Source organism: Hermetia illucens, chromosome 2, assembly GCF_905115235.1.
Source record: "Hermetia illucens chromosome 2, iHerIll2.2.curated.20191125, whole genome shotgun sequence".
Classification (NCBI taxonomy): domain Eukaryota; kingdom Metazoa; phylum Arthropoda; class Insecta; order Diptera; family Stratiomyidae; genus Hermetia; species Hermetia illucens.
This window is the reverse complement of record NC_051850.1, coordinates 109,200,471-109,344,649: the sequence shown is the minus strand read 5'-3', so window position 1 is coordinate 109,344,649 and position 144,179 is coordinate 109,200,471. Positions and strand designations below refer to the sequence as shown.

Genomic DNA, 144,179 nt, shown 5'->3' with positions numbered 1-144,179 from the left:
AAAGGAATTTCCTTTCCTTTTGGAGGAACAATCCGTATCTACTTGCTACAATCTCTTGTCGTTGGGTGAACTCCTCGTATTTATCGATTTGCATTCACGTCTCCGCAGTCGACCAGGTCTTCTAAAACCCTTTTGGAACATGGTTGACAACTCCATTCGCACCAGGGACAAAGGCATTTTCGATAACGCTCTGTTCCCCACTAAACAGCCGCAGAACCAAGAGACAAGTGGGAGAATGGCTGATGGCGGTCTTTTTCGAGACCGATATCAGCAACTCTTTTGTAACACACATGAAGAAGACAATTTGTAAATCTCGATATAGTAGACCTGATTAGATGTCCGTAGCCAATCAGTAGAAGCACAACTGGAAAAGGAGTTCACCCCCCCCCCCCCCGAAAGTCTCATCAACCCACTCTGTTAAATTCCAGCGTGTCCAGCTTATATCGTTGGAATTACAGCTCAAGAAAGGAAAGCGAGTATTTTTGGGGGCTGTTGATACCAGTATCGAGAAACGTGTGCGTATTTCAAATACCAATCATTACAGTATTCGATAACCAAGAGTTATAGTTGCGAGATCAGGTCATATTAGCGGCATTGTTGACTTTTCGATAGGAAAGTGGTTTCGAAATTCGCTGATTGCTACCCCACAAATTTCTATCTCACTTAATTTTTACAGTCTAGCTGTTGGAATCATCCCCAGTCTGAAGTACCACGTTCCACAAAGCCTCATTGGAGGTTCGTCCCATAGGAACCAGCATGTGCTCCGAGAGAATTCCTCGGGGATGTGTCTCGGCCCGGTTATTGGCGCTTGGCTTCTGTTTGGGAGTTTCATGATAGTTTCAGTTGCACCCATATTGTGTGCAGGGCTCCTTGTGACTCAAGCGCGAGGTTGCAGTATAAAACTCGGATGTCGTACCCCTTAGTTGTGGCAGCGGTATAAGATAAGCCTCGAATTCACTGGTATGAATGCTGAGCCTACATTCAGTATAAAACAGTTCCGCGGTGCTAAAGGTGGTCTTCGAATCAATCCGTATCCAAAAGAACCGTGGGATTATGCCAATACAGCAGGTACTCAAGTTAAATGGTGAAAGACATTCATTCCTTTTATTCGCTATTTAGAACAGGCGGAGAATACCTTCAGTGTATTTTTAAACTCCAACCTGGCAAAACCAAAGCAATTAGGCGGAGAGCCCATCAAAATCATATTATGATAATAATTTCAAATAATTCGCCCCTTCAAGTTCGGAGATCTCAACTTCCAAAGTGGCTCGAAAGTCAAGGAATGTTCGGTGAATTTATGAGAACATGTTCATATGCATTGGGATGTGTGCTTGCCTGTGTATTTTTATGCGCAAGTTGAGTGGGTGGGAAGAAAACGCTTACCCAGGGTCACAAATGGCTATGGAAAGGTCGTTTAGAACAACAAAATGGACAAAGGGGGAAAATGTAAAATGCAACAGGAGTGGACAAGCAGTGCGCCGCTGTCTAGAACACCCATAACGGGAGAACAATCATAAACCGTAACAACACTAACTGCACGGGGTCACGGGAGGTTCCTCAGTATCCAAAGTTGGATCCATTCAAAAGACATTGGTAAAACGAGAATCACTCTGACGCAGAAAAATGGGTGTTGAACACAAGCCTAATCTAGACTCTGACCTTATTTTGCTTAGAGCGAAAATTGCAGAGCTGTCGGAATACGCGTCGTGTACCAAAAATAAAGTGAGACCCATCAAGGTACGGGACGAAAACCTGAAACTACTCACTGGATGGTAACGGAATCAACACAAATGCTTCTCAACTGTATACCTGCAGATATATGAAGAAACAAAAGAGTTAGGGTAGAGTAGTAGAACACATTCAATAGGTACCAAAAACCATGAAGGCTAAAACCTCAGTAGATCGGAAAATAGTGTCCAAAACGCCAGGGCCAACAAGAGAAATAATGTCCAATTGAAAAGATCGCAAAAGTTGGACCACGTTTGAGGTTAGAAAAGGCTGAAAAAAAACAGATCTGCCGCAAGGCGATTAACATTTCTAGCACGGTCAATATGTTCTACACAAATATACAAAAAAAAAGGTGAAAGCTGACCTCCATTTTAAAGAGTTGGGGGAAATGCAAGAAGGATCAAGAGGAACTAACAATCAAGGTGAGAGCAAAGAAATCAAGCCACTTTCGTAGCCAAATCAAGAAATTTTTTAACGAGAGTGTTCAAAAGCACAAAGTCTTATTCAATGCAAGGATCGACGTGACCCATCTAAGGCAGAATCAGCACTGCTTTAGCAGACCAGCTTAAGCTGCACAATTTACAGAAGGCATCTATTGTCTGCCTCAAAAAGGCATGTAGCCGCCCACAGACGGTGACTGCCAGTAGAGGCAGCGAATAAACTCCCGAACCTAGAGGGGAGAAGATGCGTATCAGATAGGTGATCTGTCGCTTTAGAGAACAGATCTCTTCGAAAAAAATTCTTGCACGTATACATATTTGGCGAGGACATATGCAAGTTCTTTTGGTGGATCTGACCGATACAGACGGCGCAAGAAAGCGGATCACATTGTCTAGTAATGCAAGTGATATTCCACTGGACTCTATGCTGGAACCACTGTGGTGGATCATCAGGTATAATAACGTCCTCAATGGACACAAGCCACGATATTGGGTTACGCTGGTGATATAGCAGTGATTGTAGTTGCAAAACATCTCACATGATACCTGCAATAATCGAAAGATGAGCACGATTTACCGAAAAGCAATCTAAAGAGTATACTGGAGTCTCAGATCATGCGACACACGCAATAGCCGGAATGATCCCATTTGACATTTTCGCCGATAATATGACCCACATCTATGAAGGCTCCGGTTTTCTCTCTGATCGAAAAAAAACGCCAAAAAGGAGGAATCGTTAAGCAGACGTCGAAAACAACGGGGACAGGCGGATAAAGGTCGATGGATCCATAGAAATGGTTAGGAATGACTTCATTGTGAGCTGAGATAAGCAGAAGAGGCGGTCAAAGGGAAATAAAGGTACAGCTGCTTCTACTCCGAAACGTTATACTCTGCGGCGGTTCCGTGAGGAGAAAGATTGTTTTCATAATGTGGCAAGAAGATTGCATTGATACAATAATCCTAAGAAGGCCCGAAATATACCATAAAACGGTAAATGGATATAATAGATTCGTCAATTTTAGTAAATACAATATTGGCTTAATTGTAGATATATTTTTCATCTCATCATATAGTATAGCAAAAACTATCATGGAACTGACTTCTTCGGTGTAAAATCTAATAAATCGCTCGTCATTTTATATATATTTTATATTATATATAAACCACCAACATAATAAAATTGATTGGACTTAATTGAAAACTCTACATGGTGGTTGGTGCTTTTTGTTAAATAACTGCCCATATCGAGACTAATTGGAAGGAAGAGAAACTCTGATTTAAGTTTGTGAATGCAACCAAGAATGCATCAATGTCCCAACTTGCAAGTAGAACGTAGAGGCAATACCATATCCTACACATCCTCTTCAATAACAAAAGCTAAGATTAATAGGTAAATTATACCTTATGCAAGTGAATACAGGAAAGTTAACGAAAGGACTCTTCTCGAAGAGACAAAATCAAAGAAGGGGCAATAAAAAAAACTTTCGAAAATCTCCGGATAAGCAGATACAGACAACTCGACAGATAGACTAGAAAATATTAAGTAAGGAATTTCTAGGAGGGAGGCACCGGTATGAACTATCTTACCAGTCACCACCGGGCAGAAAGCGAAGTTCAAACTAAACTGATGACTAATAGTCTAATGGTCTAACCTCGAAGTAAATTCAGCATATAAAAGGCGTATCTGCAAACATGAAAGAAGGTAAATACAATCATTCACCGGAAGGAGCTGAAATAAATAGACTATCCTATTATTAACGACTGCTAGTGTTGAGTCGCTTGAATATCGAAAGCACTATGTCGATTGTTGTAAGAGTCCATTAACTAAATACACGATAGTTTTTCGGCGAAAAGTACTGAAGGGAAGGTTTACCGGCGATAATATACTATCGAGGCAGCACTCTCGTTACAGCACTCTCGCCGTGTAAACCGCGCTTAAGACTAAATAAGTGGGCACCTTTTTACCTCTTGATCTCTCGCGTAACGCAACAGTAAATTCTCTTCCACACATTCACGCCGATCCAAGAACGTTGTTCTGATGTCTATCTCCTTCATGTAGCGAAAGTAATTACCGAAGAAATTGATGCACAAGAAGAAAATTGCTTCCGTAATTGTTTTTAACACGATATCATTATCAAGTCTGTATGTTACCATCACAAACTCGATAAGATAACATGCCGTTACCGCCATTCCCAGCAAAAATGCATGTAGATTTTCGGTGATTGGAATGAAAATATAGACGGCATATAAAATATAGCTGCCATAAGCAGGCCTTAATGCTGGTCGAGGATAATTTACAGTGGCCTGATATAAGGGAACAAGGAGATCTGGAATGGAAATAAAAGCGAAGTAGAATCTACGTGCAGAAGTGAAGGTGAAGGATCTTCACTCACCTGCTAACACTAGAGTAATGATTGCAACGAATGATGCAATGTATGCAACCCATTGCCTGCGTTTGATGAAGTCCTCGCGAAATGTAATGAACAATGACGCCCATACTATGAGAATCGATGTCAGGTATCCTAAAACTTCCGGAAATATCTTCAACGTGTCCTACAATAAAATACATTTAAATGAACATTTCTAGCAGTTGCCATGCATACAAACCTTTGCAGCTGCTAACAATAATACTGAATGCGTTATCCCCACTACAGCTTGTACGACTATAAATATTGATAAATAGCTTCTTTGCAGTCTTTGTGTGTATGTTACGTAAAACTGTTCCAGTTCCAGGTTCCTGCATTGTTTCTGAAGAAATTACGAAGCAGTTAATCAGCCATCTTTCCTGAATACTTACAAGAGAACTTACCCTGAGGAATCCCCATTCCCATTTCCGATCATAGAAAACGTTACTGCTTGTGTTTTCGAATTTGGCCTGAAATTGTTCAGACCTCCTTCGAATAACCAAATCCATTTTATAGTGACACAACGTTTACGCCATTATCTAGAAAATGCAATATTAAATTTTTGATGAATAACTCTAATAATTTCAGATTTAATGGATAAAAGCAAAATGTTGCAATATCGATATTTTGTATCAGAAGCCTTCCATTCACTCTACTCGTAAACAGCTAAAAATTCAAAATATTCTTTGATATGTCTCCAAAACTCGAACTTCACTTCACTTTATATAATATGATGATGACGTCATACACATCTTAGAGTGTGATAAATGCATGTGATATGCAAAACTTTGACCTTCTATAACTTTTTTAATAATAGTTGGATTGCCTTCAAGCTTTTCAGGATTATGAATGTCTAATATTATTACATATACTGATGCCAAATTGTGTACTTCTAGAATGATCTTAAATATACGTAGTAATATGCTCTTATTAATTTTATTCGAGCAGATATCGTAATGGGATGTTGAGGCATGGATTTTATACAGATATATCACTGTGATTTTTTTTTTAGATTTTACCGTTCGATAAGTTCTGAGAACGAAACTTGTTCCACTTTTCGGTGCACATATTTTGAGCCCTCACTCCCCTGTGTTTCACTCAATATCAGAAGCAAGATCATTTTCGGAAAGCATTGCGGATCACTTTCTCCAGGGCCAGGTTAAAGAGGACGCATGATAGGGCTTCCACTTGTCGTAGACCGTTGTTGGCGTCGAATGGCAGCGTTCGATCGTCTACAGCTTTTTGTTGAGAAAAAGCTCCTAGCGGTCACCACGTGAAGGTGGATATAGGGTTTGGTAGTAGCTGTTGGTGTTGGTTCAGCAGGCGTTTCCCAGGTTTTATGCTCCATCGTGGGTACCAATCTACGTTTAGCCCTGGGTCCTATACTACCCTTTGACCATTCCTGAGAATGGGTCCGAGAATGAAGTGATCACTTTATAGCCCTGAACTCCCCGTCTTTCCACCAAATGTCAAAACTAGGATCGGCCGTAGAAAGTACTAATTGAGATCTTTCATTTGATACCGCACAAGCCTATATTTTTATATTCTCCCTTAATTTCAACCTGGCCGCCTTTAAATTCAACTTAGAAGAATACATACCTGGCCGTTCACAGTTCCAAACTTCCCACTCTGTGTCAATCAGATGAAAGATGATACAATATTCTCGTTTTTTATGTATAGCAAGTGAATGTCTTCACCCACTAAGTCTTGGATTAAACATAAGGAAGTGAGGGCTCAAAATGTGAACTCCAAAAAGTGAAACAGGTTTCGTTCTCTGTACCTATTCAGCCGAAAAATCGAAAACAAATCACAGTGTTGTATCTCTCTTCCAATATTCTAGGTAGAGGAGGTGAATGTGTTTACGCACTAAACGTTGGACTTCCTTAACGGCAAGCTGTCGGTCTACTAATTGAATTGATCCGTTTGGCACATTACTTAAGACTAGCCTCGCCTGAGGGAGCCTCAGGGGATTCGCTTCACCAAAGGAAGAGTTGGTTCAGGCAATTGTTAGTTCAAAGAACCACCTGCCCTTCGGTCCTAAAGCGGTCAAGCTCCATCTATTTCACACTAAGAGCCTGAACATAAAGCGCGAAACGGGTCTATCTGTCACCATTTCTGAGCATTTCTCACAACTGTTCGTAGAGAGCTACCCTGTATCTGTGTAAAGTTGGCGATGAATCGTATCTCAAGTTCCACAAGAAGAAATATCTGATCGGAGCCGCCCACCATTGCAGAACACACAGTCAGCGAATCGTAGTTTTCCCAATCTTGTGCGGGCAACACTGAAAACCTCAACGCCTACTTAGAAACTGGATAAAGAAATAATTAAGCTCACCATGCTTTTGGATTAATTTACCTAAGTTGCACTTGTAAATCGTTTTATATTCCTTTGCAAGGAGGGTAACAGAAGTAATTCCACCATCCCTATTCTGAGACAGCGCAGTAGGCATACAACAGCCCCAAAGCTGCGTTGTATTCATGAAAAGATGTCTCCTACTAAAAGTGGGACCCCCAACGTTTGTCGTGAACAAATTTAAAACCGATGCTCCAACTGCGGCTTTGTCCAATGCTACTTTGATGTACTCAAAAGCTCTCAAGGTACTTAACTGTTGGTTTTGACTGTTTCTAATCTTGCTGATAGTTACAGTAAGGGTCAAAATATTCCTTTTAGTCAAAATAACTACTTCGATATTTTCCATCCGCTTACCCATCGTATCAATTTGCCAACTCTCTTTTGTTCCTTTTCAACAATATGTCCGACTTTTCTGGCATGTCGAGTCTTAGCAGACTATCGTAAAAAGTGTCTAAGAGGCCCGGCCCCGGGTTGGGTCCCTGTGCTACCTCCGACCTGATTTTCACCCTCTTTTGGCTCCCAGCGTCTCATATCCTAAAGAAGCAAGAAGCATGCTCTCAGACAAAACCTTAATATGTGCAAAATGTAGCCTGGCATGTTGAATGAATTTTCTAGATTGCCTAGCATATCCACAATCTTACAGAATTGACGGCATTTTTAACCTTAAGAATTACGAAGAATCGACATCAAAGGCTATGCGCCTGCAATGAATAGCATCCATAAATCCCATGGCAACATTTTGTACGGATGTTTCTACTTTAATACCGAATTGTCTTCGGAATAATTCGTCGGCAGCACATATTGGTATGTAGACAGCAACTAAGAGGCCCCTTTGCCTTCGATGATCTGTGACAGCCTTGTCACTTTCCATTGACAAGGAAAATTGCCTCCAGGTAAACGCTGGATACGCCTGTGAGTAGGTAGCGCTGATGGTGGGACACCAGCTTGGACATCATTGCCAAGATACCCGCGGGTCCTGACGCCTTCTTGTTTCTAATGGACTGCCTCTTCCAAGTCTTTGATTCTGATGCGAAGTGCTTTCTTTGCAACCAAGCCCCTAGACCGACTTTAAAATTAGAAGCCCCGTTCTCAATTACATGACATAACGCTGAAAAGTGTTATCTTTAAACATCAAAACCAGACAAAGCCATCCCTTCGGCTTTGGGCCCGAACCCGAAGTAGGGTGTCGTCAACATCCGTCAAAAGAGGTTCGTAATAAGTCGGGACGCCATGTGGTTGAGTCTTTATTCCGGTACTATTCGCTAATTCGCACTGAATCCACTTTAACTTCCGCAGCGACGTGCACATTGAAGAAAGTTACAATTCGCAAAGCTCTTCTGTTTTTAAAGTCCGCTTGGGACTCAGTTTCTCAAGATGTACCACTGTGTGGTTAGTGTTGTATTGAATATGATCGTGACTTTTCAGCGGAAGAAAATATTTCATTTGTTATTCTAATGTTTAGAGAAGAAGTATAGAACCGTTCCAACTTCTGAATCAGATCATTTGTTTTTAGTTTCCTGATTCTTGTAGAAAGTTACGGAAGCACGAGTGGGAAGATAGAATGATGATATTGTCGTCCAAAAGTTATATTCATCGACTAGCTGTGCTTCGGAGTACAAGCAATTGAGCACATACGTCTCTCGTGTAGAGGAAATAAATTTTTCTAACGGTTTGCTTAACTCGACTAAATAGAAATATTTACCAGCGTCCAAAATTATTGCAATACAAAATCTTAGCAAGGAAGCCGTTAGCTTATCTGCAATATAAAATAAATCATTTCTTAATCTCATTCGCGGATGTGCCTAACAAGAGCTCACGATCTGATGGTCACTTACGTTCGGTTGCATCCACTACTTCTCGCATGGTTAGAGAGCTACGAACCCCTAAGTTCAACATCGATAGCTTGTATGACCCAGCTGTCGCGCGACAGTGGGAGAGATACCTTGCTGATCGAACGCCAGATCTACTGAGTCGTAGAAGCGGATCAATGAACACAAGGGATTGAAGGCTCTATTGACCGCTGCGAATGATGGGGAGCCTGCCGCGCTAGCACTCCGAAATCGAGCGAAATCGCGGTAAGTTCAGCGTAACGTACGTCGTGACAAGAGAAAATTTGCTATTGCTGAAGACGCCGCAGATAACAATGATTTTAGGACTATATACAGCATCACGAAAGAACTTGCATGGGATCGCAAATCTTGCAAAGGTCCTATGAAGGACGTCAACGGCCAACATCTCATCTACGATGATGAACAACTGATGAAGTGGAAAGAACATTTCACCATTGTTCTAAACCGTAATACAGTGAAGTGCATCCTCTATGGTTAAAATGATGAGTCATAACATGCGGATATGGAAAACATTTCGGCCATCAATGCACTCAAACTGAGTAAAGCTGCTGGGCTTGATAGTTTCCCCACAGTTATTTATCGCTGCACCTATAATTACTGCAGATCCGCTGCTTCAACTGGTAGGGAATTCTTGGGAATTCGAAACCTTTCCCAGGGAGTGGAAGAAGAAGATTATCGTTAAGATTCCAAAGAAGGCCCGACTTTTCAAGTGTGACAATTAGAGGGATATCTGCATGCTCCATACCAGCTAAAATAATGCTGTTACGCATCAAAAAACATCTAAAAAGCATCACCAACAGAGAGCAGGCTGTTTTCGCTCAAGGTCCTCCTGCGTTCACCACATCAACAGCTTGCGGATTATTTTAGAACAGTGCGCAGACCTTAGATCTTTGCTGCACCTGCTCTTCGTCTATTTCGAGAAAGCTTTCGATAGATTCTGAATTCCGGAGAAACTAATAGCTATTATCAGAGCGACATACGTTGGCGCAAAATATCACGTGCTGTACCTAGGTAAAATCTCGAAGTATTCTGAGGTCGAAAGCGGAGTCCACCAGGGTTACATCTTGTCACCCATATTATTTCTTCTTCTTATCGGTGATGTTTTCCATGCAGCCTTGTCCGGAGGACATGGAGGAATTCAATGGACGATGACATCTTTTCTCAAACAGCTCGATTGCAATGTTAACATCTCTTTGTTCTCTCACTGGGTCATTAGCCTTGGCCAAATGGTTCTGGATTTGGAAAGAAAGGCAAGTAAAGTTGAACTGAAGATAAACACCAAGAAAACCAAAGTTCTCAGTTTGACGGATAATCGCACTCTTCCAATGAATGAATGAGCAAAGCGGCATGAGTGAGCAAAGCATCGAAAGCGTCGATCAATTTGCAAATCTGGGAAGCGTGGTTTCTTCCGATGGTGGCCCCAAACTGGATATTTCCCGATGCACTAACAACATCAGATCCGCGTTCACTGTCCTGTCTAAAATTTGGAAGTGCAATTATCTTACCACTAAGATCAAGTTGAAACTTTTCTGTGCTAGTGATTTTCTGTGTTGCTATGTGGAGTAAAAGTAAAATTCACTGTAACTCAAAAGCTCCAAGTTTTCGTAAATACCTATCTATGTCGTATCATCGAAGTACGCTGGCCTGACACTCTCTCAAACGAACAACTTGGTGGCGCACAGGCTTGGCAATCGTATGCGATGTGATCGAAAGACGGAAGTGGCGGGTGAATAGGTCACACATTAAGGAGGGGTAACAATTGCATTGCGACGAGTAGGCTACACCAAGGGTACTTGGTGCAAAATAGTAAAAGACGACGAGTGGGGCGTCTCGGGAGGTCGTGGAGTTGCTGAAGCGCATTGCAGGTAATGAATAAATAGTCTTATATGAAATGCTTTTAAAATGTAGTCGCGCCCTTTTATTTGTTTACATCACTAAAAACGCTTGGAAAATAGAAATTACAAGAAATTAGAATTAGCCAAAACTTTTTTCTAATTTTCGAGCGCCTACTGTATTATAAATATACGCAATTTTGAAAATGGCCACTCACTTTAGTAGGATGGAAACAACTAGTAAGAAGTAGTTGTGCCACCACAGTCGAACGTAAGCAATTACAATTCCTATTCAGTTGATCTATTATACAATAATTGGTTGAAACAAAAGTTACATATATGTATAATACATACTGGGGATATTGAAATAATATTGCATGAAAGAGAATACTTAATAATCTTCTCTAACTCCTTGATCTACAGCTGAAAATCCATACCGATTTGTTTGAAGCATTTCATTAAAAAAACCACATCTAATGCTATTTTAGTTACAAATTGAATGATAATGAACTAATTCCTCACAAACCTTCAGTGGCTCATATGCGACAGTTTTAACAAGTTTAATCAACAAATGCGAAACATAATGCACGTGCTGTATTCATTGATAATATCGGCAAAATACCAATCATTAAATGTCAATTATTCAATGAAAACACAGTCGTTATCTGACAGTGTTAAGCTCTAGTACATACTTGAGTAATTCGATAGCTCTGCTAGTATTAGCTGAACTTCACGGTGATAACAGCCTAAATAATGGATTTCACATGAGCATATGTAAGATTATATGCAAATACCCAGCTATGATATACATAAGAAGTCCTGAAAATTCATCACGCTTATTTGCATCTTTTGTAGGCATCACGAAATACATAATACACCTTGCTTACTTTGAAAGGAAGTGACTATGTTTCTAATATTAGAATTTTTTATATACTGATATATCAATATCAACGGCAGTTAAGATATATTCGCTGCTTAACACATTTAAAAGTGTTGGAAAAGTATATTCGCGTATATAATAATAAACCAAAAGATTAGGAGAAGTCAAAACAGGGGTGGAGCCTTACTAACTACGAAGACAAACTCTAACAATAAAGCAGAAAAAATGGGAGATAGCTGGCAAAGTCATAAAATAGCGTCAGGTTCTTTGGTGCTTCGTCCGATCTCACGTCATTTACAAGAATCACCTGTCTTAGTCCTGGAGCATTCGGAACTTACACCAGCCTGTGAATCATCACCAAAAAATATACCATAATTTGATAATGGACCAATCCTATCCTAAGTTGGAAACCAACAAAAAAGACAAATTCTAATGTAGAGAGCGACGAAGCGACAAGATCCTTTCCTTGGCATTTGCTAAAATAAAGAGTAGCCAGGTATAATATACCTGGCGACTCTTTATTAGGGTATTATTGTTAATATGTTAGGACCAGAATGTTTCGGTGAAATTCCTCTGATTGCAATTGAATAGGCCCTGATGATTACTTACTATTATACTATGGGAAAAAACAATTTGAAAAAGTATGTGTGATTTCATATAAAATTCAAAGTAATAATAAATAATAGGAATACAAAAGATGTACAACGGAAAAGCGATATTTGATTGAAATGAATTGCATATCGGTGGGAAGTTCCGCAACTAATTATTAAAGTAGTTTCCTAATAAAGTATTGGAGCACCTTTCAGGAATATTCACTGAGTTGTAAAAGGGGCTAATGTCACCCTTGTAGTCTAGTTATTTCTGATGATATCAAATATAAACGAACTCTAAAGCGAGGTGATTGTTTTGAAATAATCTCCGCGACGAAATCCATCCCGTTAACAGGTCAATCTCGCGAAAGAGTTCTAACTCCTCACAGCAATCATCTTCACAAACATCTCCCCAACATAGAGCTGAACCATGAAACATAACACGAAGATGTTCTTTCCATCTAAATCTAAAATGCCATCCACAGATCTGAAAAAATTGGCCCCCAATATTTTCACCACACTTTCCTCGCTACCTTCTGAATACCCACTTCCGCACTGATAGGAACAGTGCTCACATTATTTCCTCCCCCAAAAAGAACCTTAACACGCTTAATCATGACAACTACAGGCCTATCTACATTCCACCCTATATAGATGCTATTCACCCATTGTCGGCGTCAACCATCCCTATGCGCCATCCTACCTAGTTCACTCAAATGCGCTTCAACTATCCCCAGGACTTCCCGAGACGTCCGTACTCCTTCTCCACTGTTCTACACCAAGTGCCCTTGGAATAGTAGCTTCCACTGCATAGCGTAGCCAGCAATGCAATTGTCGCCCTCCGATCAATTCGCGTACGGGTAACTGGTCTATGCGCCGATCAAGTTCGTTTGTTCGAAATAATGACAGGCCAGCGTACTCCGATGATACGCCATAGACAAGTGTTGACAAAACCTGGGTGCTTTTAAATAACAGTGGGGATCATTTTCCATGTGCTACTCCCATATACCCACATATAAAGAACACTACGACAGAACAGTACAGAATAACTTTGCTAGAAAATCGTCGAAGCCAGTGGCTGTACTCCGGTTGACTGCATGAATGGCCAAGATGATTTTCCTTCGGTCTAAAGAAACAATCAATATCCGCATTTTACGATGACTAGCCATTTCATTCACAAGAGGCGAAACTTCACCGGATAACATACGGTTAAGGACCTTGATGAACTGTTTCTTCCATCTTTTCAGCAGCTCGTCATCGTAGATGAGGAGTCGACATTTAACGTCCTATCTTCCTCCTGAAAAATTTTCGAGCCACCCATCAGATCTCTCATTGTCGAGAACTGAGACTCTAATAATATTCGTCTCGAGTTCTAATCCACCAATCGAGCTAAACACTCGTTTGAGCAGGCACTTATTGCCGCTTAAATCGTCTTGGTATTAATCGGAGGATACCCACCATGATCTATCTCCTAGACCTGAGAAAAACTTCCGTCTCTGTATGGCAATACGGACTCGCTTTTGACCTTCTCGAGATTTTAGAGGATTTTAAATTATGGAATATTTGGAGCAAAATCCTGAGGAAAATTAAAACTTATTGTGACACACAGTAATTGAATGGGTGAAACGTTTCCACAAGTACTCCTGCAGGTAGTGATTCCGTTTTCGGACGAACTATGCGATATTATCTTCAATACCACAGTCTGGAGCGATAATTGGCTGGTTGCATTGTGATTCTCCAAAGTTATTAATTCTGAGGGACGGTACTAATCTATAGGTGCCAATATAAGGGCACCTTATTAGAATTACTATTAACTGGTGCAGGATCAGCCAAGGTCATCAAAGGTATCATCCAAAAGCAAACGAAAGCTTGATCTCCTGATCACTACACTGCAAAAATGAGAGCAATGATTATACGCTCGGCTCGCAGAATAAGGTATCGATACTCTAGGTTCCTGGTCATATTGGGTTAGAAGGTAAAGAGGCAGTGGATAAGTTGACCAGGAAGAGAGCACGAATGACGCAGATGCACTGTCAAGATGACCATGTGATGTGGGGTGAAAGCTCTGTATCAAAGTGGAGTGAAAACGGGGAACCATCGATGCTCGCCTACGGAAGAATTTATGCCATGAAGAATGAACCAAAGACCAGATAATAGAAGACCAGAAAGATGGTGGCGCGCAAGCCACGAAAATCGAGCTTTCAAGTTAAAGTCTAACTATTAAAGGTTATAATGTTTTAATTGATTGGAGATATTTGAAGACATTTGAAACCCTGTGGTTATTGGAACAACTCATATAACTCACTTGTTTCTTTGAAGGATTTAAGATATAGAATAGTGTTGTTAGGTGCAATAGTCACCACACCCTCATGTCATGTAAAGGAAATCAGTGAAATTTATACCAATTAAGAAACACCCTGCTCCACCATAAGATAATTCATCACGAGGCGAAGTACCCTTTTTAAGGTTTTGTGTGAAACAAAACCTTATTAGAATCGAGACGGTGTCTGTCTGTCCGTCTGTCCGTCTGTCTGTCTGTCTGTCTGTCTGTCTGTCTGTCACACCCGATTTATTCGGAAACGGCTAGACCGATTATCACGAAAATTGGTGAGAGTATGTAATCTGGTGTTCCCTTTACATGCAGTTAGTGGCGCCATCTTGTGTTAAGTCTAAGGGGGGGGGCTCCCCATACATGTGAATGGAGGGTGCAAATTTTTTTTTCACAGAATGTAGCCATGTGGCATATCAAATGAAAGGTCTCAATTAGTACTTTTCGAAACTGGTTCAATATTTGATATTGGGTGAAACATAGGGGAGTGAGGGGTCAAAATATGACCCCCAAAAAGTGTAACAGGTCTCGTTCTCAGAACCTATCCAACCGAAAAATCTGAAAAAAATCACAATGGTGCATCTCTACGAAATCTAGGCCTCAAAATATATCCGGTTCCGATATCTGCACAAATAAAGTTAATGATAGTATATTTCCACATTTTAGAAATTTGCCTGGAACCCCCCTTATGTACATCCCAGAAGTACAAAATTTGGCATACATAATGAAGAACATAGTGCACAGTTTGGTCAAGTTTGAAGAAAATCCAATTATTATTAACAAAGTTATAGGGGGTAACACTTTACCATTTTTCGTGAATTTCGTGCATTCTACAACCTGCATGACGTCATCATCACATATCAATTCGTCAATACCACAACGAAATGAGTTTTTATGAATTGGTTCGCAGAGAATTATTTTGTTTTAGTTTTTTAGTTATTTGTCAACCAGACATGTGTGTATGTAGGTATATTGTATATGCGTGCTAATGAACTTTGCGGGTAGTACCTAATTCAGATAGATATAAGAAGTAAATCGGAAATATGGGTACGATCAATTTATATACGTGCATATATGTGTACAGTATTCGGAAATAGGCAGTTTGTTTGTTTAGGGTGAGCGTAATATGTACGTATGTCTCGTAGTTTGGAAATTATAAAGGGTTATGTTGGATTTGTAGCTATATACGGATAGAGAAATGTGCATTGACATTTCTTACATAAAATGAACACAAAACCTTTATACCCGAAGCGAAAGCTTCCGGTATTCCGACTTGTTTCTACTATACGCTTACTCATAACCGCTCTTTCCTTCTTTGCTCCACTTTTCGCAGTTTAAGCGTTATAGGTCCAATTATGCAACTCTTTGCACTCCAATCTTCCTGATATGCCAGCATTCTCCGTACCACATTTTCCATTTTCGCCTAGAATTTTCTATAAGTTTCCCCTCTCGTTAGTGAATCTCGGACAGCAGGCTCATAGAAATAGCTTGCAGCAGAAACATGGCAACATCATGGACCAGTTTCCCTTAACACATGATCCACAAAATAATATGGGTCTCACCAGATGGGACAACATTCAACTAGATTGATCCTCTTCGAGAATCGATCGGCATCTAGCACCTTTGACATTCTGTTATATCGTGAAGCACATTGTGTTAGCGACCACTTTTCTATCAGAGCAAGGTACCACAGCTGAATACCAAATAATGGGAGTCGCAGTTTCCCCAATCAGGTGTGATATTGAAAATTTCCGGAAGGAAGAAATGGCGTCGAAATGTGTCGGAGCATTAGAAGAACAAATCCTCCATATGCTGAACTCATACTAATCAAAACTCAAGACGCGGCCTGGCCTGAGGCGCAAAAGGAACGAACAGTGATGACGGGTGCCAGCAGGGAACTGATGAGAAAAACGCCGAATAAAAACAATATCAGGATCGACCCATGAGAGAGTCAAACGAGGCAAATACGTAGAACTAAGCCATTTAAATGCAGCTGAGAATGGTTGTTAACTTGCAAATCCTTCGACGCCGTCAGCATATCCTGAAGACTGGTCTCCCATGCCAAACGTTAGTTCATTTAAAAATTCATGGAATATTTCATTCTGGAAGATAAGCAGCATAAGATTCGGAAATAACAAAAAAAATTTAAATCTCATCATCTCTTAAGGAAAACAAGGTAGACAAATTAGTTATGATAGTCCTTGACATAATTAATTATAAAAAAATTATTCAATTATAACTTAGCAAATAGGATTAAGCAAGCACATATAAGTTTATGACTGGATTTTAGGAATTTGGTAAAAATAAGTATGCTTGAAATATGATAGTGTTAACTCCCTTCTAACTTTAAATTAAGGAAGTGGATTATATATTTACAGAAGTAGTTTTTAAAAGATATTTGACGCCAATTCAAAGATCGATATCGGTGATAAAGCTGATAGACCTTACTTTGTAAAAACGATGATAGAGGTAGTCTTGCCTTGCGTATTTGTATACTTAGTCGGCTTAAGAAAGAAAAATATACAACCTTAAGAAAAGCAAATACTGAATTCTTTCATTTAATTCATGACGCATGCTATGAAAGATATGTGGACTTTTTCGGCGATAAGATTTTAACCCGATCCCGTTCGTATACATAAATTGCTTAATCTCTTTGATTGACAGGTATATTAAAATCGCATTAATTATCAACATAGACTATAATATTTCAGTAAGGTGTTCCTCATTTAACGAGAAAGGTGCGCCACAGCTAAAGACCACAGTTTAATTTATTTGTGCTAGGCAATTTGATGATAATTACCAGAAATAGAAATAATAATTATCTTTCTCTACCTATATGAAGTACATGATAAGAGAGCGTACATATTGCACGTTTCGCCTTGAATTGTGCTTCGAAATATATGTCCATTATTGGTAATGACAGTATCTGAGAATTTTCAATTAGTGGACATCGAGAAACTGAGACAAAGTGGGATATCTGTTGAGCGCCTCAAATCATGACTCCATTAAACCAATTTGTAATGCATATCATTATATTATACCAACAACCACTGGAAAACTGTAACTATAAACTCTTGAGCGTTGTTGGGAGCGGTAGTACCTGGATGGGAATCAAATGGGGATATTTTATTTTTTTTAATATTTTATTGCATACAAATTCTGTTTCGAAATTTGTACTACATAGAAAACAAAAAAAAATCAAATAAAATAGATCAAAAATACAGTTTACATCCCGACCCGCTGCTTGGGTATATAAATAGAGATAGCAGCCAATCATTTTACTTTTATTACAGTATTTTCAGGAAAACCAAAAAAAAATTCCTTTTTAGCGATAGTGCCGACTTTTATGTAAAAATCTAGTAGAATATTCCTGTTCCAGCTCTTTAACTTCGTCTTTTATCGGAAAAATCTTCAAGGCACAAGGAATATTGCAGTTTCTAATATGTACACCACAGTGCGGAAGTAATTAATCTCAGTGTCTTGAACCATATGCAATCTTTATGAATTCCGATGTTGGATGTACGAGGAGGGCCACAAAGTTGTACACTAGATTGGCTTTATGGTTGTTTTATATACAAGAACAATACGAGAACATCGAGCAAGTTAAATTGTCGTGAAGCGAAACTATTCTGTTAATAAAATATCTCCTGCCGGTGAAAAATTCGACCGAGCAGTATTTTCTAGCTCCCGAAACACAAACTTGTTCGACAGTTGGTGAAATCCAGTTATTTTCGTTTTCATGCAAGTGTTGATATAGCTAGTATTAGCTTTTCGAATAAATTTGCTAGCGAGGAAAGCAGTCTTATCGATCTATAAGGTGCAACAAGCGCTGGATCTTTAAATTTCTTTGGGGATCATCGTCATCTACAACATTTGCCACCATTTGGGAAAGTAGTCAAGGCGTAAGGCATTACTCAATATGAGTATTTGTTGAATGGTCGAAGACCATGCCAGTTCTTGAATCATTTTGCCGTAATAAGGCCAAAACTGGAGTCTATATATATACATGGTTGCAATTTACCACTTGGTGGGGTAGAGCGCGTCAACCAAACCTACGCACCATCGCTTTAACTCCTTGCAGGACTTCGCGAGACGTCGTACTCTTCCCCCACTGTTCTGCGCCAAGTACTTTTGGGTCACTCACTCGTCGGCCATCTTGGAAGAGTGGGCTCCACTGCATGGTGTACCCACTAACCCAATTATCGCCCCTCCTTAATGTGTGGTCACTGCCACAACCGCCTTCGATTAGACTGTATACAGGTGCCAGCCCTCTACGCCGACCAAGTTCTTCGATTATAATAGTGTCCGGTCAGCGTATTCCTATAATACGTCGCAGACAAGTGTTGACGAATGTTGACCATGAGCAGAAATCACGCTTTCTAGATATGCAAATTGATCAACGCTTTTGATATTCTGCTAATTATTGCAAATGGCGAATTTCGAAAAAATACAGTTCTGAGATAATCGCATTTAAAGTTTTAAATTTTGTTCTTTCATGGTAAAACTTAACTTATTTGAACAATTTCAGTCTCAGAAAGAATAGTATCTTCTTAGTAAATTGATCCTTCTATTACGGCTGCAAGTAGCAGCAGAATATTTGGCGATGCAGGTTCTAAAGTCTGGACAGAGAACGCGTTATAAATAGTTATGACTTCGGACCTAATCTTTCGATTGTTATAAAATTTGGTAAGAATGTTCTTGAAATAATTTTCTTAAAGAATATGCAATAAAAATTATTTATATTGTCCCGGTCATCACAACTGTATATAGTTAGTTTTAATTTCAAACTATTCTGAAATTAATGCGCCCACGATGGACGCTTAATTATGAATAATTTAATAAAATTTTAATAAATTTCCTTGAAAATACTTTTTGAAAATTGGGGGGTCTTAAGTCCGCATCAGCTTGATGTCGGACCGGACCAAATCGGGAGAAACTTACTCCCTCTTTTTTTGGTCTACGGACCCCTCGTTTAGGGCTTAGCACCCAAACTTTGAAAATGTCAGCCAATTATATAAAGGAACACTTAACGTCTGCGAGCCCCTTCGGTCACGCTGCTCCCAGGGCAGAGGTGACGATTTGTCTTTGCCCTGGTAAGAAACCGTAAAGCCGTGATCGCCTGACATTTTTTTAATTTCTTTGATTTGAAAAGCGAGGATTTAAAATAACCAACTTATAATAAACATTTTCTTTGTAATCATACCCCAGAGAAAGCAAAATTAAGACACAAAAAGAAAAATTAAGATTGTTACTAATTATTTCTCTTCATATTATTCGCCTATGGGAACCGCAGGCGGCATGCACATAAGAATGGAAGCCATTACACATACACAAGCTATTATAATGCAGTGAGTTTTCATCAACTTATTTTTTACTAACAATGTAATACTTCACTGATTTGGTAGTAGGGACTACTACATATTGCTATTGATATCACACAACCCCGACGTGAAGAGGAAATTATAAATTCCTAAGCGATTTTGTCAGAACCCTTCAATGCAAAGGGAAAAGAAGTGCGAAAAACCCACAATATGAACTTTCAGGTGTGATTCACTAAATTGTTTGATAATGTATCTTTGACATTGCCATCTTTTTTTCATTAACTTCTTTATTTGTTTTAAATTGAACTAACTTTTCTACACAAAGAGATATTAAAGTTGACAAAAAGTTAATTATTTCATTGTTAAATCTTTTTATTGGATCTTGATTGTCTAATCATTGACTGGCAAATCAACACGGAAAAGGTAACCCGCAGTCTAGTCGAGTCGTTGAAACATCGAAATATCAGAAAAATTATTTACGCTGATTTGTTTCCTTTGTTTTCGTTTGTCGTCTTATAATTTACTGCATGATTTTCAATTAAGTGCACATTCTCGTCAAACATTAGTGAAAAACGATGTTATCTTTATGACGTTTCATAAACTTAATTTCGACATAAGGCAAAAACACATCCGATAAAAGCCTCTACATTACAGGCGTAAGTGAAAGATCTCGGCTAGTCGATAAAATGTGTTAACGCCACTTGATGTAGTCCCACATGAGGAACACATACGTTCTCTGCGTACACTCGAATATTTGTTAAGTGTATATTTGGACATTATAGCACAAATATATTGTTTGTAAATCAATCAGAGCAGCGATATTGGTTTAGTCTAGCACACTATGCAGCATATTCTGTGCGTGAATTGATTTATCAATAAATTTTTTGCTTCGTGATTAGACCAGACTTTAGGGTATTCCTGGTATTTGGCTTCCTGCATTTATGAGACTCCGATGTAATCTTGGGTAAATTATTTCCCTCTAATTGCATACATATATTCAGATGTACTGATAAAATACTGAAGGCAATTAATATTATTCAATAATAATATGAGCACCATGAACACATTATGCTTATCTTAATGAAGAGCGCTTTTCACTCGGCTCCATAACAGGAAGTTTGCTTTACGTCAATGGAACTAATGGAAACCATTAACGTGAAGTAAATTTGAGAAAAATAGGATATAACAATTCATTTTTCCTGAAGAGTTCAAAACTCACGTACGCTAGTACAAATTTAGAACAATTATTCAGGTATATGCGTCCTTTTCTAAAAAAGCCTCCGAGGGAGTTGATTCATCTTCAAAAAATTGCTCTTCTAGTCATTTTATTTAGTTCAGACTTTAAAATTCTCACAAATATTCTCATTAATCGAGCAACAGAAAGAAGCTTTTGAAGTCACACATCCGAATGGTTCATCAACTGATGCTCAAGGGGTGGGACAGCGAATCAATGCCTGACGACTGGCAACGAGGCATACATAAAAAGGGAGATATCACACAGTGCACTTTGCTGAGTTCCCTTCTATAAGATATTCTCTGCTATCTTGCTAGGCCGTATAGCCCCATATGCCAGAACATCATCAAAAGCTATTAGACGTTCGAAGCGCGACTCCTTTAGAAAATATTGTGAGGAACTGCGAGTCAAAAAAGAGACTTCAAGGCTGCGCAGAGCCGTTAAAAGCCAAGCTGGCCTTTATTAGAAAATCAGGTGGACCTTTCATGAACTCGAGAATTGAGTTTTTACAGACTCTCTCGGAAGTAGACCATCTGGAAGAACACATAACCGAATTGGGAGTGTCAGAGTTGGCAGTTCCTGAACAAAACTTTCAATACGACAGAATTGCAAGGGGAACTGGTACGAGAGTAAAGGTTACCAATGAAAAGCAACCACTGCTCTACCTTTTGAGCACTTCAAAGCACCATGAATGGCATGGCAGCATGAATGGTACCTATTCAGCGATGTCAAAGAAGAGTATAGAGCACCTGGAACGACTTCTAGGAAATATTTTTCTAGCTCTGAGCTACATCCCTACCGAAAATTGTATGCCTGGGTCTTACCAGACCCATGAGCACTAGGTCGGGCCTAGGTCTATATGCACTCAAAACACTGTAATAGAACCAGCTCATAGACTATTTTTTTTAGGTCTATGTGGAACCAACGGAGGGGTATGGAGAATTGGAAGATATATTGGGACCCAGTTTTTGCAATTATTTCTGATTCTTGGATAGCCATTAGGCAGAAGATATAAAGTTATCTCCAAACTGAGGGAAAACTAGGACAAACCAGAGGAATGCATGGCAAGATATACTGGGATCTTCTATATGGATGACTCAAAAATAGTACAAGATTCTAGAGCAGGAATTTACCTTTCGATAAAAACGATAAGTGAACTTTTCTTCTGAAACAATATGCCATAGTCCTTCAGGCTAAAGTACGCGTGTGTATCGGAAGTAAGAGAAACTGATTTTTTTAAGATTCCGAAGTGGTGTTATACCTGGAAAAAATTATTGTGTAGGTATCCAGTACCTTTAGTGAAAAAGGGGTGATCAACCGTAATTCTCTCAAACCGCTTAGTATTGAAAGAAACCACGAGCGAGTAAGAAGTGTACACTTTTAGAGTGCTTTGAAGAGGTTTGTCCCATTTTTCTGGGGCCGAAGTGGTAAAACGGTTCCATGGTGGAACCGAGAACTGCAGAGACTCAGGAAACCTGGTATGGATGGCATCTACCCAGCGATGCTAAAGGAGGATATAGAGCACTTAGAGAAACTTCTAAAAAATATTTTTCGAGGATGTCTTGCTCTGGGCCACGTGCCTTCCTCTTGGGAGAAGGTGAAGGTAGTCTTCATACTAAAGCCTGGGAAAAATGACTATTCTATTCCAAAGAACTTCAGGCAAATCAGCCTAACATCATTTTCGCTGAAATGTCTGGAGAGACTGGTTGAGCGTTACATTCGCGAGAAGGTGCTAAAGTCGCACCCCCTAAATGAAAACCAACATGCTTAGCAACGTAGAAAGTCCTGTGAGTCTGCTCATCATTCTTTGGTTTCAGAGATATAGGATGCAACTCTGAAGAGTGAGTACGCGATGGGGGTGTTCGTGGACGAAACTCTAATAAAGTGGATCTACGCTATGCTAACGCAGAGAATGTTGTGTGCTGAACTGGGTATTGATCGCTACTTAACAACGGAAGCGACGAAAGGTTGCCCTCAAGGAGGTGTGCTGTCGCCACTTCTGTGGAGTATACTGATCAACTCACTACAATGTGACCTGCAAAATCTGCCAATACACGTTCAAGCTTATGCGGATGACGTGGCTGTAGTGGCTGTTGGTCGAGATCTCAGACTGGTGTGTGGAAATACACAACGCGCCGTTGATTTGATTGAAAGTTGGTGTCTCAGGCATGAATTTTCAGTAAATCCAAATAAAACCACAATGGTATTATTTCCAAAATGGAGGAAGCGGAATGGTCTTTGCCTTCCAGAAATGAGGGTTACAACCCTTCAACTCTCTGAAGAAGTGAAATATCTGGGAGTTATTCTAGACAAGAAGCTTTTGTGGAAGAAAAATTTAGAGGTTAAGATGAATTTGATTAGATCTATGGGAAAACAATGGACGTGGGAGGAACAAAGCATTGCAAGCGTCATTGGAAGAACTGAACAAAGTTTTTGCGATGGCTTCCGATTCTCCGATCCCCATACATCTGTTTGGTAGAAGAAATCATGTTATCTTGAAACGGAGAGAAAACTAGGAGAAACCAAAGAATGGATATACTGACGTCTTCTACACCGATGGCTCAACAACAGAAAATGGTTCTGGAGCAGGAGTATATCTCTCGAATAAAAACGAGAAGTAGGCTTTTCCTTTGGGACAATACACAACGGTCTTCCAGGCTGAAGTGTATGCGATCCTAAAGGCTGCAAACTGGATGATTGGCGAGCGGTTGAAAGGCAGGCCCATCGCAATCTGTAGCGATAGTCAAGCTGCATTGAGGGCACTGAGTAGTACTTTGATCACTTCGAAAATCGTTCAGGAATGTAGAAGCCGATTGAATTCTGTTTCCAGATTCAATATGGTGGATTTACTCTGGGTACCTGGCCATGGTGGTGTAGAGGGAAATGAAACCTCGGATGCATTAGCAAAAGAGGCTTCAACTTTCCCCATGCCCGGAATCAGCAATTCGGGTGTCGGAAGCATTGGCTAATCCTGCTATCAAAAACTGGGAACAAGCTTCCCATAATGACAGATGGCGAAGCCTTAATGCTGCTAGACAGATCAAACTCTTCCTGTCAGAACCAAACGAAAAACCTACAAAATTTATCCTGTCGGAAAGCAGAAAGACTTGCAGAGGTATTGTGGACATTCTGGCTGGCCATAATTTGTTAGCTGGGCATATGTTCAGAATAGGAATTATCCAAGATGATACGTGTCCATCCTGTAATGAGGAAGCGGAATCCACGGAACATTTTGTATGTGAGTGCCCCGCTTACGAACGCATCAGACATCAGATTTTTTGTGCTGATGTGCTCTGCAGCAGATAGCATCACATCCACTAACGGAAATCCTGCGATACATAAACGAATCCGGGATACTCCGCTAGAAGGGGGCATCGAGTACAATCGGTCTGATTGCTCAGAGGCGTTGCCTCTCCCCAACTCAAACACACACACACATACAAGAAGTGCACGTGTCAATAGAGCACAGAATTATTATTATTGGCAAGGAGGGAGTCAATTCGAACGAAATATTTGAGTGATTGCGTGCACAGATGGGAGAAAATATCCTTTCAAGGACGCCAGTATTTGCATGGCATAAGAAATTCTCTTGGGGACGTGAGCAAGTCGAGAATCTGAGCCAAGATCACCGACCAAGGACGAGTGTTATAGCGGAAAACATGAAAGAGATTCGTGGGCTCATAGAGCAAAATCGAAGAATATCTCTACTCAAAGTTCTTGAGAAAGTCAACAACAAGTGCCAAAAAAATAATGGAGGATGACTTGAAATTTCGAAGAGTCAAGAGAATACGTAGAAAAGTAAAACTTTTTGCAAATGGAATATATTAAACGGAATTTTTTTTTTAAATCGGTCCCGTTTATATTTGATAAGCCCTCCTGTGTCCTGTGTGACAGATCAAGCAATGGGAGTGGCTTCCTACTGACTAATGCTGCTATCAAATCTGGGAACAAACTTCCCTGTTAGGAGGAAAACTTGTAGAAGTATTGTTAGCATTCCAATTGGCCATAATTCACTAACTGGACATGCATGCTGATTATATAAATAAGCGAGAAAGCTTAGGAGATCTTAGGAGGAATTTAATTAACTGATTAGATATTCGGTTAGCTCGAATATTGGCAACTTGACTTTTTCAGTTTGACATACTTATGCCTAATATTTCCCACCGTTTGGCGGCTTTCTTTTCGCAGTCGCTTAGATAATTATTATCCTCACTGTAACTGCACGTCAGGAACTAAAACAGTATCCGGATGGTTTAGTAATTGAGGCACTGGGTGTCGTACAGGAAGGATACCAAACGACTCAGCTAGGAATGAGTGCCTGAGTCAAACCAGGGCAATATTGCCTCCGATGCACCGTTACAGTCTTGAACTTGAATGAAATGTCCTAACACGCTTCAAGATTGATGAGCCAACTATTATTATTATCCTGAGAAACTACTCAACCGAAAAATTTTAAAATATCTGGTGGTGCGTTCAAATAAATATCTGATCAAACACTATATTATTACATTTTGAGAATTTACTGCGAACCCCTTAAGTTCTAGATAAAATTTTTCATTAATATAGATTTTAATACGAAACATTATACTGGAAACGTTGATGGAAATCCTACTACTAATAACAAAGTCATAGTTGGTCAAAGTTACCCCTTTCGAATCAAATTATTTCTCCCTAAGGGATAAAATGTTAGCATCAGCATGCAGCTATTTATAAATGGAACCTATCTAAAAATATAAAAAACCTTTCATACCTGAAGTGCCGAACTTCCGGATTCCGACTTGATTTTTATCTTATCGTTCTTGCCTTTAATTTTGTTAATTTTACTTTTTATCAATAGTAATATTTCTTTTTATCAATAGTAATATTTCTATCATTTTGCTTTTATTTCATGTATTTGAATTTTATTCTTTTTCAATTCTGTCCTTATCGTTTCTAATATTTTAACCACACTACTTTTATTATTCTGTTTCTATTCTTAGTACTAGTCTTTTTATTATTTCTTTCTTTTATCTTAATCTTTTATCTCCTTATTATTAATATTACATTCGAATTTTGTGATTTTCTTATCATCAGCACTATTAGTATTTGGCTTTTAAATCTCGGCTCGACGCTTCGGGTATAAAAGGTTTTGTTAATATAATACAAATAAGTTCTGTCGGTTTTTTTAATTTGAAGCTTTATTGTGAAAAATTGGTTATACATTCATTGTTCAAAGTATTGCCCATCGCTAGCCACAGCTTTCTTCCATTTTTCAGGCAATTCATAGATACCATCGCGCCAAAAATTGGCCTGCTTGGCCGCTATCCACTCATCGAGCCATTTTTTGAGTTCGTCGTAATTGGAGAAGTGCTGGTCAGCCAGGCCATGCTGCATCGACCGGAGCAAATAGTAATCAGAAGGAGCAATGTCTGGAGAGTACGGCGGGTGGGGTAGGACTTCCCATTTTAACGTTTCCAGATATGTTTTAACGGGTTGTGCAACATGTGGACGAGCATTGTCATGTTGCAGAATAACTTTATCATGCCTTTGCTGGTATTGCGGCCGTTTTTTCTTGAGTTCGCGGCTCAAACACATCATTTGACGTCGGTAGAGTTTGCCCGTGACCGTTTCGTTCGGTTTTAGCAGCTCATAGTATACCACACCTAGGTGGTCCCACCATATACACAGCATGATCTTCCCACCATGAATATTCGCTTTGGCCGTCGATGATGAGGCATGGCCGGGGTATCCCCACGTTGCCCGACGCTTGGGATTATCGTAATGGATCCACTTTTCATCGCCAGTAACTATTCGATGCAGAAAACCCTTCCTTTCTTGTCGTTGGAGCAGTTGTTCGCACGTGAAAAAACGGCGTTCGACGTCCCTTGGCTTCAGTTCATACGGAACCCAATTTCCGACCTTTCGTATCATTCCCATTGCTTTTAAACAGTGGGAAATAGCTTGCTGAGTGACTCCAAGTGTTTTTCCAAGTTCTTCTTACGTTTGCGATGGATCTTGGTAGAGCAATGCCTCTAATTCTTCATCTTCAAAAATTTCATCCGGCGCGCTCTTCGTCTTCCAAGTCAAATTTGCCACTTTTAAACCGTCCAAACCACCGCTGACACGTTCGCTCAGATAGAGCATGGTCACCATAAACTTCCACCAAAATGCGATGACTTTCGGTTGCTTTTTTCTTCATATTGAAATAATGAAGTAGAACTCCCGCAAAAACACATTATTTGGTAAAAAATTGGCCATTTTCGTTGATGAAAAAAGTATTGTTGTTTACACTTAAATTAAATAATTTATACTGACGTTTGTGCCTATTAACAGTAGCTTTCCGATGAATGTTTGGAAATGTGGATCAATGAAATAAAAAACAAGCTACGCCATCTATTGTCAAAACCGACAGAATTTATTTGCAGGCCTTATACTTTGTGTAAGAATATCTCGGTACGCGATGGTTCTAATTATACATAGCTCGTAGTGCAAGCACGTTGAATATAGTCTCTGTGGTACTGACATTTTATTTCGTGGGCAGTAGTAATTTGATGTGAGGGAAGCAATTTCAGTCTACTATAACTTTGTTAATAATAGTAGGATTTCCACCAAACTTTCCAGTATGATGCTCCCTACTAAAGTCTTCCTCACTGTGTGGAGGACTAGGATGAAATTGAGGGAGTTTACAATAAATTTCCCAAATATAATAATATACTATTATTAACTTTATTTGAACATGGACTACCACAATTTCAAATTTTTCCGTTGTGTAGTTTCTGAGAATGGGTGCTTTATATAACTGACACCAAATTGCCATATTTGAAGAAAAAAATTTTGTTCCTTCCTTTTAGGTATATGGAGCCCCTCCGTAAATTCAAAGTGCAGCGATGTCATTCACTACAAGTAAGACAGAAAGACAGAAAGATAGTGAATTATGTGAGGAGTTGCCAAATCTCCTATTAGGCGTGACTACAGCCGGTGAATAGGTGCGTGTTCATGAACTTTTCTTTTTTGACTGTGCTTGGGCTAGTGTTTGCTCATCTTTGGATATTCAGAAAATAAAGTTGGAACCCCAGTACCGGCGGCTTTTGGGAGTGAACAAGCGAGCCCCCATCTGCCGATATCGCTTGACGGCAGTGCTTCGGTGGTGAACAACTTCGCTACAGTTGCGTATAATGCTACAAGTGTTTTAAATTTAGATATGGAGGTCTTCATACGAAGCTTTAGGTAAGGTAGGCGCCAGAAAGGAAAACGGTGCCTTGACTAGCCCAATAAACGGAACTAAAAGCTCAGAAGGGAGAAAACATGTGCCCGAAATAGGAATTCCAACTAGCGAAGCAAAGTCCAAGAAAACTAAAAACGGAAGATGAACTAAGGTCTTAAACACAAAAACAGAGCACGAAACCAAAGGTCCGAATCCGTCCAAAAGCAATTTTAATCTCCACCAAAGGAAATCTATCGTAAAAAAAGGTAAAAGCTGACCCCGGCCTAAGAGACCCAGGCGGAAATGTCAGCAAAATCCGTAGGACCAAGAAATCGGATCTCATGTTTCAGCTGAAAAAATCCAGCATGGGAAATATTGACGGCTTTCGTAACCAAGTTATAAACTCATTTGGAAAGAATGTCACGGTACGTTCCCAAAAACATAAGATCTATATACAGTGAAAGGTTCTCGATGAAGTAACATCCAGAGAAAAGATCGGCACTGCGTTGAAACAACAATTCAACTTGGAGGAATTTGGAGAAGAATCCATCGGGAGCTTAAGAAAAGCTTATGACGGTTGTCAAACGGCCACAAGGGCCCCACTGTTGGCCATGGCCGCGGTTCGGATCGGATGGGACGGAAGGCAAACAGTCTATCTCTTTTCAGCTTTGATTACTTTGTTGATTCAAGATAAGTTGAAAAATTTTGTTAGTGAATGGAGGCTAGTTCAATGTTAGAAGTGTATCGAAAAAGTAGGACCATTGTTGATGAGAGGGTAAGAAGTTGAATAATCTTTTGGTGGATCGTTTTCTAAATATTTCCTAGTTTATACCACTGAAAATAATATACATATTTGGAATGGATAGATAGTTACCATTCACCCCTTGGTAGGGTATAGCGGGTCCATCGCACCTACGCCCCATCGTTCACGGTTACCTGGAACGCCCTCCAGCTCCCTCAGGGCTTCCCGAGTGGCAAGCCTGTGCGTCGACCAAGTTCCCCCTTTGAGATAGTGTTAGGCCAACGCACTCCGATGATATGACGCAGACAGGTATTATCGGAAGCTTGGAGCTTTTGGGTATCAGTGGAGTTCACTTTCCATATGCTACTTCCATATAGCAACTTAGAACACTAGCATAAAACAATCACAACTTGATCTCGGTGTTGAAATAACTGCATTTCCACACTTTAGGTAGGACAGCGAACACAGATCTAGTGCTGATAATGAATCAGGCAACACACAATTCAATGCCGCCGTCGGCAGAAACCACATTTCCTAGATATACACATTGATCGACGCGTTCGATGCTCTCCTCACACAGGAAATCCTGGTTTGGCTGCCATTTATCTTCAGTGCAACTCTACTCGCCCCCCTTTCCAAATCCAGAGCCATAAAGTCAAGACCCATGAGCGACTGAAAGAGCAAATAGATGTCATCAGCGTGGTCGAGGTGTTTGAGGAAAAATCATCTTCCATTGAGTTCCTCCACGTCCTCGCGACAGGGCACCATAAAGAACGGGACCGATAACGAAAAGAAATAATATCGGTGACAGAATTCAACCCCGGCGGACTCCGCCTTGGACCTCAAAATCCACCGAGAATGACGCTTTCCGCATCATATGTCGCTCTGATAATAGCTTTTAGTTTCTCCGGAATGTCCTTCTGCGTGGAACACTCCACATAAGCTCCTTATTCACGCTATTGAAAGCTTTCTCGGCATCGATGAAGAGCAGGTACAGCGAAGAATCAAATTCCGCGCACTGCTCCAAAATTATCTGTAGAGTGTTGATGTGGTGAATGCAGGAGGATCGGAGTGGAAAGCAGCCTTTTCTCTGTCGATGAAGCTTTAGAAATATTCTTTGCTGCGTTCCAGGATTATTTTAACTATTATCTTTGCGACGGCAGGGAGCACGCAGATACGTCTCTAATTGTCGCACTCAAATCGGGTCCCTTTCTTTGGGATCTTAACAACTATTCGTTTCTTCTACTCTCTAGGAAAGATCTCCGATTCACAAGAATTCCGTCGGATATTCAAGAGCTGCAGGCGCAGTAAGAAATAACTCTGCGGGGAGACCGTCAATCCCAACAGCTTTACTCGATTTGAGTGCGTTTATGGCCGAAATTGTTTTTCTTCTACTTGAAGAAACAGTTCGAATTTGCATTTTACGGTGGCTAGCTATTTTATCCTCAAAAAGATACGGTGATACGTTCAGGTCAGTTGTTGATCATCCACTAAACTGAAAATCTCCGCTTGTGCGCAGCATTGTACAATTGTGATGCTCCCTAACCTGGAGCAGGATCTTGTAGTCAGAAGTCTGCCAAAAACCGGCTCCCAGATGAAAAGAGCGTACCTTGTGGCAGCCCTCAGACGCAACCGGACACCGAATTTGCTTCTGCTGCCACTTGGCTTTTCAGAGTGCAAAAAGCATATTTTCATTAGAAAGGCAAGAGTTCCACCATCTTACTTCGCTTAGGCCCGGAATGTCCAGTTTATATGGCTCGAATTCCCTGTCAAGTTGACGAAAGCAAACAAATTTCTATCTTCCTTTTAGTCGCCTCTTACGATAAGTAGGGGAGACTTTAAGTGTATTCTCAAGCCCCAACTCACAAGGCATATTTGGTATGATGCGCCCACAAATCAAAATGTTTCATTTATCGCTTGTAAATTTTCTGTAATTAACTTGGTACCAGAAAAATAAACTGCCTGCTATTTTCACCCTGCATTCAGCAATTTTGATTGCATTATTTTCAATATGTTTAGTACTGACTGCAAATATAATTATGTGTTTTATGCCGGTGCACACTATCACACATTTTGTCTGTTCTATCATTTATCAACTAAATTTTATCACAAGAATCATAAATTTTGTCTTCGCTTTCCAATTAAGTTACTGCGATGACAAAAATATATATTTTATTGCCATGGAGATAATCAAACGTTCTAGTTAGTATTAAACTGCATTTCCGCAATGTTCAACAGAATTATAGGTGCACATTCATTTTGCTTATTTGTTTATTGTTTTATTGTTGTGCTTTTACGCTCTAAATTGAGACAAATTAACAATTGTGAGTAAAAAATCAACGAGAAAGAATTGCGTATACCTAAGATTGCATGTACATCTGAAGAGCGGACAAACCAATTCAAAAGAGGCTAGTCACTAAATTCGCTTTTATTGTGCAATTTTAATTGCTTCCTCTAATTTTTATTAGAAAATCCCTTAGACCGCATCAGTTGCACCACCCGGTTGACTTGTTGGGTCAATTGGGACATTTTCTGATAGCATGATAGGTAGCTCGAAAGAACAAAGGACACAAGGACCCCGCTTCAATCAGGAACTTAGGTCAGCCAAATGCAAGTCTGACTGCACAAGGTCAGACGAATATGGTGGCTGAGGCAGCACATCCGACTGAAGCTCTGAGGGGTCACTAATAATATGTGTGCTGTTGCATTGTCGTGATGGAACCCGACTCCTTTAGGATTATCAAGTTCCGGGCGCCTTCATACTGTCTAATTGCCGACATTATCATCAACGGTCCAGCAGTCGTTATCCGGTCTCGCCCTGGAACAGACATACCAGTTTTGCGACGAGGCGCAACAATTCAATATGCTTAAAAATGTCTGATATCCTGACCTATAAGATGGCTCCATTTGAGGCATGTTTTCTTTCCAGACTGAACCATCCCCATTCACACGAATTAAGTGGCCACCTCACCAGAATCTTCTGTGCCGAATTTTATAAATTTCGTCGTTATATACTTCTTGTTATGTACACTGTCGTCCGGGCATTCAACGTCCAGCGCCTTATACACTACTTTATTTAGAAATGTCTTCCTAGCAAAGCCGATCTTGAGCAACTTGTTCAAAAATGGAATGATTGCCTCATGCAATATGGTCTCAGATTGAATCAGAATAGAACTGAATTGTTGATGACAGATCCCCATGAAAAGGACACTATCGCTGTCCGTGGCAGCGACCCGCCCAGAACTGAGCAATTTAAATGTCTCAAATCAGTGCCATCCGGCAATAGTGAACTACGTTATGAGATTGTTTCACGCATTAGCGCAGCCGGGATGAAATGGCATTCCACAAACGGCGTTCTTTGTAATCGGCGTATCAGTGAACGCCACAAGTCACAAATTTACCGGAGTGTCGTTCGCCCAGTCGCCCTCTATGGTTCTGAGTGTTAGGTTTCGTGGTAATAGAGACGAAAATGTTGCATTGGAGCAGTGGCGTAATACGCCTTGATCACATACGAATTGAAGATATTCGCGATCGGTACAACTCCATATCGATCGCGGAAAAATTACGAAAGAGGAGTCTTCGATGGTATGGTCACGTAATTCACGCAAATGAGAATTCACTTGCCAAGATGTTCAGTGCGATCAAAGTCAATGTAAAACAACTAAAAGCCCGGCCGAAATAATGGTGGCTTAATACGCTGAATAGTGATTTAAAAGTTTCGCAACTGCTTCCTGATTCGACAGAAGTGGAGTTCTTTTGATTTATATGGTTTGGTTCACCGGTTTTAAGTTACTTTATTGTCTTTAATTAGTTAAAAGTTGTCTTTGTTTTTTCTTTACATGGTGTTTCCAGGGTATTCCTCGATGATCACCTTTGGGGTTCTAGGTACCTTCTTTGTATAGACCTTTTTAGCTAGAGTGAGAATGTTCATACATCCAGAATGATATGATCGATTCACTTGACAAACAAGCCAAAAACCAAAAGCTCGGTACTTCTGGTATGCAAATTTTTGTAGATTTTGGATGTAAGGATAGTTACAACCATAGTTCTATTTGTATGTAACCATGTTGAAAGGTTTGCAGCAAACGTACAAAACATGATTATGTACTTTTCGATAGGATATCAAATGAGGGAATTTTGAAGCCTAGACATCGTATTTGGGCACCACCATGATTTTATTCAGATTCTTCTTGCATCCAAATACTGCCACCACTTTAGGAGTTATTTTTTATAAGAAATAATATGCTGGACTTCTGACCCGAAATATGAGTGGAAATGTTGATACTTTTAGGTTTACCCTGGGTTTTTTTCTTTTTAAGGGTTTATTTTAAAATCGGGTCAATGTCTGTCTGCCTGTCCATCTGTCTATCTGTCACATGCATTTTTCTCAGAAATGACTATACGGATTAACACGAAATTTGGTGAAAAAGTGGCAAATTTGAACACTCACACATACAGTAACAGTTATATGTTTCCATGTTGAGTTTAAGGAGGGAGGGCTCCTCATACATGCGAAAGGGGGGTATACATTTTTTTCACCGAATACAGTCATTTGCAAATAAATACAGTGAGGTTGTCCGAATCAAGAAACAACCTTTTCGTTTCATTGAAACACAGGACAAACAAAACTCTTAAACGATACAAATCACATATCAAAATGGAACACGAAAGCGAGGATTACAACCTTTACATAAAATTTAAAAAAAATCTATAGCCTCTATTATCGAGAAGATCAGATTCGTAAGAACATATGTTAAATCCATCGTCAGCCCTAAAAGCCATGCAATTAAGTTGCCTAAGAGTAAACTAGAACAAGTCGGGAAACCGGAAGCTGGGCGCTTCAGGTATGAAAGGTTTTGATTGCTTCTTCTATGAGTATTATTAACTTAATTTGAACGGATATCGATACGAAGAGTATTTTGAGGCCTGGGCACCATAGGCAGCTTCATGATTTTTTCAGATTTTTCGGTTGGGTAGTTTAGTCCGTTAAAGAAATCATCACTTTCGACCCCTTCCACTTGCTGTCTTTCTAATAAATTTTAAAACTAAGACTGGCTTCGGAAAGTACTGATCGAGACCTTTCATTTGATACCCCACATGACTATATTCGGTGAAACAAATTTTTACACCCCCATTTTACATGTAAAATCTCAACGTAGAAGGATATCACTCACTGCATGTCTGGGCATCTACAGTTCCCACCTTCTCACCAAATTTCGTACTAATCGGTATAGCCGTTTCTGAGAAATTTGCATGTGACAGAGAGATAGACTTTGAACCGATTTTAATAAGGTTTTGTTTTGCGAACAAAAGGCACCGTTGAGGAGATTACAGCCAAGGCAAATAGGACTTTTCAATGCACGAAGAAAACAAAATGAACCATACTTATAAAGAAACTAAAAGCCCAACAACCCTCCAACATGCACAACACTGAAACGGGAAATAATAATGTCCAGTTCATAAACAACTTTATTATAAACAGGTTCAAAGAAAACTTCTCAGAAGAAGAACTAGCTCTCCTCAACAAAGGGTGAAACCTAGGCCTCAATGAAGGCAGGTGCTCAATACAGGACATAATATTGGACATCGAAGCTGCCATCAACAGACGAAAAAGAAACTATAAGAAGAGACCTAGCCAAAATCATGCTGGATGATACCAAGGATAAGAGGACCGAAAAGAGGAACAAAGAAGCCACCGTTGTCAGGGGTCTCCAGGAATAATCAGTTTTTTACAAGACCGCAGACAAGAGAAATGCGATCGTAATCACAACAAGAAGGAGCACCATGAAGCAGTCATGAAAAAGTAGAACAATGGTAACTCCCATGAACTGAGGAAAGACCCCCTACCACAACCGATTGAACGGGTGCAAAAACGGTTAAGGAATGTCAAGGTGTAATTGGAAACCTATGGAAGATGCGTGTGACCAATCCAACTCTTTCAAGAATCAGGTGCCTACCTAAAATCCACAAACTTGGAAATGAAATGAAGGCTGGTTTGCGATCCGAGAAAACCTGAAGGAAATAGAAAATGCTAGTTCCTTCGATGTAAAACCTATGCTTCCAAGTATTGCCGTAAAGCACGCACTCTGCTACCTGGAAAAAGCCCTTTTGAAGAAAGAAGTTTCGCCTGAGTGGAGGAAGAAGGTTCGCCAATACATAAAACTAGCTTTTCTATATATGAGAGAAAATTATTTCACCTTCAGAGGTAGATTCTACAAGACAACCACAGGATTTACAGGGGGTAACCCTCTCTCACTATTACTCAGCGAAAACCCAATAGCCTCTAACCATTCATGGAGTCAAAAAATGCCCCCTTTCAACTCCACTATCCATTGGATAAACACAGTCCCGCTAAGAAAGGAACACTCCGGGAAGGAGAAAGAATACACACTCAGTAAAGCTAAGATGAACAGACAAGGAAAAGATAGCGAAGCATCTAATGAGACGAAAGGAGTGGCAACTGAAGAGCAGGGAATTAACGCACCAAACCGTACAACAACAAGAAATTTTAGAGGGCAGAAATAGATTCCCCTGCAACTAATTAAGGAGCGGATACCTACAAGCAGGAAATAACAGCTAAGACAAAAACTCAAGTTCCTAAAAGACTGCCTAGAAAAGAATGAGAAAAGTGGAATCTACCAAATCGTTGTCCGGAACGCGACCAAGTCTACGTTGGACAAATTAAAAGACTGCCGGCCACCAGGATCGGAGAATACATTAATTAATTAACAACTCAGGATGTTTAAATTGACAGACTAATTACCTCCCAATTTTTAATTTTTTCAATTTTTTAAGTAAAAATGGTAGCAAAGACTAATTTAATTTAGATTGTAAGCACTCAGGGCAACTGGCTCCCGACATATCGATATGTGCAAATAACTACAATAAGGGTTGTTTAGGATAAGTGAGGGATCCTAAGTCCACAACCACTTGTTGTTGGACCGGACCAAATGGAGAGCAACTTACTCCCACGTTTATTTGGTCCGCGGATCCCTCGTTTGGGGCATGGCACCCAAGCATTAAAAATCGTAAGACAAACGGTTTCGTCCCTTGGCGTGTTTTCCTTAACATATAAATGGAGCGTTTTCCATCCGATGCCACTCACGGTCACGCTGCTCCCAGGGCAGAGGTTGAGGCAGCGTCTGAAGAGTTGCCTCTGCCCTGGACGAAACCGTTTGTCTTACGATTTACAATAAGGGTGTCCCTAATCAAAGAAAAATCTTTTTGTTTCATTGGAATATAGTCTATTAGTATGTTGGATATCAAACGAAAGGTCTCGATTGGTACTACAACCACTCTTAGTTTTGACGTTTGCTGGAAATGCGAGGAGTTGAAAGTGATTATTTATTTAACGGACTCATTCTCGGAAACTAACCAACCGGAACATGAAAAAAAAATCATACAGCTGCTGTATACGGCGCCCAAGCCTCAAAACACTCTTCTTTTCGATATCTACTCAAATTAAGTGAATGATAGTACATTACTATGTTTCTAGTAAATTGACTGGAAACCGGCCCTAAATTTATCATAAAAATTTGACGAAGTTACTGTAGTTCAAAGTTGTCTTTTCCCCGCAAATTTAATGCAACCCAAAATACTAAATATCTTTGTTGTTCTGAGTGTTGATCGACTATAAAAGACAATGAACGGCGTCTTTCGAAAATGGAGACGAAGATGTTGCGTGGGACTTGTGGTGTGACACGTTTTGATCACATCCGAAATGAGAATATTCGCGATTGACATGAAGTTGCACCAATCGAAATTTCAAAACGAAGTTGCGTAGCTGTTTTATTTTATTTTTTTACCTTAAACTTTTCAAAAAAGTTGTTCACTTAAATATGGTAATTTTAAAGGCAAACAATAGAAAGCTAATGCGCCAAAATACTAGAATTACCCTATTTAAGTGAATTTGCTCCTTATCAAGACCACGTTTTCTCACATTTAATGCATAATATTCCTAAACTGTACATAATTACACCCATCATTTTTACATGTCATTTAGAAGCTAACATAAGAAGGCAAGTTTCGTCAACTTTGCAGGTATATAAGTTTAAAGATCCGTTACAATAAAGCATATTGAAATTTAGATAAAAGATGGATTTTGAAATTTCTTTAAAATTTAAACAGTTATATCTTCAAAGCAATGATGACCTTTGCAATTGAAAAAATATCCATTTATAGGAAATTTTATGTAGTTTCCGAAAATGGTATCAAATATGGGATTAAAAGATTGAAAGAGTGGGAAATTATGATTTTTTTTTTCACGAAAAACTTCTTTAATAGTAAAATTTCCGGGACCAATTTTCCTCAAACAAATGGTACTATCCACCATTAAAATTTGTACCATCATAAACGGGACACTCTGTATACTTGCAATAGTAATTGTTTTTTACTCCGTGGGAACCCCAGGAAAGGAAATATAAGTTGGAAGAAGCAGTCAATATTGTTGTCCAGTCTCATCATCTTCCATAATGAATGAACGAATAAAAACCTTCGCTTATCACAGCTTACAGAAGATTTTCTGATAAACCATTCCAAGTAAATCTATCCGGTCTTAAAATGTTATCAATGGAACAATTTAATTGAATCACGCAATTATGTCTGTTTGGACTAGTGCAGGTAATTCCCACGAAGAAAATGCATGATGCTATTGTTTTCCGATTATAAATCTTATCAGAGGAAAAGAAGTAAAACCCACAAATTTCACGATTCGACATTTTTTCCAATGGATTGTGTTGCTCATAATGGTAACAACTGTTTGCAGGTTTCCATTCGTACATACGTAGTTAGATGCTATCATGGTTTCAATTTGCATGGATGATTAAATTTTTTTGACTACTATTGTGATATAGCAAAATTGACGTACTAACTCTAGTTGAATCGAAAAAATGAATCACTTTCTGACACAATATGGAAACCAGAAGTTGAAGAGAAATTTTCTTAAAATAACAGAGCAAAGAGGGGAGGCAGCAGCAAAGACACTCTCTATTTCTATATCGTTCTGAAACAAAACGACGGCACAATAGTTAATTCAATGAAGCTCCTTTTTTTTAATGACTTCCTTAGGCGTCCTCAGGTCCTCAGGTCTTAACTTTTTGTCTAGAGCAAAAAAACCAAAAAGTTGCCTAAAGTAGACATAAAATCCTAGTAAAATACGAAGGAGTTTTGAAGATGTTGATTTTTAATAAAATGGTGTCAATTGAAGTAAAAATTTATTTTTTTTACAAAAAACTTGTTAATCGGTCATCAAATAGGTAAAGTTTAGTCAATTGAGAAATCCTAAGTGCTTCACTAGAAAATGTTGAATTCAAAACTAGATTTGATCGGCTGAAAATTGGAGACACTAGATTTTCGCTCATTTCGATAAACGTGGATTCGAAAAAGGCTCGATTTGTAAAAATTTAAGGAAATTCATATTCTGCCTCTAATCTACGATGCTTGTGCCATACAGTGGGTATTCGAAGTTTTGGGGTTGGATCCAAAACAAGAGAAAGCTGCAAAAGCTGCTGTTCAGGATTGCAAATATATCACAGACGCCGATGAATGTGAGGTGGGCCGTAAGCCCCTCATTTGTTTAGACAAGTCCTGGACCAAATCTAACCCTTTCGTGTGAATGAATAAAGACCACTTATGTATACTGCAAAACAAAAAAAGGCAGGTTTATACGGAAGTTTGCAATTGCGACGTTTGTGTCCAGGTAGAGCGAGGCAGCACAGCCAGGACTTGAACGAGAACCGACATCGTCACAGGGTCAGTTTCGGGCTGTTTTTGTGTCCCGCTCGTTGCGAAGACGGTGTATGGTGGCTGAACCATGCCCCAGAAGGAGCCGGGCGCAGCGCTAATTTCGGGAACGTAATCGCCCCGTAGTTGAATTCTGCCGAGAACGCCCCGTATCAGCGCCGACTGCAAGGTTCGTGCCGTTTATTTCGCTGGGAGAGACGTGAAAAATTGCGTTGGCTCTTGTGTGCCCCCGATGTCTAGTGCTGAAATCATTGATCAGACTGTTGAGCCGCGAGCCTCTAAGAAGCGGAAGCTAACTTCGACGACGTCGCCGCAGGGAATCGGAGCCGCTGTCAAGAATCAATCGCAAGCGCAGGAGCACCAACCTTTAAAAAAACGCTGTCAGCGCAAGCCGCCGCAGAGAAGACTCAAATAAGGCCACAACGAGGTATCATCCAACAACACCACCAGCAGCAATATAATCAACAAGCGCCTAATCAAAAACAACTTATATTATTACATAGGTTTCATCTGGGGGCGGAGTGATGTGGCGCAGCACTGACAGCGACTGACAGATGCCACCACCGGTGTTCTCCGTGGCGGAGTAGGCCTTGATATCTGATTAGAAAGAATTGTAAAAAAATAATTGAAGTTGACAGTCAGTTTACAACCCTTCACGAGTTGCTAGCGTTTTTCACCAAAACTTGCCAAATTCATTTTATGTGTAATTTTACAATTGAATTATAACCAACCTTATCATTTTGAGAAAACAGAAATATAATTGAAAATACAAGGAAAAAATTTCATTTGTCATTCATTAGAGGCAAATTTGTGCTTATCTGAAAACCCTTAAATCCAAACTAATTTCATACATCAGTAGCGAGTATTTGTCAGAAATAATTCAAAGTACTCAATACATTTAAAACACCAAGAATTCCCTCCCTCTGATGATATATGATATTGGGGCTTCTCGTTCTTAGAAATTTTATGATAAAGCGTGGTTCAATTAGATTCTTTCATATTTTCAATTGATTTACTGTTTCTATGTCTAGTTTCACTTATTTTTAATATATATTACACTATAGAAGGTTAATGAAATCAATTTAATTGCGAGAAATACGAGTTACTCACGACAAAACCTATAATATTTTTCGTTTTCTACCGGACTTTTTAGCATTAGTTCTTATTCTAGGATGAATATTTGTATACGAGAGATATACATTGAGCGATTTTGAGAGATGAATAAACACCGATAATCCAGAACACATTATTAGCACCCAAAAAACTTTAGATTTAAATGTCGAAATTTGCTCCCAAATTAACGTCAGAATGAAATCAAAACTTTACATACAATTTTTCGGCCAATTAATCGTTTTTTTTTTCAAAAAAATACTTTTGAAGATAAGCATTTTACCAAATTGAAAAAAGTGGTAAAAAAAATGTCAAGGTGGTATTAACCCTTAAGTCAAATCAATTAAAAATCTAATAATGCGGAAAGCTGTGCTTTACCATTAAATTTCATTGGTGATGCATCGCTCTTCTGTCACTCTACTCCGTTTTCGTCATAGATGCTGCCATCCAAAACGCCGAAGGCTCTCCACACCGGAATATCTTCACATAGGATACTAATTGGTCCGAAGAATATGTGTCTTACGCCGGAAATTGTTAAAACTAGTGTTCAAACTCAAAGTAAAAGCAGTTTAAAAAGTAGTAAGGTAATGCATCCTTACTTAAAGTGAGATACATCGAAGTATCCGCCATGCTACATGCTATGTAAGTATCATGCTGGTCCCAAGCCAAGGTAAAGGAGAAGGGTTTGAAGCAACTTATTTAGTACAATCCTCTTTAAAAGAACCAGTGATTGGAGAAAATGAGAAAAAAGTAATGGTAGACGTCCAACCTAGTTGCGATAACTTCGCTATACTGCATAGTACCTAACGAGAACCATTCGTCAAGGGCATCTAATTGAATTTACCTGGTCCTCCAGGTTGAGGGTTCGGAACAATAAGTCTACAACACATTATCCACCAAAACACCGAACATTCTCTGAAACAGGAAGATGAGCCTCGGACAGGATTGATACCACGGACACGGCCGCGGAAACGAATGAATGAATATGTTCTTAGCTCCTGAAATGTTAGATAACTTGATAAATTTGATGTCGTCAAAGACCTAGTTCAACAGGCCAGTAATACAAGATCGGGGTCTAGCAGTCCACGAACTGGAATGTTTACGAGATAAACTGACATGAGGTCGCACACAATTTTGCAATGTCGCGAGTTGTCAGGAAAACGTGAGTTTGGAGTCGTCTTCCTCGTGCTTAGGAACTTTAAAGCAAATGTTATTAACTTCAAACCCATACATGAAAGATTGTGTGCGCTTGGTATCAAAGCAAAATGAAGAAAAAGATGACAACGCCAAAAAGTAATTTTACGATAGCCTGGAGAGACTATACTACTCGGTTCGTCCAAACGGTGTCAAGATATTGCTCGAGGATTCAAGAAAAGTTAGGGAACTAGGAGATACATCGAGAAATGACCAGAGTTCACAGCTTCCATAATATATCAAATGACAACACCTCATGCCTCCCACGCAAGCGCATTCACAAAATACTATACATGGGCGCCCCCAGATGGCATTACCTTCATATCGAGGAACAAAATGTTACTCCGACTACTACATAATAAAAAGTGTATGCAGGTGCCAAATTTCAAAGACCCGCGAAATGAAAACTAACCCACCCTCCACCACGGGACACTCGGTGACCTAAAACGCACTATCAAAACAACAGCAGAAGAAGTAGTTGGATATGAACACCGGCCCCGGAGAAGTGATTGACTTGACAATGAAAGTCAGAAAGTACTTGATAAGGAAAAACAAGGCGATTAGCATAAGTATAAAGAAAATTATTACAAAAGCATGGGCAGTAACAATTCCCTTATAGATTTGGTCATCTCTAATTAAGGCTCCTGGATGACCAAATTTAACACGAATAAGAATTCTTAAAGAAGTTCCTACTATATCAGTTCGAACACCAAAGCTAAAATATAAAGTTCCAATATCTTTATGATTTGTAGAAAAAAGTCTTATAATGGAGTCAAAAGAAGAGAAAACATTTAGATGACGAAATGAAGCAAATTGACAAAAACATCGCGAGCAACAACACAAGATAAGTCTACAAAGTAATGAAGAATCTAAGGCGTGAATATGAATCCAAAACCACCCTTTGTAACGGAGCAATCAGCGGTGACGAAAGTGAATCATTTAAGAGATAAGCTTCTTATTTCAAAGAACTACATAACTTAATCACTAGAACTCACAAGAATTATGATCGAGCATAACGGGAACACTGAACAGTCAACATTGGAAGCTGGCCGCTTCAGGTATGAAAGATTTTGTGTATTGCTTATATAAGCATATTTGTATGCGCGTTTGTCCCATTTGTACCTAGTTCGTAATGTTTATGGATTTGGTATGTCAGACCATTCACTTAGTCTTAGAATACAATAAATTTGCACAAAAGTGGCAACAACATTACAACTCTGTTAGTCTCCTCTTTCTTCAGCCTTTGTCCCGTTCACAAGTGGGGGCGGCTCGTCGTGATCGGTTTCGCCATTTGGCGCTATCAAACATTTGATCTGGATAAACTTGCGAGGCTTTTAAAACCCCACCCACCATATCAAACCACCGTTGTTTTAGCCGGCCTTTTGGTCATTTACCTCTTTGATGTTCGGACCAATTTTGGCCATACCATCGAAAACGCCTCTCGCAGTTTTTTCACGATCGGTGCAACCTCATATCGATCGCGGATATCCTCATTTCGGATGTGATCAAAACGTGTGACGCCACTAGTCCTATTAATAATAGTGCAATTTCCATTATCATGTTCTATATTATAGACTTTATTACAGTTAAACTTGATTCTAGGGTCAACTTAAGGGGGTACCCAACCAATTACTATAAAATATACTTATAATAAATATGGTTACATACTTTTATTAATTTTCTTTGGACAGGTATAGGGATGGATTGTACCTTGAAATACCATCCCCATGGCTCCCCTGATTTTTTCCAGCTATTTAGGTTGGATAGGTTCTGAAAAAAGCACTCCTCCCCTTTGGATCCGATATTAGTTTCGGAAAGTACTAATCGAACTTTCATTTGACACCCCACCCGACAATACTCAGTGAAAAAAAAATTACGCCCCCCTTTTGCATATATGCATCCTCCTTAAACTTAACTTGGAATTGTGTTCCCATTACATGCACATCAATAGAAGTAACTGTTTTAAGATAATAAGTGTGATAAACAGACAGACAGATAGACAGAGAGAACGACAGTAAGCCACAAAACCTCAAAAAGTGTGATATACCCTCTCCCCAAAAGAGGTAGTAAGTTGATATATGGCAGTTACAGACGTATCTCACTACTTGGTACGTCCTATAAAATCTTCAACAAAAAATCTAGAGAGACGAATTGGACTATAAGCCGATAAGATCAGTGAATACCAAGGAAGTTTTCGGACTGCTAGATCGACTATTGATCAGTTATTTACGGTCAAACAAGTACTAGAAAAATGTTCATAATTAAACATCGATGTTCATCTAATATTCATCGACTTCAAGCAGGTAGTATTAATGGAAATAAACTATAGTAAGTAATGCTTAACCTGGTAACTCCAGCGAAATTGGTGAGCTTTACCAGAATGACAATGTCAGCCAGTTTGAGAAATATTTCATTCATTGCAATTCCTGTAAGTCGAAATCGAACAATCGAACTAGTGTTCCCTGCAGAACTTTCACCGCGGGTGCATGATTTTGCACATAATGTCTATTTAGAGTGGTTTTACGCAGAATACCTCCATTTTAATCTTTCGACATTTAGAAACTTTGGCTCTTCCTATAAAAAAAAATTCCCCATTGAGATGGATGCTGAAAACCCTATCATTAAATTGACAATACCGCTTAGTACGTCATATCCAATTTGGGCAAATTTTAGTGGAAGTTTTAAAAGTAATAGAGTATGCAAATACGGAACAGTTGATAAAGCTGATTGGTTCAGTCAGGCAGAAATCTCCTTACACGCGAACAAATATTCGCAGAAAACTTGAAATGTCTTGCAATTAGAGTGGACACAGGATCTACGACGCTGACCAATGTGCGAGGCCAGATAAAAGCAGCAGGATCACCCTCAAGACCATTTGACATCAACAACGGACTATAACAAGGGGATGCCCTATTATGCGCCCTCTTTAACCTGGCCCTCGAGAAAAAAGTGATCCGTGATGCTGAGGTAAATGCAAGAGGTACGATACTCTTCAAATCCATCCAACTAGTGGCTTATGCTGACGATATCGACATCATGGGGAGATCGACCCGAGACGTACAAACTGCCTTCATCCTGACCGAGCAGGCGGCGCGAGAAATCACAACCAATAACAGATACGATGATGAAATCCGCGCACGGTTGTTGGCAACCAACAGAGCCTATTTCAGCTTACGCTTCCGCTCGAAACGTCCGAACGAAGAATCCTCCGAAGAATTTTTGGCCCTCTATATGAAAATTGCCGATTCCGTAGCCTACATAACGATGAAATCTATGAGCGATACCATGTCCGTCTGGTTGTGGATAAAATCCGGCTCAATAGGTTACGGAGGGCAGGTCACTTAATCCGTATGGATGAGGATGATCCAGCCCGGAAAATCTATAAGAGCAATATCTATGGTAGAAAAAAAAGATGAGGCAGACCTTGCCTGAGATGGAGCGATGGCGTAGGACAGGACGCCAGACAGCTTTTAGGGATATCGAATTGGTGGACCTCGGCGCAAAGCCAGGATGTCTGGAGTTCCCTATTAAGGCAAGGCAAGGGATACCGGTTATTGCGCCGTTGATAATGATGATGATAATAAGACCTGCGCTATGCTACGGATGTGAAACACCTACTGTAGCATAAACTTTCGAAAAATTGGTCAATACCTTCAATAACCAGCGAGAAAACGAATTAGATACAACCATGAGTTGTACCAAAAATTTGACGACCCTAAAGTCAGTTTTAGGAAGTTGCAATAAGCTGGCCACGTTCAGGCATGGACGACATTCGGACAAGAGTATTCGAAAGGAGGGCAGAGGGACGAAAAACCGGTAGAAAAACACTGAAAGCACTAGGCAGATATCATTGCATTGCTTAAATGCCCTAAAAATTTTAGGGCACGAACGATTAACCCAGGCGGTTGGAGATAGGACATCTCGAAGGCCAAGGCCCGAAATGGTCTATAGTCGCTCGAAGACGATTTCGAGACGGATTGGGCGCGAACAAATAAGTTACGATCTAACCCTGTTTTTAAGCTGACGCGTATGGCTCAAAATGGCAAATCGTCGCAGAGGAAGGAGAATATGTTAACGCCCGAGATTCGCATTGGAAGCTACAACTGGTGCATACTCCACACCCGTAAATATTATGAAGCATATGTTGAAGATGAAGGGGGTATACACTGACGTCGATAAGGCAATGACAGCCATCCATAAAAAGATTAGGCAGGACGAAATTAGTCAGGTGAAAAAACGAGAAAAGTATAAAAACTTATGAACGAACAGCAGATAGATTCTGATTCAACCAAGCGACATTATACCATGTGACTGCGGGGATGGGAGCTGGTAGTTTTAGTAGGTAAGAACTCCACGTAACCGTTTGGCAAGATTAAACGATAACCTTTGGAGTTTCCCACCTTCTATTAAGAAAAAGATAGACAGACAGGCAGACAGTAAACAGATTTTAATTACATTTTATATTACAAAAATCTTTCAAAAAAGGCGAAATTGATAATAAATATAATTTATTACAATTTGGAAAAAATTGAACAATTGAAAAATAATTATATGCAGGAAACCTCGGCCAGGTATCCTATAGCAAACAAGGCCAAGCACGAGTTTCCTTATAATATACATAGAATAATGAAGGCTAATCCTAAATACACACTTCAGACTTAAAAATACCCCATCAAATGAGCCACACCTGGGATATGTACAAAGAAAAACACTCACCATTCAATTCTATCTACGCAAGTTGATTGAATTGCTGGAATTGATTTTAATTTATGTTTTCTTTTGCAAATTATTTCTAATCGCTTTGAAATCACTTAATCCACTAGCACACCCCAATTCGCGATGATAAGCCACGGAAGTAGCTCAATTTTTGTTTGCACGAGTTTCTTGGAAAATACAATATCACGAGTAATGGAAACAATGGAGCACTTCACAATGGAACAACACTTCTCACTACCAGGGGTAACTTGTATGCTAATTTGTGGATTATTACGAATTCGAAATGTTCATTTTTGAGCAATTGCACTCGTGAATTGAAATTAGTTGAACACCAAATCCAGGTAAAAGCACAATCGACCTGTACGACACGAAGGGGACTGACTGAAATCAAAACTGCAACGTTTTTCGTTGGAGAGCGATGATTCTTGCTGCTTATCAATTAATTTTCATTACATTTATCAATAGATAGCACGTCGCGCATGTTTTTATGGAAGATACCACGTAAATTTACACGATTGTGGAATTAATGTCTAAGTGAGTGCTACTTAGGCCCTACCTTGGGCGCTTTGCTGTTCTTACTGTTCCTTATTTACACTTTCTTATTGAAACCGCGTTTGAGCCAAATTTTTAGGTGCGAAAATAAATTCCAAAAAACTGCGCTATCACTCACCTGAAATGGCAGCAATCAAATTAAAGATAAAACAGGCTTGAATGTATTATTTGAAAAGAAAGATAAATGGGCTAACTTTTGATTGTATAAGATTCAATAAACTTTAAGACAAATAAGAAGGGGTAAAATATTGGCACGCGTTCTCTTTTATTCTCATCCCTCCAATAGGTGCAATACAGTAGAAGCCTTATACGAGTAGTTGGATTTCACTAAATACTCGAACTATTAAAAGTTGGAGGGTGGTAACTCAAACACAATTTCATCATCATTTTTATTGAAAGTTCCCGAAAAAGTCAAATCTGATGAAAATTGAGGACGACACCCCGAAATTTCCACCTTCTAAGCATAATCAACTCTAAATTGAGCATGAAAAATAATGAAGGGGAAAATTGAGTTCCACCGACTTTGTAGTCCTCCATTTCCACGACATCACAAATGAGTCATTAAAATTTCCCATTATGTCTATGCGCTCTCCATTTCCACTATCGAATTTCATCAATTTGTTCACTCTAAAAGAAAGAATTGACGCGAGTTTGATTAATTCCCACCCTACTTGGTCCATTAGAAACACACTAAGAAGAATTTTCCCGTAGGATCTTGGCCGGCCCAATTATGCAATATACTAGGTCTCTTCTTTATCTGCTGCTTCAAAAAGAACCAAACTTTATTTTAAACTTGTATTATGATGTGTACTATTCCCTCGGACACCAGCTTGGTTGAGCCGTCTATACTAGTTTACTACACCATTAATAGTGTTCAAAACTCCCTAAGGCTAAGGTGTCATAGACTTCAAATCCACCCGCTAAGGGGGCCAATCAAGTGGCGGCCGTGGCACGAATTTCAGAGGATTCATGTTCCCCCACGGAGAAATCTATGGAAGACCTTCTTGGCACTTCAATGGAAAGTTTACACTTAATGCCCACAGTGGTGCAACCAGCCTAAAAGGAGATACAGCAACTCCTATAAAGGGGCAAACTGGAAACCCGGTCGCGGCCGATTCATCGGCGGCATTATTGCCTAAATCTTCTAAACAACTCAGGAAACCAGAAGGTGAACGCTTCAGGTTTGAAAAGTTTTTATGTATAAGGATATTTGTCCCATTTCTTCCTAGCTCGTAGTATTTAAGCAACTTTGTAACATAGTTTGTCAGACTACTCACTTTAGTGTGATTCAATGTTACGTGCTATAGTATAGCCTATACCACTGCAACATACGTACTATGTTAAGAAGGGTGAAAGGTGACCCTGGTCCGAAGGAACCAAACGGGGGATCTCATGCTAAAACTGGAAAGGTGCGAAGAGAGCAAAGTAGTTCAACCTGCACAAGTGTATCTTTTGTGGACATCTGGCGAGGACATCCACAAGTGTGGTTGGTCAGTTAGAACGATGCAGATAATATGGCGAAATGTGTGGAATGTGATATCATATTGGCTTACGATAATACTTAATACTCCGGTACAGTTGCGGATCCGACTTTGTCCCGTAACATCAGCGAACACTACACTTACAGTCATCATCAGGAATCGTCTTTAATCTGAAGAAAAAACCAAGCGCTTGGAGACCTACTTGTCGGAGAATAGAACAAGTAAGCCTGAGAGACTCCCCCTCGGACACCGTCGTATCGTGGTGGGGAAGCCTGGAGTAGTATTACATAAAGAATGTCCAAAAACATGACTACAATTGCTAAGAATGTTAACTCTACAAGTGGTAAGAAGTCACGGACTTGCGCGTCCATGAGCAATCCGGTCGAGGCCGAGGCGCGGATTTCGGAAGCCTCACCAAATTTATGTTTCCCTACGGAGAAGCCTGTATAAAGCACACTTTCCTGCTCAATGGAAAGCCTGCATTTAGTGCCTATGGCAAAACCATCCAGAAAAGAAAGTTTGCCAACTCTCAGCTTGGGAGAAACTGGAAATCCGACTACAACGGCCCGTCTACAGTAGGCTGCAGCCAAATCTACCCGTAAGCAGAAGAGGAAGGCTTAGCAGAAAGAACTTTCAGTCACAGTCACACACAATGAGAACATGATACATCCATAGGCGAGGCACTCACAGAGAATATATTCCACAGATTCCACTTCCTCATTACAGGATGGACACATATCATTTTGGAGAATTCCTATTCAGAACATATGCCCCGCTAGTTAATTATTCACCATCTTCATCAATGTCGCAACAACCGGTATCCTGTCTAGGTCTACCTTAATAAAGAACTCCAGACATCCCGATTTTGCGCCGAGGTCCACAAATTCGATATCCCTAAAATTTGTCTGGCGTCCTGACCTATCGCTCCATCTTGGGCGAGGTCTGCCTCGTCTTCTTTTTCTACCATATATATTGCCCTGACTTGACTGACTTTCCGGGCTGAATCATCCTCATCCATATGGATTAAGTGACCCGCCCACCCTAACCTATTCAGCCGGATTTTATCTTCAAGCTGACGATCATGGTATCGCTCATAAATTTCGTCGTTATACACCAGCAATACATAAGAACTGGCAAAATTGTTGTCTTGTGCAGTTAGAGCTTTGACCCTATGGTGAGATGTTTCGAGCGGAACAGTTTTTGCAAGCTGAAATAGGCTCTGTTGGCTGACAAAAACCGTGCGCGGATTTCATCGTCGTAGCTGTTATCGGTTGTGATTTTCGACCCTAGATAGGAGAAATTATCAACGGTCTCAAAGTTGTATTCTCCTATCTTTATGCATCCCGTTTGACCAGTGCGGTTTGAAGTTGTTGGTTGGTTGATTTTCGGTGCTGACGTTGCTACCACCAAGATCTCGCCCCAATTGCCGCCTGCTCGATCTGGATGAAGGTAGTTTGTACGTCTCGGGTGGTTCTTCCCATGATGTTGATATCGTCTGCATAGGCCAGTAATTGGGTCGACTAAAAGAGGATCGTACCTCTTGCATTTACCTCAGCATCACGGAGCACTTTCTCGAGGTCCAGGTTAAAGAGGACGCATGAAAGGGCATCCCCTTCTCGTAGACCGTTGTTGATGTCTAATGGTCTTGAGGGTGATCCTGCTACTTTTATCTGGCCTCGCACGTTGGTAAGGGTCAGCCTAGCCAGCCTTATCAATTTCGTCGGGATACTGAATTCTCTCATGACCGTGTACAATTTTACCCTGGCTATGCTATCATAGGCGGCTTTAAAGTCGATAAAAAAATGGTGCAACTGATGTCCATATTCCAACAGTTTTTCCATCGCTTGCCGCACAGAGAAAATCTGATCTGTTGTTGATTTGCCTGGAGTGAAGCCTCTTTGGTATGGGCCAATGATGTTCTGGGCGTATGAGGCTATCTGGCCTAGGAAGATAGCGGAGAATATCTTATAGATGGTACTCAGAAACGTGATACCTCTATAATTGCTACAGCGTATGATATCTCCTTTTTAAGGTTTTGTGTAAACACAAAACCTTATTAAAATCGGTTTACTGTCTGTCTGTCTGTCTTTTTTTTTTTTTTTTTTTTTTTTGAGGAGGTGGAAATCTTCAAAAAGACACTGGTCTGGACACACCAGCGTGTGGGATTTTTACCCACTAAAACCACCCCCGACTCCCTCCCTGCCCCGCGGAACCACCATAAGGTATTACATCACGGAGCGGAGTCAGCTCACTCTAGCTTTGTCACCTTTCTTCTATACGCGGCGCACGTGACCGCGTTTTTCTCCTCTCCTCTGCTTTTCGCAGTTTATTTTGGATAGATGCAATCATGGAGTTTACCGCATCCCAATTCTCTTGATGTGCTAGCATTTTCGGCACCAGATTTTCTGGTACCAGCACCTCCCCTAGAGTCTCCTCTAGATTCCTCCTTTCTTCCACAAATCTCGGACAGTGGAAGAATACATGCTCCGGGTCCTCTGGGACTCCATTGCAATTTGGACAATCGGGTGAGGTCTCCAATTTAAACCTGTGAAGGCATTGGAGATATCCTCCGTGCCCCGTGAGAAATTGGGTGAGATTATAATTAATCTCACCGTGTCGTCTCTCCAACCACTCCTTGATGGCAGGAATGAGCCTGTGCGTCCACCGGCCCTTTCCCGAGCGTTCCCACCGCTCTTGCCATCTATTTATGGATCTCTCCCTTTCCGTCTTCCTCTTCCGCGATGAGGAAGAGGTTGGCTTTGCATTGTATATGTTCGCCATCTCATTTGCCAAGATGTCAATCGGCATCATTCCGGAGATGACGAATGCTGCATCATCTGAGACAGTCCTGAAGGCAGAGCATACCCTCAGGGCTGTCCTCCTGTAGACTGAAGTCAGTTTGGTAGCGTTCCCTGACATCCACAACGCCTCCCTCCAAACTGGGGTTGCATAGAGCATGATCGAGGTCACCACCCTGGCTATAAGTAACCTAGAGGTATGCCGTGGCCCTCCAATGTTCGGCATCATCCTTGCCAGGGCCATACTTGCAGTGGATGATTTATCACAAACATACTGCACATGTTGCTTATAGCTAAGCTTCCTGTCTATCACCACTCCCAAGTATTTGATGGCCGGCTTGGAAGTGACGATATGATTCCCGATTCTAATACAGGCGTAATTTCTCTTCCGGCGCTTAGTGATGAGGACCGCTTCCGTTTTTTTCCTCCGCAAGTGTCAGACCAGAGCTCTTTAGCCAACTTTTAACAGCACCGATTGCCTCACTTGAGTATAACTCAACATCTTCGAGATGCTTTGCGACAACAACCAGCGCTATGTCGTCAGCGTAACCCACCACTGTGGCTTCCCCCGGAAGGGGAAGATTAAATACATCGTTGTACATGATGTTCCACAGTAGTGGGCCCAATACGGAGCCCTGCGGGACACCCGCGGAAACAACGTACTCCTGCGGTCCGTCATCGGTGTCATACCAGAGCCTCCTTTCAGTTAAATAACTATCGACGATAACAGCGAGATAAGCGGGAATACCAGCCTTCGCTAAAGATTTCCGTATTAGATTCCAATTGGCCGAATTAAATGCATTTTTCACATCCAAGGTTACTACCACGCAATATTTGCTGGTACTACCCTTTCCGTGAATTGCCTCTTCGGCCAAGCCAGTAACCAATTTGATGGCATCAATGGTTGATCTGGCTTTACGGAACCCATACTGCCGATCCGAAAGGCCGCCTTGGCTCTCAACAACCGGGAGTAATCTATTATAGATTACCCGCTCTAGCATTTTCCCCACCGTGTCCAGGAGACATATGGGTCGATATGAGGATGGTTCACCTGGAGGTTTACCTGGTTTAGGCAGAAGTACCAACTTTTGCCGCTTCCATGCCACTGGAAATATCCCCTCGGACATGCACGCTTCGAACAACTCAGCGAACATGTCCGGTCTGGATTTCACGGCAAGCTTAAGGGCCTTATTCGGTACTCCGTCCAGGCCCGGCGCTTTGTTGTCTCCTATTCTACAGCAGATATCCAACAGCTCGTCTCTGGTGACTGGTGGAATTGCCGCCACATTTAGAGATGGTTGGAATGTGTCGGTGCTCACCTCTTGCTGGGGGAATAACCCCTCGATGATTTTTAGCAAGAGGGTGGGGCACGTGATCTGCGGAGATGAACGGCCTCTGAATCGTCCCATCACGATTCTGTAGGCATTCCCCCACGGGTTTATGTTCGCTTCTGAGCAGAGCTTCTTAAAGCACTCCCTCTTGCTTCGCTGGATGGCGAGCTTGAGGTTTTTGCGGGCTGCCTTATAGGCGAGCTCTTTTTGTCCCTGTTCGACTCTACCTATCGCCCTTTGAGCCACTCTTCTGGCTCGGTGGCAGGCTGATCGAAGGCCGGTCAGTTCATCATTCCACCAATAGTTTGGTTTTCTACTGGGGAATGAACACCTTCTAGGCATGGACGCGTCACACGCTTTGGCAATGCAGTGAGCCAGATGGACAGCTCTTTCCGTAGAGGTGCCTGCTTTATCAGGCTGATCTAACCACACCTCTATGAAGGTCTCCTCATCCAAAGATTTTGCAGACCAGCCTGAAATCTTTCTCGGTTTCGGGCATGATAGCTCTTTGGCCTGTGGCTCGACACATGTCTCAAAGAAGATTGCCTGGTGATCGCTGTGGGTGTAGCGTTCACTGACGCACCAGGACATACCACGCGCCAGCGAAGGGCTGACAAAGGTCAGGTCTACAACCGAGCCTGACCCCACTTTCTGGAAGGTGTTTACAGCACCTTCGTTGGCCAAAACCATGTCCATCTGCGCAAAAGCTTCTAATAAACTGCGCCCCTAGCATTTGATTCCCTACTACTCCACTCTAGGGCCCAAGCATTGAAATCACCAGCAATCACCTTTGGACTACGTCCCCTCGCGTCGAGAACAAGATTATCAAGCATTTGCTCGAATTCAGGCAGTGTCAAACTTGGCGGGGCGTAGCAGCTGTATACATATACACCACTTATTTTCGCCCACACGAAGCCACTGCCTACTTGACTTGCAGTACATTGTATGGCCTGTCGACCGCAAGCCCATATCGCCGCTCCACCAGTCGAATCTTTGACCTATATGCCACCGTGACGGTGTGTATACGGTTCGCTTATGATGGCGATTTCCATCTCAGATTCGAACGTGGCCTGCTCAAGTAAATCCTGAGCGACCCTGCAATGATTCAGGTCTATTTGGATAAACCTCATTTTCTCATTGCAGTGAGCGCCTTCCTAAATTCCGGACATTTACCACTTCCGGCAATATGCCGGTTATCCTGTCCCTCTTTTACTTCGCACAATAGGCATTTGGGGTCCCTATTGCACTCTCTGGCAATATGACCTTTCTCCCCACACCTTCTGCATCGATCGGATCGATCAATGCTGCTGGTGCATGCCTTCGCGAAATGCCCAAACATAAGGCATTTAAAGCACCTCTTCAGTGAAATTTGTTCCCTTAAACGGCAGACAACCCATCCAATCCGAACCCTTCCGGCAGCCAACAACATCTGTGCTGCCTCCGCTGGTACTCGTATTGTGGCTGTTTGAGTACCACCATAGGCTTTTCGCAGGCCTACAACTGACTCCTCGGTGAGTTCTTTCAACTTAAATTGCTCCTTCAGAGCAGTACAAATTTCTTCTTTCGATGTTACTTCGTCGAGATCCTTACAATGTATATAGATCTCATGTTTTTGGGCACGCACTGCGGCATTCTCCCCAAGTGAGTTTTTCACTTGAGTGCGAAAGTCATCAGTTTTGCTCACGCTGGATCTTTTCAGCTCGAACATGAGATCCCCTTTCTGGGTTCTTCGGATTCGGTTTACATTTCCGCTCAGATCTTTTAGGTCGGGATTCGCTTTGACCTTTTTGAGTATCTCCGCGTAGGATAGATTGCCCTTACTGGAGATAACAATTACATCTGGACGAGTTCGCACTTTTGCTTTTCGTTCCGCTTTTTTGTTGGTAACTTTAGTCCATCCATCGTTTTCGCTGGTCTTGGGCTTCGCAACGCTGGTCGAGTTTCCTAGATTTGCTGTACGGTTTCCTCCTTCTGGCCTGTTGGTGTTGGTTTTTAGGATGTCCTGTCCGCCTTTTTTTCTCTTAGGCGCCTGCTGATTATTTACAGGATCCCCCTCTTTTTCACGTACTCGCTTATTTCGCTGGAATTCGATGGTAGTACGGTTAGGCGTCACTTGGGTCGCTTGTGATACTGTTGGCACAGCGGGGTTCGGCGTGTCCTTATTATTCTTTTCCTCCTGTGATCTATTGTAGAGCACTCTAATAGCCCTCACCATATTCTTTATGGCTTGGTGCACGTTGCGCTTGTCCTTGATAAACTCGGACAGCTCAACTATTTTTGCCCCAAGCTGGGTGAAGGGCAATTCCTCCAGATCGGGACTCTGTTCTCTATAAGTCCCGGCAGGGTTACCCCTTTTGCACGGTCCTTCACTTTTGGCGTTTATTGACCTTGCCTGTACCTTGTCCTTCATCGTCTTTGGCATTGGTGGAGATCTCAAAGTTGATGAGCTTCTTTTGAATGGGTCTCTTCCTTGTTCTTGGAGCACCTCCTGCTGTCGAGCATCTTGAACATATGCGGTGGGTGTTGTCACGGTTTTTATCGTCCAAGGATCTGCCTTCAGTTCATCTTTGTTTGGTCTTGTTATTGGTGTTCTCGGTAAGGTCGTACTTCGCTTGAATACTTCCTTCTCCAGATCCAAATCACTTGTAGCATTATATGCCACGGTGGCCAAGTTGTCCACCACCGAGGCACTGCGGTCGAGGGATATCGACGACCGGGAGCCCGCTTGCTCACTCCCAAAAGCCGCCGGTACTGGGGTTCCGAGCCCCTGCACTGTAAGTTTCCTCCTTCTCTCGTCTGTCCGTCTGTCTGTCTGTCTGTCTGTCTGTCCGTCACACGCATTTTTCTCAGAGACGGTTATAGCGATTGACACCAAATTTGGTGGAAAGGTGGGAACTGTGAACGCTCACGCATACAGTGAATTACATCCTTTTACGTCGAATTTAAGGGGGGGTCCCCATACATGCAAAAGGGGGGTGTAAAATTTTTTTTCATCAAATATAGTCATGTGGGGTATCAAATTAAAGGTCTTGATTAGTACTTTTCAAAGCCGATCTTAGTTTTGACATTCGTTGGAAGGGTGGGGAGCGCGGGGGGTTGAAAGTGATCACTTCTTTAAGGGGGCCATTCTTAGAAACTATCACACCGAAAAATCTGAAAAAAATCAGGAGGCTGCCAATATATGGTGCCTGGGCTCCGAAATACCTTCCATGCCGATATCTGTTTAAATAAAGTTAATAATAGTATATTACTACAATTTTTTGTAATTGGTTAGAAACCCCCCTTAAGTTCATCCTAGTACCATGAAATTTTGCAGTGATAATGATCTTACCAAGTTTGGTGGAAATCGCACTATTACTAACAAAGTTATAATACCACAAATTTGTTGCTTCTTTAAAAATTGAAGACTATGAATGTCAATATCACCCGAAAGTGGATACTCTCACATAATATATGGATATATTACGTGCTACGTACTAAGAAATACACAAAACCTTTCGTACCTGAAGCGCCCAGCTTCCGGTATTCCGACTTGTTTATGTATGAAACAGATAATGCCTCGTTGCCAGTCGTCAGGTATTTATTCGCTGTCCCACACCTTGAGCGCAAGTTGATGAACCACTTGGTATAATTGGTCGCTTCCATATTTAACCAATTCGGCTGTAATTCCATCGGTTCCTGGCGATTTATGATTTTTAAGCTGATGGTGGTGGCAGTATTTGTCCGTCGTCTTCAGTTGGCGGGACCTCCAACTCGCCGCTGTTCTGGTTGTTCAGTAGTTCAATAAAGTACTCAACTCATCGCTCCGATATGACCATTCTGTTGGAAATCAGACTTCCCCTTTGTCTTGGCAGCATGAACATCGAGGTGTGTCCTCCTGACTTGTTGGTAAAATTTCCGCACCTGGTGCAGTTGCTCCCTGCACTTTTCGAGTTCACAAACCTGTTTGTTCCTCCATTTTCCGTCTGTGAAGTCGCTTCTCCAATCGCCAGAGTTCGTGATAAGTCTCTGCGCATGCGCGGTATGCGGCATCCTTCTGTTCCGTTGCTAGCTTACATTCTTCGTCAAACCAGCTGTTCCGACGTTTTTCGCGGCTAGGATCAAATATGTTTGTGGCCATATTTATCATAACGTTCTTCAGATGATTGTAAAGATCATTTTTTAGTTCTTCATCTCCAGGATCTCTGTTGACTGCGATTATTACAGCATCCATTTCCCTCCCATAGGTGTCGCGGAGGGCTGTGTTGTGGACGGCTTCAGTGTTAACTCTCACCTGATTGTCAGAGGGGATTCTGGGTGGTGTTATTATTCGAACTAGCAGCACCACGCCAACGAGATAGTGATCCGAGTCTATATTGGCTCCCCTATATGTTCTGACATTCATCAAGGCTGAGAGGTGACGGCGTTCGATCAACACGTGGTCAATTTAGTTGAAAGTGGTCCCGTCTGAGAGGCCCACGTATGTTTGTGGACCGCTTTCCGCGCAAACCAGGTACTTCCAACAACCATTTCGTGTGGCTCTGCTAATTGAATGATCCGCAGTCCGTTATCATTTGTATTTTGGTGTAAGCTATGGGAGCCAACGTATCGCCTGAATACTCGCTCCGTCCCTACTTGCCTGCTAAAATCATATATGGGGCAATCTTCGAGTGTTCGTTCTACTCCCTCGTAGAAGGTATCCTTCTCCGACTCTGCAGTCTTCTCTGTAGGGGCGTGAACGTTAATGAGGCTTATATTTCTAAATTTGCCTCTCAAGCGCAGAGTGCATAGCCGTTCGCTTATGCTTTTAACAGCAAGTTTCATTTTTTGGCTGACTAAGAAACCTACTCCAAGCACATGGTTTACTGGATGGCCACTATAATATATGATGTAGTGACTCTTCTCAAGGAAAGCGGTCCCTGTCCAACGCATTATGTTACATCAGCCCTATATTGGAAAATGGTATCGGCTAGTTGCTTGGCAGCTCCATCTCTGTACAGGGAGCCGGATTGGTCGTTGTTTAGTCAATCCAGTCCCAGGCTCCTGTTGTGGCTTCAAAACAAGCTGTTTTCCATGCAGGGTTGTCAGCCCTACTCAACCCCCAACCTAGAGGACCAGTTGGTACAATTTGTACCGTTTTTAGAGTTCAAGAAAAGCCCACGTCCAGTATGTTTACCCACTTAGAATGCTTCAAAGGAGCTGGTTTGTGCAATTGCACAGATTCGTCTAGTGAGCAGTGCTCCTATCTATATTTTGGGCTTATCGAATCTGACCATCTATTCCTACTGTTCGTTCCAACTTTCATGACCTCTTCTTCATCTTAACATCATGTTTGTCAGTTAAGCCAAAATAGTCCTTAATCACTGATTACTTCTTTAACTGGTCTGCTTGCGTTATGCGTGTTGTTTTATGTATACCAAATTTCTGAAATTAAAATTAATCTTCTAACGGTATAGCACAATCTTCATAAACGGCGCTAAAACCGGAATCAGGTCTAGGCCTGCCTTAGTAAGGAATTCCAGACACCCCGGTTTTGCGCTGAGGTCCACTAATTCGATATCCCCAAAAGCTGTCTGAGATCCTGACCTACGCCATCGTTTCCACCTCGGGCAGAGTTTGCCTCGTCTTCCTTTTCTACCATAGATATTGCCCTTATAGACTTTCCGTGCTGGATCCGCCTCATCTATACGAATTAAGCGAGCCACCCACCGCAACCTATTGAGTCGGATTTCATCCACAAAACGACGGTCGTTGTATAGCTCATAGATTTCGTCATTATATAGGCTGCGGAATCGTCCATCCTCATGTAGGGAGTCAAAAATTCTTCGGAGGACTCTTCTCTCGAATGCGAGAAATACAATAAGAGCTTTGACCCTATGATGAGACGATTCGTGTGGAACAGGTTTTGTAGGCTGAAACAGGCTCTGCTGGCTGCCAACAACCGTGTGCGGATTTCATCGTCATAGCTGTTATCGGTTGTGATTTTTGACCCTAGATACGAAAAATTGTCAACGCTCTCAAAGTTGTTGTCTTCTATCTTTATTGTTTTCATTTGACCAATGTGATTCGATGTCGTTCGTTCTTTGGTTTTTGGCGCTGACGTTGCCGGAATGTACTTCGTCTTGCCTTCAGGGGTTATATACAGTTAGAATTTTCATAAAAACGATTTTTTTTTATTTTATTTTCTTAATGTATAATACATATATTTAAGAATACACACAGAAAATTTCATATCGTTCCGGTGAATATTTTCGAAGTTACATGCAAATTTTAAAAGGCGTTTCAGAGCGGTTGGAAGCATAAGGCCGGAGCGGCAGCGCTTACCTGGAACGCTGTGTCCCTTTTGTGCACCTACCTATTCTAAATGTTCCCTTCTAATGTATTTAGATGGGTAAAACATGAGTGTGTTATTGTCGTTTCTATACCTGAAAGGTAAATTTTAATTTTGCTCTCCCCAAACTGGAAAATATTTAAGAGTGGTAGTCAGTATAAGCAGCTAAGCCAAGCAGTAAACTTGTGAGTTCGTTAAAATTCAATTTGTAATTTGAAAATGAAGGCTCCTAGAGAAATGAGAAAATCTCTTAACATACGTAAGTCGAGACCAAAAAAGCGAAAAAATATTTTTAATCCAAAAACAGCCGAAACGGATGAAAGTAGTTTCAGTGCCTCGGCAAAAAAATTTAAAGAACAAGAGGAAATCTCAGTTCCGCGTGACCCGTCTGTTGAGTATCGCATTTTAAATTTTATAACAGTGTTTGCAGCAATTTCTGAATATGTGACGGAAATGTGAAGTTTCAAACTGCTTCTGGACGAGGACTTGGTTTTAAAATTATTTTGCTGTGTGATAAGTGTGCAGATCGTAACATAAATTCTAGTCCTTTTGTCGCGCACCCTTATGAAATAAATCTACGATTTTTATTTGTCATGAGAGTCCTCGGATTAGGGTTAAAAGGTGCAGCAAAATTTTGTGGATTAAGGAATGGCATCACTATTATATTATATGAAGGCAATAGGAATCACACTTGGACCCAATGCGCATTCATATGCTGACGATTTCCGATATCAGAGCGCGTGAGAGCACCCGAGATGGAAGAATGGCTCGCAGACAACATCAGCTCAAGCTATTAGAAGCTGCCAAAGCGACGGAGGGTTTATTATATGGTCCTGGAATAGACGACTCCATGTAAGTTGAAAAAAAAAAATTTCATCTTATGTAAAGTGCTTTTCAAACTTTAAACGCGTTTTTCTCAAAATGGTGTTTTCAAAGTCGGTGACCAACATTACTCAAAAACGGCTAAACCGATTGATCTCAAATTTTGACACAAGCTTCTTAAATATATTTTTTAGTAATTGATCGAAGATTTTATCTTACCAATTAATACTTTTTTTTTATAAACAATTTAAGGCCGAAATTTTGGCTGAAAATCAATTTTTTTTTCTAGAAACCACCATTTTGTCAAAAAAATTTATTTTGCTTATTCCTTCGATTAATTACTAGATTTAACATTACTTTAACGAAATCTGTATGGTTTTTTAATTTCAGAGGTTCCAGTTCAATGATATAGTGGTCACCGCAAAACGTCTTTTTTGAGAGGGGTTTCCGGAAATCAGCTGCAGCTCCTGTCCAAATAAATATTTTTACTAGTTTTAAGTCTGAAAATATTGTTAAAAGATACCATAATACATGTTCAAATATTTAGATCAATAACTTTAAAAGATTTTTCAAAAAAATTCTGGAAAGTTTGCTTTTTTTCAGCCTTCTAACTGAATATAACCCCTTCATTAAAATGCAACCTGATATGTCGCGTTGCCTGCTCGATCTGGATGATCTGGATGAAGGTAGATATCGTCAGCGGTAGCCAGTAGTTAGGTATAGCACACGCACAATCTAAATATAGCGTGCTCATCCTGAATTTCTGTAACTGCCGAGTTTAAGGGTACTAGATTAAGACAAAAGGAACTATGCACTCTCTTTGAAATTTTCCTTCGATATCCATTAGTTTTTGTTACCCCTAACTGAAGCAATCATATAATGCAAATAATGAGCTAACCCAATAATTATACTTTCTTAAATGCACCGAAGTAGTCGTATGAATTCCCATGCCTTTCATCGTTCTGTCAGAAAGTAATGTTTTCCAAAATTCAATTTTGCGAAGAGTTTAGGATTCAAAGATCTCTATTTATGTCCTAACTTATTTCTCAAGATATTTATAAATATTTAACTTCAAAATTTTAGTGAATAATTCAGATTAAGTAAAATTAATAAAAATAAGAAGTAAAGAGTTAAAGATGGCGCAAAATCATTTGTTTATGCTGGAGTTCGCTGTACAGGAGTTAGTCATTACACAAGCGAACGAATGTGCACCACCTGAGTATCCATTGAATGCTGAGTTCACATTTCGTTCAGGAGTATATGTTTCGATTCCTGAAGACGATTTTGGTAGTGTTAAGGACGAAAGTTTAGAAGACGAATTGATGTGTCCTCCAAAGAGGCTTTCGCAAAATAACAACCCAAACAAAAGCGGACAATGTTGCCTTTTTGCTTTGGAAAATCCAGTAAAAGAAGATGAGCTGCTTATGATTCATGTCTACAAGAAAAGAACTGAAAGATGCAAATTTTTGATTGGTGCAACAGAATTAAAAGTTAAAGAAATGTTCGACAACGTCATGTTGAAATATAACGATGCAAATAATAACCAAATTAGCAATGGTGGTAGCAAAAGGAATAGTACGAAGTCCAACGGATCTTTGAAACGGTTATCCGCTGGTCAGAATGGGGAGGAAGAGGAAGAAGCTGCGCCCGAAGCAGATATTGTTTCAGGAACGAAAAGCGCCACTGGAACTAAAACTCCTCCGGTACCGGGAACTGCTCCCCGACCAGAAAATTCTCCCAGTTCTGAAGTTTCTCCCAGGCCGACTAATGGTCATATTCAGGACCATGCTCGATCATTAGCAGAACAAAGGAACGGTGATAACCACAAACATGTAATGCCGCCAAAAAGAGATGTTCCAGTTTCAGAAGTAAGGAAAATGGGTATGCCTCTGTATAATTTGGAGGGCAAGGGAACAGGTAGCATGGTTGTTCTGATTCGATTGTCTTGTATGGGACGAACTGTTTGCACCTCAATCCCGTACCCCGAACAACCTCAAAAGATGGCAGCAAAGAGACCAGTTTGCGAAGAAGATTGCCGTCCAGGGGGGGCTAACGTGTGCGCCGACACTTGTTTGGCTAGACGGGCTCCTTGTGGTGCTGGCATTGAAGAGGTCGTCTGCGGAGAAGGTTCAAGCCGCAGTAGTAGTAGCAGTAGCAGTAGCAACAGCACGAAAAGTAAGTACTAATTAAGTTCATTAACTAAACAGTTTAACTATCTGTTCATAGAAAATGTTATTCAGTTCGGATAAATACATAGATGGTATTGTATATTATAATAGTAGAGGTGGACATCTAACCCTGCTGCTTTGCTGACCAATTGTCAGAGGAGTCCCAATTATCTTTACCACTAAATGACTAACTGAGAAATTAAGGATAGAAATAATCTAGTTTGCTAATTTAACAATAGCACCCTGTGAAAGTTTTGTCATTATCGCTGTGTATAATGCACGGTAAGCCTCGTCGGCGGTTAAGGCCATCAAAAATGTTGTAGTTAACATCACTGACACTATCTCTAAAAGTACTGATTAAGCAAATAAATATACATAAATAACAGTGAAGCTTCCAAGAACAGTTGTGACCCTTTAATGATTATAGTACACCGAATAACGATTGTATGTCAAGCAAGCTTATAACCTACAGAAATTTTAACAGATACTCTGCCAGATTCGCCCAATATAGTTCCCTTTGGAGTTCGTCTTCAATGTTGTATCCATGAACCCGTTTTCGGTTCCACAGAAGGGTTTTAGTCTGTGCAGAAGCGTCCCTGCCCCGAACATGGCCTCAAATCCAGAGTATCAACAGCTTATTATACGAGCCGAGGGTGTTCAGCCTCTTAAGACATTTCCATACCAGTTTGGAGTTCAGCTGGTGATACCAGAGTGCCTTAATCGCCACTTGATTATTGATTAAAATACCAATATTCCGTCCCTACAGTTCCTTTGAAGTTTAAAGGAAGCACATCTATCTACTTCGAATGTTTCCGCTTCGAAATACTAGTGTGCTTACCCATTAGTTCAAAGTACGGTTTATTTGGACCAATAACGCCGGCGTCTGCTCTCTCTGCCATAAGGGGTCAATCAGTGTACCAGTTTAAGCCGCATGTCGCAGCCAAGACTCGCAATTTACCCTGTTACTCCAACGTGTTTTAAACTGCTTATCGAATGGAACCGTTGTCATGTTATCCCCTGGTATTGGTAATTCGGGATTATAAGCAGTTTCACGCCTCACTGATATTCCCAGTCATTACGAAGATAAATCTCCTTATCTGCATCTGTATGTGCAGATAGAGAGAAGTCAAGGTCCAGAAGAATCTCCAGGGATGCCATTTGGCATGACCTCATTGCCCTACTTAAACACATGTAAGGCCATTCTCGCTTCACCTCTATGCCACGTAACCTAATGGCTCTCAGGTGATCAAGCTGGCTTTGGCTAGATTATTATACAGCGTGGCTTTCCTGCACCAGATACTAGTAGGTCGCAGTCCAGTTTGGTTTCTGACTATCAGAGTATCTCGGGTGCAATGGGTCATTGAATGCTCCATTGAATGCCAAACACGCACAGAGTGCTATTTGGTCTTTTCCTGTGGTATTCTACAATACATCCGCCAGATGATACACGGCAGGTTCGGTTGACCGTTTTGACCGATAAGCGTGTTGATACTGATGTAGGGAATTGCGCATTAGAACATTAGGTCTACTACGTATAGCTGTCTATGACTTTGCTCATCGTTTTGAGTAACAACGATGTTAGACAAATTATTCTAAAAGACTTATGGTGAAAAGGATCATCTTAGACCGCTTTCAGGATGAAGGCCACTATTGTCCGCCTCCATGCCCTTGGTATATATCCCAAGGCTATGCCCCTTACCACCTTTACAAGAGATCTAGACCCCTCTGAAGTAGCAGTACAGGGAAAATGGCATCCACTCCGGACGATTTCAGTTTCCGGCCATATCTTCTTCTGAGTTTCCAATTTTCCCTCTTTCCACTTTTGTCTATTATTGAAGTGTCTGGCGGAAGGTTTTTTCTTACTTCTTGGAGGTAAGAGGAAATGAGTTTTGAAAAGTAAAAGAACTACCCTGTCCTCATCATTTTCGGTAAATGCGCCATATTTCTTTTTGAGACAAAAGATATTGCCCTATCATTGACTATAGCTATATGTAACCTGGATATTTCTGTGGTTTGCCAGTCGCTGTACGGAATTCCCTAAAGCTGGTTGGTTTTGCTTCCCTGATCACGTACGTTTTTGAATCTTAACCAATCGCAGTTTGTTTTGCCCAGTCGAAGGCTTTTCGGACTTCTGTTCTCATTCTAGCTAGGTTTCTGTCCCATCAAGCTACATCCCTTGATGACTTGGCTGTCTCAGCCCGATAGCTGGTTTCATATGCATCAATGACGACTCTGTTAAGCTGTTTCATAACTGCTTCCCGTTCAAGTTCGCCCCCAATGTCACCGTCCACCTTTAGATGAACCATTATTCCTCAGGGGCGGTTTTTAAAAGCTTTTTTGGGGAATTTGTTTTCGACAAACCATTAAAATAAAGTAATTTATGAAATATATATATGGTGTAGCGGCTCTTCTCCAAGAGCCACCCAGAATCCCCTCTGACAATCAGGTGAGAGTTAACATCGAAGCCATCCACAACACAGCCCTCCCCAACACCTATAAGACGAAAATGGATGCCGCAATAACCGCAGTCAACAGAGGACTTGGAGATGAAGCATCAACAAACGATCTCCACAATCTCCTGAAGAATGTTATCATTGATACGGCCACAAACATGCTTGACCCCAGCCGCAAAAGGAGTCGGAACGGATGGTTTGACGATGAATATAAACTAGCAACCGAACGGAAGAATGCCGCTTACCGAGTAATGTTGCATTCTCCAAGAACGCGGGTACGCGCAGATACTTATCACGAATTCTGTCGAGCGAAGACGCGACTTCACTAACGGAAAAAGGAAGCCTGGGAGAACCAACAAGTCTGTGAACTCGTGAAGTACAGGGAGCAACCGCACCAGGCACAGAAGGCGGAAGTTGTACCTATAAGTCGGCAGGATGAAACCTTGTACACCTCGATGCTCATCCTCCCGAGACAAAGAGGGAAATCTGATTTCCGACAAAATGGGCATATTGGAGCGATGGGTTGAGTACTTTGATGAGCTACTGAACAACCAGAATATCGGCCAGTTAGAGGTCCCGCCAACTGAAGACGACGGACAAATACTGCCAGCACTAAGTATAGGAGAAACAGTCCGTGCAGTTCATCGGCTAAAAAATCATAAGTCGCCAGGAGCCGATGGAATCACAGCCGAATTGGTTAAATATGGAGGCGACCAATTACATCAAGTGGTTCATGAAATTGCGCTCAAGGTATCGGATAGCGAATCAATGCCTGACGACTGGCAACGAGGCAGTATCTGTTTCATACATATAAAGGGAGATATCACGCAGTGTAGCAATTATGGAGGTATCACGTGTCTGAGTACCATCTATAAGATATTCTCCGCTATCCTGCTAGGCCGGATAGCCCCATGCGCCCAGAACATCATTGACCCATACCAAAGAGGGTTCACTCCAGGTAAATAAGCAACATATCAAATTTTCTCTGTGCGGCAAGCGATGGAAAAACTGTTGGAATATGGACAACAGTTGCACCATCTATTCATCAACTTTAAAGCCGCCTATGATAGCATAGCCAGGGTAAAACTGTACATACCCATGAAAGAATTCGGTACCCCAACGAAATTGATAAGATTGACTAGACAGATAAACTCAGCAGGATCACTCTCAAGACCATTCGACATCAACAACGGTCTACGACAAGGGGATGCCCTATCATGCGAAAGTGAGAAAGTGATCCTTGATCCTGAGGTAAATGAGAGTAAAGAGGTACGATCCTCTTTAAGTCCACCCAACTATTGGCCTACGCTGACGATATCGACATCATGGGGTGAATGACCCGAGACGTACAAACTACCTTCCATTATCATCCAGATCGAGTAGGCGAAATCTTGGACTGCACATCAATGAAGGCAAGACAAAGTATATGGTGGCAACGTCAGCACCGAAAGCCAACCAACTAACAACATCGAACCGCACTGGTCAAACGAGAAGAATGAAGATAGGAGAATACAACTTTGAGACGGTTGATAATTTTTATTCCTCGGAGGCTTGAGTTCTTAGCAAGAAGAATTGCGAACTCTTGGCCGCGTTCGAGAGAAGAATCCTCCGAAGAATTTTTGGCCTCCTACATGAGGATAGACGATTCCGTAGCTTACATAACGACGAAATCTATGAGCGATACCATGACCGTCAGGTTGTGGATAAAATCCGACTGAATAGGTTACGGTGGGTGGGTCACTTAATCTGTATGGATAAGGATGATCCAGCCCGGAAAATCTAAAAGGGCAATATCTGTGGTAGAAAAAGAAGACGAGGCAGACCCTGCCTAAAATGGAGCAATGGCGTAGGTCAGGACACCAGACAGCTTTTAGGGATATCGAATTGGTGGACCTCGGCGCAAAACCGGGATGTCTGGAGTTCCTTATTAAGGCAGGCCTAGGCCGGATACCAGTTGTTGCGCCGCTGATGATGGTGATGAATTTATGAAATACACTGCCCAGCAAGGACATACTTGTGCATAAAATAAGAGTGATTCCGGCCGTTCTTATTATCTGAAACCATAAACCCAAACGCCATTTTAACCGTAAGACTTGAGGTTTTACATGGAACTAGAATAAAGTTACAATCCAAAAAAAGACTGTTGTGCACTTGCCGTTTATAACGGATCCTATAGTTTCGTGGAAAGGATGCAGCGTGATGAAAGAAACGATAGTCGCAATACAATCAATGCACGGACTCGCGATTTGAACGTGGTGATGTAGACCAGAGTCAGCCTCATAAAATTAAACTTGATGGTGATGCATCAGGGATATAGATAAGAAATTGAATTAATCTCAATGCATGTGTATCCAACATATTGTTGCAGCATCTTCCTTTTAAAAGTTACACTAACTTTCATGGAAAAACAAGGTTACAGTGCTTTTCAGAAATCAACTCATGTACTCGTAAATTAAAAAAAAAGTTTGTGTTTTGGCAAAAAAATTATTTTTATTTCATTTGAAATGCTGTGCCAGTCATATAATTTTTATATAAAATTATCTGAGCCCATTTGCAAAGCTTTTAACTGTGTATATGGTTCCCAATGGTTGGCGATGGTTCCGGCATAGCTGATGCTCGTGCGTCTACCATCCCTGAAAATTGAATCAAAATTACCAAATTGTAGCAAAACAAAAACCTGCTTCTTGGAATAGCTACCGCCAAATGCGAGTACCCCCAACATAGCCGAAATAAGTAGGCCAAAAACTTTCATTTTACTTCAAAATTCTGTTCGAAGGTGAAAATGATAACAAAATGTTCGATTATTTGAACTGACCTAACTCTCTAGCTCGTTAGGACTATATTTATATCGAAAATTTCCCAATATTAGTCAAGCTCCCTTAACTTCGGTGGTAATCATTTAACGTGCCATTTTCATCGCGCCGTTCCAATGTTGCGTGTCAAATTGACCAATTTCGCGATAACTAGAAAGGAAACAAAAGGCAATAAAGGGTAAATTGGCATAAATGCGAAATTTTCCGCCGTTTACTTCGGTAATAAAGGAAACTATGAATAATTCTATAATTAACTAAAAGCTGGTTAACTAACTTTGCACAGCGTCTGTGATTCGTGACACACTGCATTTTGGTCATATTACAGTTGTAAGATTTTTAATGAAATTTGGGGCCCAAATTTGCCACAAAGATATTCCGATACTCAATAGTAATAAACTCAAAAACGGAGATGTGCACCCAGGCATAAGTAAATACTAAAATTGGCCTAAATACTAAAGTTGGTCGGACCTAAACTTCTCATCCTCTATTATTGAAATACCTGTACAAAATAGAGTCGATAGCGTCAACCAGGGGGGAGGACTTACTAAAGCTTTACTGATTTTTACTTATTGGAAACAACTCAAAGTAACTGAGGGAATATACAGTTCTGAGTTCACATCCAAAATAATGAACGAGCTACCTCTATATCACATCTAAGCCATTCATAATTTTGGACAATCAGAAGGCCCACTGGCTGTCAACCTGTCAAATTTTCGTCATAAACCTTGCAGTTTAATTTCTACCTTGGATGCGATTTTATCTGAGCACTTGTACAGAATGGAGATCTGATATATTCGATTTCGCATCGTGGTATTCACATCCTGCTCTCACTGGACTCCAGTATAAAATTTCCTTTTTCATTCCTTTGGGTTTTACAGAAATTTTCCCCTAGATTATTGAAATAAGGATCCGCTTTCGTTTCTTAGTACCTTATTAAAACCTGTTTGCTATCTGTCTGTCCGCCCGTCTGCCGGTCTGTCTGTCTGTCTGTCACACATTTCCTCAGAATGAGATTCGGTCAAAAGGTGGAAACTATGAATCCCCAGTGAGAAACGTCGCTCTACGTTGAGTTGAGAGGGTGCGCCTGTCAAAGGGAGGTGTAAATATTTTTTTCACTAATTGTAGTCATCTGGGGTATAAAATGAAAGGTCTCTATTAGCAGTTTTCGAAGCAGATATTAGTTTTTACATTGCTTAGAAGAGAGAGGAGTGTAAGGTCCGAAATGAGTCAATTATTTCAGGGACCCATTGTCAGAAACTAGCTAACCTAAAAATGTGTGGTGGTAGTCCGTGCAAATGAATCCTAATCCTCTGCTTCCAAGTTCTCCTCTCTTTTGCGTAACAACCGTTGAGTTCATTGGCCGGAAAACAAGATCATATACATACCTTGCTGTACATATAACAATCTAGATAAAGATCACCCCAAAAATAAACCTAAGAAACGCAAAATACACGGCACGCACACGCACAAAGAATGCTTAATTTTTCGTCACTGTTAGATCACCCCTCCGAAGAGATTTTAAAAATCCCAGCGGTTATAAAAGTAGACGTTACAAGCTAGCAATGGGTGGCAATGGCATTTGATCAACAAGTCGGAATACCGGAAGCTCGCACCTTCGGGTATAAAGGTTTTGTGTTTATCTTATGTAAGAAACATCAACGCACATTTTTTTATCCATATATACCTACAAAGCCAACATATTCCTTCATATTTTTCCAAACTACAAAACATACGTACATACTACAGCCATAGATATTACCCTCACCCTAACAAACAAATGGCCAATTTCCGAATACTCTACATAAGTATATCTGCACATATATAAATTGATCGTACCCATATTTCCGATTTACTTCGCGTGCAAAAGCATACTTATGTACATATATAGTACGTATAACAAACACGGCTGGTTTAATGTACAAATATATCTATCTGAATATATACTATATACCGACATACACACATGTCTGTTTGAATTGATATTCATATATAAATGACTAAAAAATTAAACAAAATAATTCTTTGCGACCCCATTCATATGAGCCAATTCGTTATGGTATTGACGAACTGATATGTGATGATGACGTCATGCAGGTTGTAGAATGCACGAAATTCACAAAAAATGGTAAAGTTTCATCCTCTATAACTTTGCTAATAATAGTTGGATTTTCTTCACCCCAAGTTATGCGTTATGTTATCCCTTCTGTGTGCGTGTTTGAGGTGGGGGAGAGGCCGTTAGTGGATGTGATGCTATCCGCTGCAGTTGGAGCACATCAACACCAAAAATCTGATGTCTGATGCGTCCGTAAGCGGGGCATTCACATAGAAAATGTTCCGTGGATACCGCTTCCTCATTACAGGATGGACACGTATCATCTTGGATAATTCCTATTCTGAATGTCCACAATACTTCTGCAAGTCCTCCTGCTTTTCCACAGGATAAACTTTGCAGTATGTTTGTTTGGTTCTGACAGGAAGAGTTTGGTCTGTCTAGCAGCATTAAGGTTTCGCCACCTGTCATTATGGGAAGCTTGTTCCAACTTGCTACCGACACCCCAATTGCTGGTTCCGGTCCGGGCATGGGGAAAGTTGAAGCCTCTTTTGCTAATGCATCCGAGGTTTCATTTCCCTCTACACCACAATGGACAGGTAGTAAATCCACCATACCGAATCTGGAAACAGAATTCAATCGGTTTCTACATTCCTGAACGATTTTTGAAGTAACCAAAGTACTACTCAATGCCCTCAATGTAGCTTGACTATCGCTACAGATTGCGATGCGCCTGCCCTGCAACCACTCGTCAATCGTTAACGTTGTAGCCTTTAGGATCGCATACACTTCAGCCTGAAAGACCGTTGTGTATTGTCTCAAAGGAAAAGCCCACTTCTCGTTTTTATTTGAGAGGTAGACTCCTGCTCCAAAACCATTTTCTGTTTTTGAGCCATCGGTGTAGAAGACGTCAGTATATCCTGACGCGCATTCTTCTGGTTTATCTCAGAATCAGAAGGCATCGCGAAAAGTAGATTCAATTCTCCCAATGACTCTTTCAATGCTTTGTGCTCCCCACGTCCATTGTTTTCCCATAGATCTAATCGAATTAGTGTATGAGCCGCGTCGGATGTGGTGCTCATGGTGACACCCAGACACACAGTTCTTTACAGTGTGGCTAGTTTACACCGAAAACTCTTCTGTTTCACCTTAACCCACCACACTAGGGATGCATTAGCGAACATCGGCCTAATGATAGCAGGCTTTGGTATGACGACTACCTTCACCTTCTGCCAAGAGGAAGCTCGCGGCCCAGAGCAAGACATCCTCGAAAAATATTTCTTAGAAGTTTCTCTAAGTGCTCTATTCTCTCCTTTATCCTTTGAAGTGTTCAAATGATAGTATAGCAGCTCTCGCTTTTCATTGCTAACTACCGCTCTCGCAGGGTCCCAATTCCCCTTGCAACACCTTCGTGTTGAAGGGTTTGCAGAAACCGCCAATTCTCTTCTTCCCACTTCCGAGACCTGTTCTCCCGGGTGGTGTACTTCTAAGAGAGTCTGGATAGACTCAACTCTAGAGTTCGTGAATTACCATGCGGTTTTCTAAGAGCCTCCAACTTGGCCGACTCATCCTTATTAAGGACTCTGCACAACCTGGCAGTCTCTCTTTCACCTTCCAGTTCCTCACAGTACGCTCTAAAAGAGTCTCGTTTCGAACGTTTTACGAACCTTTTATATTCACGCTGTGAGTTCCGGAAGTTTTAGCCAGTCGTCTGGTTGATTTCCTGAGTCTCTGCACTTCTCGGTTCCACAAGGAACCGTTTTACCACTTTGGCCTCGGGAAATAGGACAAACCTCTTCAAAGCACTCTAAAAGTGTGCTATTCAGAGTTTTTAATTGATCTTCTATCGCCAAAGGAGTCCTTAGTCGCCTAGGGAGCTCAATTTTGTCGCCAAGAAGTTCATTGAACTTTGTCCAATCCGTTTTCCTGGGATTCCGTCTTTGTATTACACGCTGTTCGTCAGTAATATTTAGATTAAATTCGAAGTAACGGTGATCTGAGAGTGGGACTTCATCTAGTGCTCGCCAGTTTCTAATCAATTCAATTCTAATCAATTCAATTCAATTCCTTAGTTCTTGCATCGGCGGGGGGCACAAAGAATCATAGGGTAAGTAGGCAGAGACAACTATAACGTTTCTCCTCTGATCATTAACCTGGTATTGTATTGACCGCAACAAGGTCCTGTGAACAGAATTATCTCAACATGGTTGCCTCTAACAATTTTGACATCAGAACGCAGGCCCTCGGTCTCGAGGAACTTTCATCGAAGAAGATCCTGGTCCTCTTGACTGATCCAATGCCACAGATTCTGTTAAAATGAACCCTCCCCCGTATTTTGGAAGTGTTAGGTAACAGTGTCACCGACCGACCGGCCGTAGTCAGATTTCCTGTTGCTCTCATTAAGGGAGTTGCTGTACTATCCTTTTTGGCTGACCGCGTCGTAGACAGCGGGTGTAGATTTTCCACTGAAGTGGAGAGCCTGTATTCCACAGATTTCTCCGTGAAGGAACATGAATTAGGTGAGGCCTCCAAAATCTGTGCCTCGGCCACGACCTGATTTCTCAGAGTCGCGGATGGCTTCGAAGTCTGCGATTTCTTACCACTTGGAGAGTTACAGTCCTCCTCCCCCACCACGACAAGGTGGTGTCCGAGAGGGAGATGTTATTCCTTACTCCCATGCCAAGTTTTGCGCTTCTAGGATGTATAGGGGGGGGGGGAGTTGCCGAGAAAATTTCGTTGTAACTTTATTTGTGCAGATATCGGAACCGGATGTATTTTGCGCCCTAGATTTCGCAGAGATGCGCTACTGTGATTTTTTTCAGATTTTTTCTGTTGTATAGGTTCTGAGAACGAGACCTGTTAAATTTTTTGGGAATCATATTTTGAGCCCTTACCCCCCTATGTTTCACTCGATATAAAATATGGAACCAGTTTCGAAATTTACTAATTGAGCCCTTTCATTTGATACCCCACATTTTATGAAAAAAAAATTTTGCACCTTCCATTCACATGTATTGGGTCCATGGTCATATCTATCCTGAGCAAACTGCGAAGGCAGAGGGGACTAAAAAAACCGCGGTTGCGTACGCCGTGTAGAGACGAAAGGGGACCAAGCTAAAATGAGCTGACGCCCTGTGATGTAATAACGTATCGCGGTTCAACGGAACTTGGGGCGCTGGCGTGTCCAGGCCAGTGTCTTTTGAAGATTTCCACCTACTCAAAAAAAAAGACAAAGACCACTACCAAGGAAGCCTTCCTGCAGAAGGCATGAAGAATCCTTTGAGAGCAAGAAGGATAATAATATAGTTGGTAACATCACAGAGAGATATCATACACACTGATATTATTGAAATTGTAAAAAATTATTTGGATGGGTTATAAATTTGCTTTCGATACATTAAAAGCATGTGCACGACGCTAACAATAATAGAACAAAGGGGTTTTCAGCTAAATGCAAATGGAACGGTTTTACACCAAAGTTCTTTAATAATAATAATAATCGATGGTGTTAGGGCACTTCATTTAAGATCGTCACGGTTCATTACAGGACTACAGTACCCTATACGAGGCGATGTGGTCAGCATTACGGTCGCCTGCGATTATTACCTTGATTTGATTCAGGTACTCATTCACAGATGAGTCGACTGGTATCCAGCGTCTAATCACGATACAAATTCCACTGCCACCGGTGATATTTGAACCGCGACCTTCCATACGACAGTCTTGTGCTCTAACATGATACCTAATCCTCTGCTAACCAAAAGTTCTTTGTTTGGGAAAATTATAGAAGCCTCTCGTAACCGAAACTTCCAACTCCCAGTTTCCGACCATAGTTCTTATAAACACAAATGGAGGGCATGTTCAGTTATTTCAGTTTCAAAGGTCGTCACTGGCACTAATAAAATTACTTGTCAATCAAATTAAACTAGGTCACTTAGCAAGCCGCGACACATTCAAGCCGTCATATTTTTTACAAAATTGCACGTTGTGCTAGATTTTGCCTAGGAACACATTTTATGGTTTCGGTGGTATCAAAAAAAAATTTAAGTTACTTTTTAAATAAAGATGGAGCACTATTTGTATACTCTGGAGTTTTTTCGTCGAAAATTTAAGAGTGAGCAAACCTAACGAATGTGCACCTCCCGAATACCCGACAAACGTTGAATTCAGATTCCGACAAGGATTTTACTGCAGCATACCTCCTCATCAAATTGGCTCAATAACTGAACAAGGTTCTAAAGATAATGAAAGGTGGACGCCATCAGATCGAGAAAAAAAGGGACGTTGTTGTGTTTTTACGTTGGAGCGTCCTATAGACGACTCTGATTATCTGGATGTTAGAGTTTATAAAAAAATGGACGACCGTTGCAAGTTTCTGATTGGACAACTAGAGATCCCACTGACTAAGACCTTCCAAGAGCTTATGGCGAAGTTCTATGCTGAAAACAGTGCTATCTTCTACAATATGTCGCCTACTCTCCCAAGGCGGCCAACTGAAGAAGGAACTTCAATCTCACCTTTAACACCCTATCCCCCACAACCCACTGAAGAGGGACCAACTGAAGCAGAAATTGAAGAACGTAAAACAAAGAAAGCGCCTGATGACACGTCACCACAATTTAAAATTGACTCAAGGAAGGATGACTTCGGTATTCACACCGATAAAACTCCGTTTGTGCCTGAAAAGGCAGTGAGTATTATGATCAATGATACATACCAACTCAAAAACGGGGCCGGCGAGTCCACGGGGTTCATAAAAATTCTTTGTCGTCTATCGTGTTTGGGTCAGGTAATTTGCTGCAATATACCCTATCCTCAGGGTCAGAATGCGAAAGCTAAGAATCTGGTATGACTATGAAACTGTAACCGGAATGTCAGATCAAAAAATTTTCACATAAAGAGGACGAAAATTCATTATCCTAATCGTTCTTTTTGATGTAAGCTGTACTTTTGTTTGGAAAGCTTTGAATAAATTTTTAATTCAAAAATGTATCTTACCACATGTAGTTTTGTACGTCAGCTTTCCCTGATAAAATAATTACTAACAGTATTTAATTCACAGATTAGAGAGAAATTGAACTGCCAAGTACATTTCCCAAACCCGTTTGTTACTTTAGTCACCTTCCATGTACTGCACTCATGTAACATTATAAGGCATATATTGACTGAAATAATAAAACTTGTTGTTTCTTTTTCGTTGGTGTGGGTATTTATTCTTGCAAATACCGATATTTCGGGAACCACTTGTTCCCTTCATCAGTGCAAACAAGTTCTTGCAACTTGAACTTGTTTGCACTGATGAAGGGAACAAGTGGTTCCCGAAATATCGGTATTTGCAAGAATAAATACCCACACCAACGAAAAAGAAACAACAAGTTTTATTATTTCAATTAATTAATCGTTGGAAACACCGCATAATTTCACTCTGATTAACATATATTGACGCTGAAAAATGTTAATCTTTCAGATTCTTGTTTCTAGCGGCTTTTCTGAGACCCTCCTCCCCAACGTATATTATCTGGATCACTAGAGCCGTGCAATTGCAGATGAAATGCGCAAGGATTTCTTCCCCTTCACAGCTACGACAGAGCGTGCTTTAGGGTAAGCCCATTTCTGAAAATGTTCCGTACATGTAGCTGTGAGCTGTGTCCTTGTCGCTGTGAGCATATATTCTTGTGTGCTAATTAGTGCAAGTTGTTTTTGATAAGGTTTTTTATATGATGATCTTGTTTTATGTAGCTCAACCAGCCATTACTTCTTGGTGTTGGCTATGACCGTAAAGCCAGGCAATGCAGATACTAAATAAATCACATATGTGCGCCCTTCAGTCCAGTGCGACGCCCTGATGTTAACTCGGACTATAAAGTAGCGGTTTCTAATGCTTAGACTTGGCGGTCCGTACAAATTGCCACCCTTCGATGTTGGGTGACATACACTTTCTTCCACATACTTTTAGTTGGAATTTTTGTAGCGAAATTTTTGATAAAATTAATTTTTGTCATGCCCTAGTGAGTTGCAGCAAGCCCCAATTTAGTTTGCAGCAACTCCGGGCTTTTGCTTCATCCATATGACTAACCACTGAACGTACTATGACGCTTATCCTGAACTATTTTTGATTACAGCTTCCATCTTTTATTAAGAGGAGTTTTACAAGCATGTTCAATTAGATTATACCGACTTTCCCGATCTACAATTCTACATTTTATTTCCAGCTAAGTTTCGTATTCAGAATCACGCCAAGATATTTAGTAATAGTGGATAGTACCAGCCTCTGGCCTACAGGCCACAGGCACACCTCATCCAACCTAAAGGCCATTATTTCGCTGATAACGAAGGAACACAGTCCTGAAACCAATATCATCATCCACGTACGCTGAAGCTATAATTCTAAATCAAAGTAGAACCAGAGTCTGGAGTTGCCAAATCTCCCATCAGGAGCGTCCCTTAGTGCGGATAAGGGAATGCTCCGGGGATGTATTATGCACATGCACATGCACGCATGAGGGAATGTGCACGTATGGACATGCTTCTGTACAGGCTGAGTAGGTGGGAATAAAACGCCCATCCATGAATTCAAATTGGCTATGGGAAGAATATCTAGAAAATTATGATACGGAGCTTTGGAAACCCAGTACAGGCGGCTTTTGGCAGTGGGCAAATGGACTCCGTTGATACCCAACGACCGCAATGTCACAATATTGGGAATATTGAGTACGATGACATATAATATTATAAGTACACGGAGGAACTAGAACTGACTCGATCGACGGACGTGCTGAGAAGAAGCTAGATTTTTCGCAAGTTTGCCACTCAGGCACAAAGTTCCAATCGGGACTGTGTAGCAGAAGGACACGCAAAGAAAAAAAAGCTTCGACGCCAAAACACCCAAGTAATGTAAGAGGCAGCGACCAATTAGGAGTTGTCTTTATCGCAGTGGGTGACAAGATCAGGGACCTCTGCGAATTTACCAAGGAACACCGCAATATTCATCAGAGTATAAGGGTCATGATAAGAGGCATCAGGCTGGTGTTCGGCAAGGCCCAGGATGAAAAGAAGGTGAAGGTGTCGAGCGAAAAAATGAGTCATGTGACGCAAGTTATGCCATCCAAATCAAGAGGACGAGAAATGCAGAAAAGACTTTTCTGAATGATGATCAATATACTTTTCAATACGCTGTAAAAGATAAATTTGACCAAATATGTCTTGCTAGATATGAATCAAAATCCGCTCCAAGAAACTTTCCAACCTATCGGCAGTAGTCTAACAGACTCATTTTAAATTTTTCCTGACAGAAAAATGAAGATTCAGTTTTGCGTCAGCTTAGGAAGCAAGGGGCCCTGAAGTGGTGCCTTGGTTTCGGTAACATTGTGAAGGTGCGTACCAGCTCGAATGACAGATTAACAGGTCAAAAGAATTCACGAGGTGCGGAACGGAAAGGCATATTAGCAAAGACTGTAGAGCTGACCAAAATTGCTTACTCTGCATAGGAAAGGATGGTGTGGATCATTGGCACATTGCAGGCAGCAGCAGGTGCCCAGAATAAAGGAGGACTCTCGACGCAAATCGCAGATGAGGTTAATGCCAATCAGCCTCATCCACTGCCAAGCTGCGTGGACTTATTCTTGTAAACCATCCGCGAGCAAGACATCGATATAGCATTTGGGTCAAAAGCCGAACGGGCCAAGCAGCGCTATGAACTTACGGAGAACAAGCACAGAATGGATTCTTCCGAGCAAAATGGAAGGGAATCAGTATAGTATAGCTTCTATGCTTCACCCAGGGCTACACAATATGAGCCGGTGCTGAACGCTGGGTGCGTGAGGACGTTCGCCGAAAATCATAGCAGGGAATTTTAAGACAAGGGTTCTTGATTGGAACAACCAAGATTTTAAGGCGCGGGCTCTTGATTGACACTGTCAGATGACATGTTCTGCTCGAAACACTCGCGGAGCTAGACGTGGTATTTGCAAATGTCGTGACCTCATTCTCTTTAGGAACAAGGAGCCTGGACCAAGCATACGAGATCATTGCTTTAGCCAATAGGATTACTTGCCAAGTCAATGAGGACTATACTCATAGTGACCACCAAGCAATCAGCATTAAAATCAAGGGGGGATTACTCAGCTGGACGGCGAATGCTTTTGAGGGGAACATATTTTCCATGGCGAGTGCAAGAGTCACCCAAATCACCCAATGGTTGAGGGAAGCATGTGATTCTACTATGCTCAGAAGACAATTGCTCCGCAGTAGGCAGATAACGACGATTGAGAAAAGACACACAAACAATTGCGGGGCCGTTAAAAACAGGCCATTTGGAAAAGTAAAAAGAACTGCTTCAAAAGCTGCGTTAACGTGCCGATATAAATTCTTGGGGTGGAACCTACAGGGTGGTGATCACCTCATTCAACCTGCCCGCCCTTTCTAAAAAAGATGGTTGCCACTCTATTTCCTCACCCCCAAAACAGCGGAACAGTGGTGTAGCTCAAGGAGTGTATGATACCTCCAGTAACCGAGGTGGGGCTGCCGGAAATATGAAGTAGGATCGATGGCAACAAGGCCCCAGGTTTGCATGGCATTCTTAATAAAACTTTGAACTGACAGTGAAGACTAGGCCTGACGTTTTCACTAACACTTTCGTGGCATGCCTAAAATGACTTGCCGCCAGTACGGAGTTTGGCGTGCCCACTCTATGGTGGATGCAATAAGCATGATCGCGAATCTTTCAAAAGATGCACCTGTTTCTGGTAGCTGCTGTGCTGTGTTGGCGCTAGATGTCAAAAACGCCTTCAACTCGGCCAACTGGAACCGAATTAAAGAGGCGTTAATTGACATAAATGTAACCTGGTGGAAAATTACCTTGCATAGAGAACTTTCTGGTACGGGACGGATGAGGGCTCCAAAGAGTACATTGTCACGGCGGTGCTTAATGTTGGCGGGCCGAAACACTGTTGGAGATTGCATGAAAGGCCAAAAACACTAACGAACTCTCAGAAAAGGAAGAAGAAAATTCGTTTTACCTGCTTATTTCTTAGAGAGCACACCTTTCGAACCACATCAGATGAGGCAGCACTGGTGGTGGCGGGTATAATCTCAGTGGACATTCTAATGAAAAAAATGAGTATTCTGTACCACACAAAACGTACACACAGAACTCAAGAATATGGCAAGGTCAGAGTCATATGATCCTTAGCCACGCAGATGGGACGAGTTCATGAAGGGCCGCTGGGCCCACAGATTCGCCTGATTTGAACATAGACTGGTTTAAGTTAATGAAATGAAAAAATGAAAAAAATTTGTTTGGGAATTTTAAAAGTACTGGACGCTCGCCCACGAAGGGAGTAGTCCGTGCACTTAACAGAAGGAGTAAGTTGCTTCTCGAATAAGTGCGGCCGCCGTTAAGTGGATGACGGGTTCAGGACAACTCATTTCGAAATTAAATTTTCATTATAGTATGGGATGAGCGAAAACACGGGGAGACCAACTACCACTTACAAAGTTCGTCATGGGAGACGGTACTAAGTAGTATCTGCATCACTTTGGGTTGGATAATTCGCCGAATAATACTGGATGCGGTTTCCTACTAGAGGATCCAGAGCATGTAATGTGTCACTGCTCAAGGTTCGTAATGTAGAGGAGGAATCTGAACCAAGCACTAGGCAGGAGTATGAGGCTGGAAAATATAATTGCAGCGATGCTGGAGTTGAAGGAGACCTGGGTCACGGTTTTCTCCGGAATTGTAATAATACCGAAGGAGTTGCTAAATGAAAAAAGCAGAAAGGAGCACAAGCACGAGTGTCTAAAAACAAATACATCCCGCAAAGTAACACCTAAATGATGGTCCCGCGGCCAGAGTCTACAGAGGCTCTAGCTCCAACGTTCGTGCTGTTGAGCTGGAATGGAAGTGTTTTTATCTTTTTCGTTATTATCCTAGTTTTTACCGTTGATTGAATTAGCCTAAAAAATCTTTCTTTGTCTTGAATCTGAATTTTCTGCTCACTCTACAGTCGTGCTACTCAGCTTGCTGTACACCAGCTCTGCACTGTGTGTTGTTCACTTAAACATTCCAGCTAAGCTATTCTTTCCAAGACCTGTATAATTTCCAAGAAAGGATATAGTACTATGTTGTTTGGACAGAATCTTAGCAGTCTTGCGCTGTTACTAATCATTTCTATAGATTAACAGAATTCTAAACGGTCCTAACTGTCTTCTTATAGAGTTAAGGTAGATGTAGGCAAAATAAGTCTTCTGTGCACCACAGTACGGAGGCTTTCTTGCTATATTTCTAATAGCAGAAGACCTTGTAAACAGTTTCCTTAGAGTACTCACATTAGAATTTCTGGATTATCTATATTAGCATTTGTTGTTTTTACTATGTTAGCTCCTAAAAACCAGGTTATTTGCTTCGCCTTGTCCTAGAAGCCTGATCAGTTAATTCTTCCAAAAGGCTTCGGAATCTCCAGTTATCCACAATGAAAACTTCTCAATTTGCAGCAACATCAATGGTGTCCCCAAAACTATTAGAAGAGGAAGATCACTGCTCCAGAACCTTATTTTGTTTTTGAACCTTCGGTGTAGAAGACCTTAGTGCACATGTCCAGCCATTTTTTTCGTAATGTCCTCGCTCCTCGCTATCTGCTCTTTTTTACTGTCAGTAAGCGCCACCCGCATGGGCTTTTACATGAAAACTATCTTCATATTTTACCAAGCTATAGTCCCGTAGTGCAAAGCCAAATTCGGCAGTAACCGGAAGAATACATGACCGGATATACTGAGATCTTTCACACCGATGGCTCAAAAAACAGCATTCTAAAACAGGATAAAATCAAGATGTCGGCTTTTTCTTCTGAAGAATATTCAGCAATTTGGATGATTCACCCCCGATTGAAGCACAGCCACATCACAACATGCAACGATAGTAAAACTACACTGAGGGCATTGAACATCCTTTTGTTCATCTTAAGAATCGTTCAGGAATATGGAATATGGAATATGGAGCTGCTCTGGGTACTTGGTCACTATGATATAAGGAGAAATGGAACCTCAATCGCCTTACCATAAGAAGGTTCGATTTCTTCCTTTCCGGTACCGAAACCAGCGATTGGAGTGTCGATAGCATTGGATAGTACCATTATCAAAAATTGAGAACAAACTTCCCATTAGAATAAGCGGCAGATCATAAATGGTATCTTTTAAAAACCAGGATACTTTGTTGAAATGTTTCAACCATTTTTTTAATTGGCCATAATTCATTAGCCTTTGGCATATGTTCAGAATAGCAATTCTACAAGATGATACGTGCCCGTTCTACAATGAGGAATCGGGAGCGACAGAATATTTCCTATGGACTCTTTAGACATCAAATTTTTTATGCTGATTTGCTTTAGGATATTCATCGTAAAAGAACATAGTCCCTTTGCTGGATGGCTACATTAGCTACATTATCTTATGTCGATGATATATATATCCAACGCAAAAGTAATAGCTAGTCCTGGAAGGCATCAAGGAGCAAAGCTTGATCAAGAGAGAGCAGGCTGGAGAATTTACAAGCATTAAAAAGTCTGATCGACAAAGAGCAGGCTGGTTTCCGGTCTGAATCTTTATGCGTTGATCACATCAACACACTAGGAAACAGTTTGGTACAGTATATGAAGATCAGATCTGCATTTCAATTACTTTTTGTCAGAGAAAATTTTTGACAGCGTGAAAGGGATAAGCCGGAGTAACTTCCCAGAGAAACTAATATTTGTTATCGGAGCTACATATGATGGCGCCAAATGCCACGTACTGCACCGAAGTAAAACCTCAAAGGAAATTTAGGTCGATAGTGGTATTTCTTCTAATCGTTGGTGCCATTCTTCATGCCGCCTGGCCCAGACGACTTGGAGGGACCTGAAGGACTACATCTCTTCTCAAACACCCGTTTAGGCAAAGAGTGCTGAATTTCCGCGACAGTACGCCGTCGAACTATAAAAAAGTCGGGAAACCGGAAGCTTCACGCTTCAGGTATAAAAGGTTTCGTGTTTCCCTATGTGAGGAGCATAACGTAGTTGTCCATTGGCTTATAGCATTGACCCGAGATATTGAAATCGTTCAGTTCTGGGCAGGCTACTGCCATTGCCAGAACTCAGCGATTTAAAAATCTCGAGTCAACGCTATCAGCCAATGGAGAACTGCGTAATGAAATTGTTTTACGCATTAATGCAACCTGGATGAAGTAGCATTCCCCAACTGGTGCTCTTTGTGATCGACGTATCAGCGCACGTTCCAAATCTAAAATTTACTGCAATGTCGTCCGTCTGCCACTCTCTATAGTTCTGAGTGTTGGCCGACTATAAAGGGCAATGAACGGTGTCTTGCGGTAATGGGGACGAAGATGTTGCATTGCACTGGTGGCGTGACACGTTTTGATTTCGTCCGAAATGAGAATATCCGCGGTTTGCATCGATCGTGGAAAAACTGCAAGAGAGGCGAATTCAACAACCAGTATTGATCAGAACATCGAAAGTAATGGTAAGCAACCAAAAACCGGCCAAAACAATGGTGGCTTGTTACGCTGGATGGGGATTTAAAGGTCTCGCGATTACATTCTGATCAGGCATTTGATAAAATAAAATGACGAAACCGATCATCACGAGCCGACCCCGCTTGTGAACTGAAGGCTGAAGAAAAAGAAAAAGATGTGAGGAGCGACGAGTGCACGACAGCTCCGTGTAATATAGCTAAAAATTCCATTGCCCTCTATTTTCTAGAAAGTGATTTAAATAAATCATTTGATGGAAAGCCGTATGTTGATAATGGTCAACCTCATACGCTTCACGCTCTCATTTTGAAGGTTTTGTGTAAACACGAAACCTTATTAAAATCGGTTTACTGTCTGTCTGTCTGTCCGTCTGTCTGTCTGTCTGTCTTCTGTCCATCACACGCATTTTTCTCGGAGACGGTTGCAGCGATTGACACAAAATTTGGTGGAAAGCTGGGAACTGTGAACGCTCACGCATACAGTGAATTACATCCTTTTACAACGAATTTAAGGGGGGCGGTCCCCATACATGCAAAAGGAAGGTGTAAATTTTTTTTCATCAAATATAGTCATGTGGGGGTATCAAATTAAAGGTCTCGGCCAGTACTTTTCGAAGCTGGTCTTAGTTTTTACATTTTGTTGGAAAGGTGAGGAGTGCGGGTGTTGAAAGGTGACCATTCCTTTACGGGGGGCCATCTCAGAAACTACCCAACCGAAAAATCTGAAAAAAAATGAGAGGCTGCCACTATATAGTGCCTGGGATCCGAAATACCTTCCACATTGGACATCTGCATAAATAAAGTTAATAATAGTATATTACTATCATTTTTAGTAATTCGCTGCAGAAACCCCCCTTAAAATCATGCTAGGACCACGAAACGCAACAATATAGGGTATAATATAGAGGCATGATCTTACCAAGTTTGGTGGAAATCGCACTATTACTAACAAAGTTATAATACGTCAAAGGTTGTCGCTTCTTCCCAAATTCAAGACTATAAATGTCAATATCATCCGAAAGTGGATACTCCCACATAATATATGCATATATTACGTGCTGCGTACTAAGAAATACACAAAACCTTTCGTACCTGAAGCGTCCAGCTTCCGGTTTCCCGACTTGTTATATTATTAGCGAGTGAAAACAATTTAACCAACATCAAATATAAACAAGTCGGAATACCGGAAGCTCGCGCTTCGGATATAAAGGTTTTGTGTTCATCTTATGTAAGAAATTTCAACGCATATTTTTCTATCCGTATTTAGCTACAAATCCAACATAATCCTTCATATTTTTCCAAACTACGGGACATACGTACATATTACAGCCATAGATATTCCGCTCACCCTAAACAAACAAACTGCCTATTTCCGAATACTGTACACATATATGCACGTATATAAATTGATCGTACCCATATTTCGGATTTACTTCTTATATCTATTTGAATTAGGCACTACCCGCAAAGTTCATTAGCACGCATATATTATATACCTACATGCACACATGTCTGGCTGGCAAATAACTAAAAGAAACTAAAAACAAAATAATTCTCTGCGACCCAATTCACAAGAACTTATTCGTTGTGTGATTGACGAATTGATATGTTGAGGATGAAGTCATGCAGGTTGTAGAGGTGCAGAACGAAATTCACAAAAAATTGTAAGTATATCACCTCCTATAACTTGTTAATAATAATTAGATTTTCTTCAAACTTGACCAAATTGTGCTTTAGGTTCTTCATTACAACCGCAATGCCAAATTTATACTATCTGAGATGAACATAAGAGGGATGGCCGGGTAAAATTTCTAAAATGGGGAAATATACTATTAATTAACATTTATTGTGCAGATGTCGGAACCGGATATATTTTGAGGCCTAGATTTCGTAGAGATGCGCCATCTGTGATTTTTTTCAGATTTTTCGGTTGGATAGGTTCTGAGAACGAGACCTGTTACACTTTTGGGGTCATATTTTGAGCGCTCACTCCTCCATGTTTCAGCCAATATCAAATATTGCACCAGTTTCGAAAAGTACTAATTGAGACCTTTCATTTGATACCCCACATGGCTACATTCTGTGAAAAAAAATTTGCACCCTCCATTCACATGTATGGGGAGCCCCCCTTAAACTTAGCACAAAATGGCGCCACTTACTGCATGTAAAGGGATCACCAGATTACATACTCTCACCAATTTTCGTGACAATCGGTCCAGCCATTTCCGAATAAATCGGGTGTGACAGACAGACAGACAGACAGACAGATAGACGGACAGACGGACAGACAGACACCGTCTCGATTCTAATAAGGTTTTGTTTCACACAAAACCTTAAAAAGGGCTAGGGAGAACTAGATTTTTCTTGAATGGAATTTTAATATTTCACTCGAATTTCAATTATTCTCGTTAATTATGACGTCAGCATCTTATTTGTATGACTTAGAATGCTGTTAATTAGCACGAAATTGATAAGTTTGAACTGCTATAACTTTCCCAATAATAGTTGGATTTTCATGAAACCTGGCACGTGTATGCACAATGGCTGTCCTCTATGTCAGTGCAAAATTTAGTACACTTAGGATAAACTTAAGGGCAGCTTTTTAGTCTATTTCTAAAAGTTGATAATATACTATTAGTAAATTTTTTGAGCAGATACCGGAATGGGACATCTCTCGAAGATTAGATTTCACATAAGTGTTTTACACAAAACCTTAAAAAGGGCTGCAGATAAATAGATTCTTCATAAATGTGACTTTAATATTCCACGCGAATGTCAATTATACCGGGTAATTATGACGTCAGATCTGATTGCCGCTTTGGAAGCAGTAAACTCGGGCGAAATTGCTTAAGTTTGAACTGCTATAACTTTGGCATTAATTGCCTTGATTTCCATGAAATTTAGCACATATATACGAAATATTGTCCCCTATGCTGGTACGAAATTCGGAAGTCCTAGGATGAATTTAACGGGGGTTTTCAGTAAATTTCTAATAAGTAGTAATATACTATTAGTAAGTTTATTTGAGCAGATATCGGAATGGGACATGTTTTAAGGCCTAGATTTCATCTAGGCGCACCACCCTGATTTTTTTCGGATTTTTAGGTTGGGTAGTTTCCGAAAATAAGTCCTGTCTCACTTCAAGTGCGTACATTTTGACTCCTTACTCACACACTTTGCAATTTATGCCAAAACTAATGTCAGTTTCGAAAAGTACAAATCGAGACCTTTCATTGATATCCGGTAAAAAAAAAATTTTCAATCCCCCCTTTGCGTGTATGGAGAGCCCCCCTTTAAACTCCACCTAAATTTATGCCACTTATGGGATTTTATAGTTCCCATCTGTCCACCAAATTTCGTTCGGATCGAATTTAGCCGTTTTGGAGAAAAATGCGTGTGACAGACAGACAGACAGACATTGAATCCATTTTAATAAGGTTTTGTTTTACACAAACTAGCTTGGAACCCTTTGACACATTTCTTCGGTCCAGCCTTCCCTCACAACCTCAAGGCAGAAGAGGTAGGCAGATTGCAATTGAAGGTACCCACTGCCACCCAGTTCCCCCACCGTTCGGACACTATTTTCCTCACGACAAGAAGATCGCGAACGAAATACACAACCCGGCTCCTCTTGAGAGAACTCCCCTGGATCTACATAAAGTTTGCCATCCTACCTTACAGAGAAAAAGGTGTGATCGGCATCATCCAGCCACCCCATTGCGGAATATACAGTCAGGGAATGATACCTTTCCGATCTTGTGCAGGTTAGACTGAAAACCTCGATGGTCGCTTAAAGGCTCGGTTGGGAAATAGTTAGTCTCACTATGTTTCGATTCAACCGCAAACTTTCTAATGAGCCGCGCAGTCCATCTGTTGTTGTTTCATTTTGCCAATGACGCGCATTTAGTGCACAAGGCCGTTCTTCAAGATCAACCACCTCCCTTGGGCTTGTGGATGGCTTTTTGGTTTTAGCAAGAAAGACAACAGGGACCACCATCGCGACTGCCGTCAGAGCGGGTTCTGAGACAGTGCCACCGTCAGACTCCACCAAACTTCCCGTCTCTACACTTGCGCAAGATGCTTACGACACAATCTTTCCCAAAGTCATCAACCCATATCACGGCGCCATAAAAGCCAGCCAGCTGTGTTGCACTCATTAGTATGAAACCCTAATGTGTTTGCCATTAGCCGACTTAAGACCACAACTCCAGGTGTATGGTCCGCTGTTGTTTTGATTTGCGTGAAAAAGCTCAATCTCAAGCTGGTTGGTTTTCACTGTATCATAAACTCAGTGATACGCATCGGAAGCAGGCGTGGAATTCTCTTTTCAGTCAGGACTACCTAGGTTTTTCCCGCTGCAAAGAGAGAAACCATAAACAGTCAACCATTCGCTTACCAGGCAGATTAATATGCCAAGTCTACTTTACGCCTGTTCGACAATGTGTCTGGCATATGTGTCTGTGCATATCCAGTCTTGGTAGGCTATCGAAAGAAGTGTTTCAGAGATCCGGCGCTGGGATTGTTCTCTGTGCTACTGCCGACTTGATCCCCTTCTTTCTCTGATCCTCCAGTGCCTTATAGAGCAAAGAATGGTCTATCGGATAATCACTTAATATCCGTAACAGATAGCCCGGGACATAGAATGGTTTGTCTAGGCATTTCTGCCATCAAGCGTTGATAAAGTACATCCATGACTTATATGACAATATTCGCCAGTGGATCTCCTACTCCTCTAAAACCGAACTGTATTTGTGATAAGTCCTCAGCAGCATGTATCGCCGTATCGCTTCAATGAAACTATGATATATCTGATGAGCTTGCCGAACACTTTGCTGGCGGTATCAAGCATATAAACTGGTCGATATGCAGGCAGTGTCTCCCTTTGCTAAAAAGCGTAAGCAACGACACCTTCCAGCGAAAAGAGAAACTGCCCTCTTTCAAGCAAAGGTTGAACGGTAGATCTGGCTGGCGCTGGAACATTCGTTTATATGCCTCTTCCACGATACCATAGAGTCCTGGGGCCAACAAAATCAAGGTTCTCATTCTGACGGGTCGTACCACTTTTACATTGCATTGCATTGCAAATTTCAAACGAAGAATTTAGATAGAGAGTGAAGAAAGGCGGCAACTGCATTGCTAGCTCGCCATGCAATGGAACGCACTATATCAGAGTGGCGGAGGGATGAGTCGCCCCAGAAAACACAAGACGGAGAAAAAAAGTTGTGAAAGCTTTTCAGGAGGACCTTAAGGCCCTTAGAGTTGCAACTGGGAAGCATATTAAAAATCATGTTACCAAAAAAATGCAAAAACTGCAAAAACTGCAAATTGTTTTATTAGCGAGACCAGGCAAAACCTAGAGATTAAACACTTCGCAGTTGTCCTTTTGTCCAAAAAACTAACGACGTAGTCGACTAAGATGGCTATGGAAAAATATTTCAGTCCAATCAGTCATTTTGTGTTGGTTTTTTTATCTAAATAGTCAAAATTTCAGTGATTGCACGTTTTCCTGAAAAATTTTTAAATTGAAATTTTAAAAGAAAAGCAAAATGGAGCATTATTTGTACACGATTGAGTTTCTTGTACAAAATCTAACGATAACGAAAGGAAATATTTGTGCCCCGCAATCTTATCCAGTTAATGCTGAATTTAAATTTCGAAGGGGTCTTTTTCGTATCAATTCCTCAAAGTGATTTTGGAGCTGTGGTTGATAAAACTAACCCTCCACGATCGAGTCAAGTCAGTGGATATTACGATGACTACGAATACTCGAATGATCGTAATAACCGCAAAAGCGGACGTTGTTGCGCCTTTACCCTTGATAGGCCGCTAGACAGCAATGAAGCTCTTGATATCCGTGTCTACAAAAAAAAAAGTGATAAGTGCAAATTCCTGATCGGAATGGCAGAGCTACCCTTGAGTAATCAGTTTCAAGAATTAATGGACAAGTTTTTTCGCTTTAAATAAGGGTCAGTTCTATAACACCTTAAAGCAGCGGCATAGAGATGTGGCAGGGTCACCGGCAACCCCTTACCCACCTAGTGGTACTCCTAAGCATCCAGAATATGGAAGCACAGAAGCCGAAGTTGAGGAGCGCAGAACTAAGAAGTTACCGGATGAAAATGAGGCCACATTTAAACCCGAAGACGGGCAAGACTCTTTTGGAATTCACACTGACCCTAATCCCATCCAACCAGATAAACAAGCTAATGTTGTTTTCAAAGCCTCAATTCAGCTACGCAATAATCGCGGCGAGGGGAGTGCGTTCATGGTTGTTCTGATCCGTTTAGCCTGTATGGGTCGAACTGTCTGCACGGAAATCCCTTTTCCGAAAAAAGACGGTGGAGGTGCGCATCATAGACAAATGTCAATTGAATCTAAAGAAAGTCACAAATTAGATCCATTTGGTGAATCTTCTATGGACGATAGTGGTTCTCTTGAAGACGGCCGGTTCTATTCTGATCGTCCTCAGAGTGAGTTGAAACTGTATTTTCGACTTTATTTACATTTTTTTAAGAAGGTCTAAGATGAGTTTTATATTTTTAGGGTTTTTTTTATATTTTATTTATATATATTTGTATTTTATCCGGTGTCCGGATAGCTACGTGGTTAGAGCACAAGGCTGTCATACGGAAGGTCGCGGTTCGAATCTCACTGGTGGCAGTGAGATTTATATCTGGATTTGACGTCTGATACCAGTCGACTCAGCTGTGAATGAGTATCTGAGTGAAATCAGGGTAATAACCTCGGGCGAACGCAATGCTGACGACATTGCCTCCTACAGTATACTGTAGTGTACTGTTACGGTCTTGAATGAAGTGCTCTAACACACTTCAAAGCCCTGGATTATTGCGCCAATGATTATTATTATTATTATTTTATAAAAATAAAGCTTAATTGAAAGTCTATATCAATCTACATTTTCTAGATCGGCTACTTCCTCTTGGCTTTTCCTATGGGATTGCCATTACGTCGCGGTTCAGGATCGATTACGAACTGATTCTCCTTCGTCGACATATTGACAGCTTCACTAACTTTTCCATCCGCCTTCTAAGGCGTTGCAGCAGTTCCATTCCAATTTCCACCCCCACCCTGAGCGGAGCAAATCTCAGGGAGTCAAAGACAAAATGCTCCACATATTCGCAAACACTTCTGTCTTTCTGCCGCTAACAACTGCGGATATTGCAAAAAAATTTGTTGAAAATAATATGAAATATCATATTTGAAGTTTTGGTACCTCAAGACATTGAATTGATTCATGTATTACATACATTACCAACTACTAGGCGCGCGTAAACAGAACCTTGTGCAGTAGAGCATTACTTCGCGAGAAACACTCCTCTTAAGCGACTAATCCTTCGTTCTTCGCGTCTTCCTTGGCGGTCCATCTTCCCAAGTTCCACCAGGATCCCCATTCTTATTAATTTTCTCTGTCTTCAGCATTTCTCCGACAGTGCTCCATTAGTTTAAGATAACTTTCAGGGAATCTTGTAAGTCTATCCTCCCTGCGGATCATGCCCTGGCTGAATTAAATGCATTTTAGACGTATAATATCACCAGGTGACAGCATTCATTCAGGACAGTCGGGAGGCGGCTTCAAAACGTCTACAGCAACGATCATTGAATGAGCTTGGCGCAAATCATACTATCGCTCCGATAGGCCGTTCTTATATTTCATGACGATAGAAGTCTATTATAATTGGCTTTTGCTAACATCTTCCCTATTATGTATATGAGGCAAATCGTACCGATAATCGCGAATGCTTATTGGGCTCCAATAGTAGAACTTGATTCTGTCACCGAGCGGGGAAACTCCTTTTATCATACATGCCTCAAATGCACTGACCAACCAGTCTGGTCTGGAATTAACAGCGAGCTTAAGGGCTCTACTACATTCAAGCCGAGATCCATAATTCTCCGGAAGAAGGTGCGTCCAATTCTCCGGAAGACGGTGCGTCCAAGGTCAATAATGGTGTCTTCTTCATAACAACCCTGTACGCCATTCCCGGCAAGTTAGGTCGGCCTCCCTTCTTTAAAGCATTCCCGTAAGCCTAACGCAAGGCTTCACGAATGCTACCTGTTTCTCGCGAAAGTCCGGCCTTCCTGTAGATCCTTGACAAATCTTCTTGCTTTAAAGCCTGCATTTCTGATTTTTTCGTTCCATCAGTGGCTAGGTCATCAATAGGCGGTCACTATTAAGGATCTACCTCCTTGACATGTCAGAATCGCATGCTTTCGTTATGCGTCTTCCCGCTTGTGAAACATTTGCTGGAAAGCCACCATCGGGGCTGGTTCTGGTTCAAGTATGGCACATCACGTACCCATATCAGGAGTCTCCCTTTCAGTCGACAAAGTTTCAACAGGACCTTGGCCGCTGCTAATGCCCCTGGACTGTCAAAACAGATTGTGGTCATTATTTTTCCGTCTGGTGACCTTTCCATACCTGCCTTTCTAATAGGCGTGCTGCCAGCGGTGAACCGATTACACGGGACTGCACCAATCTACTAATTTTTTCCAGTTCTTCTAATAGAAAGGAAGTTGGTCTTATCCGTCGAAGCTTTCTGAGTCCATGGGTTTCCCCGGTTCTGAAATAAAATATCATCTTGACATCAGCTAGGTAGATGATAGAAGCATGCTCGGTATATACAGGCTTAGGGAAGAATGCCACCATAATGTCGAGGGCTTTACTTCTGGGCGCGTTGAACAAAATGAATTTATTACCATTGAGGATCAATAGGTCGGTCTCTACCAGATATTCGAATTGTATCGACCCCCTCGTGTTGCTCTTAGTACTTCTCCAACAAATATGATGGACGTTAATATCGCAACCTGCTATGATCTTTACGTCTTCACTTTTGAAGTTGTTCTGAACACCACCAAAGAAAATCCTTATTGAACAAAGGCATCGTTGAGGGCGGGCGAGGAGCCAGCCGGATGATTAAACAGGTTTTTCTGGTATGTCCTGTTTTGTTGTCTTGATTGAAGATAGTTTTTTGACCTGGAGGCAAAATGCTTACCCGATGTTTAAACTTTAACCTTGGGAGTTCAATTTTTGATTTGATTATGTCAACCTTGGCTAAGACAAGGCTAATTATGGAACTGGGAATTGCTTGGTAGCCAAAATTCACCGCTTTCGGCCACATTTTAATTTCTGTCATCACTCAGCCCTCGACAAAGTAGTCACATCTTATATGCTAAAATAGTTTCTGTTGGATGCGATAGAAGGTATATAAAAGTTACTTCGTCGATATAGACGGGATTCGTACGCCTGAGCAGCCGAAGTAGACGAGTAAATTATAGGTAAAACCGTCTTGACCACAGCAAACGACAGGTTCCATTTGACATATCCACTAGATTTCAAGACCCGATTAAGGTTATACTTTCTACTGCAGAACAACTCGCATTCCAAAATAGGGATATTAAAAAATAATTATTTCTTCATCAAAATTAAGCAGAGTTCTTTTGAACTACTCCTACTTACATGCATTTGTTGTAAGACAAGTGATACTTTCAATTTTTTTAGGATCTGTAAACGTTTCGTCGTCTTATGTAAGTTCTGCTGGCGAATCTATCCCATCACAGCCTGTCATCAAACCAAACGTTGATAGAGCTGCTTACGATGAATTCGAAGCTGATTTAAATGGATGCGGGTTAGTTATTCGAGTTTTAAAAAATGCTCACAAAGTTTCGGCCGTTGGTCGACCCAGCCATCCGGCTGCAGGCACGTTTACAAAACCAGAGGTAAAGCAAGACTTCTATGTAAAAGAATTTCCTCTAAACGAAACTTTCTTTCCTAGAATACCTCTAATCAGAAATCTGCTATTGCAAGACTACTTTCGCTTGTCTGCAACGTACTTCAAAGTGTGACTGCAGAACAGCAAACATGTGGTGCGGATGGTAATAGTCCCTCACTGCAATGTGCAAGTAATAAGCCACCAAGTTTCCAAGAACTTTGTCGATGTATCACGCAGTTAATTGGCGGTGATGGAGCACAGAACCCAGATGTGAAACCCATTAGTGTGTACAGGAAGAATGAGGATTGCGGAACAAGGAAAAGCAAATGCCAACCATGCCCTAACAAAATGAGCAACCCCTTTGCAGAAGCGAAGTCATCGCGGCGACGCAAGGATGATCCATGCAAGCAACGTTTCAGGGTGGAAGACATAAGGTAAACTGATAATTGGCTCATTGATTCATGATGGATATTTTCAGGGTGGATCTGAATACGACCCACAGCGCAATATTATGCTCTTTCTCGAATCAATACGTCAAGTCGTCTCGAATAAAAAAGGTCTTTCAGATCTAGCGGATTTGCTAATACAATGCACATGCGAAAACGGAATTGTAAGTTCAGTTGGCAGTTTTCCAGATAATTTTTGTATATTATTGAAATTGCTTTTGATTTTTTACAAATTAAAATCTAATTTTACGTTCGAAAATCTTCCTTAAACCGAAGAGTCCTGATGGTGCCCATATTTCACAGTCAATACCTTTTTTAACAAACTTCTTTATTAGACGGCCTTAACCGCCGTAGCGCACAAGTAGTAGTATTTTCACTGTGCTAGAAAAAAACTTAATTGTCTGTGACTGATTCCAGTGTTCGATTGTTTACGGCATGAGCCAAGAGGTAGTGTCTGGCTTTAATCGTTTCCATGGAAACGTTTCGGCCCCCTCCAACCCACAGTAGATCTACTATAGGCAGTACCCACACTAAAATGACCCCACTTGCGAATGTTCTGCAAAAGCTTATCTCTACACATCAGAGACGCTAAACAAGGAAAAGGCATAATCTTTCTTCAAATCGTATTGGTAAGAGAGAGATCGGTGAGCTTTTGCTATTCTGGTACTACGGCGTGCTCACCCATATAGCAAAAAGTTGTTTCACGTATTCGCTTATACATAAGCAAAACTTGCCGATCTCACCAATACATTGGCAAGTCCGGGCGGTATGTCAAACACAGCTGATCGGATTTTCGTTACATCTCGCTCATGCTCAAGGGCAAAGCAATTTAAAATCGTGCGTACTCGCACTAATTTCCCCCCTTGCCCCGCAAATGTGGTAGCTGGCTAGTATCTAACTGTGCTCCAACCATTAATGAGTGCCGGTACCCTAATCGATAGCACTTTTTACAAATAAAAGGCCAAATCAACCATTTCTCCATCTAAAATGGTTTCTGACACTACCAAAAAGGCAATGGTGATTTCCATTAAATTGGATACGATCACGCTCTGTCATATCCTATATTGCTGCAATTTCGTCATTCTAGGATGAACTTAAGGAGCGTGCTTAGGAACCTAGGCACCATGTAGTCGCGGCCCCTTGATTTTTTCCTGTTTCAGTTGGGTAGTTTCTGAGGATAGGCCCGACCCATAACAAATGTCAAAACTAGGCCCCCTTTTGAATCTATGAACCCCCCCCCCCCCCCTCCTAAAGGCCTTCCTTCCATATAATGTGCTCCGTCTTTGTACTGTTAAAAGGATCCCGTCATCTTTCTCTTTCTGTAAAACAAAACCTTATTAAAAATATGTTTACTGTTGGTCTTTCTGTCTGCCCGTCCGTCCGTATGTTTGTCACTGGAAAGACGGAGGAACTCGCAAGAGCCTTTCGGAAAAGGTGCATTGACATCTGCGCTCTGCAAGAAACCCGATGGTCTGGTTCCAAAAGCTGCGACATTGAACGCGAACGCGGTAAAAATGGCTACAAACTTCTCTATTTTGGTAACCCACACAGTCAATATGGTGTTGGCATTGCCATCTCAGACGGTTTCGTGATGCCATTAAAGAAGTCGAAACGATTTGATGATCGGCTGATGAAGCTCATCATTATATCAGCTGATCGCACTATTCACTTCTTCACCGCGTATGCACCACAGACAGGCCGTCCTGATGCCGAGAAAGATGCCTTCTGGCAACTTCTCGATGAAAAGACTCGTCACGTGCCTGCTGACGATTACATAATCATTGCCGGCGACCTTAATGGTCATGTGGGTGAAAAGGCAGACGGTAACAGGTGCCATGGGGGAAAGGGGTTCGGAGCGCGCAATGAAGGTGGCGAGCGTATAATCGATTTTGCGGACACCCATGACCTTGTACTTATGAATACATGGTTCATCAAACGATTGTCTCATCTTCCCACATTTTATAGTGGGAACAATAAAACGCAAATCGACTATATTCTCATAAGACGCCAACATTTTACCACTGTCACTGATTGCAAAGTCGTTCCCTATGAAACCATCGCACCTCAACATCGGCCGTTGATTGCTGTCTTGCGAATTAAGCCACCGATAAAACAGCGTGAGGAACGCACTGGCCCGCCGCGCATTAAATGGTGGCGATTTGGTGAGAAAAAAGAAGAAACGGTCTCACTCATACGATTGCCAACCATTACGAATGTGGAAGAATCATGGAACCAAATGAAAGACACGATCCACAAAGCGGCCTCTGCAACCCTCGGGGTCACCAAGCCGGGTAAGCGGTACATCAACCGAGATACTTGGCTTTGGAATGATGATGTTGAAATGAAGGTCCGGAGTTATCAACACCGAATACAGCCCGGAAAAACCTCATTGGTCCAGACTGCTGGCATTATGAAAGAAACTCCTCCTGACTGCGTGATAGTCATGGTTGAACGTCAACCTCTCGATCTTGAAGAACCCCAGCTTCCCGTCCACTCTGGTGTATAGGCTGCGGCGTAGAGTTCTCTCTACGACGACCGCGCCCGAAGTGAAGATTATGCTGGCCACTGTGTGTCTATTCCAGGCCCCCAGAAAATTCCGGTACTACGGAGAATCATCATTTTCTCTGTTTTCTTTAACACCGAAGTTCTATCTGTAGTGCCCTGCCCAGAACTGAGCGATTTAAATAGCTCGGGTCAATGCTATCAGCCAATGGAGAAACTGCGTTATGAAATTGCTTCACGCATTAACCCAACCTGGATGAAGTGCTGTTCTACAAATGGTGTTCTTTGTTCTCGACGTATCAACAAACGTATCAAATCTAAAATTTAATGCAATGTCGCCCATCCTGTCGCTCTCTATGGTTCTGGGTGCTGGCCGACTATAAAAAACAATGAACGGCGTCTTGCGGTAATGGAGACGAAGATGTTACGTTGGACTAGTGGTGTGACACGTTTTGATCAGATCCGGAATGAGGATATCCACGATCGATATGGGGTTGCACCGAAAAAACTGCGATAGAGGCGTCTTCGTTGGTATGGTCACGTAATTCGTGCTAATGAGAATTCACTTGCCAACATTAGTCTGAACATCGAAGTCCATGGTAAGCGACCAAAAGGCCAGCCGGAACACCGGTGGATGGAGATTTAAAAGCCTCGCGATTGCATCCAGATCAGGCATTTCATAGAACCAAATGGCGAAACCGGTCACGACGCGCCGACCCCACTTGTGAAAGGGACAATGGCTGAAGAAAAAGAAGAGTTGTACAACCCGATATCCTCACGATATTTTGCAATCTTTAGCGTTATCCACTACACGTGGCTTGCTGAAGATTACATACATCGTTGTATATGATGTATTATAATATAATGTTGGATATTCATAGAGACCATATACTGTTTGACTCCATCATCAACGTCATTCCGGACCCTTCTTTCCACCTGGTAGTTATCAACAAACTAACTAGGAATGTCAGTCGTTGCTAGGGCCTTCAAAATTTTATTCTACACAGTTGGCGCAATTTAGTGCATTCTCATATCCACCTATTCTTCTTCTTCTTCAGCCTTTGCCCCGTTCACAAGCGGGGTCGGCTCGTCATGATCGGAATCGCCAATTGGCTCTATCAAATACCTCATCTGGATGCAATCGCTAGGCTTTTAAATCCCCATCCAGCGTTGTTTCGGCCGATCTTTTGGCCGCTCACCATCAACTTTGCTGTTCAGGCCAATCTTGACAAGATAAGTATCGTCAGCGCGAATTACGTGACCGTATCATCCAAGATGCCTCCCTGGAAATTTTTCCGCGATCGGTGCAGCTCCATATCGATCGCAGGATATCCTAATTTCGGATGTAATCAAAACGTGTCACACCACTAGTTTAACGGAACATCTTTGTCTCCATTCCCGCAAGAGGTCGTCCATTGTCTTTTATAGTCGGCCAACACTCAGAACCATCGATTTGAGACGTTCGTTGATACGTCGAATCACAAAGAACACTAGTTGTGGAAAGCCACTTACTCCAGGTTGGGTTAATGTGTGAAGCAATTTCATAACGCAGTTCTTCATTGGCTGATAGCATTAACTCGCTGAAAGCATTTATCAGCTCAGTTCTGGGCAGGTTCGCTGTCGCTGGCAGTGATTGTACCTGTTTTATGGGGATTGGTCGTCAAAAATTCAGTTTTATTCAGATTTCAATCTGAGACCGCGTTGAATGAGGCGATCATTCCATTTTTGGAGAAGTTGCTCGAGACCATTTTTGCTATTAAACGCTAAGAAAACATCATCTGTATAAAGCAGTGGATTGGTGGCAGTGGCACTGGATGTTGGATATGCCGTGTACCTGTGTCCATAACAAGAACAAAGAGGAGTGGGGAGAGGCGCGCTTCCTCGCCACACTTCGAACTCTACTTTCCGGATTGTAGAAGAGCAATTGAACCCAGCGCACGAGTTCTTCTAGCATTAAGTGTTTGTGTTCTCATATCCACCTGTCTTCAGCCAACAAATCAAGCTGCCAATCTAAAAACCTTCCAGCTACCCAGAGCAACTATTCCGTTTCAGAGAGTCTGGGAGTAGGCGTGGGCCAACCCCAGCCGGACTAGTAGTACTTCTATGAAGACCGGAAGTATGTGTCACGCTGAGATAGTGTTTGTAGAAATTCAATGTAGTCCTTGCTTGTCGTAAAAGGTGACTAAAGGATACAGATGTTTGTGGGCTAACAACTCGTGTACTAACTCTCGAAATTAACTATGCTTCGGAAACGACTACTACGCCTTAGAAACGAACTGATTTTTCGACTACGACCTTTTACTTTCGTCAAAGATTGAATTCGATTTTAGAACACTACTCTACGGCCGTATTGAAATTTCGCAGAATGCTTCAGGAATGGATTTTCAGCATAGACTTTTCGGGATACGGTTATCATTCAACAGTGGGGAAACTATCTAGCTGATCGAACGGCAAACATCTTGAACAACTAGCCGGCGAACTGGGCCTCCATCAAAAGTGCACTTCTTCCCGGTGCAAATGAAGTTGTTGGCCACGTCAAGAAGGGCACCATATGGCTTGGCAAATCGAGGAGCGTAAGGAACTGAAGGCTCTTATTGTCCGTTGCAAATGGAGGCAAGCGAAATATGCTTGATCTCTGGTACCGTAGAAATTCTCAAGAAGAAAAGCATAAAATGCACCATAGCAAAAAGGGAATTCACTATTGAGCTAGGCACGAAAGCAGAAGCAGCAGCCGAAGTCGATAGGTCAAGGGTGGTAAATGCACTTCTGGTTATGCCAAGTAATGGAACGTACTTTAACAGAGTGCCTCAGTGAAGCGTTTAAAAATCACACAGCACAGAACAGTAGGTTTTTTGGGAAAACCTGAAGGATGCTAAATCGCATTTCGTCCAACACGCTATGTTCCGTTTAGGAAATATTGGCAATCATATATCGCCCTAAGGTTTATCAACTTTACGTATCAACACAAGCTTCTGCCACTACCATTAGGCTGGCCAGATGATCTTTTTTGCAATGCATGTTCCACACAACTCGCAAACGTGACCGGATTTTGTACGTAAACTTTCGTATGGCTTTTTGGTGACCCTAAAATAACCTCAACTGACTCAATCCTTTAAAAATTGTTCCTTACTTTCCTAAGCATGAGCTAGTTTTTTAACGCAAGTTAAGGGTATTATAACGGTCAAAACTTACTGTCATATTTTCGGACAAAATATGGTTCCGTATGTTCATGAAAAAATAACTGAGCGTTAGATCGTTCAAGATGATCATGGTCAAAAGTGTTCATTTAATTAGGTTTAGCATTATAATCCAGCAAAAAAAAACCGGTCCCAGAATTGCGAATTAAACCCCCTTGTGAGTCTTTGGAAAGTGTTAAATCGGCGTGTTCGTATTCATCCATTTTTTTGACCACCTAAATTTTTGACTAATTTTACGAAAAAAATTAGATTTTTTTTTGTGATTATCATAAATTGAAAACTTGTTATATGCTACAAAATTGTACTGAACCATCGCTTTCGCTGGCAAGTTAGACAGCCTTCCCCCTTTTGACCTTGCAAATTTCCTACAAGTTCTTTCTGTAGCCTGGTGCCCCCAGCAGCGATAATCTTCATGAAGGTGCGAAGACATGACAATGTCATCCCCACAACTGAATCAAAACCACCTTTTCATACGATCAATACGTATTTATACCACCATGCCCAACTGCACGGAATTGGAATTTTGCCCGTCAGCAATAATGTAGGTCGGAAAAGACTTTGTCAAAATAAGACTTCAGGATCATAGCAGCTATACATGTATACGCCCCCTATTATAGTTGATACAAAGTTGCAGCTTCGCCCAGTCAAGTCTGTTGTCCATATATAATTGCAAAGATAGACAAGGTTTACTTCGGAAATGGTGTATGGATGCAAATCCTAAGTGATTCTTCAAAACAGTTAACACCTACTTCAGGTTTAGGGGGACTTGTCGCTAGCAGCTGTTATGCAAACCTTCCATTCCTATGAAGTATTGATTTGAGGTAATATTCGGTTTCTTGTCAATGTGTCTTTTTTCCTACAACTTTTGCATTACGTAGACCGATTAATATTATTTAGTACGCTTTTGCGAAGTTTTAATACATGAGGAGGGTGAGCAGCAACCCCCTCTATATCACCAAATATTTATCTAATTTCATTAAAGTCTCTATTCCGGGGCTTCAAGAAAACTTTTGACCCGAGGAATCACCCCCTTTCGTCAAACCTCTGTATAGGATTCAGTTTTATTGTCGTCACACTTATAACTGTACAACCTAGCAAAAAGGACGAAAATTCCAATCTGGTAATTTTAGGAACTTTTTTTGACTAATTAGGCACTTCAGACAAGTCGGCCGTGAATTTTTTCATCTTTTAATAGCACTTAGGAGGGAGGTACTGATTCTTCCCTTCAATCGGTTGTTCATAGAGTTATGCACATAATATTTGTAAGTCAATTTCGATAGAATTTAGAGAAGTTAAATAACACATGCTGTAGACCTTATATAATCTAACAGCTTTTCACCTCCGTAGGATGGCGGTGGTGATAACAAGTCTGGCCTAACGAATATATTTAAAATAATTCTCGAAAAAATTAAAGACTTCGCTGACGACCGTCCAGCATTGGAAAAGCAGACTGATCTGTGTGGTTTGACAAAAACACTGATAGCCTTACAAAACAATGACGGAAGCTGTTGCCGTAATCGGCAACGAGGTGGACAGAATAGCAGTTGTGGTTCTGTAAGTGTGCTTCACCACACCTACGTCTAATGTTCATTACAAACTTTGTTGATTTATTTCTCACACAGGACACGGAGCAACGCGAGAAATACACCCCAACATCAGACAACATAAGTTGCCTGGTAAAGAAAATACTTGAATTAGGCGTTAAATACTGCTCGAATCGAAATATCGATTTACGCGGAGCACTGTGTAGAATTCTCAGCAACGAAGATAATAACCAAGAGTTGACCAACATCTGCCGTACGGTAGCTCAGTACTTAGAGACAGATAGAAATGTCGTCTGTGATCACATGAGGAAGGAAACTGTTGGCCGCGTTCGCAATGCACCAGTGCTTGCCAGAAGTCCGAGGAAATATAAAATATCCTACTGCTATGGATTACAAGACTGCTGATTTCACGTTGCCACCACCAGAAGGATGCGAAGAGGGTGACGTTGAACAGTACCGACGAAAAAAGCGAACGCGCGAATGTTGCGTTCAAATTGACGGACCTGACATTGATAACACTATCCAGGGAGTAAACCAAAAGTTGCCAAATGGAATTGAAGTAAGTTTCTGTCTAGCTCGGAAAATGTTCAATGATTAATCAACCAATAAACATTTATCCTGAATTTAATTTTAGATTTGCCGGAAAGGAACAATGGACCTAGACTCGGACGTTTTTATATTAAAAATGGGAAAGAAAGAGCCATCGTCTGATAAGAAATCATTAATTGAAATTGAACTCAGAACACCGAAGGGTCCGACAGGCGGTCGCACTCAGACCGCTAGCATTTGGACGCAAGTTGACGAGAATATGCTAGTAGAAAGAGTTTCAGGTGGTGGTAATGGAGGCAAAGGCAAGGGCAAAGGTAAAGGAAAGGGGAAAGGCAAGGGCAAGGGAAAAGGTAAAAAAGGAAAAAAATAGAATGAACTAGTTTCGAGGTCATATACTATCCTTTTTTGGAGAATAACTACTAAAGTCAAACTGCTCGAAACGTGTGCGGGTGCACTAAAATTTTCCATTTTTTTAGAAATGCTGGCTCCTTTTGTATTTTACATAGTTGTATCTGATCTGGAATAAATGAAACTAAAATTTCTGTTATACGAAATTCGGCAATTTTAATGTAAGTAAAATTTGCTATATAACTATTACTGCGACTCCTGGATTTTCTTCAGCAGATATTCAATCCTATCTTTCATTACTGGTTGGCCCTTCTTCGTCTTTTTAGACATGACTTTCTGTCGTTGTGTTCGCTTTTCTTTCAGTTCCTTCTGTTTCGCAGCCCTCTCCTCTTTTATTTGATCGCGTTTTGCCTTCGATTTCCGATATTGATGGTTTCTCCTGATAAAGTAGGATTATTCGGAAAAGTGTTTACTCATATGTTGTTAACTTGAGTGTTAACTCACCGGCTTGGGTTTCTTTTCGAACTTCTGCTTTTTCTTGAATATCGGCTTCCCAGGTGGTCCCTTTTTCCTCTGTGCAAATCGCTTCTCTTGGAACTCGCCTTTTCTTTGTTTGCCCATCGTTATAACCTAAAATTTAAAATGTTGAAAGTATTTCAACAGTAAGGATAAAATGAAAAAAAATTGGAAGAGTGTGCAGAAATTGATCAGTAATTATCATTGCTGTCCTCAGGACCTGTTTCGCTTTTTGGGGTACATATTTTGAGCCCTCATTCCCCTATATTTCACCCAGTATCAAAAATAGTTTTCAGTAGTACTAATTGTATGTAAATGGATTCACAGACTAAATGTTGTCAAATTTTACGACAATTGGTTCAGTCGCTTCAGAGTAAATAGGGTGTTGCAGACAGACATTGAATCCATTCTAGTAAGGTTTTGTTTTACACAAAACCTTTAAAATGGATGTGGTATATCCGTTGATGGACTCCAAAACCGTTGAACCGATCGCCACGAAAATTGATAATATTTTGTTGCTATTCATATTGTGGTTACTTGCTCCTAGATGACACTGCAGCGGATCAACTTATACACCTTTCAATCAGTCGCCATGACAAATAATGATTGTGATTGTTCGGACGTTAAATTCTGAAAATTGTTGATATACTACCCAAAATTGGATCAACCAGGCATGCACAGCAACTACCAGGCAGTAGAGCTGCGGAAATATCTGAAGAATTACACTCGCGAACTAAAAACCAAACCAATCAGAACCTCTATTTCAAAAGCTGCACACAAACATCCTACGAATTTGAGCTTCCACTTGAAGGGCTGCGAAAATATCGCAACAACATCGTGTACGAATTACAAATTTTCGAGCAAAAGCTTTTACTTTCAAACCTGCTGTAATTCACGAAGGGCAAGGGACAAGACGTGAAACTGAATGCTCACGACTGAGAATCGATTCCAATAAACAATTACAAAATGCATCGAAATGTTCTAATTGAACTAATGGCTATATTCAGCTTTGAAGTTTCAGTAAGAAATGCCTGGTAAGGATTGTTCCACTGCCAAGGTCCATGGCTGAACCGCCAGAGCCACTTCTAGCACATAATACCGTATTTACTCAAGAATCCAAACAATTTTTACAGCATACAGACCTTATGCTTTCAAAGGTCTGCCGTGTTCAGTGAGTTAAACATATGGTGGTGAAGTGAATTACAATGCCACGTATTATTTCACTCCCGGCGACAACTGCTACACACAAAGGTTATAAACGTGCGTTGGATGTAAACACAGAGCACTTGATCACTCAACTCGTGGGGTCCGTTGATTATGTAGCTTTTAGCCCAAAGGTAGACTTAGTAGCACCGAAGAAATGGGAGCTTACGAATGAAAGGGGGTGTTCCAACTTGGGAGATCTATAGAAGGCTTCATACTGTAAGTGTTAGTGAAGTGTATAATATGTAATAAATCCTACCGGTCAATGCCACGATCGAAAAAACGGTGAGTACCTATCATCCACTCCCAAATCAACTACCAAGTCAAAAATCTCCTAAGGAAACGCGAGGTCGAAGTTATATCTACCAGCAGATCACATCAACTGAAGACACGACTAGAAAGCGTTAGGATGACAGCGAGAAAAACAGGATCTATCAGATAACATGCACGGATTGCAAAAATCAAATGTGGTACCTATCTAAGTATATATTATTTTTGGCAATCCAGAAAAGGATAATTTAAGGGTAATTAAAGAGTTTAATGACTTTCATAAATTACATGCCTTGGAAAGTTCCATTATCTATAAGATACCTAAGGAGAAAAAGTTTAACGACGATCCAGGGAACATCAACAGTTAGCTTTTTGGGTTGATAGGTAGCAATAAAATAATATGAAATAAGGTGGTCACAGGGTAATACCGAGATAACCGTTCGTAGTTCTTTCTTAAAGAAAATAAATTGTACCAACTGGTCCTCCAGGTTGGGGTTGGGTAGAACTGACACCCTACATGGTAAACTAGATGAATATAAGAACGACGAGCCCGACAATGAAAACAGACTAATGAACTGCACATTTTGTCATGGAATGTGCGCTCCCTGTTCAGATCAAACGCTGCCTGTTACAATATAAGGCTGATGTAATAGCGTCACAAGAGATGCGCTGGACAGGGACCGGTATCCTGGAGAGTGGCATATATTATAAGTGGTCATCCAATATACCATATGCTCTGAGTAAGGTTTTTAGTCAGCCAAAAACTGAAATGTGCTGTTATCGGCTTTCAAAACAAACGAAAGGCTATACACTTTGCGTTTGAAGAAGAAATATAAGCCTCATTAACGTTCACGCCCTTACAGGGGAGACTGCAAAGCCAGAGAAGGATACCCTCTACGAGGCAGTAGAACGAACCCCCGAAGACTGTCCCAGATATGATATTAAAATCAGTCTTGGGAATTTTATCAGTCAAGTAGGGACGAAGCCCGTATTCAGGCTTCCATAGCTTACAGAAAAATGCCAATGATAACAGGTTGTGGATTATTCAATTAGCAATATCGCACGAAATGGTTGTTGGAAATACCCGGTTTGCATGGAAAGCGATCTACAAGCAAACGTGGGCCTCTCCAGACGGGACCACTTTCAACCGAGTTAAGCACGTGCTACCGCCACCTCTCAGCCTTGATTAATAACAGAGCACATAGGGGGACCAATATAGGCTCGGATCAGTATCCCGCTGCATGTTACCCCGGGCTCGAATAACACACACTAGTATCTCCTCTGATAATAAGGTGAGAGTGAACACTGAAGCCATCCACAACACCTATGACTAGGAAATGGATGCCGCAATAAATGCAGACAGCGGAAGTCCTGGAGATAAAGCATCGACAAATGACCTTGACAACCACCTAAAGACGTATTATTGATACGGCCACAAAAATACTTGACCCCAGTTCGCAGAGAAGTCAGAACGGCTTGTTCGACGATGAATATAAGCTAGCAACGGAGCGGAAGAATGTGCATACCGAGTAATGTTGCACCCTCAAAGAACACGCAGAAACCTATCATGAGATTCGTTGAGTGGAGAAGCGACTTCACAGATGGAAAAAGGGAGCCTGAGACCAAAAGGTCTGTGAGAGAGAGCAATCGCACCAGGCTGTTGGAATATGCCCAACAGTTGCATCGTCTTTCAGCGACCTAAAGGCTGTCTATGATACATAGCCAGGATAAAACTGCATACAGCCATGGGAGAATTCGGTATCCCGACTGAAAATGATGAGACTGACTATGCCGACCCTGACCAATGTGCCGAGGCGCGACCATTCACCATCAACAGTGGTCTAAGGTAAGGAGATGCCCTATCGTGCATTCCTCTTTAACCTGGCTCTGGAAAAATTGATCCGTGATGCTGGCCATATCAACATCATAGGAAGAACAACCCGAGATGCACCTTCATCCAGACTGCGCGAGATCTTGGGCTGCACATTGATAAAGACACGACAAAATATATGGTGCTAACGTCAGCAACAAAAAACAAAGAAGCAACAACATCAAATCGCACTGGCCAAATGAGGACAATAAACGTTGCATACTACAACTTTGAAACTCCTCTCCAATCGAGGGTCGAAAATCACAACCGATAATAGCTATGACGATGAAATCTACGCACGGCTGTTGGCAGCCAACACAGCCTATTTCAGCTTACAAAACCTGTTTCGCTCGAAACGTCTCACCATACTCTCTCTTACTGTACAAGACTAGGATCTTGCCAGTCCTTACGTATTCCTTGGAGACCTAGGTTCTTAGCAAAAAAATTGCAAACTCTTGGCCGCGTTCGAGAGAAGAATCCTCCGAAGAATTTTTGGCCTCGTACATGAGGATGGGCGATTCCGTAGCCTACATAATGCACGGAATCTATGAGCGATACCACAACTATCTGATTGTGGATCCGGCTCAACCGGTTGCGTTGGACGGGTCACTTAATCCATATGGATAAGGATGTTCCATCCCGGAAAGTCTATAAGGGAAATGTCTATGGTAAAAAAAGAAGACAAGGCAGACCCTGCCTGAGATGGAGCGATGGCGTAAGTCAGGACGCCAGACATCTTTTAGGGATATCAAATTTTTGGACCTTAACGCAAAACCGGGGTATCTAGGGTTCTTTACTAAGGTAGGCCTAGAACGGATACCGGTTGCTGCGCCGTTGATGACGATGATCCAGTAAACCATATGCTTCGAGTAGGCTTCTTAGTCGGCCAAAAATGAAACCTGCTCTTATCGGTTTTGTAAACATAAGCGGAAGGCTATGCACTTTGCGTTTGCAAGGGAAATTCAGAAAAATAAGACCCATTAACGTTCATTCCCCTACAAAGGAGAGAGTTGCAGAGTTAGAGAAAGATACCTTCTACGAGGCAATAGAACGAACCCTCGAAATCTGTCCCAAGTATGATATCCAAATCGTTCTTGGAAATTTTATCAATCAAGTAGAGACGAAGCCCCTATGAACTCGAAAAGTATAGAGCAACCGCACCAGGCGCGGGAGTTTAACCCGTAACTATAGACGTGACGTCCTTATCCCCTTACAACAGATGTGACGTCTGTCAGACACCTATTTATTTTCCTTTTTACAAACGCGTTTAGCGACTGGTTTTGAATTTGTATATGCTTGAAACATTTTCTGGTAACCAGCCACCACATCTAAAAATAATGAAACAAACAACGGAGAACATGTGACGAACTTTATTTATTTAGAATACTACCAAATAAATTGAAACAAGGGTGGACGATTCTATAGCCTACATAACGACGAAATCTTTGGGCGATACCAGTAGCCGTCTGGTTGTGCATAAAATCCGGCTGAATAAGTTGCAGTGGGCGGGTCACTTAATCGATATGGATGAGGATAATCCAGCCCGGAAAATCTATAAGGGTAATATTTATGGTAGAAAAAGAAGACGAGGCAGACCCTGTCTGAGATGTAGCGATGGCGTAGGCCAGAATGCCAGACAGCTTTTAGGGATATCGGTTGTCGTGCCGTTGATAATAATGAATAATATTCCAGAAGGGTTTGCAACTCTTTCTTAAGTTCAACCGTCGTATTGTTCGAAATGACGAGCCATTTTTGGTATCAGAGCATTTACTTGCTTCCACTTGAATATTGAGGTATATCTTTATGCCTTTGCCAATTCTTTCCAAAACGTTTCTTTGAACAAGGAGTTTTTGTGACTCCTGGCGAAAGGTAACGGTTACGATTTCTTTACACGATATTTTAGGGACACTGCGATTTATAGCTCTAAATAGAAAATACTGGAAACTAGTAACTGGTTTGTCAATTGCATGAGTTGACCGAATATTCGACTAAGAAATGCCTTCAAAACCGACATCAGCGTTCAAACTGGATTGATATCCTTGCACAATCAGCCTTTTTAAAGTTGAAACAAGTCGGGAAACCGGAAGCGTGACGCTTCAGGTATAAAACGGTTTTGTGTTTCCCTATGTGAGGAGCATAACGTAGTTCTCCATTGGCTTATAGCAATTGACCCGAGATATTTAAATCGCTCAGTTCTGGGCAGGTTACCACCATTGCCAGAACTCAGCGATTTAAATATTGGAGGGGCAGATTAATTAGCACGAAATTGATAAGTTTGAACTGCTATAACTTTCCCAATAATAGTTGGATTTTCATGAAACTTGGAATGTGCATGCACGAGGTTGTCCTCTATGTCGGTGCAAAATTTAGTACACTTAGGATGAACTTAAGGGGAGTTTTTTAGTCAATTTCTAAAAGTTGATAATATACTATTAGTAAATTTTTTGAGCAGATACCGGAATAGGACATCTCTCGAAGATTAGATTTCACATAAGTGTTTTACACAAAATCTTAAAAAGTGCTGCAGATAAGTAGATTCTTCATAAATGCGACTTTAATATTTCACGCGAATGTCAATTATTCCGGGTAATTATGACGTCAGCATCTGATTTGCATGGCTTTGGAAGCGGTAAATTCGCGCGAAATTGCTAAATGTGAACTGCTATAACTTTGGCGTTAATTGCCAGATTTCTACGAAATTTTGCATATACATATATACGAAATATTGTCCTCTATGCTGATACAAAATTCGGAAGTCCTAGGATGGATTTAAGGGGGGTTTTTCAGTAAATTTCTAAAAAGTAGTAATATACTATTAGTAAGTTTATTTGAGCAGATATCGAAATGGGACATATTTTGGGGCCTAGATTTCATCTAGGCGCACCACCCTGATTTTTTTTCGAATTTTTAGGTTGAGTAGTTCCGAAAATGAGTTCACCTAAATTTATGCTACTTGCTGTATGCGTGAGATTTCATAGCTCCCATCTGTCCACCAAATTTCGTTCGGATCGGTTTAGCCGTTTTGGAGAAAAGTGCAGTGTGACAGACAGACAGACAGACATTGAATCGATTTTAATAAGGTTTTGTTTTACACAAAACCTTAAAAAGAACGTTTTCCGGTTGAGATGCGAGAAGTATAGAGTTTAAAAATTACTAGTAGATGGTCTGAGTTGTTGCTATAATCTAGATTCAAAGGCGATACTTTTTTACTTGAATGGAACGCAAGTTGGGTTATCCGAAAATAAAGAAAGATGGGATGAGAGTGGAGAAAAGTATTTAAAATATTACCTCACATTGTTTTTTCTACAGCCCCAATTTGTGTGCCTGAGATCTGGATCTTATATTATCACTTATACCGGTGCCAAATTTTAAACTTTTAGAATGAATTTAGGTGGTATTTTCAAGTAAAATTCTAAATTACGGTAATATATCATTACAAACTTTGTGCAGATATCGACATGTGATTTTGAGGCCTAGATTTCATATGGATGCAGGATTATGATTTTTTCCAGATTTTTCGGTCAGATAGGTAATGAAAACGGGAACTGTTTCACTTTTCGGGTCCTCACATTTTGAGCCTTCACTGTTCTTTGTTTCATCCAATATCAAAAATATCCATTTTCAAAAGTACTTATTGAACCCTTTCGTTTTATATCCCACATGACCATATTGTGTGAAAAGGAATTGTACCGCCCCCTCTTCTTTGCTGAACCAATTTAAAAGTTGGATAGTTACTGCAGTACACTTTGAAGTCAAGTATCTCAAATACCATCATATTTTTAAATGAGTTATGAAAGAAAAAATAATAACACTTTATGGTTGTTTTCTACTGTTATTATTTAATTAATTGTGTGTTACACATAAATATTACAGAGAAAAGTCATCGTTTTATGCAGTCAGAGAAAACATTATATTATATATTAGTATTATAGAAGCGTTATGAAAATAACTGCAAAAACAACAAATCCAACGTTTACTGTTCATCACACAATAAAAAGAAACTTTAAAGGAAGTGCCTCCGTTTCTCGCCAAAAAAGGTGGTGATGGAACACTGAAAATCTAATCCGAGTAAACAAAACCACAGATTTTGCGATTTGCGTAACATAAGAAACAACTCCAAGACAAGTGCAGTATCTTTTGCAAAAAAATGTTTCGCCCAAAGGTATAGTAACAGATCTTCCTAAAACCGTTTACAACTCTAAAGAAGAAGCCTATCGTTTTCCCAAAGATTATATTGAAGCAAGCCGTAAAATCGGAAGTTGGGCGTTTCGAATATAAAGGATTTGTGTTTATCTTATGTGAGAAACTTTTTACGTACATTTTTCCATTTGTATATGACTAAAAACCCAGATATGCTATTACTAACTTTATTCGTGCAGATATCGGAACGGGATGTATTTTGAGACCTAAATTTCGTTTAGATCTACCACTGTGATTTTTTCAGGCTTTTTCGGTTGGAGAGGTTCTGAGAATGAGACGTGTAACACTTTTTGATGGTCATATTTTGAAACCGCACTCCCCTATGTTTCACCCTGTATGGGGAGCCCCCCCCTTAAAATTAAAAAATAAATGGCGGCATTTGTTGTATGTAAAGGGAACAACACGCGCTTTCACCAATTATCAGTGATCAAGTCGATCCAGTCGTTTCTGAATAAATCGGGTATGACAGACAGACAGACAGGACAGACATCGACACGATTCTAATAAGGATTTTGTTACACACAAAAATCTTAAAAACGAGTTGAATATGCTCAAGAGATGATTAATAAGACAGAAGAGCTTTGGAAAGCCGTTAATTCTTATCCCGAGTCTAAATTAAACATTTTCGGTTGCGATGACCTGCAATTGGCGTCGAGAAGGATGGTCACTGCTTTTGAAGTTCGTAATATTGAGCCAACAGTTGAACACGGCGGAGGCAGCACCATCAGCCGGTTACATGTTATAAAGTGAAAAGGTGGTGCATGAGGCCATGATGGGCTGCTAAAGAGAAGCAGCTAGTGACACATGCTAAGAGATTGGACGAGATTATAAAGCCGTCTAGGAAAGAAGACCCACGAGAAAAGGATGGCACTCCCGCGTTAATGATGTCCGCGCTGAAGGAATAGGCCTGGCTGGAACCAATCGAAGAGCACTTTGCCGTTTTCGTTATTAACTGAGTCGACCCAAGCAAGATACGTGTCTCGCAGTTGAGGTCAGCGCCAAGGATGAAGGCATCGAAACTGGTCGCGATTCCCCAGAGTTCGGCCAGAATGGGAGTGAGGTGACGACCTGTGCCGCCCGCTCGCCGATTAGGACTCGGAGGACGCCACACCCAGACAGGAAGTCTGATCTACTGCTAACAGGCAGTTTGATGCCATTGCAGCCGATGGGATGCCTATTTGCCCTTAGTCCCGCTTTGACTAGTATGGCTGTGCCTGTGTCCGCGCCGTTGCGGAAAGTACTGTAACCGAGAGCATGTAATGCTGTAATGTAAGGAGAGCGAGGTTAGGATCGGAATCCTCGAGGAGCTTGTGGAGAACGAAACGTTTGTCGTTAGAAATGAGCGAAATAGTGTTGAGTGTGAACACCTTCATTTTGGATGTCTAGCAATTTGAAGAGGAATTTTAAGTACGCTTCGGGTTTGTCTTCAGGGGGAGACGGAGATATTGTGTTCCACAGCGAGGAGAAACAGACGAGGGTCTGTCAAGGTGGGAGAAGAACAAAGCAGACCGGGAGTGCGGGATGCTTTTGGCTCTCTCTTTGCACTGGATAGATTCCAGCCCACGGGGGCACTTAGAGAAGTTGGCAGGGTGGCCCAGTTGGCCACAGTTTGCGCATTTGAGGAGTGCGACCGACTCCTTTTCGGCGTTCTCCTCTACATTCAAATGGGGGCAGTCCCTGGAGGGGCCCGCGCACTTCATGCATCTGGGGTCGTATCCGCAGTTTGAGGATACGCGGCCAAATTGTTGGCAATTAAAACATTGGGTGACGTCCCCTTTTCGCTAATCGGTTGATAAAGTGGGGTATGTTTTTGTGACTATATTGACCTCCGCCTCAGAGTTGAAAGTCACACGGAAAAGGCTCAGATTGGTGTCACCAGCTCGAGACCACGGGGAGGAAAGCCTAGTCACGCGGACAGGCGTAATCTGCGCTAGCTCCTTAATTTCCGAAGCCACGTCTTCGGGAGTGAACTCATGGGGAGAGATTCCTCTGAGGATGAGGGTTGGCTTCCTCTCCTCTTTGAGCGTAAAGGAATGGCCTTCCAGTTTGGTGATCTTAATTAGATGTATTAGTTTCTTATGAATATTCGGACAAGTGAGCCTGTCAGCCGGTAGGTTGGTAATTTCAAATTTGGCATTTTTGTCTATGTTTTTTATTACAAAGCCCAGTGCCCTGGCTGTCAATCAATACAAAAAATATTCTTATCTTTAACTGTGGGTTGGCCGTGTCAGCAGATTACGAGGTTCTGGGACATGTGTGCGTCGCTTCGGGGCGATGCTCGTTGTCAGTGAGAAGACAAAAGCAATTTTTGTTCGCTGAGGTCTCGTTGTCCGAGGAGCCCGAATCCGTTTAGTTTCCGTTTGAAGACAGACTGACCTGAAGCAAGTTTGAATTCATCTGACAGGGCAGTCATCACTAATCGTTTCTTCGTCCGTAACGATCTTGCCGGCCGAATGGAGTTGTGTGGTGATATTAGAATTGCCCAGTCCATGGGCAGCGACAGTGTAAGCTGGTTCCGCGTCCTTCACACGCTGTAGTTTTGTGTTCTTCGAGTAAGGATGAGTTCCGCACTCGCAGGCGCGAGGCTTGTACCAGCTTTATGTTGTTATCAAGAAGTCACGTGTATTAAAATTCTAACTGGCACTGTTTTACCGTTAAACAAACACGGCTAAACAATTTAATGACGATGTTCGTAAGTTTGGCAACAGCGCAAAAGCCCGATCCGAACACAGGCGAGAGCAATCGGCAGAACGAACCATTTGCTTAGGCGAACACAAGCGAACTCAATGTTAATCATTGTTATCATACGTAAAGTGCCCATTTTCTTTTATTATTTTTCTGCTTAAAATAAAACTAATCAAATAATAATAACGGTAGAAAATGCACATACAAATGTATTGTTTTTTTTTTCTCAAATAGGTTATCTAAAAATATAAACTCACTTGAGATGTTTGACTTGAAAGTATATTGTAGTAACTATCCAACTTTTTAATGGGTTGACTGTATGTAGAGCCCTCCGTTGCATGTAAATTTCGTGACACCAGTGTACCTGTTTCCCAGTGAATCGGGTGACCAAGAACTTAAAAAGGAAAACTCAATGAAACCACGTGCAAGCCGTGAAACAGGAATTAAAGTGAGAATAATTTCGCACTTGAGCAACAACATTTCCCACCTTCAAGGGGGTGGTGACATCAGGAGTGAACTAGAACTAGAAACAGTGGTGGAAAACCTCAACACAGTCGTCATTGACGCATATGAGGCCAGCTGTCCAGGCTAAGACGTTAAGTCATGAAGTGATGTACCATGGTGGAACAGGAACCTGGCCAGAATGAGAACAGAGGCACGAAAACTGTTCAATCGGGCAAAGCAAACCGGGGACTGGAAGAGGTACAAAAATGGACTGACTGCGTATAGCAACGCAATCAGGGAAGCGAAACGGAACAGCTTCAGGGAATTTTGTGAAGGGATCGAAAAGATCACAGAAGCTGTACAAGGCTGTAGCCAAAGACGGGGGAATATCCTGTCTGTTTGAGAAAGCGAAAATGGGACATTTACCGAGAATGAGGAGGACAGGGTACACCTGCTTCTTAGAACTCATTACCCGGGGTCCTACCCCACGGTGGCAAGCGACGGGAAGAAAGGAGAACTGGAAACTAGGCTAAGGTGGACAGTGCGAACTTTTAAACCACTGAAATCTCACGGAGTAGATGGCATTTCCCCAGCACTAATCCAGAGATGCCTAGGAATTATCTTAGAGTCTCTTCTGAGGGTGGTAAGGGGGAGCATAGCACTGGGATACATACCAAGGGCATGGAAACGGGCAAAAGTGGTCTTTATTTCGAAAGGGGGTAAAAAGAATCCTTTTCAGCCCTAAATCTTTCAGACCAATTTGCTTAACATCGTTCATACTCAAAACGGTGGAGAAGGTCATAGACAATTATACTAGAACTAACGTTATAAATCGTAATTCCCCTACATCACTGTCAACTGTTCTGTATCAGCTGACAAGTGTACTACGGGATGCCATAGAAACAAAAGAAATAGCACTCGTGCGCGGTTTTGTATATCGACGGGGCATTCGACAACACATCGCACACAGAGATACAAGATGCCCTGAGTCGCAAGGGATCAGGAAACATCCTGGAATTCTGGATGGACAAAATGCTAGAAAGCAGGCAAATAAAAATACCGACAGGTACAAATTCTATTAGTCATGAACACCACTAAAGGACTGTCCACAGGGTAGGAGTACTATCGCCGCTGATGTCGGAGTGTGGTAGTGGGTGAACTCCTGCACGTGTTAACAAATACTGGAATACAAGTCCTGGGTTACGGCGGACGACATTGTTTTAATCTGTAGGAGCAAATATGAAGTGATAGAATCCAAACTGGACTAAGGGTTACTAGTGCCTGGTGCAGGAAGATCGGACTATGATCAACCCAGCCAAAACCACCATAGTACCATTCACTAGGAGGCGTAAGCTTAATCACCTGAGAGCAATAAGATTACATGATATGGAGGTGAAAGGAGAAACAGAGGTCAAATATTTGAGAATTACGCTAGACCAAAAATTACTCTGGAAAACACATGTCGGAAAGCCACGAGGGCTCTGATGACTTGTAGATCCATAGCAGGAAAAAAATGGGGTTGGCAGTCCCGTAAGATACTAGTTTGGATATATACTGCAATAGTAAGGCCAATGATTACCTATGGAGCGGTAATCTAGGGGAGAAAGAACCGAACTCAGCACACAAACCAGGGAATTACACAAGCTCCAAAGACTGGCTTGCGTGTGTATCAGTGGGGACAATGAGGACATGCCCAACGGCATCTCTGGAGGTCCTCCTAGGAATAATCCCTCTCCATCTGCACATACAGATGCAGGCAAGGAGGGCAATATTCAGGATGGCTGGGAGTATCAGTGAGGCGGGGAGCTGCATAAACCGAAGGAAGATTGATATTCTTTCTAGGCAGTATCCCGAATTACTGATACCAAGGGATAACATGATAACGAGGTTTCACTTCGATAAGAAGTTTGAAACACGTTGGAGTAACAAGGGAAACTGGGAGAGCGCAACTGATTACTTGGTACACTGACGGATCCCTCACAGCAGAGGGAGCGGGTTCCGTCGTCATTGGTCCAAGGAAAATGTACTTTGAGCCAATGGGCAGGTATACTAGCATATTCCAGGCGGAAATATACGCCATACACAAATGTGCCTCCTTTAATCTGCAAAGGAACTATTCGGGGGCAGAACATAGCTATTCTCGCCGATAGCCAAGCAGCGATCAAGGCACTTAGGTCCAACCAGGTGACCTCTAAACTGGTGTGGGAATGCCTTGAGAGACTGAATACATTCGGCTAGTACAACAAGGTCTGGATACTTTGTTTCAGGTCATGCTGTGTTGGAAGGCAACGAGGTAGCAGGCGAACTAGCCAAGAAGGGAGCAGGGAGGTCCTTTACATGGGCCAGAACCCTTCTGTGAAATCGGAAACGGTTTCACGGCTATGACTCGCAGAAATGAAGTCGAACGGTTGTGGGAACTATACAGGGCGGGCCTACCAGGGATGAAGCAATCCAGGGTGCTTATTGGGGGATACGGAACCCATGCGAACAAAGGATTGCTTAAAGCCTCATCAAAAAGAACCTCCGAATCATAGTGGGAATTCTCACTGTTCATTGTAGGCTGAACTATCATCTAGGGAAGCTAGGGATATCTACGGACACTGCCTGCAGGTTTTGTGCGGAGGATGATGAAACCTCTACGCACGTTCCGGGACTGTGTCCGGCACTTGTGGAAAGTAGGTTGAGGCATCTGGGGGAACACTTAATACCAGATGCAAAGCTGAAAGATCTGGAAGTAGGGAACATTCTAAAGTTCCTGACGGTTATAGGCCTGCTTGAGATACTATGATCAATACTATAACCAATAAAAGGGGCACAATAGTTATTTAGGGACGCGGGGCGACTTTCCCTTAACAAAATAATAATAAAAACACATTTCTCGGCAGACCCTAAAGTCTACTCAACTTTGGTCGAATCACTCTGCACTTATGTGCGATATCTAGACTTACCCAATTATGTGTCTTTTTATTTTAGCCAACTGTGTATTTGCACTTTCCTTCCACGTTTTTATGGAATCCTAAATTTTTGTTTACAGGAAGCATGAACTTGTTGCCAAACATCAGCTGACTGTCAGTTCGCCAAGGAAAGGCGTAGAGTGACAGGGGTTAGTCGAGTTTCTCTCCTCTGAAAATCAGTTGTTGAAATAATTAGGAGCACTGGATGTTGATAGAATATTCAAATTGATGTTAATTCTGTGCCAACTTAGAGAATTTTCAAAACAAAACTTTGAAATCCGTAGACACATTCGAGCCTTTCTACATTTTAGGGCCGGATCATAATTTATCACCTCGAGCACTAGAATCCACCTCATTTCTTTATCATTTCCCCCTAAACTACACTCTGCCCGTCATCTGCCTACTCAAATTCGAAAAAGATGCAAAATAGAAATTTCTTTGTTTTGACAAGTCGCGTCTGTCAAAACAACTGAAAGCCGGCGTTAACTCTTAGAACATCAAAATTTTATTTTTCTCCTTCAAAATTTCGTGTATCAAATATCCACCAAGGCCCACGTTTCCGATCCGAGTTTTCAAGTGCACTTTCCAGTGAGGCGAAAAACGTAGAAAATGTCGACGAAAGTGAATGTGAAAGATCGCGTGGAAGACAACACCATCGACTTGAGCCTCTCCGAGCTGACCGAAGTTCCGGTTCGAGAAATTGTAAGTCCAAGTTTACATTCACGTCTTATCGCGATTTCTATAAATAGCAATGCAAACGCTACATGGGGAGTGACCCGGGAGCAACGGACGGAAATAATTCTTGTTGGAATGTTATTGCGGAATTTCTGATTAGCCTATTTGCTCTGTGAGCGATATTTTGTCGAAACGCAGCGATACTGATATTGTTCACACATTTTGGCTGTTTGTAGAGATAACACTCCTTAAAATGGGTAACACCTTCCATTTCCAAAGCAGTTTGGCAACCTCGACTAGGTCCCTACAAAAGTAACGCGACTTTCTATGATGGGAGACTTCAGTAACAAAGAAAGGCAATCCTTTCAATGACTTAGACAAATTGAGGGGATCACTAGAGAGCACCAAATGATAGCTGCCCTGTTTCATCCGTGGGTGACTTCCTAAGCGGTGAGAGGATTATGACGGGTCCGCATGGTATCCACTTTTAAGTTTTGAGACCAACAACTCCAGCTGAACAAATTTGATATTGCTCCACTGTGTGTAAAAGTGACGTTCACGAGGCCTTTTCAAGCTGCAATAACTACATTGTAGTGGCAAATGTGACTGGGCAATGGCCAAAAGTCCATCCTGAGTGGCCGAGAATGACCAAGAGCGAAGAACTATCTTAAAGACCTAAAAAGATGGAGAAATTCAACCATAAAATTCCGGACCCGAGTACACCGATCGAATGGGAGGATCCACGACAGACCGGACGGGCTTAGAAAGGAAAAGCGGAAGAGAAAGTGCTCAAATTAAAAAGAATTTAATTGAAATTCATGTTAAAATATATATTCTCTACCATTAGCCAAATAAAAAATAAAAGATACGGTATTTAATTCAATCGTAAAAAGATGAACAAAATAAAATGCGAATAAGGGAATAAATGAAAATTAAAATAAACTGATATAATAAAAGGAAAATCTTAAAATAAAGATAAAAAAGCATAATTAAAATAAAAGCCCAAGAGTCGATGCGGGTGAGGCGGCATCAACAACACCACGCCGCACTACGGGCAACAGTTTCAGTACTCGAAGAAGCAAACTTCTTCACCATTCGGCGACGTCTCCGCTGAGGTTCGGGTCGAATTTCGAAATTCGACGGGACGTCGACGAGATTTACTAAGGCAGGACATTGCTAGACAGATTCAAATCAGCTCTGGCAATGTCAGCACACGGGTTAAGAAATAAGTACAGAGGGCTTACCGGAACTTGTTGTCATCAACGGCGCATCATCCGATTTCCGGTCTGAATTAGTAAGAAACTCCAGACACCCCGGTTTTGCTCCGAGGTCCAGCAATTCGGTATCCCTAAAAGCTGTCTGACGTCCTAACCTACGCCATCGTTCCATGTCGGGCAGGGTCTGCCCCGTCTTCTTTTTCTACCATAAATACTGTCATAGATTTTGCAGGCTGGATTATCCTCATCCATACGGATTAAATGACCCGTCCACCGCAAACTATTGAACCGGATTTTAATTACAACCACACGGTCATGGTATCGTTCATAGACTTCGACGTTATATGGGCTACAAAATCATCCATGTAGAAGGCCAAAAATTCTTCAGAGGATTCTTCTCTCGAACGTGGCCAAAAGTTTGCAGTTTTTTTTTTTTGCTAACAACCCAAGCCTCCGAGGAATACATAAGGAATGGGAAGATCATTGTCTTTTACAGTAAGAATTTTGATCCTATGGTGAGACGTTTCGAGCAAAACATTTTTTGTTAGCTGAAGTAGGCTCTGCGTGCGCGAATTTCATCGTCATAGCTGTTATCGGTTGTGATTTTCGACCCTAGATAGCAGAAATTCTCAACGGTCTCAAAGTTGTAGTCTCCTATCTTTATTGTTTTCGTGTGACCAGTGCAACTTGATGATGTTCGTTTTTTGATTTTAGCCCATGACGTTGCCACCATGTTCGATCTGGATGAAGGTAGACTGGACATCTCGGGTTGTTCTTTCCATAATATCAATATCGTCGGCGTAGGTCAGCAGTTGGGTGGATTTGAAGAGGATGGTGCCTCTCGCATTCACATCTACATCGCGAATCATTTTCTCCACGGCCATATTAAAGAGGATGCATGATAGGGAATCCCCTTGTCTTAGACCGTTGTTGATGTTGAATGGTCTCGGGAGTGATCCTACTGCTTTTATCGGGCCTCGCACATTGGTCAGGGGCAGCCTAGAGTCTTATCAATTTCGCCGGGATACCGAATTCTTTCATGGCCGTGTACAGTTTTACCCTGGCTATGCTGTCATAGGCGGCTTTATGTCGATGAAAAGACGTAACTGATGGCCATATTCCAGAAATTTTTCCATCGTTTGCCGCAGAGAGAAAATCTAAAATGTTGCTGATTTGCCTAGAGTGAGACCTCTTTGGTATGGGCCAATGATGTTCTGAGCGTATGGGGCTGTCCGGTCTAGCAAGATAGCGGAGAATATCTTATAGATGGTACTCAGCAACGTGATACCTCTATAATTGCTGCACTGCATGATATCCCTCCCTTTATGTACGGGACAAATAATGCCTTGTTGCCAGTCGTCAGGCATTGATTCGCTATCCCACCACGCGAGCATCAGTTTATGAACCACTTAGGTCCATAACTAATCAACTCGACTGTAATTCCATCAGCTCCTGGCGACTTATGGTTTTTAAGCCGGCAGTAAGCGAAATCCGGCCAGTCGAGCAGTAGAAAGTTATTTTTTCTGCTGCTTTTGTGGTATTTTCAAAGTGCCAAGCTAAGTTTCAATAGTAGGCCGTAAAAAAGCTTTCATAAAAATAGTTTTTTAATTTTGAATTGCCCATGGAATCACAGAGAAAAGAAATTTAGTTTCTTTTTAATTTAAACCCGTACTTGCTGTAATATGTTCTTTAAATATTTCTGAAGCAAAAATAAATTTCCGCTCAATAGAAACTTTTATAATCATATCTAGTTGTTCTTAATCTAATAAGAGAATAAATACTTTTTAAGTGGCGTAATAGTATTTCACTGAAGTGATGACCCCGTCGTGAACTGCTGGCTGCGCGTGACGAGATGGCGGAGTTGGCTTCAATTTAGGACGGCCTCCCGTAGCTGGCGCAAAAATCCGGTCTCACCAAGTCCGCCTCTGTTATCGAGGACCTGGACGCCGGGGAGTCGCAGGTGACACCAGATTAGCAGGGCTGGCAGCAAACTACTTGTGTACGATTGTACGGAAGCCAAGCAGAACGAAAGGCAAGCCCTGCGACCAGGATGACCCGTCGCGTAACATAATGGCTGCTTTCAGCGCCCGATGCTAACGTTCTAACCTCATCGGACTGGGGATGGTATGCAGTTGTCCGCTGGCGTTTGAATCCAAGAAGCTTTCCGGGCTCTGAGAATAGAGTAGATTGCATTCCCTGGTCTCTGTGATGCTCACAGCGAGAAAAACAAAGCGTGGGGTCACTCTCGACAGAGGGCTTCGGCACATGCTTCAAAGGTAGTGTAAACCGATCAAAGATCGTAAGGCAAAATTTGGAATACACGCATACCTAGCGACTTTACACTTTTGGTATGTGATGCACTCTCGGGCCTAAGAATTCATGTCCTTATTCATGGAAGGCCAAAAATATTTGTGGATATTAGCCGGTTCGTCGTGTGAATACCGCCGTGCGCAATGTCGTGCACCAAGCAAGATTTTTCCTTACGAACAGCGGCGGAATAAATGGCCTAGGTTCCTTTTTGGAGATCTCGCAACAGATAGAGGAAGGTGTGCCGAACATGGAGTCCGACCGCACGCTCTGAGGAACTGCGTTATTCTTTTAGGCCACAGCGATTTTTGAAATATCGAAGCTTCAACGACTAAGTAATCTTTACGGACACATGTTGAATATCCGATGCCGATTCAAAAAGTCCCTCTTACGTAAAGCCTTGTCGAAATCGATGGGGTATGTCGATGTGTCAGTGTAGGCGGATCCAGAGAGCAGCCCAACCAGCTTTTTGCAATCAAGCTTTCGAAGTGTCCTCTCTGTCGATCACACTTTCGAGTTGTCCCAGGACGGATCAGCACAAAGTCTTTTCTTTCAACCACGTAATTCATCGCGTGCCGCCTTCCCATATCCTCAGAAGGTGTGGTAAAAGAAATCAATCTTATTTTTTGGATATTGCCAAACTGCACGAATACACCGACCGGTTCTTCAACGGCTAACGCTTACCAAGCTTTCTCCAGATGAACAGGCTAAAAGCCAGGAAAGTGTTGGTATTTAACCAAATCCCCCTTCCGATGAAGTGAAATCCGAACACCATCTTTGGTAGTAGTAACAGTTAGCTTGAAGCTCTTTAATGTTAGTTAACACCACTTAAGTTCTTCTTTTTTTTCTTCAACCTTTGTCCCGCTTTCACAAGCGGGGTCGGCTCATGGTAATCGGTTTCGCCATTTGGCTCTATCGAATGCCTGATCTGGATGGAATCTCGAGGCTTTTAAATCCCCATCGAACGTATCAACCCACCGTAGTTTAGGCCTCCCTTTTGGTCGTTTACCATCGACTTCGATGTTCACACCAATTGGCAAATGAATCCTCGTTAGCACGAATTGCGTGACCGTATCATTGAAGACGCCGCTCTCGCAACTTTTCACGATCGGTGCAACCCCATAACGATCGCGGATATCCTCATTTCGGATGTGATCAAAACTTGTGACGCCACTAGTCCAACACAACATCTTCGTCTCTATTACCGCAAGACGTCGTTCATTGTCTTTTATGGTCGGCCAACACTCAGAACCATAGAGAGCGATAGGACGACGACATTGCGGTAAATTTTCGATTTGAGACGTTCGTTGATACGTCGATCACAAAGAACACCAGTTGTGGCACGCCACTTCATTCAGGTCGCGTTAATGCGTGAAGTAATTTCATAACGCAGTTCTCCATGGGCTGATAGCGTTGACCTGAGGTATTTAAATCGCTCAGTTCTGGGCAGATCACTGCCGCTGACAGTGATTGTGTCTGTTTCATGGGAATCGGTCATCAAAAATTCAGTTTTGTTTAGATTCAATCTGAGACCGTGTTGCATGAGGCGATCATTCCATTTTTGGACAAGTTGCTCGAGATCATTTTTGCTATCAGATGCTAGGAAAACATCATCTGTATAAAGCACTGTGTAGGGTGCTGGACGTTGGATATCCCGTGTAACGGTGTCCATAACAAGAACAAAGAGAAGTGGTAAGAGGACACTTCCTTGATGAACACCAACAGAGACACGAAGCGGTTTTGATACACCCGCCATACTTCGAACTTTATTTTTCGGATCGTGATAGAGCAATTGAACCCAGCGCACGTGTTCTTCTGGCACTACGTGTTGTCGTAAAGCATACCAGATGAGTTCGTGTGGCACACGGTCAAACGCTTTCTCTAGATCCAGAAAAGCAACGTAAACAGGACGATGCTTCTCACGGTGTTTCTCCATGAGTAACCGCGCAGCGTGTATTGCGCCAGTAGTTCTGCAGTTTTGACAAATCCGGCTTGTTCTCGGTTATTTCAACGATTTCGCGAATACGGTTGTCAAGAATGCGTTCAAAAAATCTTCATGGTATGGGAAAGTAACCAGATCGGAAGGTAGTTTGAGCATTCTGCTGGACTACCTTTCTTTTTCCATATTGGAATAGTGGTACTTTCTTGCCGTCAGATGGTGTTCTCCCTTCCTGAATAAACCGATTAAAGAATTCAGAGTGCAAAAAAGCCACAGTGTTAGGTCACAGCTCTTCGTTTTCCAGAGCTCAGATGCGATGTCGTCAGGTTTTGTGGCTCGAAATATTCTCTCGTGTACGTTCGTTACGGCTTTTAGCGAGTCGATACAGATCTCTCTCACCATCCCGAGTGTCCAGGTTATCGTAAAGATTTTTGTAATGGTTTGCTCGGGTGACAGCGACCGTCTTTGCTTCCCGACCGCCATTTCTATAAATTTGCCAATTAGCACTCCAACTATACTCTATTTATCTCTTTCCCTGATTTCAGCATTTTATTTTTGTTTTACTGAGGATAGTACAGAGTACGTTGCCTCAAACCCTCCTCCTTTACCTGGGCTTGGGACCAGCATACTATTATAATAGTATCATCTCTTCAGTTAAACGCTCAATATAGGTTTTCTTAATTAACGAAACTGCCGGCTAGGAATTTGATCGAGATGGATTTATTATAGGTGGTTCCATTAAAATGTCATTGTACAATCTGGCATACGACATCCGTCGATTACAATAATTTCTGGATTTTTAGGCATAATCCTTTCATTGAACTTGGACTCAAAATTCTTTGTTTAGGAAGTTTATAGAGAAAGAAGCATAGCCTCAAGAGAGGCTTCGTTCATTGCAAATATACTAAGTTGTACGCAATCTGTTTTATGATATTTGCAAATGAAAGCTTTTCATGGTTATTTCAAATCGTTTCATTTCCTATCTAGATTTATTCACAATTTCCAAATTACTCAAAGTGCAATCTATGGGATTTTAATCGGAGCAAATACAAATGCAAATTTACGGATGAAAAAGCTCGTTCACTTTCTTGTAATTCAACACTATGCAGGATAGTCACTGTAGTGCAGATTCTATTTTCTAACATCGTCCTCAACTCCCAAATTGAACCCAAACGTGCAAAACTGACTCACCTCCCATATTAGAATGCATAACGAAATTTTCAGCAGACATCCTCGTTGGTCCTTTTTGCTATTATGCTTCCAACATTCTCATTCTTCTTAGAACACTTTCGATAGGAGAGTGGAATTAGGGTAGCCGAGAGGAATGCACGAAAATTTGGTAATATCATCCTGCAGACCACGGTGATTAGGGTGCACATATGAAAAAGGATACCCTCATGTATGCAAGCATGTGTACCTCGCGTTGCTTTATTTTCGAATCACACGCGACCGTAACTGTCTAACATCTGGCACCGAATTTGAAAGTACTCGCACCGTCGCTGCACGTAGTTGAATTTGGTGAATTGTCGTTAAAGGTTGCATCTCGGAAGTAATCACGAATCTCGGTAATTTGTCATTTGTTTGTGGTGCTTCAGGTTTTCGTAGTTGCTCTTTGTTTTGCATGTGAAATTTGAGTAGTTTTCAGCTTTGAGGTTCAGGAAAGGAGTCTGTTAACTGGTGGAAAGGATTAAATTTCGGAAATAATTCAGACGAGTTTTTGTCGTCCTTGAAAGCTAAAATTTCAATTTAATTAATCCTTTGAGCAAATGTGTTTAACGTACAGTACACCAAAGGATTGAAGTTCGTTATTTCTGTTGCTAACTCTTTCGAAAGATTTGAGTCTAGTTTTAATATTGTGCTACGAAATCTTAGAACTGTTGGTGCTTTGATGTATATTTTACTAAAGGGAATGTCTTTAGCGTATGTGAAAGGACTTCTTAAAATCAAAAAAACCATGCTTTCAAAAAGTAAAGAGGTAGTTCCCTTCATCAGTGCTAACAAGTCCTATCAACTTTCTACTTCTTTGCCATTGGGAAAGTAATTTAACTCTTTTTATTTGTTTGCAGCTGATAGTTTTGTTTATACGTCGGCATAAGTTGTACTGTTATCTATTGTATAATCTTTCAAAATATGTCGCTGATTTTTTGTATAGTGTTAGGTTGTTGCACATGATTTGGTACAAAAATTTAAAACCACTGTAAAGCTTACAAAGATTTATTTAATTAATCAAAATAGGTGTCAGTCGATGCAAAACACTTCTCCCAGCGAGATACAAGAGCATGTATGCCAGTTTCGTAGATGTACAATTTTCAGTGGTTGATAAACTCGTCGAAGGCAATTTTGATGACCTCTTCATTCCTCAATTGTTATTTCGCCAAAAAATGATCCAAATGCTTGAAGAAGTGGTAGTCGATTGGCGAAAGGGCCGGTGAAGATGGTGGATGAAGCAGAGTCTCATACTGCGATTCGTTCAACTTTTGAATCGTTGTTCTGGATTCATGAAGTGGTGCATTGTCGTGAAGGAGTATCACATCATCTCTATTAACTAATTTCGGCCGTGGAATACACAATTTTTGGTACATTTTCTCGAGTTTGGCACAGTATTTCTGTGCATTTATCGTTTCTCCAGGTGCCAAGAAAGAATAGTGGATAACTCCAGCTGTAGACCACCAAATAGTCACCATTACCGTCTTCGGCTGGAGGCTCGGTTTCGGCATATGCTTCGATGGCTCATCAGCATCTAGCCATTATGCCGATCGGCGACCATTGTCATATAATATCCACTTTTCATCACATGTCACTATTCTGTGCAAAAAGGGATCGCTTCTGTTGCGGGAGAGTAAAGAACTGCAAATTTCCATTCGAAGCGCCATGTTTTGCTCTGTAAGGGCTAGCGGTACCCATTTGTCGAGCTTTTTCATCTTTCCAAGTTGTTGCAAGCAACGCCCAGTTTTTCTGCAATGTCTCTCACAGACTGACGTGGGTCGGATTCGAATAGCAAACTCAGCTCCTTGTTATCAATCGATGGTTCTGGATGTCCACGTGGCTAACTTTGATGGTTCACGTCACCTGACCGGAATTTTTCGAACCACCGCCATGTGGTTCGTTCGCTTACCGTATCACCTGAGCTGTTAATGTTCCTGGTTGCCTCCGCTGCTTTATGACCGAGTTTGAACTCATACAGAAAAAGGGTACGTTCTTGACTCGTTTCCATCCTTTTTTCCTTTTTATTCATTGTTATCACAGCGATGGTCAAAACTGAAATGACTCCTTGATTGAATGTAGGAGTATTTATACTTCATTATCCGACACCAACAACGTTTTCTGCTTATGTTCTTTCCGCCTATTGTTAAAAAATTGAACTTCTATCCTTTGTTGATAAACAAAATATGTTTCAGGATATTGCTTTCGTTTGGGCACAGACAAAATACATCGTAACTGTAAACTCAGTAAGAAACGGCTGTTTTTCTGGTTTCAGTTGGTGAAATTTTTTAGAGTCCTGTTTAGTTTTGGATGAACAAGGCGTTATCTTTTCTTAGCTAAAAGCGCTTTTGGTATTTACGGATACGATTAGAACAAACGGAAACTTTGTGCTTCAACACTGGAAGGACTTCCGTGATTGGCATATTATCCTATGCAACCTAACTATAGGATTTCCAAGATTTGCTTAGGCGGCGCATCCAATTTCTTTTCTCAAATTTTCGATCCTTTTGTTGAGCTTTTGTTCGCTCCAAAAGGGTCATTGTAAAGACGATAACCGTGGCAGCCATAACATAAATCAAGCTGGGAACCTCTGGTGTATTAACTTTGCAAGTCAAACAACCGCCCGAAAGTCTTTCAACGGCACCAATAATTCTGTTAGTTTCCAAAGTAAACAATAAATTTGGGATATAATATTCTGTGAATGCGACGTGAAATGTGACCAAAGGTTCATTAAAATTTGGGTTGACAGTTAATTTCATTGCAATCGAACTAAGTGAGGTCATTGTAGTACGAATTATGGGTCTTTTACAGAACATTATTTCCCTAGTGAAGAAAAAGGGTAAAGTGAAATCGACACTCGTCCGCAGGTGTTTATTTAGATTAACAGTTCTGCGTTATACGCCACATCTTCTAAATTCCTTCTGAATAGCGGCCTGCACTACTGATGAAAGCATCTTAACCGGGTAGACACAGGGGCACAGTAAGCGATGATGAAATGATTATTGCTTACCTAATTAGAGGTTTCTTACCCTTATTTGGGCAAAATCAACATTCCAAACTTTTCCTTCGAATTTCCTGCTGAAGTCTGCTCCAGTTCGCGCTCAAAAGGCTACGCCCTCAATCAAGCAAAATAACTGAGAAAAAGTTTTTCCAAGTGTTGCTGTTCTAGCTGGAATGCTTTGCGAATTCATCTAACTAGGATTCAATCACCTGTTTATCCTGAATTGCTCCCTTGCGGATTTTCAAAATGTGTGACGCCACTTGCCCAACGTAACATCTTCGTCTCTATTACCACAAGACGCCGTTCATTGTCTCTTATAGTCGGCCAACACTCAGAAACGTAGAGAGCGACAGGACGGACAACATTGCGGTGAATTTTAGATTTGAGACGTCCGTGGATACATCGATTACCACTTCATCTAGGTTGCATTAATGCGTTAAGCAATTGGCTATCCGTAACAGACAATGATTGTACCTGTTTCATGGGGATCCGTTGCACGAGGCGATCATTCCATTTCTGGACAAGTTGCTCGAGATCATTTTTGCTATTTCCTGCTAGGAAAACATCTTCTGCATAAAGCAGTGTATAGGGCGCTGGACGTTGGGTGTCCGGTGCGACGGTGTCTATAACAAGAACAAAGAGGAGTAGTGAGAGGGCGCTTCCTTGATGAACATTAACAGAAACGAAACGGTTTTGATACACCCGCCACACTTCAGTATCATTATAACCAAGCTTAATGCTGCGCAAGTGATAAGCTCAGAGTAACGAGACAAAAACGATACAAACGCAGACAATGATGACAGCTGGGGTTCGAACCCAGACCAACGAGATTGAGCGGTTGGCTTTCTACCCCCTCAACCGCTGTCAATGTTATCAATCTATGATGACACAAAATTGCATTCTAACATACGTTAACCAAGTCTGGTGTTGGCTATTTGGAACATTTCCTGTTAAACAAAACATCGCTTGCAGAATATTATTCTTAATGCCGCTGCCGCTTACATCCACCCAATTGCACATTGGGGTCGCGGTATGAGTTTGGGAAATCTTCCAAACAATCGCCCAGCTGGAACCTAACTTGCCCGATACTCGAATAATGTGCCGCCAATTGCGAGGTAGTGAAAGTTGTAGAAGGCATCTCATTTAGATCATTCATCCCGATTAAATGTTATTTTTAACAAGTTTCCTGAACTGTTTGCCGTTACAAGTAAAAAACATCCTCCTACTTCATATTGAAACTCTCCATTTATGCGTACCACTGCATTTTGTGATGCTCTTTGGCTTGGATGGGAAAGCCGCTCCTTTAGCCAAGCATGGTGTCGCCTAACCTATTGACCCGAATTCCATCTACAACCAAACAGTCGTTAATTGCTCATAGATTTTTCGTTGTGTAGACTACGAAATCACCTATCTTAATGTAGAGGAATTCTTCTTTCAAACGCGGCTAAGAGTTCGTAGTTTTTCTTGCTAACAATTCAAATCTCCGAGGAATACATGATGACTGGCAGGATCATAGTCTTGCAGAGTAGAAGCTTTGACGCTATGGTGAGATGTTTCGGGCGGAAAACTTTTTGTAAATTGAAATATGCTTGGCTGGCTGCCAAGAAACGTGCGCAGTTTTGTCATCATAGCTGTAATCGGTTGTCAGCTCTACGCCAACCCCCAAACTGAAGGGCTAGTTGGCATATCTTGTCTCGTATTTAGACGCGAGAGACTCGCTTTCATTCTTCTCCGTCTGTAGTTTTTCGTTAAGAAAGAAGTCCCAGTGATCACCATGTGTACGTGGGAATATGATTTGGAACAGAGCTATTGGTGTTGGTTCAGTACACGTTTCCCAGGTTCTCTCGCTCTCATTCTGAGGTCGTAGAAATCATAAGAAACCCCCTATTTTTCAACCGAGACCTTTAATTTGATACCCCACACGACTATATTTGATGAAACAAAAATTGACACCCCCCTTTTGCATGTATGGGGACCCCCCCCTTAAATTAAAAGGATGTAATTCATTATATGCGTGAGCGTTCACAGTTCCCACTTTTCTACCAAATTTGGTGCCAATCGCTATAATCGTCTCCGAGAAAAATGCGTGTGACGGACAGACAGCCAGACAGTAAACCGATTTTAATAAGGTTTTGTGTTTACACAAAACCTTAAAAAGTTTAACAAAGCACCAAAAATTTAAGATTTCAATAGTTTTTAATAATGGCGTTTACATTTTCCTTCCGCCCTTTTTGGAGGTTGGTGTATAAGTTGCTCTGTATTTCTGGAAAAATTACTACGCCCGCTCAAGATATTAATAGGTATTTGTACTTTTATCCAGTTCCTCACAAAAATTTTTTTAAAAAGCGAAAAAAAAACGGATTTCGTACGAAATGACCCCCCTAAATCAGCTTGATTATCGCTGCTTAGCATTGCATGCACTTCAGCTTGGAAGACCATTCTAGATTGTCCCAAGGAAATAGCTCATTTCTCGTTTTAATTCGAAAAGTAGACTCCTGTTCTAGAGGTCTATTCCGTTTTTAAGCCGATGACGTAGAAGACTTCAGTGTCTTCCGGTACCCCTTCTTCTGGTCCCGTTTTGAACTCTTTTCCGAGCCTCTTCAAAGCACGCTAAAATTGTGCGATTTAGAGTTTCCTATTGAGCTTATGTTGCCAAAGGAATCCTTAGTTACCAAATGAACTACAATTAATTCTCAAGAAGATCATTGAATTTTGCCCAATTCGTTTTGCCTAGGATTCAATCTTTGTTTTACAATCCGTTCATCCGCAATAGTCAGACAAAATTCTAAGTAACAGTGATCTGACAGTGGGACTTCATATAATATCCGCCGGTCTCTAATCAACTCTAATATTTAGGTACAAATTGTAAGGCTAATTACTTTACTTTTCCTTGGCCTGACGAACTTTGAGGCACAACCCACGTTCGCTGAGACTAGCTGAAATGATGAAATGAAATAATTTTTCTCCACCGTAATCCGTCCACGAGGAAAGAACATATTTAATGGTGTTCCAATGTTGAGCTAGAATAGATGCGAAAGCAAGCGATGGCAAGCACCCATCAAATGATAATCGTGGTGGATATCGATGTTAACAGCTCTCTTTTGACGCACATCTAAAAGACGACTCCTGAATCTCCTGCTGATTGCGAAGTGGTCAGTCTGATTAAATGTACGTCGCCAATCGGTTGAAATCCAAGTAACCGTATGGTAAGCACTGTGTTTGAACAATGTGCCGCCAATGACGAGGCGGTGGAAGCTATAGAAAGCCACAAACTACTCAGCACATTATTACGGTATTGAATTAGTGTTTCCTTATCATATATCAGAGCCCACTTCATCATCATCAACGGCGCAACAACCGGTATCCAGTCTAGACCTGCCTTAATAAGCAACTCCAGACATCCCGGTTTTGCGCCGAGGTCCACTAATTCGATATCCCTAAAAGCTGTCTGGCGTCCTGACCTACGCCATCGCTCCATCTTAGGCAGGGTCTGGCTCGTCTTATTTTTCTACCATAGATATTGCCCTTATAGACTTTCCGGGTGGGATCATCCTCATCCATACGGATTAAGTGACCCGCCCACCGTAACCTATTGAGCCGGATTTTATCCACAACCGGACGGTCATGGTATCGCTCATAGATTTCGTCATTGTGTAGGCTACGGAATCGTCCATCCTCATGTAGGGGGCCAAAAATTCTTCGGAGGATTCTTCTCTCGAACGCGGCCAAGAGTTCGCAATTTTTCTTGCTAAGAATCCATGTTTCCGAGGAATACATGAGGACTGGCAAGATCATAGTCTTGTACAGTAAGAGCTTTGACCCTATGGTGAGACGTTTCGAGCGGAATAGTCTTTGTAAGCTGAAATAGGCTCTGTTGGCTGACAACAACCGTGAGCGGATTTCATCATCGTAGCTGTTATCGGTTGTGATTTTCGACCCTAGATAGGAGAAATTGTCAATGGTCTCAAAGTTGTATTCTCCTATCCTTATTCTTCTTCGTGTTTGACCAGTGCGGTTTGATGTTGTTGGTTGATTCGTCTTCTGTGCTGACGTTTCCACCATATATTTTGTCTTGCCTTCATTGATGTGCAGCCCAAGATCTCGCGGCGCCTGCTCGATCTGGATGAAGGCAGTTTGTACGTCTCGGGTGGTTCTTCCCATGATGTCGATATCGTCAGCATAGGCCAGTAGTTGAGTGAACTTGAAGAAGATCGTACCTCTTGCATTTACCTCAGCATCACGGATCACTTTCCCGAGGGCCAGGTTAAAGAGGACGCATGATAGCGCATCCCCTTGTCGTAGACCGTTGTTGATGTCGAATGGTCTTGAGAGTGATCCTGCTGCTTTTATCTGGCCTCGCACATTGGTCAGGGTCAGCCTAGTCACTCTTATTAATTTCGTCGGGATATCGAATTCTCTCATGGGCGTGTGCAGTTTTACCCTGGCTATGCTATCATGGGCGGCTTTAAAGTCGATGAACAAATGGTGCAACTGTTGTTCATATTCCAACAGTTTTTCCATCGCTTGCCGCAGAGAGAAAATCTGATTTGTTGCTGATTTGCCTGGGGTGAAGCCTGTTCGGTATGGGCCAATGATGTTCTGGGCGTATGGGGTTATCTGGCCTAGCAAGATAGTGGAGAATATCTTATAGATGGTACTCAGAAACGTGATACCTTTATAATTGCTGCACTGTGTGATATCTCCCCTTTTATGTATGAGACAGATAATGCCTTGTTGCCAATCGTCAGACATTGGCTCGCTGTCCCATACCTTGACCACAAGTTGATGAACCACTTCGTGTAACTGGTCGCCTCCATATTTAACCAATTCGGCTGTAATTCCATCGGCTCCTGGCGACTTATGATTTTTTAGCCGATGAATTGCACCGACTGTTTCTCCTAAACTTGGTGGTGGCAGTATTTGTCCGTCGTCTTCAGTTGGTGGGACCTCCAACTCGCCGATGTTCTGGTTGTTCAGTAGCTCATCAAAGCATTCAACCCATCGCTCTAATATGCCCATTCTGTCGGAAATCAGATTTCCCTCTTTGTCTCGGCAGGATGAGCATCGAGGTGTATAAGGCTTCATCCTGCTGACTTGTTGGTAAAACTTCCGCCTTCTGTGCCTGGTGCGGTTGCTCCCTGTACTTTTCTAGTTCACAGACTTGTTGGTTCTCCCAGGCTTCCTTTTTCCGTCTGTGAAGTCGCTTCTCCGCTCGACGGAGTTCGTGATAAATCTCTGCGCGTGCCCGCGTTCTTTGAGAATGCAACATTACTCGGTATGCGGCATTCTTCCGTTCCGTTGCTAGCTTACATTCATCGTCAAACCAGCCGTTCCGACTCCTTTTGCGGCTGGGGCCAAGTATGTTTGTGGCCGTATCCATGATAACGACCCTGCTAATTGAATAGTCCGCAGTCCGTTATCATTTGTTTTTTCATGTAAGCTATGGGAGCCAGCGTATCGCCTGAATACGGGCTCCTTCCCTACTTGGCTGTTAAAATCCCCAAGTATGATTTTGATATCATATCTGGGACAGGCTTGGAGGGTTCGTTCTACTGCCTCGTAGAAGGTATCCTTCTCCGACTCTGCAGTCTCCTCTGTAGGGGCGTGAACGTTTATGAGGCTTATATTTCTAAACTTGCCTCGCAAGCGCAGAGTGCATAGCCGTTCGCTTATGTTTTCAAAGCCGATAACAGCAGGTTTCATTTTTTGGCTGACTAAGAAACCTACTCCGAGCACATGGTTTACTGGATGACCGCTATAATATATGGTGTAGTGGCTCTTCCCCAGGAAACCGGTCCCTGTCCATCGCATCTCTTGTTACGCTGTTATATCAGCCCTATATTAGGACAGGGTATCGGCTAGCTGCTCATCAGCTTCATCTCTGTGCAGGGAGCGCACGTTCCATGAGAAAATGCGCAAATCGTTATTCCGTTGTCGTTGCCGGGTCCGTCGTTTTAAAATCCGTCCTGTCCAAGGCTCCTGTTGTGGCTTCATAACAAGTTGTTTTCCGTGTAGGGTTGTCAGCCCTACCCAACCCCCAACCTGGAGGACCAGTTGGTACAATTTGTCCCGTTTTTAGGCGCGGGAGACTCGCCTTCATCCTTCTCCGTCTGCAGCTTTTCGTTAAGAAAGAGCTCCTAGCGGTCACCACGTGGAGGTGGAGATAGGGCCCACTTGGGTTTTCATAATGTCGGTAGTTCGCATTCGTTTCACATTCCAGAAAACAATCATAAATCGGTGCCGAAAACAAAAGACCATAGTGGAAGAGGCATCCGCTTCCGAAGCATGGAATTCTACTCTTGCAGGTAGCTACCCCACAAATCTCTTATCTCTTTTAGTCGCCTCTTACGACAAGCAGGGAATAATAAATAAGCTAAATTTTCAACGACCGGTGCTCACGGTGGAGTCACTACCTCCGCATCCAGCTTCCGGTTTCTAGCTTATTTTTCAAATAAATAATATTTATTTTGGCTGTCTATTATCTTATACAGTGAAAGACGCAAGAGGTAACATATACCGCCCATTATATCTTTCTTCATCTCCGGCAAGGAGCACACTGTCTAGACGTCGTAGCTTGATGCAAATGTTCAGAGTTCAATTTTGTGAGTAACTTTCTCAAAATAAGACTACAATAATGACTTCGCTGCGATTCATGACCTTAGTCGCTGTTTATATTTACCCTGGAATCATCACTTTACCACAAGTCAGTTACATCTAGGGCGTCTGTGAATGCAAGCCGTTCGTCGCGTTGTTGACGAAAACAAAAAGAAACAAATCGACCACTCAACTGCCGAAATGAATGTCTGCATTGTTTGCATGCTTGAAACTTTCCTTTTTATTCGAATATTCTCTTTCCACGATGAGCAGTTCCAATGCAAGAACTTCCTGTAACCCACCTCAACCCCATGCAGTCATTTGTGTTGCTCCTGCTTCCTTTCTTTTCAAATTCGTCCACATTCCCTCCATAACAAACCCTGGGTACGTCAAAGCGCATAGAACAAGTAACGAAGCAATTCCTAATACTGCAAGTTGTCATCGCTAACAACAGCATTACTTTCCGATGAAAAAATTAAGCCCCATTACCAAAGAACATATCCCTTGAAGGTACGGCTACGAATATGTGCACATCAAAAGTGCAGTGAATTCCGGTGTGCTGTGAGATTGAATATATCTTCAAACGTCCCCATGGGTGGCGGGCGAATCCTAAATGGATTGTGGGCCCTTCTCTGCCTGGGATTACTTTTTCGGATGAAGCAAAATCTGCTCCAACTATCACCTGAGTATGTGTGTTCAAAACTGTGGAAGGTGTTGTAAGAGAACCCTTAATGTTGAAGCACTTGAAAATTTTAAGTAGTCTAGGCCAAATGCTCAAGTACAATGGATCCACCAAAGGTAAGATTGCGCCAGGAGGGAGTAAGTGCACCAAACGAGAAAACATTAACCTCCAGATAGTATTACCGTCTGCCTTGATTTGAGTCAATGAGGAAGTTCTGGCTACTTTTGAGGGCTGAAATTTTATTAATTTCTTGGAATAATTTCGGAGACAATTGGAGTAGTTAAAAGGACAATTGTTCATCTCTCTCCGATCATTCAGTTAGAACTGAGCGCTTTGTTTCAGAATGACACATATTTCCTTGTGTAGCTGCTCCTGCTAGAAAACTAGAGGCACTTCTACAGCAAGCACTGTTAGAGCTTGCTGTAGAAAACGATTGGTTCCAATCCCGGGACAGTTTTGTGGAAATTGGAAAATTTGAAATGTGATTTCGGCAAAAGAGAAATCGACAACCCTCCATCCGAAAAACCGAGACAGACACCGGCATTTTGGCGGTCGGCTGGAAATCAATAATGTCTGAAATTTTCGTGAATGAAAACAGGTGGCGGTAGACTTTAGGAGAATAATATGCAGCAAATGTGCATGGTTTGTTTACGGACAATGTTGTGTTTGTCATTGCGCATGGCGAAATATTGTTATGGTTACTAATTCTTCCGTAGATACTGAAATCTTCGTTATAAAGCTGTTGGCATTCAGTCACAAAGAATTCGCTGTGCATCTTCGCATTTCCCTTACTGTGCGTTACTTCCAAGAAAGTTGTATTTGCAAAATTCGTGCAATTTATCCGTCGTAAGCCATATATTTAGGGTAGATCGCAATCAGTGTGATTTACGTGAGTAGTGACCGTTCAGTCCATTAGGGGTTCAATTTTCGTTATCATTTTAATGGAGTTCGATATATCCTTGTTGCCGCATAAATTTCGCGAATGTACTCGCCTCGACCGGATTGGACGGGTCTTTACACCAGGAAAAGATAGATGAATTGGAAAGGATGAAAGTATAAATCGAAGTGCAGTCTTGCCTCGTTCGCATGAAAATGTCCAATTTCCATTTGAGTTCCGTGATTGATGGTGATAAATATGTGATGGATGGATCAATGCGATCGGTACCAAGGCCGAATTTGACTGACATCAAAAACTAGTTTCTTAGTGTTTTTCAACTGATGTTGCTAAGATCGAACACTGAAACTCTAATTGTTGATTTCATTGTAAAATAAGAACTTATTTCGGAAGTTTGTGATGAATTTTTTAGTCCAGTCTAGAGTTCTCTCTCAATTATCAGCAACATAAATAAGAGCTGAAGGTTGTTACGTTTGAATAACACAGTTTCAGTAATAGATTTTAAAGATCATCCAAATTACGTAGATGCCACTGATCACTGGGTAATAGGTGAAGCTTTGGGGCACTGAAAACCAATATTTAATTCATGGCAGGAATGACTTAAAATGCTCATAAATTGATAAAGCAAATTTACTGCCTTCAACTACGAAACTCAGTCTCAAACTCTCTCTATTTCATTTTACACATATTATCTTAAACCTAAGCAAGTCCGGAAACCGGATGCTTCAGGTATCGAAGGTTTATATTTACTTATGCGAGGAACCTTAAGTGCACGACACGGCAGTTCCACTAGTAGATAATTGAAAATTTAATTATGCAGTATTTTCAAGGTTTTATATAAAACAAAGCATTATCAAAACCAGTCCAATGTCTGTCTGTCATACTCCATTAACTCGGAAAGACTGAACCGATTGTCACGAAATTTGGTGAGAAGATGTGGTCTGTGTGTCCCTTTACATGCAGCGAATGGCGCTATTTTGTGTGGTGTTTGAAGGGGGCTCCTCATATATGCGAAAGCGGGGTGTAAAATGTTCTGCGCAGAATAGTACTTTTCGAAACTGGTCCCATATTTGACATCAGGTAAAATGTAGGGGAGTGAAGGCTCAAAATGTGACCCTCAAGAAATGTAACAGGTCTCGTTCTCAGAAACTATCCAACTGAAAAATCTGAAAAAAATCACAATGATGCATCCCTTCAAAATCTGGCCCTCAAAATACATCCCTTTGCGAAATCTCTACAAATAAAGGTAATAATAGGATAATACCATATTTTGGAAATTTACCCGCTCCCTTCAGGTTTGTCCTAGAAATATCAGCATAGGCGATAGTATAGGACATAATTCTGGGAAATTTGAACGCAATCTAACTACATGTGTTTCTTCAAGAAACCTAAGGTTTATGGATTAGGTATAGCAGATTAAAGGTCAGTTAAGGTTCTATGGCTGAAAGTCGCATTCTACTTTTTAAATGCATTTTTCTCGAAACTGCATCTGCATCTGCCACCGAGGGACGCGGCCGCGTTGCGTGGTAGAGAATATTTTACAGTGTTGTGTGTCATTTCCATATAATTGGCCTGGTTGAGTGTTACGATTTTTCAGTTCTGATGTTGCTCAATTGTAAGAATCGTCAACTCTCCCCCTTCCACTTCTCTCACCCGTTCTCCCGAGCGGTGTATTTCCAGGAGGGTCTGTACTGATTCGTCTGGAGCTCGTGAAAGTATCGTCAGGTTTATAAAGAGAGTCCGACTTGACCGACTCTCTCTCTTTCGCCTTCCAGTTTCTCACACTACGCTCTAAAAGAGTCTCGTTTCGAACACCAAGCAAGCCTCTTATATTCAAGCTGTGAGTTCCTGAAATTTAACCAGTCTTCGTTCTTATTACTTTTGCAAGCACGATTCAGAAGTCGCCTCGGTCTCGGTTCCACCGAGGAACCGTTTTACCGCTTTGGCGTCGCGAAATAGGACAAGCCTCTTCATAGCACTCTAAAAGTATGCAGTTCAGAGTTTCCAATTCATCTACCAACGCTAAAGGCATCCTTAATCGTCTAGGGAACTGTACTTGATTGCCAAGAAGTTCATTGAACTTCATCCAATCCGTTTTCCTAGGCTTCCGTCTTTGTACTGCAGACTGTTCGCCCGCAATAGTCAGATGGAATTCTAGGTATCGGTGATCTGACAATGAAACCTCGTCTAGCACCCGCTAGTGTGTAATCAATTCTAACACTGATAGTCATCCCATGAAAGATTCATATTAAGGTCTTATATTCTACAAAAGAGAAGTTTGGCGTTGAGATCACTCTGAAAAAAACATTCAGTGACTTAGTGATTTAGCGACGATCAAAGTGGACATCAAAATTTATCATTTTCAATAGAAGAAGCAGGCAAGTACCCTACGAAACACTGTCTCCGTGAGCAAATAATCAGGAAAGTTTCAATGATAGCTTTATATTCCTATTTTCTCTACATAACCTCCTAATCGTTTAAAAAAATCAACTGACTTTCGTCTGCTTGTTGAAAAAATAAATATATCAAATATAATTCCTTCATCCGCAATATTCCTGACTACGCTTCACTAGGACGGTGCCCTTTAAAAGAACCTATTCATATTGATTATCTTACATTTCTTAACAAGTTGTCTCTTCACGGCCTAATAGACAGCTGTTTCACCTTTGAGATTCTTTTCCGAGACTCCTCATATGGAGTCCGCAACCCACGTTTTCGCAGTACCTTTCGCAGAGCTCTCATGTCACTTTCACTCGTCTGTGCCGTGAATGCTGTATAAATACAACCGCTTCCAGCTTAAACCGGCTCGTCTTGATCGATTTCGTCATTTTGCCCAGTTAAAGACCTTATCTGGGTGCCAGGCGGCCTATTCGTCGTTTGCCATCGACTTTGATTTTCAGACCAATCTTATCAAGTGAGTTCTCTCCACCGCGAATTACATGTCCATACCATCGAAGACGCTTCTCGCAACTTTTGTTTGATCAGTGCAACTCCATTTCGATGAGATATGTTATGATCCAACGCAACATCTTTGTCTACATTAAGGCAAGGTGTCGTTTACTGTCTTTTATAGTCGGCCACCACTCAGAACTTCATTAAAGTTTGGGTTTGAGACGTTCGTTGATATGTCGATCAGTTGCATGAAACGATCATTCCATTTTTGAACAAGTTGCTCAAAATCAAACAATGTCCATAGCAAAAGCAAAGAAGAGTGGTCACACTTCGAACTTACTTTTCGGATCGTGGTAGAGCAATTTAACTTAAGTGTTGTCGCAGAACATACCAAATGTTTCACTAGCTGCAGAAATGCAATGTAAAGATGGCGAAGCTTCTCACGATGTTTCTGCATGAGTAACCGCGCTGCGTGTATTGTGTCAATAGTTCCGCAGTTCTTGACAAACCTGGCTTAATTCACGATTATTTGAATGATGTCGCGTATATGGTTCTCATGAATGCGTTCACAAATCTTCATGGTATGGTACAGCAACCAGATTGCACGGTAATTTGACCACTCTGCTGGACTATCTTTCTTTTCCATATGGAAACGGTCGTGCTTTCTTGCCAGTCAGATGGAGTTTTAACCGTCTCAGTAAATTGATTGAAGAACTCACACATTGTTGGTCTCAGAACTCAGATGCGATGTCATCAGGTCCTGTTGCTTACCCCGATTTCATTCATTTGATTGCTTTCTCAACTTCCCTGACGCTGACAAGTGGGGTTGCTCCAAATGTAGTGTAGTGTTTGTGAAAGTGGAAGGTTAAACTCGCTATTTATACGTTGCCGCTGTTCGATTAATGAACAAAATACCGTTCTTGTCACTGGCGCAACAGAAGTGTTCGATATCCTGTGTGCGTTGGGGTCCGCCTTTGATAAGTCGATACAGATGATGGTTCGAGTGTCCCAATTTATCGGAAAGGTCTTTGTAATGGACCGCTCGGGTAACAACGTTCCTTTTCTTTGTTTCCCAGTTGGCATTTTTACGAATTTGTCAATTTACAGTTTTTCATCGACAATAAACTTCTCGCAGACTTTCATTTGGACATTGACATTGACCTATAAAATTTGTATTTGCTAATTTTTAGTTGGGCTTATATTAGTTACGTCAAGTAATATTTGCAATTATGCATCGCTTTTCCAGTTTCTTTTATTTCGCAATGAAGTGGATCTATAAGGAAAGTAGAATCGCAATAATAACGCTACATAAGTGCGGGATAGGCAAAAGTATAAAGAAACGAAAAAGAAACAAGTTTTTATTATTTCAATTCATACTACAAATTATGGTCAGTTTTAAAGGACATGATGTACTCAAAAAGACACCCAAATATCAACTCGCTTAAGAAAGCACTAAAACGAGCAGTGTACCACGATAGATGACTAATAATCTCAAAGCTTGTATCAAGGCTAAAGGTGTTCACTTAGTGTTCTCTATTTTCATAGTCCTTAGTGTATTGACAATAAATACTATTATTATACTTTTAAAACATTCTATTGTTTTGTTTTTACATCATTGTATGTTTTTAACTATATTTATTGGGCACAATAGTTCTTTAAGGACGCGGTCCGACTTCCCTTTAACTATATTTATGGGAGTACTAGGTAATAGGCGGTGGGCCAATCCGTTCCTTTCACTATTTTATCGGTGACTTGACTTCACAAGGTAGCAATCAGAGGCCGATGTTTGAGACGATGGTCTCATAGGGAACGGGTTTGTGTATTCAGGACTGCTTCCGTCAGGCTTTTTGAGATACTATAGAACAGTGCTGCAAGCAGGGAAGGAGTGCTCTCCAATGTCCTACTATCTAGTCTCGCTTAAATCCAAAATTTTCAGCATGTAAGGCTGAAACTCACGCTGAAACTGCAGAAAATGAAAACTGAAAATGGTATCATTATGGAGGAGTGTATGCACAAATATTGGTGGACAACAATAATAAATTGTTTTTAAGGTTTTATGTGAAACAAAACTTTATTGGAATTGATTCGATGGTTGTCTGTCTGTCACACCCGATTTGCTCGGAAACGGTTGAACGAATTGTCTCGAAATTTGGTGAAAACGTGTGGTCTCTGAATCCCTTTACATACAGCGGGTGGCATCATTTTAAACTGTATTTAAAGGGGGGCTACCCATACATACGAAAGGGAGGTGTACATTTTTTTTCACAGAATGTGATCATGTGGAGTATCAAATGAAGCACGATTAGCACTTTTTGAAGCTGATACTACTTTTGATATTGGGTAAAACATAGAAGAGTGAGGGCTCCAAAATGTGTGACCCTTTCAGGACTTATCCAACCGAAAAATCCGAAAAAATGCACAATGGTGCATCCATATAAAATTTAGGCCCTAAAATATATCTAATTCCTATATCTGCTTTAAAAATTTACAATGAAAACAACCTTCCTTAACTTCATCCTTGAAGTACAGTTATAACCAATAATATAATACATAAATTTAGGAAGATTGAAAGTTCTAGAAAGTCAAAATTGTATATTTCAAGTGAATCTATCGCCCTCATATGAACGGCGAAGTTGTAATTTAGTGACATATCGAGGAATATTTAGAATTTTTAAGTATGCACGAATGGGAATGGGTACATAGGAAATTTTCCACACAAGATGAACACAAAACCTTTATACCCGAGGCGATAGTAATATGTTTGTGCCTGTACGGTGGGTCCTACAAGCAACATTTTTCACTAATGTAAATTTGAAAGTAATTACATTAAAAGCAAATGCAGTGACTTTGTCGGTTATCCCCAGGTCTTGTTGATGTTTCGGTTGCAAGAGAATTTTTAAATTTTCAGGTTGCTAGCAAGTTTCTATCCCTTTTAGTCAGTTTTGCGACAAGCAGGAAATACCTTGAGTGTGTTCTTAAATTCCAACTCACAGGGCGCTATTCAAATAAGCTTTCAGAAAATTCAAACTCATTCATTTTTTATCCTCTTTCCAGGCTGTATACAAACGAGCAACAACTCTCGATTTATCCAGCAATAATCTAACCTCGCTCGGGGTAATGTATTCCACCATGCATTTCGACATGATTAGAACTAAATTTCGCATTTCATCCAGGATTCATTCTGTCAATTGACACACTTAACAAAACTTGATTTAAGTAAAAATCAGATAGAAGCACTTCCCGAAGAGTTTGGAAAATTAAAAAACCTTCGACATTTGGATTTATACAACAATAAAATAGAAAATTTGCCGCTTAGTTTTGGTAATTTAACAAATTTAAAGTAAGATGTCCTGTATTTGTAAATGATGAATTTTAATTTAAATATATTTTCTTCGCTCCAGATATTTAGATTTAAAATCAAACCCACTTTCACCGTCACTTTCCAAGGTCGCTGGCCTGTGCCTGACAACTAGAGATTGCACTGAAGCCGCTAAAAATACTGTGAGTCTCCAAGCTTTTCCTTGAATTCAATTACAACTATTTATTTACTTCTTGATTTGCAGGTAAAGTTCCTGGCATATCTACAACAAGAGGTAGAAAAAGCCAACGAAAAACTACGCTTAGAGGACGAATCAAAACTTGAAATCGTCGAAGTGAAGAAATCCGAGACGCAGAAATCAAAAAAGAAGAAGAAGAAGAGCAAAAAATCGAAAATGGATAATCAGGCGTCTACCGTGCTTCACGCACAAGACAATGCGAACAACCATAACATCAAAACTAAGAATTCAGATAACTATCACGAAAGCGGAGCATCGCCACCCAAGTCATCGAGCATTTTTATGTCACTCCTTATATTCTGCTTAATTCTATTCGCCAATATTCTCTTCGTTTATTTAGTTTACGGCAACAACAAAGAACTAACGGACAGTGTCATAAGTATCATCCCTCACAACTACCGACAAGGCATTGTCGAAACGCTGAATAAAGTTGGAGTTTTCACATTTTTCGAAAGAACTTCGGACATCGTTCGGCGAACGCTCGGATTAGAACACTTTAGAATCAGAACCTTTGATCACGCTGATTAGATTCGTTACATGAATCCGCTGTACGGCGGGAAACAGCGGGGTTAGCAAAAGAACAAACATTTTCGATCGTAGATAATTCATATACACGCATCTTCCATTTGCTATTTTTCATATCATTCATACATAGATATTCATTATTTTCTGCAATATTTTCATAGATTTATTAACAGACAAAGATTTACACACAATAAAAGTCGAAAATCAAAATGGGAATAAATTCAACACCGCGTACGTACAAACAGTTAGAACTTAATGACGGACTTTTAAAAATGGAAATAAATCTAATTTATACAGTTGAAATGTTGAAGAATAATTATATTAAATAAATATTTGCCATTCTCAAAAATTTACATTCTGAGTTTCTGATTCCTTGATAACAAGTGAGTGAAAAATTAAGTGAATAGGTTATTCAAAGATTTGTTAGAATCATCACTGAAGAAAGTGGAATTGAATTCCGCCAGTACCGGCAGAGTGTGATTAGCAGAGGCTTAATGTTATGTCCAGAAGCCCGCTTAGTATCAGACTCGCATACAAAATGGGGTGTCTACACATCGCTTGAATGGAACTGTCTCATAACTGAAGTGGATTTGCCAAAATACCAAAATACATAGTTGGTGCGGGTAAGCGATAGTCTGGGCGGCACGTTCATAGTCATCTCCTGCGGGTTCCCTGTAATAGGAACATAGTGCAGTATGTGCGAAGTGGCCAAGCGCAGCTCTGCTCTTGGTAGCCCCTCGTGCAGCCTGCGTCGAGTGGAATCTACTCGCACTATTTAACAATTGCTGGCTTCTGATAGCGAAGGCTCACCACCTGCGCTAAATCAAGAAGGATTTGGTCCGTTTATAATAATCCCGATCGTGAGACCTCTGGGGCCATACGCATGCAAAGGCGTACAGGATTACGGCCGTCTGCATGGAGCACAGGCGAAAGAAATCCTATAGACTCGGGAGCCCTGCACTTCTTTTGCAATTGCCGAATTCTAGCTGGAGTGGGTATATCTAGTTGACATAATCGCGAAACTCATATGCATATTAAATTAAATTAATATTTTAATATGAAAAAGTGAACGCGATTATCTCAGAATCGTGTTTTTTTAAAATACCTTTGCGGTGGACACGATTGCTAAAAAGACACTACTCCAATCAACACCAAAGTTTTACCACCTACCTATTGTGATAATAGCTAGACGCTGAATGAGGCATTTTGGATTTTTTCAAAATATCGTATTTTTAAGTAAAAACAAAATAATATTTAGCACCTCGAAAAAGTAGAGATGTTATTAAAACCACCATTTAAAAAAATCGTATTTTTTCAAATCCCTTGTTTAACTGTTAGGCAATACGACATACTAACAAAATTTTTTTCCAAATCCTGATTTTGGGTGAGTTGTTATTGAGTTGTCGTGTTCGAGCCAAGTCATTGTCAAAAATCCGCCACTTTTTGCTAAAAAAACTTTTCGAGTACCCCACAATATGTATTAATCGACGCTGCTAATGTCATATCACCCACTGCAACTGTGCGTGACCCTTTAAACTATTCTTTGAGGAATTCAAAGAGAACTCTGGTTGCAGGATGAGGAGCTGCTATCCTTCGTAAATACTACGGGCTGGCTGTGAAGATCTGAGCCGACTGGACTGTGCCCACCTTTCTCTGCACAGCAGTCATGGTCTTAGGAGTTCATGGTATCAAAACCGCACATTATAGTGGATTGAGCTCCTCAGAGCGGAAATATCTACCGATAGTCGACAATAATATGGGAGCGACCAATTTTCTTTGTTGTCTGTCTTGCGTGGACTTTCAGTAAATCCAAATAAAACCACAATGGTAGTATTTACAAAACTGAGGACTGAATGGTCTTTGCGTTTTTAGCTAACAAAACTTAATTAGCTTCTATTTTATTTAATTATGACTTATTTGTTATCATTGTTAACAAACAAAACACCTTTTTTGTGTAAACATGTCAAATCAATTAAAAGAAAATTTTATTAAAAAAACGGTCTAAGAGAGAGGAGTCTACTGAATGTCAAGCTGAACTATTCTTTTTTCAATTTCCAAAATTGTCAACCAGAGCGGCAGGCCCTACTTCCAATCAGCCCTTAATTTAGGAACGGCCTGTCGTAGTAAACGCAACGATCTGGTCTTTCCAAGACCATCTATTTTGTCGAGAACCAGGTCGCCAAGAAGTCGAAGGTTCTCCCCGTACACCAACTTAGTAAGGCTGGCAGGAAACTTCACGAACGGCTGTACGGAGGCGAAGCAGAAGGAAAGGCAAGACCTGTGACCAGGAAGGCTTAAGGTTCGAGCATCCCATTGGACTGCGGATGATATGCAGTTGCCCCTTGACGTTTGAATTCCAGGAGCTTTCCGAACTCCGAGAGGAAAGTAGATTCAAATTGCATTCCCTGGTCTGGTCTGGTCGACAGAGGGCCACAGCATATGACTGTGCTGTTATGTCCTTCAGAGGTATTTCCTAAGGCCACCGCGTAAACCGATCAATGATCATGAGACAATACTTGTTGCCGTGCGAATCTCGCGATGTGTATAGTGAGGAAGCGTCTTGTCGGCCTAGGGAATGCACCTACTTCCTTCCTAACATGTCTAACGACTTTTCACTTTTGGCATGCGATGCACTTGTTGGCCCAACAGTTCATGTCCCTGTTCATGGACGATTAGAAATACTTGCTGGAGACTAACCGATTCGTTGTCCGAATGCCAGGAGTAGCAAGATCGTGCACGGCACGAAACACTTCCTTACGAAAAGCGGCCGGAATATATGGCCTAGGGCCCTCATCAGAGATCTTGCAGTAGATAGAGAAATGTGAGCCGCAGATAGGAAACTCCTTGTATTTTTATTTAGCTGGGATTTTGATCGCGTAGATCCGGGACAAAGCGTCAGCGACTAAGTTATCTTTACCCGACACGTGTTGAATGTGAACTGACTAATATAGGTTAAGTGCCAAAGTTGACGAGGAGACACTTTGTCGGTATTTTGCCGTAAGGCGAAAGTCCGAAGCCTAAGGTTCGTGGACAAAGTGAATGGGCTGCTTTGAAAGGAATATCGAAAGTTCCTAATACTAAGATACCTGGCTAATAATTCACCATCATAGGCGCAGTAATTTTTTTGAGCTAGTTTCAATTGTTTTAAGAAGAAACCCAACGGTTTCCAGTTTTGATTCACTCTATGGTGAAGAGCAGCGCCCACTGCTGTGTCTGAGGCATCGACGAACACGTTTAGAGATGCATTTTGTTGGTGGTCTTAGGACCAGACAGGGAAGCATTAAGTAATACCTGGTGGTGAACGGCTTTGGACAGGCAACGACGGTAGAAGCTTATCATGCCCAAGAACCTTCTAAGGTCGCTGACCATCTTTGGCAACGGAAACCTCGCGATCGCTTGCACCTTGTCTAGGTTAGGTTGAATGCGGTCAGGGGTGATGGAATGGCATAGAAATCTCACCTGCCGCTTGAGAAATTTGCATTTGTCAATGTTGATAATTGGGCTATTTTCAAAGAGACATTGAAAAATGCACTCAAGATGTGCCAAATTTTCGAATTCGGTGAAGATGCGACCAGAACGTCATCCAAGTAGACGAAACAAAAGTACAAATTTCGTAGTACAGAGTGGGGGAATGTCTAGAAGCACTGCATTGCACAGGCCAAAAATCATCCGTATGAAGTCGTAGGGTCCAAAAGGTGTGCAAGTTGCTGTCTTTGGAATATCTTCGGGAGCTACAGGGATTCGATAATAAGCCTTGGCGAGATCCAAGGTCGGGAAAACACAACAATTTGCCAAATAATGCGCAGTCTTGGATGATTGGAATGGGGTACTAGCTAGGAATCGTCTGACCATTCTATAATCTCCACCGAGTCGCATTGAGCTTGGGGACCAAATGAAGTGGAGATGACCAATTGTTGCCGAAAGATCTGCGTTTACCCTGGTTAAGTAGTTGTCCAAACTTTTTCCGCGCAACAGCGATCTTCTGGGGTCGAGGGGACACATCTTCGAGAAGATTGGGGACCAATAGTGTCGATGTCATGCTTAACTGGCTGAGAAAAACTACATTCCGTAGTAATGTTGCGACACTTTTGGAGGAGTGCGCGAATGCGTGGATAGGCAACGTCCTTACAAATAATAGAAAGAGCGTCATTATTAGAGCAGGTTGGATTTTTTCCCTGATGACCGGAGAGGGATTGTCAAAATGAAGCGCCACGAAAAGGTCCTACGCAAACCAAAACTCACGCCTACTTGCCTGTAGCGGTAAGTTTCCATGGGCATGGAGTTTTTGCCGCTAATTTCAGCTGTTGAGGGAATAGCTTGTTGGGTATGGAGATGGGGAGGACCGAGACTTCCGCGCCTGTGTCTACCAAATAATTGCGTTTACTAACAGCGGCTATGCTTCGAGAAGACATTGCCGTGCCCCTAGCGAACTCAGTTTTTTGAAGTTGCGATAAAAGTGCATCGGCTGGTATTTCATGGCTTGATTCGCAAACCTATGGTGGTACCAGCAAACGTCTGAGTTCGGTGCGGGTACGCTTGGCACAGCTACTAGAACGCCCATTTCTTGAGGCGGACGGCGAACGTGTTCGCGACCGCTCTGTCGAACGCAAAGCATTCATCATCGCCATCCGTGTGGCTACATTGGCCATTGTGTGACATTTCCGTGACCTTATGGTACACGTTCACCCTGTGAACCCAAGGAACTGCCGTCGGCACACGCTACTATGGTCTTCGTATCCTCCTGCAGTTGCTGAAACCACAAGGACCCCAGCAGTTCAGACCCAACCTTGTCCCCGCCCAGCTGCTTCATTTCACGAAGCTAAGTGTCAGGTCCGTCGGCAAATTATTCAGCTTAGCTCCCTCACTTATTGACAGGCGCTTAATAAGCTGGTCCTTCAGTTGGGCGCAGGAGCACTCACCCAGCACGTCGGCGACAAACGCGACAGACTCCTCATCCAGGTTGACCAAAGCATTATTAAATTTAATGGCGTCCGCGCTTCCGATTGGAGAAACTACCCCTCCAGCGATGGTTTTAGAAGTTTATGGTATCAAAACCGCACAGCAATCAGAAGAACGTCTTCTACACACATTGCTCAAAAGCAGAACAGGGTCCTGGAGCAGGAGTCTACTTTCCGAATAAGGGCGAGAAGTGGGTTTTTCCCTTCGAGCAATATGCAACGTTCTTTCAGGATGAAGTGTATGCAATCCTAAGGGTGGTAACCTGCATTATTGACGAACGGTTGAGGTCGTTGAGCAGTCCTTTGATTATTTAAAAAAATCATTCAGGA

At 41.4% G+C, this 144,179-nt stretch overlaps 4 protein-coding genes and 1 long non-coding RNA gene across 6 annotated transcripts in view; 2 read left to right on the top strand and 3 right to left on the bottom strand.

Annotated features, from left to right (window-relative positions):
* The window catches only part of LOC119649037 (adenylyl cyclase X E), a 74,962-nt gene extending 28,726 nt beyond the window's left edge, over nucleotides 1-46,236 (bottom strand). For both annotated transcript variants that reach the window (XM_038050996.1, XM_038050997.1), the window contains exons 1-5: nucleotides 45,649-46,236; nucleotides 4,978-5,112; nucleotides 4,776-4,916; nucleotides 4,562-4,721; nucleotides 4,134-4,495 (exon numbers count right to left, since the gene is read on the bottom strand). In XM_038050996.1, coding sequence (XP_037906924.1) covers nucleotides 4,134-4,495; nucleotides 4,562-4,721; nucleotides 4,776-4,916; nucleotides 4,978-5,082 — 768 coding nt within the window. In that variant the 5' untranslated portion in view covers nucleotides 5,083-5,112; nucleotides 45,649-46,236. The remainder of the gene's footprint in view (nucleotides 1-4,133; nucleotides 4,496-4,561; nucleotides 4,722-4,775; nucleotides 4,917-4,977; nucleotides 5,113-45,648) is intronic.
* Nucleotides 46,237-59,920: 13,684 nt separating this feature from the next.
* Nucleotides 59,921-99,468, top strand: LOC119648049. The gene is given in 8 exon segments (XM_038049511.1): nucleotides 59,921-61,117; nucleotides 90,466-90,683; nucleotides 90,740-91,096; nucleotides 91,155-91,286; nucleotides 98,169-98,375; nucleotides 98,444-98,710; nucleotides 98,712-98,924; nucleotides 99,000-99,468. Coding segments are annotated over 8 exon segments (2,718 nt in total). The 5' UTR covers nucleotides 59,921-60,078; the 3' UTR covers nucleotides 99,285-99,468.
* LOC119648052 lies at nucleotides 66,028-66,420 on the bottom strand. Its single transcript, XR_005249009.1, has 2 exons — nucleotides 66,261-66,420; nucleotides 66,028-66,196 (listed from the first exon to the last, which is right to left on the bottom strand). It is a non-coding gene; the product is annotated as an uncharacterized LOC119648052 (long non-coding RNA).
* Nucleotides 98,930-99,885, bottom strand: LOC119648051 (thyroid transcription factor 1-associated protein 26; the record flags this gene model as incomplete). The annotated part of the gene is made up of 3 exons (XM_038049514.1): nucleotides 98,930-99,431; nucleotides 99,513-99,701; nucleotides 99,767-99,885. Coding segments are annotated over 3 exons (327 nt in total), but the record flags the coding sequence as incomplete, so codon positions are not given.
* A 13,898-nt stretch (nucleotides 99,886-113,783) lies between these two features.
* LOC119648050 (leucine-rich repeat-containing protein 59) lies at nucleotides 113,784-139,244 on the top strand. The gene is made up of 5 exons (XM_038049513.1): nucleotides 113,784-114,106; nucleotides 137,864-137,923; nucleotides 137,983-138,149; nucleotides 138,211-138,310; nucleotides 138,373-139,244. Exons 1-5 carry the CDS (start codon nucleotides 114,014-114,016, stop codon nucleotides 138,892-138,894), a joined length of 942 nt encoding a protein of 313 aa, XP_037905441.1. The 5' UTR covers nucleotides 113,784-114,013; the 3' UTR covers nucleotides 138,895-139,244.
* The last annotated feature ends 4,935 nt before the right edge of the window (nucleotides 139,245-144,179 follow it).

Excerpts from the sequence above, each read along its gene's own strand:
- LOC119648050 (XM_038049513.1), top strand. The coding sequence starts at position 114,014 with ATGTCGACGAAAGTGAATGTGAAAGATCGCGTGGAAGACAACACCATC. Across the intron at positions 114,107-137,863 it reads AAGTTCCGGTTCGAGAAATT|GCTGTATACAAACGAGCAAC; the intron begins GTAAGTCCAAGT and ends TCCTCTTTCCAG. Across the intron at positions 137,924-137,982 it reads ATAATCTAACCTCGCTCGGG|GATTCATTCTGTCAATTGAC; the intron begins GTAATGTATTCC and ends CATTTCATCCAG.